The following is a 144,179-nucleotide window of genomic DNA, read 5'->3' on the forward strand; positions in this document are numbered from 1 at the left end:
TTTATGCTGAAAATTCAGGACCAATTCAGCTTGGTTTTATGCATCATTAGAGATTTACAATTACTTTGCTATAGTTTCTTTCTGCAAGCCTATCTCTCATGGTTAATGCTATGGATGTCCTGTTGTGTAGAGGCTGGTGTTAGCTACCTTATAGCAATAAAGTGTTTGCGAAGGATTTAGAATTATGAGTGGCAAAATTCCCCATGCAGTGGCTGTAATACTGTTATCCCTTGCTGAGCTTGGGTTGAAATATTTCTTCATCTGTTCAAATTAGGAAAAATGCTGCTTTTTTAAGAGGTTTCAAGGCATTTCCATATCATTTTTGTTGAATTACTGCAAGCAGAGATGAGAAAATTATGAAAAATTCCATTTGGGTTTCATGATATTTAAAATACAATGATGTTGTATTAGAATATGATAAACAGGAAGGCTGCCTCACTTTTTGACCTGACTGATTTTAAAGCAGGTAATTATTTAGGACCTAATATTTTTTTAATTTTTACTTATGTTGCTAAGTTGCATTGATTTCATAGTGTTTGGCATGTGTATAATAAGTGGTGAACCCTGTACATACTATAATTCACACAACTCATGATCTATGTCAGTACTACACTGCATGGAAACAAACATGGATTAGAGAGAGGAATATGGGATTGATGTAAGGCCCATTAAAATCAATGGAAAGACTTCAATTATTTTCAGTAGCCCTTAGATCGCGCCCTAAATGAGCAAATTACAATTATGGAGTTTTCTATTAACATACCTGTGTTATACATTAATTTAGTACCCTTTTGTATGCTTAGTTAGATTAACAGGTTGCCAGGAGCATCACCAGCAGTGTTTCCCAAGGCTTCAGTACAAGGATTATGTAGTCAATCCACACATGGCTTAAACTGTAGAAAAAATGGACATAGTTATCAGAGAAGCTTTGACAACAAGGACAGATACACTATCTGGGATATTCCCTCAGAGATTCTTCTTCCATCTAATGAATGTACTCAGGTCAACAGTATGGGCCTCCAGACCTGGATGAAATTTGTAAAGCTTTTGAGGAAAATGTACACACCTCAGCCCTATGCAAGTCTTAAATAGACCATGTCATAAAAAAACCTGTTGATCTTGAATGACGTTAGAAAAAAGACATACTGAAAGTATTGGAGGGCAGTGTTTTGGAAGAGTGTGGAAGGTTGTATGGAGTTTTTAAATCCACTGTTATAACATAGTAATCTTTCTCCTTTTACACAGAATAACTTGGATCCCAGTGAGAATGAACAGACCTGATTTACAAGATTCTGATACCTGCTAGTCATGTAAGTGTGTCAAAAGGACACTCTTATCTGTTCTTTTTGAGTATCCTTTAATTAAACCATTTTGGAACATGGCTGAAAAAAAGACATCATGCTATCTGATTAAGTAACTCCAGTGATAAGCTGCCAGAAGCTGAAGAACCAGTTCCTTCAGTCGCTCCGAGCCTTCGGCGGCACTTCGGCGGCATGTCCTTCAGTCACTCCGGGTCTTCGGCAGCATACAAAAGGGTACTCCGAAGGCTCAGAGCGAGTGAAGGACCCGCTGCCTAAGTGCCGCAGAAGGCTCAGAGTGTCGCCGGGTGAGTAAAAATTCACAGGAGAGCCTCCCCAGCCGAGAGCTCAGGCAGGACGGACAGGACGGTCCCACGGGCCGTATGTGGCCTGCAGGCCAGAGTTTGCCCACCCCTTTAACAACCGGTTCTAAACCGGCTTCTAAATTTAACAGCCTGTTCACGCGAACTGGTGTGAACCGGCTCCAGCTCACCACTGCTTATTTGACTATAATGTACAAGTATATTTCATAGAATATTCACAAATATACATGCCACACTCCCACTGAGTTCAATGCTTGGATGGTTTGTAGGGTCTGGTTCTTAATGAAATAAATGCTATTTCCTTCCTGCACTTTTATTTCTAGCTTTGCATAGTCATTGCATTTGCTGTTACCTTACACAATTATATAATTTATGACCTACTTTTTTTGTTTGCTTGTCTCTTTTCCCCACGATGTTAAAATGCTCACTGACAATTTGGGTTCCTTTGTGTAGAGGTGCAGAATCAGCCAGCAGAGAAAATGTGCCTGTTCATCTATAAACTACCCATCAGTGAGTAGATACAGGCATTACATATTAGGAAAACAGATAAGATTATAGTGGAAAGTCTTTTATAAGCAGTGTTTTCAGCAAAGTGTGTCTCCAAAAGGCATCAATTCCCATGAAGACGTTAATGTCTTTGAATAGGCAATTCCAGGGTTGTTACAATACCCTTGGATTTACCACTTCTGAGGAGGACGGTTTTTCTGTCAGCATTATCGTAACCAGAGACTATGATCTCGCCATCATTTCCAAGTCTGCTTTGTTCATGGCCTAGCAGGTAATACACCAATTGGTAATCGTTTTGGTAATACACAAATTGCCCTAATACTATGAAAAACATTGTTCATGTGATAACATTTGACTTCCCAACTGCTGGATTAAATTGAGACCTGAAATAAACAGGTGCAAGTCCCATGAAAGCCTCTGGGGCAAATGCACCCCCAAAGCTTCAGAGGTGGGGATCATTGTGTGGATCTTCTAGGGGGAAGGGCTGGAGCCCCTTGAAGTGAAGCTTACTTCACTTCCCTCTTGAGAGCCCGCTTCTCATAGTTTGGGGGAGGGTAGCTGGCAGAAGTTCTGATGAAGCCCATTGGCTTCTGTGCACCAATGGGGAGGGCATAATAGACCTTATTCTGAGTTCGATGTGCCATTACACTCTGGACCAGCAGCTCCCACCCATGCAATTAGTGTAGTTGGATCTGTTGCAGGCATAGTGCTAATTACCTTTTGGGGACTGGGAAGAAATTTTTCCCTCCCTGTAAGGTGGGTTTTTTTTTGCCTACCCCACAGGACAGAGACATGGGGGTTCAACAGGAGGTTACATCCAAGTTGTCTCACCTTGGCAGTGCAGGTACTGTACAGGTGCAATATAGTGCACGCAATTGTTCAATAATGGTCCATTCCCTGATAAACCAGACTAGGAAGTGAATTTCGGGGAAGCTGGGGAAAGAGGTTGGGGGCTTTTAATGTCTCTAGCCCTTTAATCATCATACTTTGGGTGGTGGGGTCCCAACAATATTCTGGCCACAGGTGTGGAAGGGGTAGTGGGCTGACGGCAGCCATCCATCAGGCAGAGTGTATTATTGAAAGAAGAAAGAGTGACCCATATCATACAAGTTATTGCCGGATAGTTCACAATAGAGTTAAATTAATAAGATTGTGGCCAGTTAAACCACATCCCTTGTGTCATCTTTCTTCCTGCATGTCCAGGACAATTCAGCAGTGGGATAAATAGTGCCATAAGTGACGGTTAGTGTATCAGTTTACCCCATCTTGTTTTGACCAGCTTTCCATCAAATGTAATGCATCAGTGATCACAGAAGTCCATTTTGAGAGCACTTTATTTTGCTGGGTGAGGTAGAAGCAGCTTACAATTGATTATTATGTTAAATACTTTGTTCTAGCAACAGAGAATTATGAGGACCTATAAAGTGCACCTCCCTTTGCACTTTTGGCTACTCTGGGAGCTGGGATGCTGAATAGGTGGACCTCTGGTCTGATCCAGTATAGTAGTTGCTATGTATCAGACCTCTACAAGTCAATATACAATATAAATGAATACAACATAATGTTCAAGTGTACAAAGATACGAAAATACCTGTTATAACATGGTACTGTGGCTTCTAGAACAATAAAAAAAACCAGAACTTGAGACTGCCTGGCTTTAATGGAGCAGTTCCAGGAAGTGTTCTGAGTGTTTTCAACATCTCATAATTCAAGAGTAAAATTATAATTCCAATTACAATTTCAGCCATTTCTGGCCTTGAGAAACCTATGCTAATATTTATTATTATGTGATTGACCTATGATTTCTCCATCATTTACATTAGCAACCTAGGATATTCATAGTAACATCCTTTAAATCATGTAAGCAGAAGTCAACAGTGCACAGTGAAACCACACACTGCAGTTTATTTATTTAGCTAGTACAATCTATCTTGACAAGACAACCTTATGAAATGCATCATCTCATTTCCATAAGGTCTCTAGGGGACATCAGGCACATATGATCATATAATACATTTTCTATAATCTCACAAAGTGAGTCAATTCAATCATAGGTACAAACAACAAAATAAAGTCAGTCTTTCAATACCAACATTGACTGACATCATCTGTAAATGTCAGGAAAACTCTGACATGGATCTTTTACAACATGTATCACCCCTATACGTTTTTGGAAGGAATTCTGAGAAAAAAAGGGGGAATAAGAGTAATTTAATTTGCTTTAACCTCTTTCCTAATCTTGGAACTTCAATTTTAAATAAATTGATGACATCAATTTCTACAGTTTTATAGGAATTTAAGGTAGAAATCGTTGATCTCTTTAGAGGGTTTTCTTGAATGATATGAAAATACTATGCAAAAAATCTTTTCATTGCATGGCCATTTAAGTGAATGTGTCCTGCTTATGAATATCCAAAGGTAGAATCTGCCCCTCTGTTGCCATCTTTCAAGCATGTCTCTTGCAAATGGCTGAGTGATACCGAATTAATAGTTTGCTTGTATTCTTCAGTAAATATGCTCTTCCAATAATCTTTATGAATAGATAAGTACTTCCTGAAAGTCTGGGATGTCCTTTCCATGGACCATGTTTCAGGGAAAGCGAATATACACGGAGTGTGGTGCAGACAGATGGTTGTTTTTGAAAATCAGAGTGTTACCTATCCCCACTGGCAATAATTAATAGTAATATTTCTAATACTAGACTTGTTTCATTCAGCACACTACATTTAGTCTGACATAACTGGTACCACCTGCTGTAAATACTATAATTTTTATTAACTCTAAAAATACTAATAAAAAAATCAAGAGAAACAAAAGCTCTTTTAGTCAGGAGAGGGAGGTTATAAAAGTGGGTCTTTGTTCTTAGTATAAATATTTTTTCACAGATTAGCATCCAGGCGAACTGACAGTGGGAGCATATAGAAATGAAGGTGGTCAGGGGAGGTGGCACTTGAATATACAAGTGAGGTTTCAAAATGAGTCTGGGGCTTCTCACATGACTTTAAAGATAGCAAAATGACTTGGATTTATCTTCTAGGTGAAGGGAGAAATGGAAAATGTTCCACATATCACATTGTTTTTGTTATTTGTGGGAAAATTTCAGTCTTCCATTTGGATTAATAGCACACCTCCTATTTGTGACACCCCCTCCCAACCCAGTTTTTCCCACTGCAGGGCTCACCAGTATATCTGTTAGAATCCCCTGTGAAAATTTGTCTAACCTATAAATAAGGACCCATAAATGTGGCTGTAAAGGTGATTCTCTTTTGTGATTATTCTTTCTGGGTTAGGTTTAAAATGTGCATGCTGAGTTTTTGTAAACACCATAAGGTTAACTTCCATGAGGGGTATGGATGTTAAACTGGACAGCCCCCCTTAAGTCAACTTATAATAAGTGGCATAGCTAAATCCTTCTGATTATTTAGTTTGATTTATAAAATACAATTTAAAAATGCCCACCCCTGGTTATGGGTGCCCTGCCATTACTTAGAATTACAGAACTCATGCAAATCCAAGCAGCTTTACCTGTAATTTAAAAACCAGAAGTCTTCATGCAAAATCCAATACCCCACATTGCCTTCAATCATTCCCCTCCCATCGGAACCCTAATCCTTCTCAAAAGCCAGGGAAATCAGGTGGGCCTTTTAGCTGGCCCTGAAAGTCAACAGGTTTGGGCTGTCTCAGACTATTTTGGACCAAGGGTGGGGAAGTGGTTCCAAAGCCGAGGGACCCCCAGAAAGAATGCCCTGCCATCAGCATCCTCCCCATTAACCCGGCACAAAGCACTAAACATGAGATCTCTTTCTTAGATGTTAATCAAAGTAAACTAGTGAGGGCAGTACAGGACCATCTTTCTGAGCAGTGGTGCTAGATTATAATAATGAACAATTTATATAGCGCTGCACTTTACCAAGACAGAGCCAAATACGCACAGTGCGTTACCTCAGGAAAAGTTCTCATTGACCTGAAAGATAGCTTTTCCTGAGAAGAGAAGCTGGAGCAAGCTCATGGAGTAAAACGTTTCCCTTATCATGAGCAATCTAATCATAGGAGACTTATTAGCAATGTAGAAACTAATGTTGAGTCAGAAAAATAGACTTTCTGGAAGGATTGTTTTGTTGCAAAATGAGTTTTGCAGATAGAAATTGTGCCAAATCCCAGATGGCTGTGAGACTGTCTCCAAATGACTGTGAATGTTACGTTACCATCCTACTCATACCAAAATGAGTGCAATATATGTTGTGCTTTGCTTCCAAACTGTCCTTAGATTTTGTAAAACCTCTGGGGAAAGGCTGGCTTTTAATCCTTGCTTCTCAGCGCTTCCACTTCTCAGCTTCTTGCCACTCTCCCATCTTGTCTTATTTTCCCCCTTTTCACTTTTAATAATATATTTTTAGAACAACATTCTTTTAACTGTAAATTCAGAGCTCTTACTCAATTTACATTTTTTAAAAAATGTGCTTAAAAATTTTGTAAACTAAAAACCGAAAGAACTTTACAGCAGTCTGTAACTGCCAAACATCCTGGCATTGTTGCCTGAAAATGAATGTCAATGAACCTAATAAGTTAATCGGACTTTGTCAGCCTGTTGGCATCTGTGAAAGCTACTGCCTAGATGTATACCCAAGAGGAAGAGAAGAAAGGGATGGGCGAATAAAAAAGCATGAACAGTATCCAGATATGGAGTTCTTGTCATTGTTTTTGCTTTGTTTCTTTGGGCCAGATCATCAGCAGGTGTAAATTGTCACAGCTCCATTGACTTCACTTGAGAAATGACAAGGTACATCAGCTGGGGATCTCCCCTTTTCATGTTTTCTTTCTTTCATTCAACTATTAACTAAGAGTTGGTCTACCATCCAAGTTTAGGCCCCAGTCCCACAAGCACTGATTATCACACTGCGCTAAGAAGTTTGCTCTCTAAAATCATCACAGTAGGAGTATGTTTTACTCTAGTTGCATTTACATTTCTTTTAGTTTTACTTTTGCAACAATAGTGGAAAAAATATTAACAGAATGGAAACCTTTGCCAGCATGAGCACCAGTAAATCAGTGACCCCAGGACTACATAAAATCAATTGATACTATCATAAAAACAAACAAACAAATGTGGATAAAATAAAATGTGCAAGAAACCAATAATGAATTATACCTAAACTTATCTCATTCGTGTTGGACGATTGATTTAATTTGGGGGAGGAGGGGTTGTGTAAGGGAGAAAAATGAAGCACGCATATCTCTAATGGGGCAGGAATCTTGCATTGTAACATCAGTGTTATTGGCAGGTGTTCAGATTCAATGGTGATGAATGTAATATAGGCAGAGATACATAGAGCTGGAATAGGATAATAGGTGACAACCATTTCTTGTTATTTCAGTTGATGGAACTGTCATCCCTAAGCACATTGTTGTAAACAGGAAAGGCTGGTATCTAAATGCACCCCTGTTGCCAAGAAGGCCAATGGCATATTGGGCTGCATTAGTAGGAACATTGCCAGCAGATCAAGGGAAATGATTATTCCTATCTATTCAGCACTGGTGAGGCCACATCTGGAGTACTGCATCCAGTTTTGGGCCCCCCACTACAGAAAGGATGTGGACAAATTGGAGAGAATCCAATGGAGGGCAACGAGAATGATTAGGGGGCTGACATACATGATTTATGAGGAGAGACTGAGGGAACTGGGCTTATTTAGTCTGCAGAAGAGAAGAGTGAGGGGGGATTTGATAGCAGCCTTCAACTACCTGAAGGGGGGGTCCCAAAGAGGATGGAGCTCGGCTGTTCTCAGTGGTGGCAGATGACAGAACAAGGAGCAATGGTCTCAAGTTGCAGTGGGGGAGGTCTAAGTTGGATATTAGGAAAAATGATTTCACTAGGAGGGTGGTGAAGCACTGGAATGGGTAACCTAGGGAGGTGGTGGAATCTCCATCTTTAGAGGTTTTTAAGGCCTGGCTTGACAAAGCCCTGGCTGGGATGATCTAGTTGGGGTTGGTCCTGCTTTGAGCAGGGGGTTGGACTAGATGACCTCCTGAGGTCTCTTCCAACCCTAATCTTCTATGATTCTATGATAAAGCTCATGGAAGTCAATGGAAAGTCTCCCATTGACTCCTGGGGTTCAGATTAGGCCCAAAGTGAACATTCCTCGTTCACATAGTTTACTGGAACAGGGGGTCAATGCATAGAAACTGTAGCAAGTGTAGTTTTGAACGGTCCCATGTCTGGCCAAGATCCACTCACTGTAGGGAGTGCATATTTGATGCTTTGTATTTGTGTCATGGAGGAGTACAAGTCCTCTGTTGTCTCCCCATCAGTGATACCTCAATACTGAGTTTAAAAGGTATTTTGCAATATCAGGATTGAGTCTTAACATAGGAAGTTGATGGCAGAAGACTCAGAACAGGACTGCTTTCTTTCCTTCTTACCTTTCCCCAGTATGCTACATGTCTCTGTGGATACTGCCGGCATATCGTGGTGCACGTCATTTATCAGTTTTGCTCTCTGAGCTGTTGTAAAGTGGATGAGAAATTTTGGAGACACTGTATTTTTTTATGGGCAATGAATTGTCAAGTTTCATGTAGTTTCCTATGTTTTTCATAGAAAAAAATGAGAGTTGGGTAAAGTTATGGCAGAGTCAAAATTTGAATGCTTATGTCTTTGGCAGCTTTCAGGCTGACCATGCCAAATGCCCTGCTTTACACATTATCAGCCTATGCTTTTAACACAGAGGACTTCACTCACTCAAGCTCTGCTTGGGCACAGTGGAGAGAAGGAGCTGTAGTCAGGGAGTCAGTTGTGACCGATTCTCAGCTGGCTGGTCCTGGAATTATGCTGGCATAATACCTACACAGGGGTATTCTCCCTTGACAATCTTTGGTCACTTTATGTTCACTTTGCACCATGCAGAACGTATAGCTTTTCCACACTTGCCGAAAATCTGTTCCAGAGAACTTAAACACAGATCACAAAGACAGATCTCCTACCGACACTTTATTTGCTGGTACTCTAAAACCTAAATTTTACTTGCCCCTGTCACTCTAGATGGGTAGTCTAACAAGAGCAGTTGGTGGTGATGCTATCATAGGGATTCAGCAAACCATCCCAATTCAGCAAAGCACTTAAGCATGTGCTGGAATCCAGCTGACTTCAATAGGATTTGAGCACGTATGCTTTGTTGAATTGGGGCCATAGTAAGCTAGCTGCCTTCCCTGAAGTTTTCATGCTGGTATTCCCTTTTGAGATGTAAAGTACCTGAACTTTTCCAAATTAGTTAGGTCGTCTCCAGTTAACATGTATCAGTGCATAAAATTTCTTAATTATTACATTTTTAATTAAAATGCCCCCTCCCCTCCTTTCTTCTCTCCACCCTCCTCCTCTGCCCATACCTGCTGTTCTGATGCAAGTGTAACGCCGACAGACCCCTGTCGTCGTCAGGCAGGATCAAACCTGGGACCTCTGGAGCTTAGTGCATGAGCTAAAAGCCACCTGGCTGTTAGTTAAGGCTGTAGGGCAGATTCATTTTATCTCTCTAAGTGGCCTCGGTTCCACTAGGTGGGACAGAACACCACACCCAGAAGGTGTGTGGGTTATATACTTCCTCTAGCTGAGGAAGCGCATCCCGAGCTTCAGAGTCTTCCCAGTTGAAATCCCGGACGAGCCCCCACTTGTAATGCTGACAGACCCCGGTCATCAGGATTGAACCTGGGACTTCCAGAGCTTAGTGCATGAGCCTCTACCACATGAGCTAAAAGCCAACTGCCTGTTAGTTAAGGCTGTAGAGCAAATTTATTAATCTCTCTCTCTGTCTAAGTCGTCTCAGTGCCACTAGATGGGACAGAACACCACACTCAGGAGGTATGTGGGTTACACAAGGATGAACATGCCTGCTCCACTACCATCCAGAATTAACGTTAACTTTGGACATTGTTAATTATTGCTCTCTTGCTCACTTCACTGAATGTTGCTCCTCTGAAAAGTCAGGTTGAACATGGTGTTGAATAATCAGACTATATTCCTTCCAAGACAACTTCTGGGCATGTTGATAAAACAATAAATGACTAAAAATGTACTGTACATATGATAAAATACATTTGAATTATACACTTATTGAAAAGTCTCCAGAATTTGATCAGAAATGACAACCTTTCTATAGTTTTAAACTGTCCTATAGAACTTAATAGAGAGTTATTTCCCTTTTATAGAATTCTGTAGAATGTTTAAAAAAACATAGCAAATCTCTAATTCTTGTTTATATTCAATAGGGTTTTTTTAGAGTATTTTCTATAAATTCCCGTGCTTTCATCCCTATTAAGGGATGAAAGATTTTTTCCATGAAGATGAAGTTCAAAACTACAACAAAATTCAAATGTGATTACATGATATTTATTGTAATAGAAGGGGCAACATTTACCTGAATCTCTATTCCTTGAGCATCCAAATCTTCCACTACTGTGGAAGACTGCAAGATCAGGCCTTGAGCCAACAGGAAGTACAATTTTTTACAAGCAAATAAGGGAGCCAATATAACTCTGGACTGTGTGATAACATTCAGGAGATCATGACATTTTTCAGTCTTACCCAGCTCTTATAAATTAACGTGGAACCAATGTCTCCATTTAACCAAAAGGAAACCCTAAAGCTGTGCTGGAATGAAACACAGCATTGTAACTCCTGATGATATGTCTAAACTTTACATGTGTAAATAAATACAGACAGCTAATGTTATTTCCTAATTTTAGTTTGATGCAACCAATTACATTTTTCACATGCGTTAGTGATGTATCATGTCAAGGAAACAAATTTACTTAGTGTGTAGTAACTGTTAATGAAGAAGTAAAACAAACATCATACCCAATCCACAATTATAATTGTGAGGTATTGTCTAGTAATAACTGGAAATAGACAAGCTGACGGATAATTTATATCAATGGACTAAATTAAATGAATGAAAAATTAAAAGAGCATTACATGACTGACACAGATCTTTCACAGGTAAGGTGGACTTGGCCAAAGATTCAGGCAAATGGTTAAAAGTACTTTAAGCTCATTGTTGTGTGAAATTTAAAAATAGACATGACAGAATCAGATCTTTCCCCCACTGATCATACATTGCTGCAAGTGGGGAGAAATCCTATAGAAATCAATGGCAGTTTTGAAAATTCATTAAGTAACATTGGTATACAGATTCTGGAAATGCTACAGATAAATTGACTACTTGCCATCCTAGAGAAGTTACCAAAAATCCCATGTAAAACTAAATAGGAACATTTTGGACACCACATTGGATTTGTGAAAAGAAATCCTGTGTTGGTTGTTGTACTGATGAAACATGCTTAGCCTAGCTGGGTGGAAAATGCTGATTTGTTGAGAGTGAAACATTTATATAATACAATATAAAATTTGTAAAAAAAAAAAAAAAAAGTCTATAGGAATGAAACATTTTGATTTTATCAGAACAAACCATTCAATTGATCTGAAATGAATTGTTTTGTGGGAAATTTTGAAATGTTTTGGTTTTGTTCCATTTTGGAAGTGAAAAAAGTCAAAGACACAGAATTTCCTCTGAAACAGAAAATCTAGTTCTAACTCGGCTATAGGAAAACTAAAAGCAGAAAGTCTCAATATAGACAGAAAATCAAAAGCCATCACTCAGTGTTGATCTGAATACTCTTGTGATTGGCTGTACTCACTACCACAAAAGGAGGGACTTAGAAAAGAGGTAAGCAGCAAAAGTTTGGGTAAAACAGAACTCGAAAAGAATATTGCAGAACCTTGATGGAAATCAGGAAACCATCTGCTCTCCGAGTCTAAGCTGTAGTTTCAGCTTCATTTCTGAGTGATGTATGTTTATACCAAATTAATAAAAAGAGAAGTCTGTCTGAGTGCAGATGATCACATAATTGTTTGTTTTCCAATATTATACAGCAAAGTGAGAAACAAAACTAAAATTGAAAGTGATAAAGGGCTAGTTTAAAGGTAAAGAAGTGGAGAAAAAGTCTTGGGGACATAATGTAAAAATCAGGAAAGTAGGAATAAAATGAGGAATTTAGGAGAACTATGTATTACAAAGGGCCAGGTGGGCCTTCACTTCTACCTTTGTAAGCCTCATTGGTGTCCATGGAAATCATGCATGAATTTGAAGGTAGATATTGGTCCCATGGAATGAATTCCCAGGGAAGTCAATTGAAACAAAGTTCTATATCCTGCTATCATTTGGTACTCAGAACTTTCATTGAAGTCGGTGAGGATTAGGAGGGTCTCACTAACAGGAAATGGCCCAAACAATGTAAAGGGGTTTAAGAGACACTTATCTTTGATCCTTTTGAGTGAGGGGATGATGAAAAAAAGCAGAGAGGATGGATTAAGAATACTAAAAAAGGAAGATATTTTGGATAGGATAATGTTCTCCTAAAATGTCCTGGGTACTGAAAAGAAAAGAGAATGCACCATAGGCAGATATGGTATCAGCAAACACATTGCTCAGTGCAGCTCTCTCAGAACTGAGATTTTGCAAGGCAGGGGATAAAGGGTGCAGAGTAGGAAAACTCAGGAAAACGGTGCTGCAGTGCTAACAAAATAGAACTATTGTGAAAAACAGTGATTTCCTGTTGTAGCACTGACCAAGGAAACCAAGTCACAGAGGGTGGCCATCTCACAATGCTTTTATAAGAGAAACAAGGTGGGTGAGGTAATAAATTGGACCAACTTCTGTTGGTGAAAGAAACGAGCTTGAAAGCTCATCTCTTTCACCAAGAGAAGTTGGTCCAATAAAAGATATTACCTCACCCACCATGTCTCTCTAACATGGTGGGTCCAACACCCAGTACATTTTATACACACAGTGAATTTTATATACACACAAGCAATAATAACCCACTTTTCAGCACAACAATGATAACTATAAGGAAGTGAAAAGTCAGGTGATGAAATTCTGAGTCTATTTGAGATGCTGTTGAGTAGGAATCATGAGGTGAACTTACATGGTAGAGAGATTGTGTTGTTGGAAGACATGGAAACACGATAACTCAGAGCCAGATTCTGCCACTCTTACTGATGTTGAGTTATCCTGCAAGTAGTCCCATTTGTGTCCCTCAGCTCGAATCGCTATCTTTCCCCATGCTTCCCCTTTACCTCTTTCCTTGTTCAGTTACCTTTTTATCATCTAAAGATAGAAGACACACTAGTTTAGGAATGGTTAAGGAACAGGAATCCTACTGGTTTATTCCTGTTTTCTGTAACTTTAAGGTTTTGCCCAGAGGGGGATCCTCTGTGTTTTGAATCTGAATACCTTGTACAGTATTTTCCATCCTGATTTTACAGAGGTGATTCTTTTACCTTTTCTTTAATTAAAATTCTTCTTTTAAGAACCTGATTGATTTTTCATTGTTCTTAAGATCCAAGGGTTTGGGTCTGTGTTCACCTGTACAAATTGGTGAGGATTCTTATCAAGACTTCCCCAGGAAAGGGGGTGTAGGGCTTGGGGGATATTTTGGGGAAAGACATCTCCAAGTGGGCTCTTTCCCTGTTCTTTGTTTAGCACGCTTGGTGGTGGCAGCATATTGTTCAAGGACACGGAAAAGTTTGTACCTTGGGGAAGTTTTTAACCTAACCTGCTAAGAATAAGCTTAGGGGGTCTTTCATGCGGGTCCCCACATCTGTACCTGAGTGTTCAGAGTGGGGAAGGAACCCCTGACAATGCCTTAAAATACAGCAGAATGTATCTCTGTCTACAAGATCTTGGCACAATTGGCAAAAGTACTGCGAGACTTAAGTACCTTTGTATATAAAGTACAGATGCTGAAGACTTCAGGGAACTTGTGGAGTGTACAGTTTCAGCCAGCAGACACCTAGCAGAGACTACTTTCCAACCAAAAGGGACCTAATATTTGGTGTTATTTCTGATTCACGAGTGATGTTTGGTCTGAACACAGAAGCAGAGCTAAAGAAGGAGCATGATATTGCCTGCAGCATCCAACAGAGTTTATGGCACAAAACGTTTGTCAGAGTGCCAAAGGGAGTGATGAAAGAGGCACAGCCTGTGACATATCAGCCATAGCAGGATCACTCACATCACCAGCTATTCTTTGGTATCTGCAGTTAGAAGTGCGTACATCCTCTCAAACTGGGCTGGGGCAAGCATTGATTTGAGCTAAAACAGTCTGGATAGAAAGCTGGAACCTAACAGCAATAGTATTCCTTCCAACTCTCACAGGATCCCACTGCCACAGGCAAACACCATTTACTGGAGCACTAACATAAGAGCACGTTGTGCTGCATGATCCATCCTCTGAGATGCTCCTACCTCTGAGATTGAGATAATTTGCATTCGCATTAACGTGACTAGGAGAAGCAAAGTAGTGGGGCAAGTGTCCAACCTTTGCCAGAGCACATTTGTAGTAAGAAAACATATCAGCATTTGTGATGTGTTTTATTGCAATTTCGAATTTTTGCAATTTTTCTTTAGAAATGGAAAACAATTCTATGGCATCCTCTATACCCTTTTAGGGTAACATACAATGAAAATGGAATCACACAGTACAGAGTTCACAGCTGCAGAAGGATGGTAAATAGCAGAGGCTTCTGACATGGATGAGATTCTGCTGTCACCAAACAGGAAGAGTGTGATAGAGAAACTATTGATCAAACACCAGCCTTATGCTTTATGGGAGCTCAAGAAACTAACTGTAGAATTTTTTGGACACAAATCAAGAAATAGAGACCATGTAGAAATGAGATACCATAAAAGCAACCAAGTGAGTGAAAAGATCAGAAGGAAAAGTATGATGAAACTGACAAAAATGATTTAATGATATTCAGGTGGAATTTTTTGTTAGTTCTTTCCAGTCATTTCTCAGCTCAAATTTTAATTTTTAAGTGAAATTTCATGAAATCAATATTTTTGTACCAAAAACCAGTAAGATTTTAAATTGTGCCCATTTTCAAATCAAATTTCAAAACTTTGCATTGTGCACTCATAATAGCCTTATTATCAACCAAAAACACGTGTATAATTCTGTTTTTTTCCCCATTTGATTGTTTTTGTAAAACAAACCATTTTTGAACACTTGGAACACAGTGCAAAATATTTTAATTTATGATGTTTTAGAATATAAAGGAGTTTTTGATTCTTTGCAGTAGTTGTATTAAGGTGTAATTGAGCAACACAATAGTTGGAGTGAGTGGCAAATAGCGTATATAGGTCATGATCCTGAAAAAAGTTACAGGCATACTTAAAAGGGACGCAGTTTTTTATTGAAATGTCCTGATGATAGAAAGTGTCAGGTGAGTTGTCACAGATGATAATGGCACAAGAGTAAAGGTGATGGTGCTGTTTGTGATATGGACGGTTGACCACCAACAACTGAACTAATAACAATGCATGTCATATAGGCCACAGAGCAGCGTAGTGAGTACTAGAGGAGAAATCCTGGCCCCCCACTGAAGTCCATGGGGCCAGGATTTCACCATCGGTCAGTAGTCACTACTGACCTGGAAAACATTCAAATCAATGATATCAAGGTGAAAAAACTCCTAACCCCATAACCAACCCTGTGACTAATCCAGCTTCCCAAATTTTGCTCATTGATGTACAAAACCACGGAGAGGTTTCAGAGTAACAGCCGTGTTAGTCTGTATTCGCAAAAAGAAAAGGAGTACTTGTGGCACCTTAGAGACTAACCAATTTATTTGAGTATGCATCCGATGAAGTGAGCTGTAGCTCACGAAAGCTCATGCTCAAATAAATTGGTTAGTCTCTAAGGTGCCACAAGTACTCCTTTTCTTATAACCACGGAGAATTGTTTATCTCTGTATTTCCATTTCCATGGCAAATGTATACATTACATTTTAATATATTGTTCCCCAAAAGAAAGATTTAAATATTTGTAAAAAGAGACAAGCCATCTGAAGAAGACATTGGTGTGATGTTATGTTCTAAATGTGATTTGTTTTATAAATAAATTTGCATAAAAATATCTATCCCTGGATGTCATAGTTCTAGTTTATCTTTAATTCAGATGCTCACGAAATGTAAATTATTTTTACAGCTAAATAAAAGCTATACAAAGCTGCCAGGAAAGAATAATGAGACGCACATTGTGCCATGCAGTCATGATAAATCCAGAAGCACCATGGTTACAGTCAAAATGTAAGGCCCCCCAGCAACTAGGGAATATGAGCACATATAGATTTCTTTGACTAGCTTTAGCAAACTAATCTTAACTGGAGAAGCATGTCACGCATGACATTAGTTCAGCAGCAGAAAATATTTACCTAAAAGCTTGACAGTCACCCAATATGTGGAGTAACTGCTGGTATTTATATAAAGCTTTTATTATGGAATAAAAGCATCAGTGTGTTTTGGGCTTTATTTTGCCAGTGCGTGTGCGTGCGTGTGTATTAGAGAGAGAGAAATAATGATATCAGTATTCTTTTAGCATGGTAAGGTTTACAACAGCTATTGTTGAGAATATTGATGTTAGGATAAAAAAGCTTATGAAATATGAAGTGATCCTCAGGGTGGCAATGACATGCTTTTATTTTATTTTCTCTACTTGTGTGCTGGCATCTAGCTTCTTCGGAGGCAAACAACTCACAGTGAGAAAATGTGGTTGTATCTTCTTTAGCATTGGAGGTCTCATGTTACGTTAAAAAAAAAGGTACTTCGCAAAAATGCAATGGCTGTGGACTGTGTCCTGCACTCCCATACATCTGTGTCAATCCAAAATAACTCAGTTAACTTCAGTGGAGTCGCTCTGGATGGAGGCTGGTATAACTGCGATTAGAATTTGGCACTCCCTCTAAGGAGAAGTTAAATTCTGGCTGCCTCTACAGATACAGGAATATAGATGTGACACGGAGACCCACTGGTGATTCACTGCTCTGAGAATAACTCTTGCCAGGCCTGACATACTCACTACACCTAACACACTGATGTCATGATATATACCCAAAAGGTGTCATGTACTATGCCATTGGAACACTAATAAATCACTGATCATTACTATCCTTGTGTGATGGATGTATGGTCAATCCACAAAGGATTATACAGATGTGCCGGAATTATGATTAAAAAGTGTTTAAACCAGGCATGTGAAGAGGAGTTGATATACATTTTTTTTCAGATAAAGGAATGTGGTTTTACCTGCTTAAATATCTCCCCCAAGTAAATTGAGCAAGGTGTGACCAAAGACAAAGGAAAACACATTTGCATGCCAGGCAAACAAAGCTATCAGGAGAGCAAGTGAGGGAAAAGTGATTATTGAACACTCTCAACGGGGGATGGATACTTCACCCCCAAGAAGCCATCCTGCCTCTTGATGCAGGGTCATTGAACTTTGAGAGAGAGATTTTTCAAAGGTTTACTGGACTATAAAGAGAGACCAGACCTGAAGAAGAGCTCTGTGTAAGCACAAACGCTAGTTTCTTTCACCAAGAGAAGCTGGGCCAATAAAAAAAAATTACCTCACCCACCTTGTATCTATACAGAGAGGGGCAGAGAGCTACTCAGTTACCCTTCACCTGGGGAGACAAAAACTTGGACTTTCTGGGGATTCAGACTAAGAGCTAGTCTGCCATTACTGGAAAAGAAAAGCTGGTGAGTAAACTACCTTGAACAAAGACTGCAGCTTGCTAAGTTAGGTCTTAACCGTTAGAAATTGTATATTTACTTTTGTTTGTTTGTAACCTTTTCTATCTTTATCACTTATACATGAACTCACTTAAAAACTCTCTTTCTGATCGAATCAACTTGTTTTACATTTTATCTAAACCAGCCTAGATTTGATTTGATTCAATTGATGTGATTGTTAACTCCAGTCAAGGCAACAAGCTGCTGTTTCTATTTCTTTGAAGGAGCAGTGAACTTAATACCCTCTGGGAGTGTTCCAGGAGAGGGTTGGACACTGCAGGGAGACAATGTGGGGGGAATTCAGGACTGGGAGTGTTGGGGTCACTCTGCAGACAGTAACTGGGTGCTGGAAGCCTGAGCATGACCTGCATGCTTATATGTTGCCTGTTGGGGTCTGTGCTTTGAACTGAGCAGCAGAGCATTTAAGGCAAGCAGAGTTACAGGGCATGTTGTGACAAAACCTCTTACTGATCTGGGTTAAACTCCAAAATGTCACAGGAGAGACCCAAACAAAATGCCTGTTTTGTTTTTTGTTCATTGACCCACGGATGCCAATTGTCAGCATCGCCCCACTTTGCCACCCAAATACTTTTTGTGTGAAGATGGCTATTGTAGGTAACAGTGGTGATGGTACTTGTTCTCTAGGTCTCCAGAAGGAAACCCAAACCTCTCCACCAAGAAAAAGAGAGGCGACACTGGGTACCAATACTCTAACCATGTTGATGAAATTCATAGTACTTTATAATTTGATTTAAATACCTAAATACATATTGTTAGCATTTCCAGTTATGATCTCCAATTTTGATTTCAAACAGGTTCTTTAGAATAAAGAATTCTATTGTTTTATTTTGAATTAGTTTGCTGTAAATATTACACTAAGGAAATGATCACTAGAAGTAGTCATTAAAATCCAAAGATGGCTAGATAATTATGGGGCAAGGGGCCCTAAGGAACTTCAGCTGATATTAATTGAGACATACACCTGTCCAGATAAAAGGCATGGTGAATAGACAAAACACCCTTACTGGGTTAACAGTCGTAAAGGGTAAATTCATGGATGTAAAAAATGAGGGCAGAATTTGGTCAAGATGTTTCATTTACAGGATTCAGTGTAATTGCGCAAGAGTGCAGATAGGACTGTTCATTCCCTGAGCTGTGCTCTACCAGGGATGCCTCTGGCTGAGTTTCCCAACAAGTAAAACTGCTTGACTGATGTGGTCATCTCTAGCAGATTCAAGTACCCTCAGTTGCCCTGTTCTTAACAGGAAAAAAACAAAAACAAAACCTGCATACACAATAATGACTGTTCCCTGCCTCAACTGCATGGGTGCTACAGTGCTGCCTTAAACAAACTAAGCACTCAGGCCAACCTGCTCCAAAAAATTGTGGGTCCTGCAGAGCCCAAGAAATAGGAGCATCTGAAGAGTCTTTGCAAAAGAAGGAGCACAAAAAAGTAGGGCCTAGCTATTCAGTGCAGCCACAATGCCTCTGCAAGCAGCATATTTGCATGGGATATTTGGGAGGAAGTAGTCACACAACATTTCTGTCTCCCGGTAGCTTTTGGAATCACATATTTTCTTTGAAGCTGTGGCAGCCCATATACAGTACCTTGCTGTGTTGGCTATCTTTATTGTTTCTGATGTTGCCAGTGACCACATTGTGATCAACTCACTAATCTGAACTCTCCCTATGGCCTTCTGGCTACTTGTGCATTGTCTTCCCTTTGCAGTAGTTCCTGAATTTTGCAGAGCCTCTTAGGTCCTGGTCCCTAGCTTTCATTTGGGTCAATGGTTGTACGAGCTTCCTTCTCCCCTTGCTTTCAGACACTCATTTTACTGGTGGAAAACAGTGGAGTGTACAACAGACAAACTAAAACATGAAGGGAAAAAAAGGAGAGAAAGAGAGTGTGTGCAACCCAGCATAGAAGATAAATGTATCTTCTTGTTGCTATTGGAGCACTCAGAGGCTGCAGTCTAAATAGATATGACATGACACAGTGCTTGCCCCAAAGAGTTAGTTGTGTCCACATTCACACAGCTGATAAAAAGGTAATTGGGGAAAAACGGTCTACATGTTTTCACACTGTTCTCCAGGGAAGGGTTTTTGAATTGCCATGTATCTGGTATGTGTGATGTGTCTATTTTAACCTGTCCTGACTTTTTTCCATTTTGATTAAACAGGGGGAAACAGAAGCCAGACACTTACATTCAGATGATACTAATGGCCAGTTTCTAAATATTACATGAACAGGGATGAATCCTGAAGGGTGCTGAGATTCCTGTGAGGTGCTGAATGCCCTCAGCTCCCATTGACTTCTATAGGAGTTGAGGGTTCTCAGCAGCTTGCAGGATTAAGCCTGGGAGCCCCAATTTAGTAAAGCATAAAAGCAGCTGTTACTTTTAAATAGGGTCAGTGAACTTTGAGAGAGAGATTTTTCAAAGGTTTACTGGACTATAAAGAGAGACCAGACCTGAAGAAGAGCTCTGTGTAAGCACAAACGCTAGTTTCTTTCACCAAGAGAAGCTGGGCCAATAAAAAAAAATTACTTCACCCACCTTGTATCTATACAGAGAGGGGCAGAGAGCTACATATTTAAGCACATATTTAAAGTTAAGCCCACGCTTAAGTGCTTTGCAGAATTGGGTCATCAAGCACATGTGGGAGTAGTCCCATCAACTCCAGTGGACCATGCATCTGCTTAAAGTTAAGTGTGTTCTTAAGCTCTCAGCCAGGTTGAATCCAGAATGCACATCTCCCATGTATGTCAAACATCCTCTGCTCTGCTTATTTTGTAAAGTGCATCAGGCTTCAAGAGCTCAGTTCTGTTCTTTGGAGATATTCTGCCTCTCACTTTTAACTTTAAAATGTGAAAATTGTCACTTTAAAAATGACAGGTTTCAGAGGAACAGCCGTGTTAGTCTGTATTCGCAAAAAGAAAAGGAGTACTTGTGGCACCTTAGAGACTAACCAATTTATTTGAGCATGAGCTTTCGTGAGCTACAGCTCACTTCAAAGTGAGCTGTAGCTCACGAAAGCTCATGCTCAAATAAATTGGTTAGTCTCTAAGGTGCCACAAGTACGCCTTTCACTTTAAAAATGTGTATCTAGCTATTTATCTATTGAAGTCATCATAGCATTGAAAAATGTAAGAGCAGTAAACCTCTTGGCCTTTTAATATTTTATATCTACGATGGCCAATCGTTTGAATAGAACCAAACAATGCTGTTTAGAAACATTGGAAAAAGAAGAATAACGCTCAGCTGATGGCTCGTATGACAAGGTGCTGCTCAGAGTGAATTTTTATGCGTGAATTATAAACCCTTGAAAAATGGGGACCCTAATGCAAAAGCTGACACAGCTTTAACTAAAGCAGCTCTAGTAAGTGCTGCTATAATTATTTGCTCATTAATTACAAATTTTGCAAGACGCGAGAGTAACACAAATTGGAAAATAGGAATAATTATCAGTAATAAAGCCACAGAAGCTGGACACATTGAAAGTGTCTTCCTCTTTAAATTTAATAATAGCAAGACAGCTAGAAAATTAATAAGAAATACATAATTGAAAATTAACCTTGCAAATCTGCTGTTAATAAACCATGGTACTCTTGCATTACAATAATTTTACAGAGCCCTTAATTTGCATTTGAAGTGCTATCCCAGGTAATACTTTGTGTTCAGAACAATCTATGTGTGTTTGGGTTTTCAGATAAAATACAGAGTGTGCACTTTAATACAGTTAAAGTTTTTGGACCGTGGAATAATGTTTACTCTGTGTCCTGAATGGCCTAGGAAATGCATTTTTATAACCAGAATGACTGGAAGCCAAAAGTACAATGGTGATCTTGTGCCTGCCGTTATGCCTGAATGCTGTTTTGTTGCTGTGGAATCAGAGTATTGTGGTGCATGCTGCTTTCATCCTCAATTTCTTTCCCATTTGGATAAATATTCCAGTTTTGGTGATCAGACCTATTGATGGAGCTTCCCTCGATATGGGATTTGAGTTATCCCAGGTCTGGGCACCTGGGTTAGCCAAGTTCAGCTGCGAGCAGCCACACTTCTAAGCCATATCTGGGACATACCTGGGTAGCCATGTCTGGCACTGCACTGACCTGTGTTAGGCACTCGAACTTCTGGGGGCATATCTCATGGTTCTTTGGGCTGCACTAATCTGCACCGCTGTGTGGTGTGAGCCTCTGACCCCCCTGGCAACATGCTGGGCTGAGAATCTCTGAGATGGCATCAAGTGCTGTGCAGAGATGTAGCAGGCCGCATTGGAATGTGGGGTTTAAATCTTGACTCACTGTATATAAACTGTTAGGTGACTTCTGGTGCAGAAGAAGAGAATAGGTAGAAGGGCTGAAAAATATGGCCCAGAGGGAATTGGGGGAACGTATTGGAGGACGGTCAGCAGCCAAGTGAAGTAACTGGGATTATCCACACTGCAGGGTGGGTGGGTTGTGGCCCAAGTTAAAATGGAGCCTGAGCTCTTCCCTCCATCCCCAGTCACGCAAACTGGTCTGGTTTCAAAGCACGTCCAAATCTGGGAGAAAGGATTTTTGTGTTGGGATGGGGGTCGGGGGTCGGGGTGGGGGGCTGAAACCTGGGTAAGAGCCCACGTTAACTCTGTAGTGAAGAAGTATCCTCAGGGACACTTGTGAATGTTCAGTGACTCAGTGGTAAGTAGCACTAAGCACACAGTTGCTAGGCTACAGTGGATGCTGTCATGACTGTATTTCTGGGTAGATCTGGTGGGAGGCAGTGTAATCCAGTGGACTGAGACAGAGCTGGGAATTCAGAACTCCTGAGGCCAACTTCTCAGCTAGTGTACATCAGCACAGCTCCTTTGATTTAATGGAAATGCACCAATCTACTCTAGTCAAGAATCTGGTACATGGGTTCTATTCCCAGCTCTGCCGATGCGCCTCTGTCTCCATATCCATAAAATAGGGATAATACTTATCTAGCTACTTCCTATGGCTGTTGTGACCATTAAATAGTTAATGTTTGTAAGTTCAAAGTACTATATGTTATACATTATTAGATCTGTTTTATATGTTGCATAAAACAAGTAAAGAGATTCCTCTTTATTTTCAAATTGGAACTATTAGTCCTATTGTATCTTGCTAAATGGCCTTTACATATACTATGCTTTATAAATAGGGCACTGTACTTTTCCTACTGTATATCCATAGTGCACTCACACATTTATTGCCAAGTGTTTCACACAAAGGTGTGCAGTGTTTCATTACAGTGCAGTGCATTACGAAATGCATTACAAAGTGGCTTTTCGAAAAAATTTATTCAGACACACAGTATTTGGCATCCTAGAGGAAGAAGAGAGTATTCTCAAAACAGGGTTTGTGCACAATTCCAAGCACCCCCACTGACTGCATATAAAATGTTGGCTTCATTGTCCCAACCACAAATCCTAGGGAAAAGGCCATTTGGGGTCAGCGATTCAGCTGTTTGTCTGTTCATTTTATGTAAGAGGGTAGCAGCAGTGTGCTTTCTGTCCAAAGCAGCAATAGCAGGAACACCTTGCCTCTGAAAAGGCTGGATCCCCTGGTAGAGCTGAGGAAGGTGCTGAAAGAAACCTGGAAAGCAATCGCTGTCATATAGTCTTTGATTTGAACTCTTGTCCCTTTATCTGCTACATATGTATGCTTGACACTGCAGATGACGTAAGGCCTTTGTCACTTCCTTCCACAGTATTCTGCCTGTTTCAGAGACTCCTTCAGGGCAGACATGGTTTTGTATTGGCCTGCTGGGCGAGGGAGTAGCGCGAGCTGTACTATTGCAACAGCAACAGTAATAGCTGATTACGGTTCTATAGTGACTTCCGCCAGAGGAGCTCAGGGTCCTTAAAGGATATGCGTAGCTTCAACTGAGACTACCCTTGTGGGGTAGGTATCTAGAGAGCCGTAAGAAGCTCAGCTCTTTCAGTTCATGGGCGCGCGGAGTGGGTTTGAATTTTGGTTAGCCTGTGTACTAAGGTTGCCCCTCTGAGGTACGAAACAACAGTGCAGCAGGGGATGCTGAACCCATAAAACTGGAGAGCTGGCAGTGTGTAGTGAGCACCCTGACAGATTTCCTGCAACAGCTACCTCAAAAATGGAATGACCCTGGGAAAAATCTGGACAGGCAGCCCCCTTCTGTGTACTCACCCTCAGAGCATCTCTGAATCCTGCACAGGGGCGTAACTGCTGAAGCTGGGAGTATCAGAAACTGCTCATTAGCAACCTGGGGTTATCAGATACCCAGGTCCTGACCTTCCGTTGGTCGCAGGCCTCTCTCATCATTAAAAGCAGCCGCCTCCCCATGGATTTCTGCAGGGAGTTTTGCTGAAGGTTGGCTGCTGTCTGCACCCTGCCATGGCAGAACTGTTGACAGGAACTGCCTGCAGCTGTGCATGTGCAATCAGCACCACCGGGGGAAGAGACTTTCCCCAAGTCAGGAGGTACGAAAATATAAGCAGAGCTGTGTGCCAAGGGCAGCAGAGGGGCTGAATGCCCAATGCCAAGAAACAAGTGCATCAGGTGGGGCAGAGAGTTGGCGAAACCATGACTCCACCCTCCTACTTGCTGTGGAATGGAGTATGCTGCACCAGGAAAAGGGGCACCTCAGAATACTCCCTCCTCAGCGGAAACAGAGGGGCTGTTGCCTTTGTGGAGCAACAATGCATCCCAGTGCTCCCTGTAGGCAGAGTAGCTGCATGCTGCCCCTCCTTACAGCTGTGTTTAAAGAGCCAGAAATAAACTGTCCCTACAGGATAAGGAAATGGTTTCCTTACTGTGAGGTAGGTTCTGCCATTCAAACTCCAGTTGTGTAGCCCCTGCCTCATTGAGTAGCCCCAATGTATTCAGTGGGAGTCCCTACAAAGTCAGGTGGTAGTCACCGTGCAAGGGCAACGTAACCCAGCCCTACATCTGACCTTGTTATTTTAGGGCCAAGTTCTGATATCCTTTCTGACCTGCAAAGAGAGTGGGACTATTGGAGGTGTAAGGTACTATTCATCCTGAGCAAAGGTATCAAAATGTGTCATGGAGCATCTGATGATCAGAGGTTCCGACCCTCCACAATTCCACTTGACTTCAAACATACTAACTACACTTCTGTCTTTTTCACTGCACTCTATTAACAATTTTAACCTGTCATCTTAAGTCATTGAGATGCATTTTTAAAACACTAAAAAGCAGCTGATAATTCAAACTGATCCAGGCTAAAAAAATGTTAATACCTTTAATCGATCAAAGCTAATTAATATAAATTGGGTTGGGTTCACTACCGTAGCCAAGTATAAATGGTGACGGTGACATCAGTGAGGCTGGGGTCTGCCAACCTGAGTTACACTACTGGAATGACAATGGACTGATTTAACCATGAGGATCTCATTTAATATTTCATATTTAAAATGAAGCCTAACCTGTAATTCAGGTTTATGGGGAGTGCATATTGTGGAATCAGTGTAGAACAGATTCCAGCACAGATAAACTTTGCAATTAAAGGAAATGTTTGTGAATGGCATACTTACTGCATACACCATAACATCTTAAGGCCTGGTGGAAATCCTTTTAGAATGAAAAATTACTCTGGAATAGCTTTTAATAAACAAATGGCTGGAACACCTTCTAAGGTTTTCCAACACACAACCTCTGAAAAAAATCATTTGAATGGCACAGAGAGAAAATTGCATTTTTTTTAGGCTCCTGAACCAATAAAACCATCATCCTCATAATAATAAGAACAATAAAAATACAGTGGGGACTTTGGCTTATAAATGTAGGACCTTTCAGCAACAATTTTAGCTACTGAGTTGCTTTATAATAATGGCGTCAAAGTAGCATAGGTCCAGATCCATCCACTTAGTGTAAGGCACTGCAGCAGGTATGAGAATGCTCTCCTGTTCCTACTATTCTGTTTGCTTTTAGTTTTGGCCAGGGAGGAGACTGACCCTAACACAGTTCCTCTCCATTCCCTTGAGATCTGCAGCGTGGGAATCTGTTCCCATGCAGAGCAGGAGCCACTGTGGATGCTGTCAGCCCCTCAAAATGTGGTTATGCAAGTTCATCTCTATTTGCCCACCTCTGGTTTCCCCTTAATCCTCTAGCTCAGTAAGTAAGGACTCTTTGGCTATGTAGACACTACAGGGATAAGACTACCGTCTTCTGCTTTTACTGTCCTGTGTTGTAGAAAGAAGATCTCCTTGTCACTCCTATGATGGAACAGGCAGACGTAAGAGTGGGGCACATTTATCTAGGCAAAAAGCAACAGGTCACATTATGTTTGAACATACAGTACATGATAAAAACACATAAAGGGTTATAACAAGTAAAAGAGTCACTGTGATTGCTCCTCGTTGAAGGAACTAAGGCCCAACGAGAGGAACTATGTACATCCAAGCGAAGGAACATAGGCCAGGCCTTGATCTCATAAATTCTCCTTCTGTGCAAGGAAAAATGGTCCATAAAGAGGCCTTTTAGCTGTATCTAGTGTATGAAGCCAGGCTCAATTGCTTATCGCTAGCCAGCAGCAATCCAGTTAATTGGAAGGAGCACTTCAGTAGGAGTCGTGGTGATCCAGCACCCCTGATTCTCAGGCCTCTTCTTCTTTAGACACTGAAGTGTGGCTTTAAGTGCCTAACTTTGGGGCACCAAAATTTGAAAATGTTTTCTCAAAAACTTTTTCATTCCAAAATGGCCTTGTCAGCATGAGAAAATCGTGACAATTATTCTCTTTGAAGTATTTAAGGTATTGCAATAGAAGCAAATGCCTTAACCAATAAAGTCTCTTTCTTGCGGTTGATGGAATAGAAAGGAGGGTTGTACATCCAGGATTTTAAAATGTTCAATTTATTTAAACAAAAATGTCACTGCTTAGGTTTGTTTTCAGCTGAAAGTGGATTTCCAATGCCCCTTTGTGCTAATAGATAATTTTATGGTATTGTCATCATTATTAGTTTAAGCTACTAGAATCCAACCTTTGTTTGTATATGGATGGAAAACCAGTGCACTGGTTTCTTCCCATTTGGACTCCCCCGGATGCAATGGGAATAAACAGAATAGAAAGATTTGTAACACAGGCAAAGCAAGAACAATTAACATACTGTTTAAATTTGCAAGGCTTGAGGATTTTATCTGGAGTTTATTTGTAAAACAAAAGTGTATTTCACTTTGTTTTTAGATGCTCTTTATTGTGTTATTCATGCTTACTACACAGGAGACAAGATTTTTCATGTAACAGTAATATTTCTGTTGCTGTTCCAAAAATAGACTAGGAGCCATGAGATTCCAGTAACAGATTTCTCCCTCTAGTGGCTGCAGAAAGGAAATACAAAACTTAAAAGACAGGTCATGTTTATTTGTTAAGCATAAAAGTGCATATAAGATAAAAATAATTATATTTATCCCCAATTTAAAAGAAAAATCATTTGATGTTGTAAGTGTGATTTTCATCTGTAATATCTGTATATTTTTTCTGCGTTTCGTTAGTTATTGAGATACAAAACTGAGGCAGGTAGAAGCGGAGGCAGAATTTGGCCCATTTATATTAAATTACCATTAATTCTAACATACAACTGAGTTTAGATAGTTAGTCAACACAAATTGAAATGAATTCAATTTACTGTGCTGGTTGTATATCAATAGAGCAGTAGCAATGCTGGTGATTGGAGGAGAATTATAGTAGGTTTAATATTTCCTCTCATTTCATTTGGCGGCAGTGAGAAGGGGAGGTTGAATATAACCATCTATTGCTTATCCCCAATTTCCAGATCTGCTGATACTGACATATCTACTTTGTCTAGATACAGTGCTACCAACATAATATTTAGTAACTGTGCTAATCTCTGGCTTGCACTGACAGAGAAGTGTACTTGAGAATAATTGCCTGATGGTGCTCCAACTGTATTCTCATAAGGAATAGGGAGTACTTTCTGTAGCATAAGTGGATATACAAAGAGAACAGTGAAAGGAAGAGATAGGTGATCTTCGAAGAATTTGAGGTTTTGTGGATCATTTAAATTATATTTTGGGTTTAAACACAAGTCTAATTCTGTGAAACTTTTTCCTGTAACTTATCTTCCATGTTCTTTCAAATGTAATTGAATTACACCCTCCCACCTTTTTTTTCCTAGCTGAAAGGAAAAGTGTGCTATGTATTAAGGCTAGCAGAACATCAGTCCCGCCCATGAAAGCCAAATGGTGCAAGTGAGTGCCTTGTATCTAAGGTACCATGTATATATGTTTTTTGGTTGTTCTCTCTTTTTGATCTGTTCCTTTTCTCACAGACTCTGAGATGGAACATAAACCCAATAATGCTTGAGTCAAACTACAATAATGGAAATGGCTCAAAGTAAGGTGAAATGAGTTCACCTGCTCCTAGTGAGAAGGGATCATGTAAACTGTAATGTTGACTTCTCTCTCTCTCTCTCTCTCTGTCAGCCAAACTCAGGTTGGCACGAGCGGGCACAAGTCCCATTGACTTCAGCAAGATTTGCACTTTCTTATGGCAAGCTGAGTCTGTTTCTCTCCCTCTTTTCTTCGAACACTTCCTTAGTCAAACAAATCTGGTATATTTGCTAGCTATCTAGCATCCAAAATTCAGTGGGAAAAACAAATGGGAGAAAATGAGACAACACCAAGCAATGTTTCACAGATGAAAAGAGAGAAGTCCTCCTTTGTATTGGGGATAATTTTTTGTTATCCTAAGAGGTTTCATACTGAGGTGTAAGAAAGGAAGTTATTAGAATCTGTAACATTGTTATATTCATCTTCCTTAAACACTAGCTGAACTAAATTGTAACCTACCATCATGTAATCATCAATTATTTGAATGCACAGCTCCATGGAGATGCTGGAGCATGGGAAATTCAGCAAGTAAAAACAACCAAGCAATACATGACTAGTTAGAACAGCTGTCTTGGTCTATGTTTGAAGGGAGAGAAAACCTTTTGAAGTGATAAACACCCATTTTTTCATGGTCTGTGTGTATAAAAACATCCTCACTGCATTTTCCACTTTTATGCATCCGATGAAGTGAGCTGTAGCTCACGAAAGCTTATGCTCAAATAAATTGGTTAGTCTCTAAGGTGCCACAAGTACTCCTTTTCTTTTTGCCATGACATTGTTAGGCCCTTCACCAAGGAAAAATTCCAGCAATTATACAGAAGAAGATTGAATTTGCTTGAATACTCCTGGCTAGTGCTGTGCAAAAATGTCCAGTTCATTTTGTATGTTTTCAGTTCTAGCCCCTTCTCAGAAGAAATGGGCCCCAGTCAGAAAGTTTGACTCTGAGAGAGAAAGAGAGACACCAGCAGTGAAGTTTGGATCCTCGTTTGGATTCCAGATGCTTCCTCAAAGTTTGTGGTGTTTTTCAGATCCAGGATATCATAATTCCAGGTCCATCTCTACTTCTGAGTAAACTTTCACTTTCATAAAAAAAAAATGATGCAAGCCAAAGCTAACTCAACTGTGGGGAGGAGGTTTCTTCAAAGCTCTGCAAGATGATGTGTTTGAGTGGAAGTAGGATGCCAAACTTCTTTGAAAAAATTCTTTCAGGGTGAGAGGAGAGGTTGTGGCTGGAAGAAAGAAAATTAAAAACACACATATGATCTCTGTCATGACCTCCTATGACAATTACAGTCCACTGGAACAATAGAACATCTGCCTCAAGCGTGAAACTCATGTGAGCAGGAGACGTAGGAAATGGAGCCATGAATGTAGAGTTCATTTACAGACGAGATCAGGTTGACCACAAACTTTAGTGACTGCAGAGCAAAATGTAAACTCCACTTTTCCCAGGTGGGATTTTTCATTAGCATTAAAATCAAGTTTATGATTTGAAGCTTCTCTGGTTATCTTTAGTGTTTGTTTTTAATACAGCTCTCATTAGACTCTGTCCAGATCATCAATACTGCCAGCTAGTCATGCGCCAAAAAGTCATTATTATTTTTAGAACTTAATCTTTGGTTGTTTTCATTTGACTTTTAGGGTTTTGTGTTTTCAAACTTTTCTCTGCAACTATGGAGACTAACAGCTTAATTTTTAAATGAAAGCTGAGATTCACATGTACTCACATGATTCCAGTACCTAGAAATTTAAGAGAAATATCAAATATTGTGAAATTTGCACTCAAATTGCAAAAGTTAACAACATTGGTACTTTACCTTTTGCCAAAGATTCCACTACAGCATCACTTTTGCCATTTTTAAAGGAATTTTGGTATTGATCCCATTTTACCCTAAGACTTTCTGAAGTTCTTCTTGCTGTGGTTCTTCTGAAGTTCTGACTTACCTTAGACCCTGATGCAGCAATCTAATCCATGTAGGTAGATTCTTATGGCTGCATGCGGTCCCACCAAAGTCAATGGGGTTCTGTTTGGCTACAGGAGTCCACTTACACCAAGCAGTTTGCAGGATGGAGGCCTTAGATTGTAAATTCCTAGGGAAGGGATTGTCTCTTCCTACATGTTTGTATAGTACCTTGTACAATGGTGCCTTATTCCTGGTTCAATTATAAATAAAAATAAGTCCATCACATTGTTAGGCCTTGTCATGATACCTCCTATATGTCTTCTTTCTCCCTGAGGAGGTGTGATTCTGTTATCTGTCTTCCCATCTTTTTGAACACCAATAAATAAATAATTCAGTCTCTCAGCAGTTTATAATTCTTCAGCTAATAAATCACTCTTCCCTTCCTCTAAGAAGTCTATGATCTGCTTTGCTGGCCTCTTGTTGTGTGTACAGCACCTGAAAAATCTATTATAATTTCATTTGATCCTCTTCTAAAAGTTTCCTTTCATTCTCTGCCTTTGCTTTTCTTATCACTTTTTTATGCTCTCTTAACTTCATTATGCAATCATTCCTATCCTGCTCTGCATTTGATGTTTTATAACCCATGTCTGCCTCTTTCTCACCCTTGATTACTTTTACATTTCTCTTTTCCTTTGCACTGGCCCCCTTTAAAAAAATTCCTTGTGCAATTATTGCTAGATGGCGCGCATATTGCTAGATGGCATGCATAAGCCTTGGGCATACATTAATTTATCTTTGAACACTTTCTATTTCCCCTTTGTGTCCTTTCCCTGCTTTATCCTGTTCAATTTCACCCTGCACTTCCTGCATTTTTCCAAATTTTGCTCTGCTGAAATCCAATCTTCTTGTTTTCTCAGTTTCTTAGTTGAACATTAATCCCAATGAAATCCTTAACTAGAGTACAGTCCTAGTTTAGATGGTTCTCCCCTCCCCCGCCCCCACTTCTGCATCACTAGTTATAGCACAATTGTTACATAAATCTAAATCTAGAATTACTTCCTATATAAATCATATCCAAAGGCCACAAATTTGTTGCTCATTTTTTTCTTCCCAGTTTTAGTGTCTCATTATGATCCTGGCCCAGCAAAACACTTAAGCATGTGCTTAACTTCAAACACATGAATAGTCTATGAATCATGTCATTAAGTGCTTTGCTGAGATGGGGCCTATGTTTAGGAAGTGAAGATCTTTTACGAGTAGTAGCTTGTGCATTTTTCCCCCTTTTGATTTCTTTACTGTCTCTGAATTGTGTTATTTTCCTCCTTTATTAACTTTGTAACAGCCGTAATTGTTCAAAGAAGAGGTAAAGCTGTCTGTGGGTCTAAAGCATCAGAGACCGTGTGCAGAAACACTTCATTCCTCCTTGCATGTTGGATAGATTGCAGGAAAGAATAATTTGAAAGAGGCACCAGGAAGTTAGTCTGTGTGTACATGGCAGGAATGCTAGCTGCTGTTGTGGCATCTCTGAAAACACTTTTCTTAATGTAGAACCATTTTAGCTTTAGAATCATGGAGTTCTCACCTGTTTATTATCCAGCTTGCAGCCCATGAAACAGGTGCTTAGAGATCTGCAGGTTTTCCTTTACATGTATAAGATGATTTTCTCATGTCTGAATCCTTTATAAACTCTTAAACAGTCTATCACCTTCAAATTTGCTTCCTCCCACACTATTCGTTATCCATTGTCAGGATATTTCAACTACATTTACAATTTTGAGACTTCCTGTATGTATGTTGGTCTTGGTCGTCTTCTTTTTTTTTCCCTTATGGTTCTTGCATTATTTTACAGAGAGAGAGACATCAGAAAAACTCCCTTGAGTGACCTCCTTATTAATTTCATGGTTTTGCCCTGGCTTCCTGAGTTTTATTTTCATTCAGCATTATTTTTCCTCTCTATGGAACAATTACATTAATGTATTGTTTGTAATCTCTGAGGACATATATTGAAAAGAGAATTACTAAAAATGCTATATATTTTCATTGAACATTTTCAAACAAAAAGAAGATGTTTTGTTGTTAGAAAAAATTTTTGTAGTTTTTTTCCAAAATAGAAACTCAAAAATATGTTGGATTCCAGGTTTTGGATTTTTTTTTTACCCCCTTTCTCTCCTTATTTTCCCCTTCTCTACCTTTTCATTTTTCCCCAGAGAAAGTCGACTGGGGGTAAAGTGGTGGTGGAGGTTTCTGAGGCAATGAGGCTTGTGGTTTACCCCAACATGGCGGGCATTAAAGATATTCCTGAGGTAATTGCTGGCTTTGAGAGAATGCAGTTTCCGAACTGTGGCAGGGCTATTGATGGGACTCATGTGCCCATAGTTTGCCCTTCTCAAGGAGCACCTGAGTACATAAACTGAAAAGAGTACGACTCCATTGTTATGCAGGTACTAGTGAACCACAGAGGCAGATTTATGAATGTCAATGTGGGCTGTACAGGAAAAGGTCACGATGCCAGAGTTTTCTGCCATTTGGGAGTCTACAATCATAGATAGGCTGAGACACTATTCCCCTCAAATGACATTGACATAAATGGTGTTACTGTCCCCACTGTTATTTTGGAGGACCCCATGTACCTCCTGTTGCTTTAGTTCATAAAACCATACCCTGATATCAGAGGCCCTGGCAAAGAAAGGTTTAATTTACACTCTCAGAAGGTGTAGCATGGCTGTTGAATGTGCTTTTGGCAGATTAAAATCATGTTGGAAGTATCTACAAACCCATCTGGATGCCAGTGCCATTAATGCTGTCCGCATTGCTGTGGCTTGCTGTGCTCTTCACAACCTTTGTGAAGCCAGAGGTGAACCATTTCCCCCTGACTGGATCTGACAGCAAGGGAACGCTGGATCGGCACCCTCAGCCAGAAAGTGCAGCTACCACTGCAGGAGCTGGTTGCACCCAGGCAGCAGAAGTCAGGGATGCTTTAAGTTCCCACATTTGGACTCACATGGTCCAATGGAAGAGGGGGAATAGCACCTATATGAATGCGCATGGGGAAGAAAACCGGCTCATTTATTTGGGGGTAGGGGTGCCATGCTTGGGAGGAGGTGGTCTTGATTGCCCTGCAATGTAAGTGTGAATGACATGATGAATAATGAATTTGATTGGGGGGGGGGCACAATGGCTGTACAGATGGAATTTATTGACATGTGAATTGCCATATCTAGCTAAATAGAGGAATACAATTTGCTTACTAATGCCTAATTGCTCCTGAACATGTTTTTACCATTATTATCTCAAATCGTGATTGTACAATGTGATGCAGTGATAGCAATAAACTGTCTTGAAAACATGACATGCTTTATTTGTAAACATATCTTAAAACAGTAAACCACTCCTGCCATCTTGGCCAGGCCAGCTGCCATTAGAAAACCACAGACTCGAAAAGAAAGGGCAGGAAATTGTTAATACCCCCGAACAATTGCCCTACTACTACATGTCCCCTGGCTCCATGTTCTCCTTTCCCTTCTTTAGACGTTTACCCCTCACTTGGCGGCGGAGGGAGGGAGGTGAAGGGTACCACGAAGAATGGAAGAAGGAAGGCTGCATGATGTTTAGTTACCCAGCACAGCCACTCATGAGTCCTGAATGCATGGGCTGCCCTGACCTGGAGATGTCTAAGCTACTGCTTGGCTGACAGTACATTGCTGGGGCATCATGCCGTTATGTAGGGAAAGGCAGCAGGAGTCAGTGCTCTTGCAGCCATTATAGACAGGAGTTGACGGAACAGTTCTCTCTGTTGAGCTCTGTCCTCCTCCCTTGGCTGCTGTCCTGTTCCAGGATCTGCTTTGTGAGTGCCAGCTCCGTCCCTGAAGCCCTGTCCTCCACCTGGGTGGTGAGCCACAGGCTTTCCTCCTGCTGTCAGCCTGCCATTGTCCCAGTCTTCTTCTGGTACTGGCCCTGCCCTCTCAAGAACATTGACCGTAACTTCATCACAGAAACGCTTCCTTTTGGAACAGTCCATGAAGTACGTTGGGCCAGCGATCGAGTTCCTGAAAAATAGCAGGCAGAAGAGGTTGAGGGTCCTGAAACAGGACAAGAAACAGAGGGTTATTGTTTAAAGTAGTTCAGTGAAGGAGCACAGAATTAATTAATGTGGCATCTCAAGGACATAAAATGCAACAGTTCTAAAGTGAATCTATACACAGCTTCAGTCCTCAGACTGTCTCTGGACAGAACCTTGTTAATCACAGCTAAGTAGTGCAGAGACAATGGTAAGTTTCAAATTATAACCTTTGTTCTATTTCATAAAAATTTCATAACTAATTGCCATATGGCAGGAGAGTGTTTAGTGACCTCGCTGCAAAAGGCTTTTTCTGCCATTGCAGGCTTTTCATATTTCAGAAGCCAGAACTGTGGCTGTGGTGCCCTATTGACAGAGAGAGAGATTATTCCAAGCTCCTGGAGGGAAACCTGCACTGCATGCAGCTGAAGTATTCAAACAAATAGTGTCCGAACAGCACATTTGCAAGTGGAGTGGACTAGTCCACTATCCAGAGGGGCCTGGAAAATACAATCTTCCCTGCAATGTGAGTGACTATCTGGAGTTCCAGTTTCAGGAAAAGTTTGCAGCTATCAGTAGCCAGGATTGGGTCAGAATCCATGAGGGAATTAACATGACACTGTCTTAGCTCACACGTGGCTTCCCGTTATTGCTGCATGTAAACATGCTGAAATCTGTACTCTACCCCGGCATGGATTACCTCTAACTGACATGGACTGGATTCAGAAAGAGAGGACTGTTTCCCAAACACACACACTCAGTTCACTGTTTACAGGTGATGGCATAGACCCAGCAGGAGTGATTACAGAGTGGCAAATTTCTAATTACTGACAGGAAAACAAGAATGACTGGAGCAAACCTCTGTGACTGAACAGTGAAAATAACCTGTACAGATGTTTATGAATATTGGAAGTTCCAAGCTCCCATTTTGAACTCCACTTGGTGGACGCAGGGACACCTAAGTACTGTTGTGTAATCCACTAATGGCCAAACGTTGGTAGCTGGGGCTTACCATTTTTGCATTGTTTCTTACAGCAGAAATCCCTCCTATTACTGTAATAATACACTTACTGGGCTCTGGAGCAGCTTCTGTCTCCACCAAGTTCTCTGCAGGCTTGGCAGTGGGTTGTTCCTCAGCCCTGGTCTACACTAGGACTTTAGGTCGAATTTAGCAGCGTTAAATCGATGTAAACCTGCACCTGTCCACATGAGGAAGCCCTTTTTTTCGACTTAAAGGGCTCTTAAAATCGATTTCCTTACTTCACCCCTGAGAAGTGGATTAGCGCTTAAATCGGCCTTGTCGGGTCGAATTCGGGGTACTGTGGACACAATTTGACGGTATTGGCCTCCGGGAGCTATCCCAGAGTGCTCCATTGTGACCGCTCTGGACAGCACTCTAAACTCAGATGCATTGGCCAGGTAGACAGGAAAAGAACCGCGAACTTTTGAATCTCATTTCCTGTTTGGCCAGCGTGGCAAGCTGCAGGTGACCATGCAGAGCTCATCAGCAGAGGTGACCATGCAGAGCTCATCAGCAGAGGTGACCATGATGGAGTCCCAGAATCGCAAAAGAACTCCAGGATGGACTGAATGGGAGGTACGGGATCTGATCACTGTATGGGGAGAGGAATCCGTGCCATCAGACCTCCGTTCCAGTTTTCGAAATGCCAAAACCTTTGTCAAAATCTCCCAGGGTTTTCCTGGGAAAAAAAAAACGGTTTTCCTGACAGCCAGGAACTGTTTCTCACCCTGGACCTGGAGCCAGTACCCCCCTGAACCCACCCAAGGCTGCCTCCTGGACCCGGCAGGCGGAGAAGGGACCTCCGGTGAGTGTACCTTTTAAAATACTATACATGGTTTAAAAGCAAGCATGTGAAAGGATTAATTTGCCCTGGCATTCGCGGCTCTCCTGGATGTACTCCCAAAGCCTTTGCAAAAGGTTTCTGGGGAGGGCAGCCTTATTGCGTCCTCCATGGTAGGACACTTTACCACTCCAGGCCAGTAACACATACTCGGGAATCATTGTACAACAAAGCATTGCAGTGTATGTTTGCTGGCGTTCAAACAACATCCGTTCTTTATCTCTCTGTGTTATCCTCAGGAGAGTGAGATATCATTCATGGTCACCTGGTTGAAATAGGGTGCTTTTATTCAGGGGACACTCAGAGGTGCCCGTTCCTGCTGGGCTGTTTGCCTGTGGCTGAACAGAAATGTTCCCCGCTGTTAGCCACGGGGAGGGGGGAGGGTTGAGGGGGTAGCCACATGGTGCGGGGAGGCAAAATGCAACCTTGTAATGAAAGCACATGTGCTATGTATGTAATGTTAACAGCAAAGTTTACCCTGAAAGAGTGTAGCCACTGTTTTATAAAATGTGTCTTTTTAAATACCGCTGTCCCTTTTTTTTTCTCCACCAGCTGCATGTGTTTCAATGATCACAGGATCTTCTCCTTCCCAGAGGCTAGAGAAGATTAGAAGGCGAAAAAAATGCACTCGTGATGAAATGTTCTCTGAGCTCATGTTGTCCTCCCACACTGACAGAGAACAGACGAATGTGTGGAGGCAAATAATGTCAGAGTGCAGGAAAGCACAAAATGACCAGGAGGAGAGGTGGAGGGCTGAAGAGAGTAAGTGGTGGGCTGAAGAGAGTAAGTGGCGGGCTGAAGACATGGCTGAAGCTCAAATGTGGCGGCAGAGTGATGAGAGGAGGCAGGATTCACTGCTGAGGCTGCTGGAGGATCAAACCAGTATGCTCCAGTGTATGGTTGAGCTGCAGCAAAGGAAGCTGGAGCACAGACTGCCACTACAGCCCCTGTGTAACCAACCGCCCTCCTCCCAAGTTCCATAGCCTCCACACCCAGACGCCCAAGAACGCGGTGGGGGGGCCTCCGGCCAACCAGCCACTCCACCACAGAAGATTGCCCAAAAAACAGAAGGCTGGCATTCAATAAATTTTAACATTGTAAACTTTTTAAGTACTGTGTGGCATTTTCCTTCCCTCCTCCACCACCCCTCCTGGGCTACCTTGGTAGTCATCCCCCTATTTGTGTGATGAATGAATAAAGAATGCATGAATGTGAAGCAACAATGACTTTATTGCCTATGCAAGCAGTGATCGAAGGGAGGAGGGGAGGGTGGTTAGCTTACAGGGAAGTAGAGTGAACCAAGGGGCGGGGAGTTTCATCAAGGAGAAACAAACAGAACTTTCACACCATAGCCTGTCCAGTCAGGAAACTGGTTTTCAAAGCTTCTCTGATGCGCACCGCACCCTCCTGTGCTCTTCTAACTGCCCTGGTGTCTGGCTGCATGTAACCAGCAGCCAGGCGATTTGCCTCAACCACTCACCCCGCCATAAATGTCTCCCCCTTACTCTCACAGATATTGTGGAGCACACAGCAAGCAGTAATAACAGTAGGAATATTGGTTTTGCTGAGGTCTAAGCGAGTCAGTAAACTGTGCCAGCGCGCCTTTAAACATCCAAATGCACATTCTACCACCATTCTGCACTTGCTCAGCCTGCAGTTGAACAGCTCCTGACTACTGTCCAGGCTGCCTGTGTACGGCTTCATGATCCATGGCATTAAGGGGTAGGCTGGGTCCCCAAGGATACATACAGGCATTTTAACATCCCCAACAGTTATTTTCTGGTCTGGGAATAAAGTCCCTTCCTGCAGTTTTTGAAACAGACCAGAGTTCCTGAAGATGCGAGTGTCATGTACCTTTCCCAGCCATCCCACGTTGATGTTGGTGAAACGTCCCTTGTGATCCACCAGAGCTTGCAGCACTATTGAAAAGTACCCCTTGCGGTTTATGTACTCGCCGGCTTGGTGCTCTGGTACCAAGATGAGGATATGGGTTCCGTCTATGGCCCCACCACAGTTAGGGAATCCCATTGCAGCAAAGCCATCCATTATGACCTGCACATTTCCTAGGGTCACTACCCTTGATATCAGCAGATCTTTGATTGCGTGGGCTACTTGCATCACAGCAGCCCCCACAGTAGATTTGCCCACTCCAAATTGATTCCCAACTGACCGGTAGCTGTCTGGCGTTGCAAGCTTCCACAGGGCTATCGCCACTCGCTTCTCAACTGTGAGGGCTGCTCTCATCTTGGTATTCATGCGCTTCAGGGCAGGGGAAAGCAAGTCACAAAGTTCCATGAAAGTTCCCTTACGCATGCGAAAGTTTCGCAGCCACTGGGAATCGTCCCAGACCTGCAACACTATGCGGTCCCACCAGTCAGTGCTTGTTTCCCGAGCTCAGAATCGGCGTTCCACAGCATGAACCTGCCCCATTAGCACCATGATGCATGCATTGGCAGGGCCCATGCTTTCAGAGAAATCTGTGTCCATGTCCTGATCACTCACATGACCGCGCTGACGTCACCTCCTCGCCTGGTATCGTTCTGCCAGGGTCTGGTGCTGCATATACTGCTGGATAATGCGTGTGGTGTTTAATGTGCTCCTAATTGCCAAAGTGAGCTGAGCGGCCTCCATGCTTGCCTTGGTACGGTGTCCGCAGAGAAAAAAGGCTCGGAACGATTGTCTGCCGTTGCTCTGACAGAGGGAGGGGCAACTGACAACATGGCTTACAGGGTTGGCTTACAGGGAATTAAAATCAACAAAGGGGGTGGCTTTACATCAATGAGTATTTCAGGCAGGACTTCACGGAGGGTTCCAATAAGAAATGGTGCACCTAAGTAATTGTTCTTATTGGAACAAGCAGGTTGGTCTGGCCTCTGATTGATACATGGCTAGATTTACCTCTCTGCACCTTCTCTCTCAGTGACTGCAGTGTGACCTAGCGGTATGAGTCCCCTAGATGTGGGAGAGGGGGAAGCAAATGAGTACAAAACAAATCTGGTCTATTTCTTGTTTTGATCCACAACATCTATCTTTTACATCTTTGGCTGGCAGCAGATGGTGCAGAAGGACTGCAAGCCATCCACATCTCATGGCTGCTTGGCAGAAGATGGTACAGAAGGACTGCTAGCCATCCTCATCTCTTGCCTGCCTGGCAGAAGATGGTACAGTAGGACTGCTAGCAATCCGTATCACCTGCCTGCTCACCATAAGATGGTTCAATAGGACTGACTGCAGGACTAAAGAGAATGACTTGATCAAGTCACTCCAAATTTAGTCCATGCGCCCATGTCCGCCCAGGCGCTCCTGGCTGATGTGGCCAGGAGCACCTCGGACATGACGATGACGGCTACCACTCCTATTGCACCATCTGCTGCCACAAGGCAATGGGTTGCTGCTGCTGTGTAGCAATGCAGTACCGCGTCTGCCAGCACCCAGGAGATATACGGTGACAGGGAGCTGAGCTGGCTCCATGCTTGCCGTGGTATGGCGTCTGCACAGGTAACTCAGGGAAAAAAGGCGCGAAACGATTGTCTGCCCTTGCTTTCACGGAGGGAGGGAGGGAACGGGAGCCTGACGATATGTACCCAGAACCACCCGTGACAATGTTTTAGCCCCATCAGGCATTGGGATCTCAACCCAGAATTCCAGTGGGCAGCGGAGACTGCGGGAACTGTGGGATAGCTACCCACAGTGCAACGCTCCGGAAGTCGACTCTAGCCTCGGTACTGTGGAAGCACTCCGCCGAGTTAATGCACTTAATGCACTTAGAGCATTTTCTGTGGGGACACACACACTCGAATATATAAAACCGATTTCTAAAAAATCGACTTCTATAAATTCGACCTAATTTCGTAGTGTAGACATACCCTCAGAGGTGGGGGTGTGAGTGTGTGAAATCAGACAGCTCCTCTGAGCAGGGACCAAGAATTTGCTGTTGATCCTGATCCACAGCCTGCTCTGGCACTGCTTTAATTAAAAGAGTCACTCCATGCTCATGACTGGGGGCCTGCTGCTGGCTCCCATCAGTCCCCATGCTGGATTCAGGGGCTAGTAGGGCACCATCCCAGCTCATTAGGTCATCATGAAGCACAGTTGGCTCTGTGCTGGGCACAGTGCCCAGGATCCGGTCAAAGTCATCATAAAATGGGTATGTCATTGGCAAGTTGCCCAAGGTGCAGTTCTTGTCCCTGGTCTTCTGGTACTCGCTTTTCAGCCTCTTTCCCTGCATTTTGATCACCTGTCAGGAAATCTGCAGCGCTGTCAGCTTTTTAGCTATCTGCTGGTATGCGAGGTCATTCCTGGTGCTTTTGCTGAAGTCCACAGTTTTACTGGCCTTGCACCAGAGATTCACCAAAATCTGGCTTTGCTTCTGTGACCAGGAAGCAGCTGTCTTTGAAAAAAGCTTGATCGGTTCGCTCTCCATTGCAAACCGTGGAGGCTCTTTGATAGTGCACTTGCAGATTAGTGATCAGAAGATAATGGGGTAAAACTGACCTGAGCTGCTGCTGTTCGCAAAGGTGGGATGGTTTCCTTTTTCAATAGACTGGATTGCAGAGTGTTGGGAGAGTGAGCACTAAGGAAGTTATGGGATACTTCTTACTGACTCCCGGAATCCAACTCAAGCGGCTGCATCTACACTGCAAAGCAATGGATCTCAGACCCTGTGTCATGGCTTAACTCGACCTCAGACTCTCCAGCCCTGTAGGGTCCTGGGATCCTGGTCTGAGCCATGGGTTAGCGCAATTTCACTATAGATGCAAAGGGGGTTAGGTTGGAACCCAGGCTCAGGTATGGGCTTATGCTGAAGTGTAGGCATACCCTGAGAGACAAAAAACGAAACCAACCAAACAAAAACCTGAAAAGTTTTTTGTTTTTGTTTAATCAGAAAACGGGGCGGGGGGGAATCAACTAAAATTAACATTGTTCAGCTTTTGCTTCAGTTGCAAAGACATTTGTCATTTTGAAAAAACTATCTAATTGCAAATGTTCATTCCAGCTCCAATCCGATTCAATGTTAATGTTGTAGTTTGAACGGAATAACTTGTTTCCTCCAGTGTCTCACAAGAAGTGCACAAACAGAATGGTGTCTTTTATTCACTTGATAAGCTCTTATTTATTATGTATAATTTATTTATGATTCAATAAGGACAAATGCAAAGTATTCCACTTAGGAAGGAACAATCAGTTGCACACATACAAAATGGGAAATGACTGCCTAGGAAGGAGGACTGTGGAAAGGGATCTGGGGGTCATAGTGGACCACAAGCTAAATATGAGTCAACAGAGTAACATTGCTGCAAAAAAAGTGAACAGCATTCTGGGATGGATTAGCAGGAGTGTTGTAAGCAAGACACAAGAAGTAATTCTTCCGCTCTACTCTGCGCTGATTAGGCCTCCACTGGAGTATTGTGTCCAGTTCTGGGTGCCACATTTCCGGAAAGATATGGACAAATTGGAGAAGGTCCAGAGACAAGCAACAAAAATGATTAAAGGTCTAGAAAACATGACCTCTGAGGGAAGATTGAAAAAATTGCATTTGTTTAGTCTGGAAAAGAGAAGACTGAGAGGGGACATAACACTTTCCAAGTACATAAAAGGTTGCTACAAAGAGGAGGAAAAAAATTGTTCTTAACCTCTGAGGATAGGACAAGAAGCAATGGGCTTAAATTGCAGTAAGGGAACTTTAGGATGAACATTAGGAAAAACTTCCTATCTGTCCGGGTGGTTACGCACTGGAATAAATTGCCTAGGGCAGTTGTAGAATCTCCATCTTTGGAGTTTTTTAAGAGCTGATTAGATAAACACCACTCAGGGATGGTCTAGATAACACTTAGTCCTGCCATGAGTGCAAGGGACTGGACGAGGATGATCTCTCAAGGTCCCTTCCAGTCCTATGATTCTATAATATTGCGTGCATTAAAGCTTTTTAGCACAGAACATACTTTCCCTTTCACTTCTTTCATAATTGTTCACTGGAAAGACTTTATATTTTAAAAAAATATATAGGATCTTTGCCAAACTACAGGCTAAAAGTGTGACATGATATACTTACACTTTCTCCACTGGAGGAATTAGCATTCTCACTGGTGGCTATTCACTGTGTATCTTCTGGTCATTAGTTCAACAGCCAGCTTAGCCAAAGTATGCTGTGATCTGAAATCAGTAATTTGACACTGTTAAAATATTTCCAGTTTCGGCTGCACTCTTGTACGATTTCAATCCAGACCACCTTGTGTCATTTAATTCAATAGGATTTCCAATCCAGACCACCATGTGTCATTTTAATTAGAAGATAAGAACAGGCAATTCAAAGCACAGGCTGAGAGAAAATTGGAGAGGCACTCTATATATCCTTGTGTATAAGTTCCTCTAAACAATAGCACGAACGCTATAATTGGAAAAAAAGATTAAATAGTAAATGAAAACAAGCTCTAAGGGTAAGTTTTATGAAAAGACTGAGCAGATTATAGTGGGTAAAGTTATTTTCATTTCCAATAAATCAAAATTAGTCATTATAAACTGAAGGAAATAAATATGGTTGTTTCTGCATTATTAATTTGACTAGTATTAAAAATTTCCAGATTTAAGTATGTATATAGTTGCCTCAAAGGGACTGAAAGCTTCTCTATAAGCTTGTGGACTGTGATAGGACAACTCTATTATTATTATTTTGTTCATTATTTGTACTGAAGTGGTGCTAAGGAGACTCAGACCTGGACCAGGCCCCTCTTGTGCTAGGCGCTGTACAGAACACAAGGATGGTCCCAGCCCCAAGGAGCTTACAATCAAACGGCCCCTGAGGAGTGTTTGAGTTGGCATCTGTTCCAGCACAGTCCTGTACATTTTATAAAATAAACTTCATGACCAAGATTTTCAAAGGTGACTAGTGATTTTAGGGGCCTCAGTGTTTGGATGTCCACTGTGAGACACACTAAAGGGGGCTGATTTTCAAAAGGTGCATGCACTGCAATTTTGGAAAATAAGCCCCCACATTTATGAGTCACCACTGGAAATCTTGGGGGACAGCACGTTGTCAAATATTAGGGCCACTAGGAATGTGGCACCACTCTGAATTTACCCTTCCATGGCTTTATGTATGCAACTAGCGCAAAGTGAGATGGGGAGACAATGCAATCAAGATACTAAGCAGAATTTTAGACGTCCCAGTGATTAGCAGTTAAAGAAGAAAAGGCTGCTGACAGTGAAGGGAGAAAAAAGAGTGCTGATCATTTTGAATACACCTTTCTTTACAGACTCCTGCACTCCTGACTCAGGCAAAATCCCATTGGATCAATGAGAAGCATTTAATATCAAGCGCCATAGGATCAATGAGAGTGTTAGCAGAGTCAAGTGTGCAGTGTGCGGACTTGCAGTGTGGGACTATCACAACCCCCAAGAGATATAACAGCTTTACAAATGCCAGTAGAGAGATCTGGCTTCTGCAGTTTGGCTTTTATTTTGAGCAGAATATTATTTATCTTCCAGACTTTTATAAAAAGCCATAAAAAGGGGGGAACAAAGAGATAAAGTGGCCACAGCTTAAAACCTTGCAGGTTGCTCAAGTGCAAGGACAACAAGTAAGAGATGTGCATAGATAATTGCTTTACCAGTCTATCTAGAAGAAGTGTAAAGAGGATTTAGGAGGAGTAACAGCCTGATAGTCTAATTCAGCAGAACCAAAACCTGACTTTTCCCACAACTGTATAATGAAATTCTGGCACTCCTTTCTAAATGGCAAAGGATATGCCCAGTTTATTGTCTTTCAATAAGTACTAAATAATGACACCTTTTTTGCTACTTTGTTGCTGTTTGCCAATCATGGACAAACTTCATTCTTAACGCGTTCTCCTTAGATCTCGACACTGCACATGTGCAATCTAGTCATCATTAAATTAGCAAAGGCACAAGTGGTTTTTTTTCTTACCAACAACAGTTGGCTTGAGTCATCAGTGCATTCACTGGCATTACAGCAGTGAGAACTGGGATAATGGGCTGGTGAATCAGGCTCTGTGTTTGGACCACTAGGAGCAGAAGAGCGGTGGAGACTTCATGTTAATGCCTTTGATAGCCCACCTGCTCCCCCACCTGCCTATAAGAGGCAGTTCACATGGAGGAGAAGATCAGAGAGCAGCCAGCAAAACATTAGGAAGGGGACATTGCACCCCAGGAAGCCAGCTGCTTTGAAAGAACAGGGAGGTAGCCGAGCCAATGGAGTGGGATGGCGATAGAAGGAGCATTGGGTCAGGGTGGAAAAATAAATCACATAATTTGGAAAAACAAATACTGAGTTTCCACAGCTACAAGTTGACCTTTTTAAGCTGTTGTTGACCATGCAGATCATGTAACCAGCCCAGCAAGTTGTGACATGTCTGATGACTAATTGTTTAGCCCCACCCTGTGGCAGTCCTCCTCCTTAATAACGGCAATATTGAATTTGATGATTTTTTTCTTTATTTAAAATTTTGCAAGCAGAATTTCTTAGTGCTTAGAAATAGGTGTGATGCAAAGCCAACTCTCCATATTCCTGGCCCAAAGATCAGCATGAAAAAGGGTTTCACCAAGCCAATTTCCTGATGACTAGGGTAGTTAAGTGTGAAGTCAAGAGCTACACATTTCCACAACATCTGAAGCACAGAGGTCTGTGAATGTGAACCATTTTACAAAGAAACAGCTCTTAATTAGGTATACATTTGAATATAGCTTTTATTTTACATTCAAATCAGTTCAGATGATAAGAAAAGAGTCTGACTTCAGCCAACCCCCCCCCACCCCCCCACAATAATATGTGACAGTTACCAAGATGCAGCAGCTCCTGCTACGAGGCACAGAGTGGAACTGCAAAGGTATACATGCTGGAAACAGTGCAATTAATCTGAAAGCAATTCTAGCACTGCATTGTGTAGGGGTATGACAGGCTAGAGTCTGCATAAAGAAGCAGGAAACCCCATAAGAAAGAAGTGAAAGTAGTTCTGGTTATGTTCAGCCTCAAAGCTTTTTATGTCAGAGTACGTGTGAGAAGATCCCAAGTGTCACTGGAAGGTATTTTCTATGAGGTTTGGTGCCTGATGTTGGAACATGCTTCATTTCAGGAAATGAATAGCTAGCTAGTGGAGAAGAGTGTCGTGAATTAGCCTAGGATTAGGATCCAGGAGTAAAAGACTGAAACTGTGGACTAATCTAGTGTTTTAAATTGAGCAAGTGGGTTGCTGCATCAGCTTCAGGCATGTCAAGTCTGTCATTTCATTTTGCTTTACTTAGCCGTTAGGTACTGCCAGGTTCCAAGTCAATTTTAGGCATGCAATAGACTCTGTTCTCTAGCCCTGCTTGTGTTAAACCTCTACGATTAATATTGGAACACTGCCATGATTGACCGCTGAGGTTACAAGATGTTTTTTAATTGTAACCTGTTGCTTTCTTTTTTCCTTCCCCTAGCTTCTCTTCCCAGCCCAGGGAAGGACTGGCTACTTGGGAAATGGATATTCAAATGTTCTTTGACATTTCTGTGGACTTGTTTCTTGACATGATGAGCCATATTGCATGGTGCTGGATAGTCTCTCTCTCTTCCCCTTTGAGGAAGCTACATTGCTCTTTTTAAACAGCACAAACATTAATGCGTTGTATTTGCTTTTCGCCTACAAAATCTAAGCTGGTCTTTTTACTGTGATAACCTAAAAACTCCATATCTGAAAGTCTTATTTTGAGTCGAAGCAATTGCAAAGCTTTTCATTTTCCATGTATTATAAAGATAGCTTGGAGGAAGGAAAATCAGGGGGTGGGTATGTTGTTGCTTTTACCAGACGTCAGAATATTGGCTGATTCCAGAGCAACTTTTCTTCTTGAGAGAGGACTTGCGAACATAATCAATTAAAGAAGGAATCTGATTTTCTTGTAATTGTTTTTCTGTCCACATGAATGATGTAAGGGTATATTGGAAGAATTCACTCTTTTCTAAAATAACCGGTTTACCAGTTGATTTATGGGGTTTTTTTTGTTTGTTTTGTTTTTGTTATTTTCTCTGTAGGTGAGAAAAAGGTTAATTTGCTGGAGGAAATCATGTCTGTGCGAGAGAAGGTCAGCTTGCTCCATCATCACGTACTGCTGTCTGAAGGTGACCTGAACCCACACAACTTGGTTGAATGGAAAAATTAGACATTTTGATTTTTTTCAGAATAGTGCCTGCAGAATTTCAGTTTTCTCCAGGGGTTTTCACACCTTCACCAGAAAGGAAGGACTGTATGACCCATTTCAGTTACTCTGATGTCTCATTACCCAGTTCAGCATCAGTAGCCCAGTCTCGTTCCGAATGACATAAAATTTCTGATAGCTGATTATTGCATTCTAAAACTACTAATTTAATCCTAAATTGTGCCAGACTCATGACTTCTCCAATCCTCCACTAGACCATGGGCCAAAACAACCCCTGGTATAGCACAGAATAGCTAAAGTGTTTTTTAAGTTGCTGTGGTTAGCACAATCCCTCAGAACAATTTTGCTGGCCCATGACCAGGCAACGTGCTGGATGCTCCAGGCTCACCACTCCTGCTTTTGCCACGACCACCCCACGAAGGTTGAATGCTTGAATCTCATAGTGCCATCAATGGGAATAGTAATTCTGAAGAGCACCCCTCAGGACCTGTCTCCTTGTAAACTGATGGTATTAGAAATGGTAAATGAGTGAGTGAGTAAGTACGATGGTCTGAGAAGAAATAAGATACTTCAAGTGGTATCCTACCAGCAAATACTCTAGACATCTGTGGGCTAGACTTTGAGGTAAAAACATGGCATCAAATGCAAATCTTAGTGACATAATGAGCAAAATCCTGTTAGCCTTACTCAGTAACTTCAATGGGACTATCTGTACTGGATAAGGCCAGGAGGATTTGGACCCAAAATGATTTCATGGGACACTGGTGGAATCAATTGCATGATAATAGCACTTTATCAAAAACTGATAAAGAATTGCTTCTCCAACAGAACATGTTTATGTTAAATGTAACAGAAGCTGTATGTCTATTTAATGTATCTATCTGCCTGTCTATTATGCACCCAGCACCCATGGTATCTGAACACAGCAAAATGATTTAGCACACTGGCAAATTGAAAGACTGTATTCTCCACCCTTTCCTTGTATGCTCCATGGAGTGTTCTTGACTTTTCCACCCCACATATTTATTTATTTGCCTTTCCTCTCATCTATCTATGTTCATATAGCATGATCATCACATGACTTCTGAGCATCTAGTTTGTGTGTTATTCTATCTTCAGGAATGAGAATATGGGCCGTGCTTGGAATGTTACGGGGGAAAGCTATTAGAAAGAGGGGCGATAAAATATTGTAACTACATTTTTGTTTAGTTAATTACATTTTTCAACTTTGTGTTGAGGTTAAAAACTGGTGTTACCTGGGCATATTATGTACATCCTACCCATATTCGTTGAATTGACTATTTTAATCATTTTTATTATTGCTATGCAGTATTAAATTATGGCATCATTGATATCACTGTTATGTTTTCAGAGTAACAGCCGTGTTAGTCTGTATTCGCAAAAAGAAAAGGAGTACTTGTGGCACCTTAGAGACTCACCAATTTATTTGAGCATAAGCTTTCGTGAGCTACAGCTCACTTCTCAGTTGAGCAGTTTGGGGTAGATTATTTCATATTATTTTGCTTTAAGATAAAGCTCCACTCCTGCAAACCCTTACTGGTATGCTTAGCCATAGACTTCAACAGGGTGAGCAGACTTTCCTGACACAACTTGCATGAGTAAATTACTCACATTGGTTTGCAGGATGGGTCCCCAAGAGTCTGTTTTATGAACTAAACTTCTAGGAGTTAATCTGAAATCTTGGTAAAATGTGAGATGTAACATAACATCCATATATGACAATGTTCAGTCCAGTTATGTAAATTCATGTATTAAGTGCAACTAATTCAAATAAGATGTTCAAGAGTATATTAAAGCAGTGAAAGCATAAGGGAAATTCTAATATTCAAATTACAATCTGACAGCACTTGGGCTCCAGTTCATGTAATCAAACCTATTCAGGGCAGAACTTAAGCATATGCTGGGACTTAAGTACCTACTTAAGTGCTTTCCTGAGTCAGGACCTGGATGTTTTAATGAGGAGTCACAAAGCATTGCAGATTAAAAGGAGCTTCATAAATGTGCAGTTCATAAAATTTGGGGACTACTGTATATTCTCATTGCTCTGAGCAATGAATACACACAATTCCCATTAAGATCAATGGAATAATTGTATATTGATACATCTGGGTGTAGGTTAGAAGGGATACCTGCCATTGTATTTCAGCATTATCTTAAGTTTTGGAAGTGGCGAACTATTTTTGCTGCATTGTAGCCTGGGAACTGGAAATGCTGCTCACCACCCTCAGGCGTGGAAAGGGCCTCCTATGGCATGCTTACTTTTAAACCTAAGTAGGGAGCAGGGTTGAAGGACTAGCTCCAACTTTGGCCTGCCCATAAGCCTGAGACCCTACTCTATGCAGTAACTCCGGATTTCTGTTGTCACACTGGGGCAATGCTTTGCAATACAGAGGGTTCATCAAAATCATAGTTTTGATGAGAATATTTTTGTTGTTTGACTTTTTTCTTATTCTAGGTCTGATTTACTGGGTCTGACTCCTTTATATGGTCTGCTGATTGATGCCAATAAAATGCTTCACCAATCCCTTGCTTTGTTGCTGCCTTTTACATTTTTTCAATAGCTGGCTTTGAAATAAAAGCTTTATTTGTAAACATGAAACCTCCAGAAAAACAATGGCTTTATCTAGAGGGACTTAAGGGATTTTCTCAGGCTTGTTGACTAGCATGATATAATGACTCTAATATCGATCCCACTTATACCAGTGCAAGTAAAGTGTAACTCCATTAAAATCCGTGGAGTTACACAATGACAATGAGATCACCACTAGACTCAGTGTATTCATTTGTACCTTTTCCACATGGTACTGGACATTTGTGTTTTAATTAATTTTATTGCTTTCAAAATATTAAATAGTCACCAAAATGTTCCAATATAGTAGCAGAAAATGTTCTCTGATATATGTTATGTATCATACCCCCATCATCATTTAATAATATCTTTCAATTATTATAAGCTTTTCTTACAAGGCTTGGAGTAAGACTATTATTAAGATAGGTTTGAAGATAAAACAATTCTTATGGAGATTCCAAGTTAACAACTGGATTTCCTTTAAAAAGCTGGGGAGTGGGAGAGGAGGAAAATATAATGCAATAATAGACATGTTGTGATTCTAAGGGGGATGACTAGAAAACTTTATTAGATGGACAAAATGCTGCCTAGAGACACAAAACCCCCCAAGTAATATAATTTATATATGCAGAATGCACTAGAAAACAATTCCTAAAAGATGAAGGTTACCTGGCAGTTAGGAACTTTACTTCCTAGTACGTAGACCCACTGTGGGCATCTGCCTCTTCCAAGACAAGATAACAGCAATGACTTGTGGGGGTAGTTGTGACACTACTGAGGAAGGGTAATTAATTTCCTGAATAAGGTATCTGGTTTATACTTCCACTAGAGAAGCTTTCAGAACCTGATTCTGTGATCCTTACTCACTTGTTGTTATTCAAATGAATATTCAGAAATGCTTCTAGCAGTATTAATCCAGCAGTAATTATCAATATCTGAGAAACATTAGGTTTTTCACAAACATTGTACAGAATAAAGCAATATATAGTTCAGTTATCCTTCAGTTCAGCTATGGCAAAACTCATGTTGGATTCCAACACTCCTGCCTTCTGCTTCATTTTTTCTTTAAAGGGCTCTACTTCACTGAAAACACATGTGAGTCTGCCAAATATTACAGTAAGCCATGAATGTCAAATTCCAGGCCTGTGGGCTGGACATGGCCTGCTTGCCTGGTGTATTCATCCAGCTCTTGTCTCAAGATCAGTTTGAGGGTCTGTGAAATGTAAACTTTCCAAAACTAAAAATAAATAAATAAAAAATCTGAGTCCTTCTGGTTGTGAAGAGCACCTTCTAAATCTGAACTGCTCTTCAGCCAGCCAGCCTCCCTAAAGACAGCTCTCATAGGCGTAGATAGCTTCCCTTCATCTCCCCAGGCTAATAATTCTATCTTAAATGATGACACTTTACATATCAACATTGTCAAATATTACAGTGCTGACAATCCAGATCATGTGCCTCTCCAGTGTGATTGGATGGAGGGGTGAGTATAGTGCATGGGGCTAGCATGGTAGGCAATACCGGGTGGCAGGCTATCATGGACTGAGTGTAGACAAGGGCTATGTTATCCCAACCCTCTGGAGACCCCACTACACTCAACAGTTACACTGATGTGGCGGTTCTGCCTCATAGCACCAGAGGCCACAGTCAGGAGACTGAGCAGCTGCAGCTCTGGCTGCCATCAGTAGAGCAATGTTATAGTAATATTGCTATATGTTGTAATAAGTGGGATTGGGCTTGTTTTTTTAAAAGTCACTTTACTGTTTTGAGAGTAACAGGTTGCGGCTTATTGGACTTGTTTTATTTAGAGGTTGCTTATTTGGGCTTTTTTGGTGATAGATGACTTCAACACAAAGTTATAGTTTAATGATAGTTGTGGGAGTGGTTTCGGTGATTGACTGGTATCAGTGTGTACGCACAGCAGTAGCATTTTAGAATCCTCCTTTCCCCGCTCCTGTTCAATGAAGAAAACACACCCAAATTCGTGAACTCTCTGGTGCACCCACTGACACATCCTATGGTCCAATTTTTTGTCCCACATCAGGATATGCTTCGATGGTTCAACACAAGAATGTACCACACTGAGGCAACAGAGACCATGGAGGATGGAGAGAGTGAGGATGACCTTTTTTAATACTATAAGTATGCACACATTTATTATTTCAATATTTTTAATGTGTAACTTAATGTTGTATGGAGCAAAACTTAGAACTAATAAAAAAATGGACTTTGTATAAATACCCCCATTCTCCTCCCCCTGAAATGGGCGGGGCTTATTTTGAAAGGGAGTGCTCATTCCCCCCCACCACCACCACCAAGAGTTGGCAACTCTTTTTGTGCTGAGCAGAGGTGCAGCAGTTGGCAACCAGCTTGGGGGGGCAGGAGAGGAAGCTCCTACCAGCATTTTGCTCACCCCCCCCACTTAGTCCTGCGCCAAATTGGAGAAAAAGTGAGCATTGTGGGGGAGAGGAAGAGGAAGGAGACAGAGCAGGATCCCGGGAGTCTGTGCCCCACTGTCCCCTGATCTTCCCCAGCCTGCAGGGAGCCAGCCCCAGGTTATCTGTCCGTTCTGCTAGTGCTCTGCATTTTCCCTGAAGGCCATGGATTTTCTGACCCTGCTGCGGGGCTCTGTGTGGCTAGAGGCCCTTTCCCTATAAGGGCAGCCAGTCCAAGCTTCTCTATGTTAGAGGGACATCGTGGTCCCTAAGCAGGTGTATAAGACGTTGTTCCTGCCCCCACCCAAGTCCTCCATCCATTTGCTTTTGGAGCCGGTTGAGGAGCTGCTTTTCCTACTGACTCCTCAGCCGCCAATGCTGCCCTCTTTTACCCTCAGATTGGGCAGGGGAAGACGAGGGCCCTAATTAGTGCTGCTGTCCTCCGACCAGGCCAGGGAGATGGGGTAAGGAGGCACATAGAATCATAGAATCATAGAATATCAGGGTTGGAAGGGACCTCAGGAGGTCATCTAGTCCAACCCCCTGCTCAAAGCAGGACTGATCCCCGACTAAATCATCCCAGCCAGGGCTTTGTCAAGCCTGACCTTAAAAACTTCTAGGGAAGGAGATTCCACCACCTCCCTAGGTAACGCATTCCAGTGTTTCACCACCCTCCTAGTGAAAAAGTTTTTCCTAATATCCAACCTAAATCTCCCCCACTGCAACTTGAGACCATTACTCCTTGTTCTGTCATCTGCTACCACTGAGAACAGTCTAGAGCCATCCTCTTTGGAACCCCCTTTCAGGTAGTTGAAAGCAGTTATCAAATCCCCCCTCATTCTTCTCTTCTGAAGACTAAACATCCCCAGTTCCCTCAGCCTCTCCTCATAAGTCATGTGTTCCAGTCCCCTAATCATTTTTGTTGCCCTCCGCTGGACTCTTTCCAATTTTTCCACATCCTTCTTGTAGTGTGGGGCCCAAAACTGGAGACAGTACTCCAGATGAGGCCTCACCAATGTCGAATAGAGGGGAACAATCACATCCCTCGATCTGCTGGCAATGCCCCTACTTATACATCCCAAAATGCCATTGGCATTCTTGGCAACAAGGGCACACGGTTGACTCATATCCAACTTCTCATCCACTGTAACCCCTAGGTCCTTTTCTGCAGAACTGCTGCCGAGCCATTCGGTCCCTAGTCTGTAGTGGTGCATGGGATTCTTCCATCCTAAGTGCAGGACTCTGCACTTGTCCTTGTTGAACCTCATCAGATTTCTTTTGGCCCAATCGTCCAATTTGTCTAGGTCCCTCTGTATCCTATCCCTACCCTCCAGCGTATCTACCACTCCTCCCAGTTTAGTGTCATCTGCAAACTTGCTGAGAGTGCAATCCACACCATCCTCCAGATCATCTATGAAGATATTGAACAAAACCGGCCCCAGGACCGACCCTTGGGGCACTCCACTTGATACTGGCTGCCAACTAGACATGGAGCCATTGATCACTCCCCGTTGAGCCCGACAATCTAGCCAGCTTTCTATCCATCTTATAGTCCATTCATCCAGCCCATACTTCTTTAACTTGCTGGCAAGAATACTGTGGGAGACCGTGTCAAAAGCTTTGCTAAAGTCAAGGAACAACACATCCACTGCTTTCCCTTCATCCACAGAGCCAGTTATCTCATCATAGAAGGCAATTAGATTAGTCAGGCATGACTTGCCCTTGGTGAATCCATGCTGACTGTTCCTGATCACTTTCCTCTCCTCTAAGTGCTTCAGAATTGATTCCTTGAGGACCTGCTCCATGATTTTTCCAGGGACTGAGGTGAGGCTGACTGGCCTGTAGTTCCCAGGATCCTCCTTCTTCCCTTTTTTAAAGATGGACACTACATTAGCCTTTTTCCAGTCATCTGGGACCTCCCACGATCACCATGAGTTTTCAAAGATAATGGCCAATGGCTCTGCAATCACATCCGCCCACTCCTTTAGCACTCTTGGATGCAACGCATCCGGCCCCATGGACTTGTGCTCGTCCAGCTTTTCTAAATAGTCCCGAACCACTTCTTTCTCCACAGAGGGCTGGTTACCTTCTCCCCATGCTGTGCTGCCCAGTGCAGTAGTCTGGGAGCTTACCTTGTTCGTGAAGACAGAGGCAAAAATAGCATTGAGTACATTAGCTTTTTCCACATCCTCTGTCACTAGGTTGCCTCCCTCATTCAGTAAGGGGCCCACACTTTCCTTGACTTTCTTCTTGTTGCTAACATACCAGAAGAAACCCTTCTTGTTCCTCTTAACATCTCTTGCTAGCTGCAACTCCAGGTGTGATTTGGCCTTCCTGATTTCACTCCTGCAAGCCCGAGCAATATTTTTATATTCATCCCTGGTCATTTGTCCAATCTTCCACTTCTTGTAAGCTTCTTTTTTGTATTTAAGAGCAGCAAGGATTTCACTCTTAAGCCAAGCTGGTCGCCTGCCATATTTACTATTCTTTCTACACATGTTCCTGCTGCCCCCCCCCTTCCAGGTGGGCATGGTGGGGGTAAAGAGGCCCCCTTTAATCAGGAAGCTGTTCCCCTGTGCTGGGGGAGGGTTGATGCTGCTGCCCCCTTCTCCGAGACCTGACGGGGAAGTGAAGAGACCCATGCTCTTTCTGATACCCCAACCACAGACCATGGCAAGAGGCATGTTTGTGGCTGAGTTAATGTACAAAATAGATGGATGGCAACTCTTTGGGGGAGCTGTGTATCTGGAGAGGCAGGACTGATGGAGGGGTTCTGTTATTAATGGGGAGGGCTGGGTTTGTGTTTAACAGCAGAATGAATTGTGTAGAGAATTAACTGTGTGTGGGGGGGGGCTGTCTATATGTACAGGGGGGAACAAAATTAATGGTGGGCTGCATGTCCAGGGGGCACATATAGAATTATTTGAGAAAGATATGTGACCTAAGGACTTAATTGAGTGGGCCTGGGTGGAGGAGTTATGAGCACTCAGATTAAGCCCATTATGATTTATTCATATTTACAGAACATTAATGTACTCTTTTTATGTTGGACTATATTGGCAAGTATGTCATTCTCCCATTATTTTTTTATTTATTTCTGGTTGAATTTCCTGAAATTCAGAGAGGAAAAAAGGGGCAGTTCCAGCTAAGCGTTCAAAAATCAGTAAACTGATAAAAAAAAATAACGTGACGATATATAAAAAACAACCTGATGATATTTTTCGCCAGTCTCATTACTGTTTTAATGTATTTCACGATTTTTGAACAAATGGGGCTGGTACTAATGATGCAGCAGAACATCTGATGCTGTGGTGGGGAAGTGGGAGCAGGAGGAGAAATAAAAACAACTCTTTCGTTTAGAGAAAAGAAGACAAGGTATGCAAATGATGTCATCTATATGCAAATAAATGCATCACTGCATGTATAGAATCTCCAGATTTCTGGACTTTTGTCCTTAATAAGTATGTGCAGGCAAAAAGTATAACTGGGTTCAAAAAAGAACTAGATAAGTTCATGGCAGATAGGTCCATCAGTGGCTATTAGCCAAGATGGTCAGGATGTAACCCCGTGATCGGGGTGACCCTAAGCCTCTGACTGGAAGGGGAAGACAGGGTGGATCTCTCCAAAACTACCTTGTTCTGTACACTCCCCTTGAAACTCTGGTACTGGCCACTGTTGGAGATAGTACACTGGGCTAGGGGGACAATTGGTCTGACCCAGTATGGCAGGTCTTATATTCTCATATATCCCCTATATTAAGAAGTGAATTTACAAGATCTTATGTAGGCTAATATTTTTCATGTAGAACAGCCTAAAAAATGGCCCCCAAATTGCCAGGTCCATTAGCCCAGTGGTAAGTGTTTGATTTCTCTGACTTTACTAATGATTGCCAAGAACATGAATGTTCAGCTTCAGAGACAGAATAAATAGTAACTGTCTGACTAAACTGGTGTAACTGATGTGAAAGACCCTTCCACTCCCTTTAGGTTTTCATTAAAGAAATGTTCTTTGTTTAGTTTCTCTATCCATAAAATTGCAAGTCCAAATTTTGTTGTTCAATCCATATTTCTCTGTTTGGGTTTTTTGCCTATAGTAATATTCCTCATTAGCTTTTCTAATTGATTAAATGCCTTACTTCTTGAATCAATTCTTTATTTTTCTTTTCATTTTGATTTTTTTAAAATAACGTGAAAAGCTATGTTTATTTTTGTCTAATCATCTTGGATGTTTTGATCATATATAATAGAACCTTTTATTGCCTTCAACAACCATCAGAACCCTTTCTTGCTTTCCCTTCCCCTGGGCATATCATATATTGTACCAAGTTTAACCATTTGGCTTTAAGAAAGTATCTGAAGAAGTTTGAAGTACACAAACATAAGCACACACATATCTACACAGAGGATATATTCCTTGTAATTCCCATTTGTGAATCATGGAGTTTGTCACTGTAAGAATAAGCATATTTACCAATTCAATATACCTTTAACTATATATAACCTTTAGACATCCTATCTTCCTGTGACCAATTGTATTTGACAGTTGGGTTTATTAATCCTGTATCAGCATTTTGGGCATTGGTGAAATATACCCATAGGGAGTTTACAAAAATGGCACAGTGTGGTATAAAGATTTTATCAGCATAGATTGGAATAATGGTGTGACGCATGGCCAGAAAGGGTAAGCATTCTGCAGGGTAAATGACCCAAATTCAACCTCCGGAGACATATTGGTAGATAATGTTTGTGTTTTTGTGTGTTTACATATATATTATTAGAAGTTAACAATGTAATCGAATATTTCCTGTCTATGCTATATTCTGTTAATTCAGAGATCCAATGGAGATCTTAACATTTAAATGAAGTGTAAATATAGTGATACCACTGTATTAATTTCTCTTTGAAGTATATAGCAGATCACCTGCAAATGGTGGAAAACAGGCATTATGCCTTATGTTAATTCCTGTAGCTAATTACTGGTGATGCTTAGGAAACAGATCTACTTCAAAGTCTTGATGATTGCCTATTGTTCGCCTAAGGATTCCATGCTGTCAAGAGAAGGCCAGGAACTGTATAAATGTCTCCTGGGGCCTGATCCTTTTTATCTCAGATCTGCTTGATACTTTATGTAGGGGAAGCTTGAGTTGTAAGACTGAGATCACCAGTCCCATCTGGATCACCCTGAGTATGAACATTGGACTATAATCTATGGACTAATTCTGAAAAAACTCTTTGCAGCTACAAAGCTCACCATCTCTACTATGAAACTGATCTCAGAACTGTACTCATGTCCATATGTGTACTGGTTTCAGAGTAGCAGCCGTATTAGTCTGTATTCGCAAAAAGAAAAGGAGTACTTGTGGCACCTTAGAGACTAACCAATTTATTTGAGCATAAGCTTTCGTAAGCTACTAAATAATATCGTGTGTACTGATATTTTAACAAATACTCTCTTTTCTTTTTAAAATTTTTTAGTTTAATTACTAAGAATTGGCTGTAAGTGTGTATTTAGGTAAAATCTGGAATATCCATTAATTTTGGAGGTAATGTGTCCAATCCTTTGGGATTGGTAGAACTTTCATATTTGACTTGTCTGTCTGGGAGGGAGCCCAAAAGCTGCGTTGCTTTTAAGGGAACTGTATTTTGGCTCCTGTGTAACTAGTAAGGTATTATACAGCTGTTTTGTGCTGGCTTGGTAAATTTAAGTACTGGAATATCCACCAGTTTGGGGGATTGTCTGTCCCATTCTTTGCAGTTTGCCCTAATTGAGTAACCTCAACGTGGCCCCTCCTGGGACCCTGATCACAGATGGCATTACTCATGAGCTGTTATTATTCACCATCATGTATTCTGTATATTGCATGTGTTATGGACTAACTTTTTTAGAAATATTTTAGAGAGTTCTTAAAAACAGTGCTCGGACTATTTCTTACCATGTGCCATATCTGCCATGTGTCCAGCTGCAACTACATCAGATATATACACAGATTTAATGATGTTTATATAATAACAATTCTATATCATAAATAATCTAGCCCAAGTTGTATATATAAAAATGTTAACAGTGGATTTATATATATTAATGCTAGCAGTATAGGGTTCTATAGCACCAGGAAGACTCTTAATAGGTGTTAGTAGTGTAGTTAGCACCGTTCGTCATCAACAGAACACAGGATGATTTGTGGCATACAGGCATTTAAAATGCTTATGTAAGACCTCACATGAGGGATATGTCCAAACAGCAGAGGGAATACTTTTGAAAGCATCCATCTCTTGACCTTCTATAGTTTGCTATAACTTTGGTTTCTTGATTCAGCCTGTCTGATGTCAATAAATTGCCGTAATAAACAGTGGATAATAACAGATTTGTGTGTGGCAGTGGTAAATTCTGGCAAATAGTGATGAGACAAACTCATCAAGGGCCAGGTCCAACTCCTACTGCAGTGAATAGGGATCTATCCATCTCTGTGTCAGGAATAGCATCAGGCCCCAGATAAAAGCCATTTTAGAGCTGGGTGAGGAATAGTTTGCCCATCTCATAAATTTTTTTTAGATATGAAAAAAAAATTCCTTTCCCAAATCAGGATGAAAAGCCCAAATTTCAGAAATTTTTGCAAACCAAAAAATTTAGAAAATGATTTTTTGGGTCAATCAAAACATTTTGTTTCGATAATTTCATAGAATCATAGAATATGAGGGTTGGAAGGGACCTCAGGAGGTCATCTAGTCCAACCCCCTGCTCAAAGCAGGACCAATCCCCAATTAAATCATCCCAGCCAGGGCTTTGTCAAGCCTGACCTTAAAAACTTCTAGGGAAGGAGATTCCACCACCTCCCTAGGTAACGCATTCCAGTGTTTCACCACCCTACTAGTGAAAAAGTTTTTCCTAATATCCAACCTAACCCTCCCCCACTGCAACTTGAGACCATTACTCCTTGTCCTATCCTCTTCTACCACTGAGAATAGTCTAGAACCATCCTCTTTGGAACCACCTCTCAGATAGTTGAAAGCAGCTATCAAATCCCCCCTCTCAGTAATCTCATCATAGAAGGCGATTAGATTAGTCAGGCATGACCTTCCCTGGTGAATCCATACTGACTGTTCCTGATCACTTTCCTCTCGTGTAAGTGCTTCAGGATTGATTCCTTGAGGACCTGCTCCATGATTTTTCCGGGGAATGAGGTGAGGCTGACTGGCCTGTAGTTCCCAGGATCCTTTCATTTCAAAATGCTTCATTTAACTTTTGTCCTTTTTTCTCTTTTCAAACAATTTTTAGACTACATTTACTAAAATTTCAAAACAAAAAGTCATTGTCACTCAAAAAACCCAAAACGTTTTGGTTCAAAAATGTTGAAACAGGACATTTTGACAGGTTTCAGAGTAGCAGCTGTGTTAGTCTGTATCCGCAAAAAGAACACCTTGTGGCACCTTAGAGACTAACCAATTTATTTGAGCATAAGCTTTCGTGGGCTACAGCTCACTTCATTGGATGCATAGAATGGAAGATATAGTAAGAAGATATATATATATATATATATATATATATATATATATATATATACACACATACAGAGAACATGAAAAGGTGGAGTAAGAGGCTAATTAATTAAGATGAGCTATTATCAGCAGGAGAAAAAAACTTTTGTAGTGATAATCAAGATGGCCCATTTAGACAGTTGACAAGAAGGTGTGAGGATACTTAACATGGACATTTTGACAATTTCAAAAAAAATGGATTTTTTTTTTTTTTTTTGTTGGGAGATTTGACAAAATTGACCTTGTTTCATAAACAGTTTGGGTTTAGACAAATTGGCATTTTTTTGCAAAAAATGGTTTGCTGCAAAATTCCCTCACTGTTCTGCATACTGTGCATTGTGTAGTATGCTAAGCAAGCAATAGTTAGTATGTCGGTTTCTTCTGTCTTGCTCAGCTTCATGGCTATTTTTTTAACAAATGCGAAGAATTTAAAACTAAAGATCAGCTTGCACGACTTATAATCAGCACTCTCAGAGGTCAGAATAGACCCAATAGTATTCTCTGGACTAAGAGGATTTCACTGTGTTTTGAAAGCTGTCGTCTATTTTCTTTGTAGAATAGTAGGACCACTTTCCGGACATACAGGACCTGATTCCAGTCAGACTGATTAAAGAGGTATAAATCTAAAATAATTCCATTGAAATCAATAAAATAACAAAGGCATAGAATGGGTATAAAGCAGTGCAATCAGGATTGCATTATTCCATTGCAGCTAAAACACAACAAGATACAGTAGAACTATACATGTATATATATAAATGTTGAGGTAGCAACCATTTTGACAATATAGGTACCCCTTGAGCTATTTTTAAAGATTTGCTTTTTGAAAGCCACGCTAGTAAAGCACTTTTGGTCAACTGGTTTGAAAATGTTTGTGGTGAAAACAGTACTCCAGAAATGGGCAGGGAAGACAGCCATGGAGACTAAAGATCCCTGCTTATTTGCAGAACAGATACAGGTCAGGCAATTTCCTCCACTGTCTCCCAGTGTGCCTCAGCCCTGACCTAGAGGTCCAGCTGAAGTATGCCCATTCTCAATCTTTAATTGCTTATCTAAATAGGTTAGTGAGCATCCATCAGATGGTAGCTGCTTTTTGGTTAGACTCATCACCAACCCAAGATGCAATGTGGCATTATTGTGAGATATTCTAATACTAAAAAGATACTAATCTTTTGAGCCATTCAGGCTCCACAAACTTTTCTTTTCTTTTCTTTTTTTTGCAGTGGAGATCAAATGTCTGGTGAAAAGCCTTTACTTACCAGAGGTTACACAGTAGGTGTCCTTCCCAAACATGTCATGGAAGTGTTACATTAAGAGCTTACATTAATTAATTGTGGGTGTTTTCTATTTACCCGAAGAAAGAGCTGGCTACAGTGGTATGTGTCCCTTTACACTGTGTTCACCATTTTAGTATAAGTAACAGCAGGCAGAATGTATGCCATGGAGTTGTAGCCATGTTGGTCCCAGGATATTAGAGCAACAAAGGTAGGTGAGGTAATATCTTCTATTGGATGAACTTCTGTTGGTGAGAGAGACAAGCTTTCGAGCCACACAGAGCTGTTCTTAGGTCATGACCTGAATACTGAAGAAAATCTCTGTGTGGCTCGAAAGCTTGTCTCTCTCACCAACAGAAGTTGGTCCAATAAAAGATATTACCTCACCGACCTTGTCTCACCAGGCAGAATGGACATGATTCATGAAGTATATTCAAAGGAATGCTCCATATAATGCCTGTTGAAATGAACTGAATACACAAAATCAGAGAAATAAAATATACCTAGCTAAATCTTACTGTAAGCTCAATATGAATTACACTCTGGTACAAGAATACTTGCACACCAGAATGTTATTAAACATGCTTTGCTATCAGACAGCCCACTGTCATTAGTAAAACAAATTCAGTTTAATTTATGGTCATGAATTTGTGCTGGTAACTAAGATCTTCCAAGAAAATCAAGAGAAGTTTGAATTTTCCATTGACATAGGGCTTTTATTTCTGTCTATCATGGTAATGTCTGAGAGTATCCCACATAAAACCAGTAACAATAGCAAAGTCCCTACTGAACTTCATGGAGTTTCTGGCTCGTCTCTCTTTTCAGGGTAAAAACTGCATGGGGTAGGGATTTTTTGTTTTTGTGTGATTAATTAGTTAATTACAGGTTATTTTGGCTTCAGGAGTGGAGGGGTGGAGGTTAGTGGAGGCAGAAGAGGTGTCAAGGCTGTGAATGTTGTTCTTGTTTTGATAGAAAGGCCCTTTCCAAGTGCTAGTCATGTGCTAGAAGGAACATGCATGGAAAGAGCTGTCAAGGAAATAATAGGAGTGACAATTCTAATTTTGCCAGTGCCAAGGTACATACTTCAAGTCCCATACAAGCATAAACAACATTCAAAATAAGAGAGGGATTTGTATCCACGGGTGTGAATTTCTTACATTGTCTTGTCAGGAAGACAGAAATAATTATTACGGGATGAAGATGGGAATTCCCCTTCAAAGATATTCATTCATCAAGAGAACAATTTTCTATTTTCAGTGGCATGTGTGGGTCCAGACTTCTGAGTATCTCAGTACTCCCTCCCCAGCCCCGATTACTTTGGCAAGGAATGACTGTATGCTATAGGGACCATACCTTCCCCAGGCAAGTGGATTCCCAGCCAAGAATGGATTTGGGGCTTTTGGCATTGAGGTAATGCATGAGTACCACTGCGTAGTAGAAACCACTGATTGTTTTCAGCAAAGTAACGGCAGTTGTTTTTAACTACCTAATTAATTATTACTGACGGAATAACGGAAACCCAGTATTTTGGTTCCTGAGCAGAGCAGACATACTTGAGATGTTAATCACGCAAACATTGCTGAGCAAGATAAAAAAAATCAACAAGGAAATAAAATAAAACATTTTTTTCTCTCTCTCACTCTAGTTTTTTAGCTGCAAGACTATATTCTATCCTCAGTCTTTGTACAAAACTTCAGTTGCCACAAGGTGGACCAAGTTACTTTGCAAGTAGTTAAAAATGATGGCTCTATTTCTCTACTGCCCTGTGTTATTATTTATACCTATGCAAAGTGAGCGTTGAATGTCCATAAAATGCTACCACACTCATTTGGCAGTGGTTTTTATACCTACTTTGCATTTACTTTCCACAAGAAAGTGCAGGAAAGGCAGCAGGAGCACAGACCGCTGCAGCAGCCCCTGTGTAACCAACTGCCCTCCTCCCCAAGATCAATAGCCTCCTCACCCAGATGCCCAAGAACGTGGTGGGAGGGCCTCCGGGCACCCAACCACTCCACCCCAGAGGACTGTCCAAGTAACAGAAAGCTGGCATTCAATAAGTTTTGAAGTGCAGTGTGGCCCTGTCCTTCCATCCTCCCCTCCCACCCCACCCGGTGCTTCCCTCCTCCACCACCTATCCCGGGCTACCTTGGCAGTTATCCCCCCATTTGTATGACGAATTAATAAAGAATGCATGAAACAACAATGACTTTATTGCGCCTCTGCAAGTGGTGACCAAAGGGGAGAGGGGAGGGTGGTTGGCATACAGGGAAGTAGAGTGAACCAAGGGGGCAGGTTTTCATCAAGAAACAAACAGAACTTTCACACCGTAACCTGGCCAGTCATGAAACTGGTTTTCAAAGCTTCTCTGATGCGCAGCGGGCCCTGCTGTGCTCTTCTAACCGCCCTGGTGTCTGGCTGCACGTAATCAGCGGCCAGGTGATTTGCCTCAACCTCCCACCCGCCATAAACATCTCCTCCTTACTCTCACAGAGAATGTGGAGCACACAGCAAGCAGTAATAACAATGGGAATATTCGCAAAAAGAAAAGGAGTACTTGTGGCACCTTAGAGACTAATAAATTTATTTGAGCATAAGCTTTCGTGAGCTACAGCTCACTTCATTGGATGCAGTCTGAATGCATCTGTACTCATTTTCTTTTTGCGAATACAGACTAACACGGCTGCTACTCTAAAACCTGTCAATGGGAATATTGGTTTTGCTGAGGTCTAACCAAGTCAGTAAACTGCGCCAGAGTGCTTTTAAACGTCCAAAGGCACATTCTACCACCATTCTGCACTTGCTCAGCCTATAGTTGAACAGCTCCTGACTACTGTCCAGGGTGCCTGTGTATGGCTTCATGAGCCATAGGAGCAAGGGGTAGGCTGGATCCCCAAGGATAACTATAGGCATTTCAACATCCCCAATTGTTATTTTCTGGTCTGGAAAGTAAGCCCCTGGCTGCAGCTGTGCCCACAGACCAGAGTTCCTAAAGATGCAAGCGTCATGTACCTTTCCCAGCCATCCCACATTGACGTTGGTGAAACATCCTTTGTAATCCACCAGTGCTTGCCGCACCATTGAAAAGTACTCCTTGCAGTTTAGGTACTCGCTGGCTTGGTGCTCCAGTGCCAAGATAGGGATATGGGTTCCATCTATGGACGTTGTCTGGGCAACAACACAGACTTTGGGTCTGCTGTGACTCCAGGCATCACCTCACCTTCCATTCTAGCCTGACTCTTGCCAGGTGCTACCTTTGATCTCTGGCCTGACTCTGACCTGGATTCCTGCGTCTTATTCCAGCCTGGTACAATCTGTGATCTCCAGTGTCTGACCAGGTCTGACTTTGACACTGATGCTTGCTAATTAAACCAGACTCTAGTGATTCCTCTGACCCCTGCTCATTGACTGCCACCCCTGATTAATGGGCTCCAGCTCAGCTTGACTGCTAGACCAGACAACCTACAGCCCTTACAATAAGTCCTTTATGCCATGGCTCTTCATCAATATCCAATTTTATGGACCATTAGAAAATATGTACATTACACCATTTTGTGCATGACTTTCACCTATGCAAGCCAATCAGTTCTGAAGTGTTATGCAAGATATGTGGGTTTCCATATCAGTTTATGGATATGGGGTGTGATTTCTGAAAAGCACCTACGTGACTGAGGTGCACAAGTCCCACTGACTTTTGAAAATCTGACCCATTCTACTTGGACATCCTCCACATCATGCTCTTCTTTGCCACTGTTGCCAGACAAGACAGATTACTGCAGTGGCTAGAGGTGCAGTACCCCTGGGCTAGCACAGATTGAGGAGGATATTTTCAAAGAAATTAAGGAGAGTTAGGCAGCCAGCTCCCACTGACTCCCCTTTGTGCCTTTTAGAAAATCTTCCTTTTGTAAATAAAGAGGGAATAAATGTATGTTCTGCTATGTACATTCTTGTCCAAACAATGTACACTATGCCTATTCTGTGTACAGTCTCCAGGGCTGTCAGTCTGGTATTGTTTTAGAAGCATTGAGCATGCTGGGCCAGGTGCTTGCCTGGTGTAAATCAGCGTAGATCCTTTGAAATCAATGGAGCTATGGCAATGTACACCAGCTGAGGATCTGACCTACAGTATGTACCTCTATAAGACTCAGTCCTCCAAGGTACTGATTACTTTGACCTACTCCAGCAAAGCATTTCAAAGTGCTTAACTTTAAGCATGTGAGTAGTCCCATTGACTTCAGTGAGGCTACTCACATCCTTTGCTGGAATGGGTCTCAGTGATCAGCACCTGGCAAGATAGAGTCCATTATGTATTGTGTGAATAACACTTTATTTTTGTTTAGCTTTTCAAAGTATTTCTGGCAATGTGTAATGTTCATAAATGAGATCAATACAGATTTGAAACCTTTTGACAGTACACTTCCAATGCAGTTGTGAGTAGTGGGGACTTTCTAACACTTGAATGTCCTCCTTACCAGTGGCCACGCAAAATATGTGCCGCTACCATATATTTGTCATTCTAGCAATTACTACAAATAGGCTCTCTCGATAATAAAGTATATTTCCTGGGTAACATATTGTAACCAACTGTATTCAAGGACATTCTGGACCTCTGTTTAGAATCTGATTAAAAAGGGAAACATACCCGGCCAACTGGTAGCGATCCAAACTGCCCTCCCTCCTTCCCCCACATTTTGAAGGTACATTTTTAACATGCGCTAATCTAATGAGATTCATTGAAAACCTCGTGCTAAATCACTGGGAAGTCACTGTTACTTTCACCACTGTACTTCAAGTTTGCCAAACTAGTTGAGCTCATCTCTATCTTCAAAGTGAGTTGTGTTTCATATTCTCACTTTATATCTGTAGGATGCGACCAGACGACCCAGAGGAAATATCATTTTATCCTAGTTGTGACATGGATATGCCTCTTCTTCTGTCATAGAACTGTTCTGTCAGACCCAGGGGATTTGAGGAAATATGTTAATTTCAGATGTTACCCAGTGCCTGCTGAACAGAGAAGCTCAGGGATAACAAACAGTGCTAAATTCAGCCCAGGTCTTGTTTACCTGAAAGTGAGAACAGACGTTCACATGGCACTGTTGTAGCCGGCATCACAAGATATTTATGTACCAAAGATGCATATGTCCCTTCATGCTTCGACCACCTTTCCAGAATATACGCGTCCATGCTGATGACGGGTTCCAAACTATAACGATCCAAAGCAGAGCAGACCAATGCATGTTCATTTTCATCATCTGAGCCAGATGCCACCAGCAGAAGGTTGATTTTCTTTTTTGGTGGTTCGAGTTCTGTAGTTTCCACATGGAGTGTTGCTCTTTTAAGACATATGAAAGCAATCTCCACACCTCATCCCTCTCAGATTTTGGAAGGCACTTCAGATTCTTAAACCTTTGGTCGAGTGCTGTAACAATCCTTAGAAATATCATATTGTTACCTTCTTTTCGTTTTGTCAAATCTGCTGTGAAAGTGTTCATAAAACGAACATGTGCTGGGTCATCACCCAAGACTGCTATAACATGAAATATATGACAGAATGCAGGTAAAACAGAACAGAAGACATAAAATTCTCTCCCAAGGAGTTCAGTCACAAATTTAATTAGTTTTTTAACGAGTATCATCAGCATGGAAGCATGTCCTCTGGAATGGTGGCCAAAGCACGAAGGGGCATATGAATGTTTAGCATATCTGGCACATAAATACCTTGCAATGCCGGCCACAAGGTATTTGCCATGTGAATGCCTGTTCTCACTTTCAGGTGACATTGTAAATAAGAAGCAGTCAATAGTATCTCCCGTAAATGTAAACAAACTTGTTTGTTTTAGCAATTGGCTGAACAGGAAGTAGGACTGAGTGGACTTGTAGGCTCTAAAGTTTTACATTGTTTTGTTTTTGAGTGCAGTTATGTAATAAAAAAAATCTTCATTTGTAAGTTACATTTTCATGATAAAGAGCTTGCACTACAGTGCTTGTATGAGGTTAATTGAAAAATACTATTTCTTTTATCATTTTTACAGTGCAAATATTTGTAATAAAAATAGTAATATAAAGTGAGCAATGTACACTTTGTATTCTGGTTTGTGATAGAAATCAATATATTTGAAAATGTAGAAAAACATCCAAAAATATTTAATAAAGTTCAATTGGTATTCTATTGTTTAACAATGCGATTAATCACGATAAATTTTTTTAATCACAGTTTATTTTTGTGAGTTAATCCTGTGAGTTAACTGTGATTAATTGACAGCCCTAGAAATTAACTTAAATGTGCAGCAGTGTTATTGTTTTGCCTGCTAGTGCCATGAATTTAAAGGAGGAATATTGTTTTGTATTTTTCCAAAACTCTACTCCTTTCCTTGCCTCTCACCTTACCTTCTTTTCTCTATGTCCTTATTTTCTTTCTAACAGTTTCTTTCATCACCTCTTTACTTTTCATCCCTTCTTCTTGCTCTGCTCCTTTTGTTTCACTATCAATTTATATTCCCTTCATCTGCTCCAATCCTATTGCTCTAACACCTGATCTTTTTTCCTTGTAGACATTCTTTTTCTCTGGGTATGTCTACACTACGAAATTAGGTTGATTTTTAGAAATTGATTTTAGACAGTCGATTGTGTATGTCCCCACTAAGCGCATTAAGTTGGCAGAGTGTGTCCTCAATACCGTGGCTAGCATCTACTTATGGAGTGATGCACTGTGGGTAGCTATCCCACAGTTCCTGCAGTCTCCCCTGCCCATTGGAATTCTGGGTTAAGTTCCCAATGCCTGATGAGGCAAAAACATTGTCGAGGGTGGATTTGGGTACATATCGTCAGTCGCCCCTCCCGCCCTCCCTCCGTGAAAGCAACGGCAGACAGTCGTTTTGCGCCATTTTTCCTGGGTTACCCATGCAGACGCCATACCATGGCAATCTTGGAGCCCACTCAGCTCACTGCTGCTCTTGTGAGCATTGTAAACACCTTGTACATTATCCTGGAGTATGTGCCGAACGGGGCTAAGAGACGTCAGCATGAGGACAATTGTGATGAGGACATGGACACAGACATTCCTGAAAGCACGGGCTGTGGCAATTGGGACATCATGGCAGCAGTGGGGCTGGTTGATACAGTGGAACGCCGATTCTGGGCCCAGCAAACAAGCACAGACTAGTGGGACCGCATAATGTTGCAGGTATGGGATGATTCCCAGTGGCTGCAAAACTTTCGCATGAGTAAGGCCACTTTCCTTGAACTTTGTGAATTGCTTTCCCCCACCTGAAGCACAGGAATAGCAAGATGAGACCTGCCCTGACAGTTGAGAAGACAGTGGCGATAGCCCTGTGGAAGCTTGCAACGCCTGACTGCTACCAGTCAGTTGGGAATCAGTTTGGAGTGGGCAAGTCTACTGTGGGGACTGCTGTGATCCAAGTAGCCAAAGCAATCACTGATGTTCTGTTATCAAGGGTAGTGACTCTGGGAAATGTGCAGGTCATACTGGATGGCTTTACTGCAATGGGGTTCCCTAACTGTGGTGGGGTGATAGATGGAATACATATCCCTATCTTGGCACTGGACCACCTTGCCAACCAATAAACCGCAAGGGGTACTTCTCATTGGTGCTGCAAGCACTGGTGGATCACAAGGGACGTTTCACTGACATCAGCGTGGAATGGCACGGAAAGGTGCATGACACTCGCATCTTTAGGAACTCAGGGCTGTTTGAGCAGTTGCAAGAAGGGACTTACTTCCCAGACTATAAAATTACCGTTGGGGATGTTGAAATGCCAATAGTTATCCTTGGGGACCCAGCCTACCCTTTGCTCCCGTGGCTCATGAAGCCGTACACAGACAGCCTGGACAGTAGTCAGGAGCTGTTCAACTATAGGCTGAGCAAGTGCAGAATGGTGGTAGAATGTGCCTTTGGACGTTTAGAAGCTCACTGACACTGTTTGATGACTAGGTTAGACCTCAGCGCAAACAACATTCCCATTGTTATTGCTGCTTGCTGTGTGTTCCATAATATCTGTGAGAGTAAGGGGGAGACGTTTAATGTGGGGTGGGAGATTGAGGCAAATCGCCTGGCGGCCGATTTTGAGCAGCCAGACACCAAGGCTAGTAGAAGAGCACAGCTAGGTGTGCTGCGCATCAGAGAGGCTTTGAAAACCAGTTTCATGACTGGCCAGACTACGGTGTGACAACTGTGTGTGTTTCTTCTTGCTGCAAACCTGCCCCCTTTGTAGATTTTAATTCCCTGTAAGCAACCACCCTCCCCCCTTCAATCACAGCTGGCAAAGGAAATAAAGTAACTATTGTTTTGAAACTATGCATTCTTTATTTATTAACTAAAAAAAAGGAGATAACTGACAAGGTAGCCCAGGTCGGGTGGGATGCGGGAGGAGGGAAGGACAAGGCCACATTGCTTATTGTAGCCACACTACAAATCAAAACTGTTTGAATGACAGCCTTCTGTTGCTTGGGCCATCTCTGGAGTGGGGTGGCTGGGTGCCCGGAGCCTCCCCCACCGCATGTTCTTGGCATTTGGGTGAGGAGGATATGGAACTTGAGGAGGAGGGCAGGCTGTTATACAATGGATGCAGTGGGAGTCTGTGCTCTTGCTGGCTTTCCTGCAGCTCCAACAGATGCTTCATCTTGTCCGTTTGCTCCCCCATTAGCCTCAGCATCGCCTCCTGCCTCTGCTCTTCGTGCTCACTTCATGCTTTCCTGGCCTCTGCCATTGAATGCCTCCATGCATTAAGCTGTGCCCTATCAGTACAGGAGGACTGCATGAGCTCGGAAAACATGTCATCGTGAGTGCGTTTTTTCCGCCCTCTAATTGCGATAACCTCAGGGACGGAGATGATAGGGGGAGCATAGAAATATTTGCACCTATGGGGAGATAGAAAGGGAGAGTAAAATTTAAGATTTAACATTTCTGAGAACAAAAGGGAGACTCTTTCACAGTGAATCAAGCAATTCACAGCACACAGCACATGTGCTTTAGGTACAAGGTCACATTTTACCTTTTATATTGAGTGCCTGCCAGTATGGTGACATATCACACATGGCTGGGCAACAGAATTCGGTTTGCAGGCAGCCATGATAAGCCTTTTCGTATGCAGGGTTGGCTTCTTACGCCTTCATAACATGTGGGAATAGTTTCGAACTCCAGCGCCATCCTTTCCCATAGCAAGCAATGCTGGTTGGGTTTCACATTTAAAAGGAGGGGCTGTGGTGTTCGGGTGGATGTGCCGCACACACCTCCCCCCACCCCACCGCGTGGCTATTCTCTGGGCTAATCCCTTTTAGCCAAGCGCAAACAACCAAGCATGAACGGGGTCCTTTTACTGTTCCCTTACAAAAATTCCCATTTCAACCAGGTGACCATGAATGATATCACTCTCCTGAGGTTAACACAGAAAGATAAAAACCAAATGTTGCTTGAATGCGACCAAAACCCATGACCATTCGCTGCCATGCTTTGTGCTGCAATGATTCCAGACTACTTGCTACTGGCTTGGCATGGTAAAGTGTCCTACCGTGGAGGACGAAATAAGGCAGCCCTCCCCAGAAACCTTCTGCAAAGACTTTCAGAGTACCTCCAGGACAGCTTCATGGACATATCCCTGGAGGATTCCTGCTCCATCCCCAGACACATGAACAGACTTTTCCAGTAGCTGTACTGGCCACGAATGCATCCCAAGTCTTCAGGGCAAATCAAACATTAAATACTATTGCTTTTAAACCCTGTACTGTAGTTACAAATGTGCACTCACCAGAGGTGCCTTCTCCGCCTTCAGGGTCGAGGATCCCGCCTTGGGAGGGTATTGGCTCCAGGGTGATGAAAAGGTCCTGGCTGCCGGGGAGAATGGATTCACCGCTTGCCTGCTGCGCATTCTCCTCCTCCTCCTCCTCTTCCTCATCCAAAAAATTCTCCTCTCTGTTGCGTGAGACTCTTCCCTTGCAGGTGTTCACGGACAGTGGTGGGGTAGTGGTAGGGTCCCCCCCTAGAATGCCATGCAGCCGATCATAGAAGGGGCATGTATGGGGCTCTGACCCGGAGCAACCATTTGCCTTCTTTGTCTTTTGACAGGCTTGCCTGAGCTCCTTGACTTTCTCGCGGCACTGCTGTGTGTCCCTGTTGTAGGCTCTCTCCACCATGCCCTGTGCAATTTTGGCAAGTAGATCAGCATTTCTTCTTTTTGACTGGAGTTTGGCCTGCACAGATTCTTCTCCTCATACAGCAATCAGATCCAGTGTCTCCCTTTCGGTCCATGCTGGAGCTCGTTTGCAATTCTTGGGGGACAGCATGGTCACCTGTGCTGCTGAGCTCGCCACACTGACCAAACAGGAAATGAAATTCAAAATTTCCCAGGGTTTTTACTGTGTACCTGGCTAGTGCCCCGGAGTTCAAAGTGCTGTCCAGAGCAGTCACATTGGAGCACTCTGGGATAGCTCCCGGAGGCCAATACTGTCAAATTGCGTCTGCACTACCCCAAATTCGACCCAGCAAGGGATGAGTACAAAAGGGATGAGTACAAATTCGACCCACCGGGGATGAATACAAAAGTCGATTTTAAGAGCCCTTTAGATCGATGGAACAGGGTTGGTTGTGTAGACGCATTCATTTTAAAATCGACCTAATGCGGCTAAATTCAACCTCACCCCATAGTGTAGACCAGGGCTCAGCTTCACTTTGTTTTTCCCACTCGCTCTTTCCTCTCCCATTCCCCTAATGGCTTTCAAATTGTAGCAGGGTTAGGAGCAGTTTCCCTTCTTGTCTGGTGCTGATGGAGCATTTCAGGAACTCTGTCGTCTAGTGGGGAGAGTCCAGCCTTCTATTCAGCAGTTCAGGAGGAATGCTATGGCACCATGACAAATACACAATTAAAAAATGAACTAGCCAACCCAGAAAATTGTCCAATGGCATGACATTTGCAGATCCTACTTTTTTTTAATCCTTCCCATTTTCTAAGGTTCCTTTAGGTAGAAAAGTAGACTTTAATATAAAAGATTTTAAACAAAATGTTATCATGAGCCTTTATAGGTATTTAGTGCTGAATGGAATGCTGAAAGCAACAAGTAACTAAATTGGTAGCCCTTTTGTTTTCTTATCACGCAAATCATTTGCTGAATGCTAACAAGCAGTCTTTATATGCTTAGTCCACTTCTTCATACACTAGTATTCTTATCATGATGTTTCCTTGAACTTGAACTAGGTATATAAATTTAAAGATTGGAATATGGGAAATTATTAAATTATATAGCATCAGAGAGATTTTACAAGGAAATTCTGATATTTCGCAGCAAAATATTGCCAATTATGGTAGCTGTCAATTTAACAATAGGCTTATTCACTATGGTGTTTGATTAATGTGAAATTATTCAGTTGGCTACCTTGTAGTTGGCCTATTTTTGTGTCCAATTAGTATGCTAATAATGGTAATTATGTTCTATACTGCATGTCTCATCACCTAGAGGGTTTTTAAAATGATAAAATAATGAGAATAAACAAGCTGATGCTGACATTCACTGGGCCATTCTAATTACTTACTGAGAGCACACTGGGGAATCAACACTCAACCAAAGAAAATGATTCTTGCTTACTTTGTTAAAACTACTCTTTTCAAAGAGCATTAATAGTTTGCCGCTGTTTTCTTTATTACACGGGACTGCACTTTCCCCCCCTTTTATTTGCTCTGTTAATGTACAGTATCGGTGCAAAAAAAAAAGAATCAAATTATATTAGACTTTTTTGATAATTGTTTGCAGAAGGTGTCAGAAAAACAAATAACTGTAATTGCTGAATTATGCACCTTGGTAATGGCTACCATTTATTTCTTCACTGTTGTGATAAACATACCATCACCTCTCCCACCAAGACTGTGTGGTACCTTTTCAGTGTAGAAAGGAACTGTTTAACTACTGCGAATGTCATGTGTTTGGGTGAACTTTTTTCTCCATGCAGTGCCCAAGAGTATACCCATGGCTACTTTTCCATGTAATATCTGTTCTCAGTTTAATAGCACCCATGCCCTCTGTAAGGGAGCTAATGGCCACATTTTCAGAAATCAGAGTAGCAGCCGTGTTAGTCTGTATTCGCAAAAAGAAAAGGAGTACTTGTGGCACCTTAAAGACTAACAAATTTATTTGAGTATAAGCTTTTGTGAGCTACAGCTCACTTCATCGGATGCATTCCACTGAATGCATCCGATGAAGTGAGCTGTAGCTCACAAAAGCTTATGCTCAAATAAATTTGTTAGTCTCTAAGGTGCCAGAAGTACTCCTTTTCATTTTCAGAAATGCTGACCAGCTGCTGCTACCTTTGGCTTCTGTTAATCACTGTAGCTGCTCAGCACTTCTGCAAAGGAGACCACGTGGAAGGCTCTGTCCATGTGGCTGAGGTGCTTCCAGGCTATCTCTCTCCCAGCATTCCTTGTTCCACTGATGTCCCTTCAATAACAGACCCTCCAAGGAACATGGGCCCTCTGACTCCAGTTCACCAATCATGATACAGTAAGGACCTATAGTCATAATGCTCAGACATAAAAAACTTCCCATTACATCATTTTACAGAGATTTCCTCTTACTTTTCCAGCAGAGGGCATAGTTGTGGACATATTTAGGTGATTTATACTATTTAGATGGATAAAAACATACACTAAGAGAGGACTCTAAAGGTTTGTCAATACAGAGAAATTACTGCAAAATAGCTAGTTTAAAGCACAATAGCTATTCTGCACTATCTCCAAGGATTGACTCAAACCACCCAAAAAGCAGTTAATGCTGCATAAGAGTGTCCACACCAGGAGCTATTGTGGAATAGCTATTCTATTCTGCACTAGCTCTTCCAGACTTTTTCCCCACGTGGACAAGTCTTAGGAAGTACTTCAGATGATGTGTTTAACACATATTTACTGTATTTGCTTTTAGGCTGGCCTTAGATGTTCTACTCAATTTTTAAAAGGTTGCTTGAACAATGCTACCGTGATGCTAGAACAATTTTCTCCCTAGAAATGAAGAAAAAAATGTTTCACAAAATGCTTCATCCTAATCTTTCATTTGGCAACATTAACAGTAACTCTAGTGACTGTCGGTCTTAAGAAAGTTTTTTGAGAAGTTGGTTGTGAAAGACATCTATTAACACAACAGAATGAAAATTCAAGTTTTGTCCAATTTTGGTGCAAATGAAATTTTGTTTACTGAAATGGAATGTACTGTAGGGAAGAACTATGTACAAGGACTCTTGAATTCTTAAAAATCCAAATATTCTGGATTAATACAAAACATTTTCAGATGAAATAATGAATACAAGTTTTAGTTAACTGAAAACAAACGTCAAGAAGAAAATAGTCCTTCTTGAAATGATTACTATTGCAATACATAAGAAAAACCACACTGAGATTTGGATAAACAAAGTGGTCCAAGAGAGTTACCCACCCAACTCCAATTGACCTTCAGTGGAAGGTAGGCATGAGACCCAGATTTTTAAAAGTGTATTTAGGCATTTCTCTGCTCAGCGTTGAAAGGTCTAAGGTTTAGTAGCCTAAATCCCATTAGAACCTTGTTGACTGTCAATGAGACTTAGGGTCCTAAGTGTCTAAGTCACTTTTGAAAATGAGATTTAGGCTCCCAAGTCAGTCATTCCATAGATTCCAAGGCCAGAAGGGACCATTGTGATCATTTAGTCTGACCTCCTGTGTGAAACTGGCCAAAATAATTCCCAGAACATACCTTTTAGAAAAATATCCAGTCTTGATTTAAAAGTTGTCAGGTGATGGAGAGTCCACCACGACTCTCGGTAAATTGTTCCAAGGGTTAATTATGTCCAATGCTAAACAGAGAAACACCTTTAAAAACCTGAGCCCTAGCTCTCTTAGGGATTGTCTACACTGCCCCACAGTTCAGAGTAGGGAGGCATGAATAGCAGTGCCTACCAAAGTACTGCTCTATAACTTCCCTGATGATTAGGGGTCTGGAACACATGAGTTATGAGGAGAGGCTGAGGGAGCTGGGATTGTTTAGCCTGCAGAAGAGAAGAATGAGGGGGGATTTGATAGCTGCTTTCAACTACCTGAAAGGGGGTTCCAAAGAGGATGGCTCTAGACTGTTCTCAATGGTAGCAGATGACAGAACGAGGAGTAATGGTCTCAAGTTGCAGTGGGGGAGGTTTAGATTGGATATTAGGAAAAACTTTTTCACTAAGAGGGTGGTGAAACACTGGAATGCGTTACCTAGGGAGGTGGTAGAATCTCCTTCCTTAGAGGTTTTTAAGGTCAGGCTTGACAAAGCCCTGGCTGGGATGATTTAACTGGGAATTGGTCCTGCTTTGAGCAGGGGGTTGGACTAGATGACCTTCTGGGGTCCCTTCCAACCCTGATATTCTATGATTCTATGATTCTATGACACTGCAGGCACAAACTAAAAGGTTGCTAGTTCACATTAACGTAATCCTCTTCCAACAGGGTTACATTTATGAGAGCCTGGAACCTTTTAGTTTACCCCTGCAACATGCACACACTGGGAAATTACAATGCAGTCCTTTGGTTCACACTGCTATTCAACCCCTCCTCCCCCACCCCATAGGCCAAACTGTGGGGCAATGTTGACAGGCCCTTAGGCTCCTTTGGCAATCCCCGCCTAAATAATTGAGAATAATAAGCTCTGAATAAAAACGTTATGAATGCATTACATAACACCCCCCCCCACACACACACACACAAACTTATTTATATTGATAAACTGAGTGGGAATGTGAGAGTTCTTAAAGAATTTATTTTAAACTTTTGAATTTAGTCTTTCCAGAAAATTGCGGATATTTCTTATATAATATTATTTTTTTCTAGGATAGGAGGATAATTCAGAAAGTGTACATCCTGCAACTTGACTATAGTTTCAGTGGTGATTTTTTTATTCTGCTACGTCCATTAGGTGGGTTATAATTAATTTTATATCAAATTATTAAAAAAGTATCAGTTTGATCATTATAAATAATTATTTTGAGTAAGACAAGATCTGAGAGGTGGCCCCACTACTAATGATCTAGAAGTTGTTTAGTGTTGATTAAGAGACATCAAGGTCTGAGAGGGTCAAGTCTTTAGTGCACAAGTGTCTAAATATGGATTTAGCAGCCACAGTATCAGATATGTTCCAGAATCAAAAACTATGTTTTAAAGCAATTAGGGTTGAGTAAACGTGAAAATAAATTTAAAAGTAAAAGTTGAGCTAATAATGCTGGAAATAATAATTATCGGCTCTTTACAGGTGATCTGGATCAATTCCACAGTCCCTAGTAACTTTTTTTTTTTTTTTTTTTAATAAAACAACAGTTGTTATAAATGAGAAGTTGTACCTAGTTGCATTTGGAAGCTACTTTCTGATTAATAATAATTTCAACAATGACTATCACAAAATAAATTCCAGGGTAATTTCTCACAGAGCATGTAATTCAGTCAGCAATATAGTGCCATATAGACTGTGATGCTTTAATTGTGAGCTTTTATCACATTCACTCATAATTAGGCTACAAAAAGCTAACAGGTAGATTCAAATAATATATGTATTACACACTGTAAATAATTTTTCATAGTTTGATACTTTAGGGATACTGTACTTTATTGAAGGGTACAATATATAACGTTTCTCATATGCAGATTAGAAATTTAATTAAGTATTTAGTGGCAGATTCTGCCTTCAGAGTATTCTTATAGCTCATTCACTAGAACAATATAACAGCTTGTGACTTTAAACCAGCAAAATAAGAATGTTACTGGACTAACTTTGCGCAGAAATAGCGACTTTCCAATTAACTTGAAAACATGCTTTAGCTAAGCTGTGGATGCAACTTTTGCCATTGGAGAACAAATGGTCAGGATAATTTGCTGTGATATACTTGATAGTCAAATACGTGCTATACAGTAAAAACAAAAAAGGAAACAGCTACAGGTAAAATAAATGGTAAAAAAGGTTTTAAAACATCACTGTTATAAAAGTATGGTTTTTTTTCTATTCTAGTATCATCAACATATCCTGGGACATTTCACAGTAGAGCCAGACTGTTGGCAGGGATATCTGTGACAATTTAAACAGATAATCAGACGTGTTAAATAAATGAAAAGCTGAAATTACTCGAACAAAGCTCACTATAGTGGGATAAAAAACAGACCATAAGAAAAGTATATGTGACACTTTGCTCCCTTTTTCATTTCCATGGTTCATTACTTAAATTAATTGTAAGGATTTTGATTTTTGAAATTATAAAATAACAAAATATGTGGAATGCATCGTTTACATTTTTGAGAGTTTATAAACATAATTAAAAGGACAAAATTATATTTTCAGCTATTATTATTTAAGACTGAAGATTTTGTTGAAAGGGAGAACTATTATTTGAACCAATCTGAAAAATGTGTCTTGACATAGTGGCAAAGAGTCCTGGGGCACCTTATAGACTAACAGACGTATTGGCGCATAAGCTTTCGTGGGTGAGTACCCACTTCGTTGGATGCATGTATCTTGACATACTTTATTCAGTGTTTCAGAGTAGCAGCTGTGTTAGTCTGTATTCGCAAAAAGAAAAGGAGTACTTGTGGCACCTTAGAGACTAACAAATTTATTTGAGCATAAGCTTTCGTGAGCTACAGCTCACTTCATGTGCCAGCAAGGCCCCTCTGCCATGTACATTGGTCAAACTGGACAGTCTCTACGTAAAAGAATAAATGGACACAAATCAGACATCAAGAATTATAACATTCAAAAACCAGTTGGAGAACACTTCAATCTCTCTGGTCACTCGATTACAGACCTAAAAGTCGCAATACTTCCACAAAAAAACTTCAGAAACAGACTCCAATGAGAGACTGCTGAATTGGAATTAATTTGCAAACTGGATACAATTAACTTAGGCTTGAATAGAGACTGGGAGTAGATGGGTCATTACACAAAGTAAAACTATTTCCCCATGTTTATCCCCCACACCCCACCCCCCACTGTTCCTCAGACATTCTTGTCAACTGCTGGAAATGGCCCACCTTGATTATCACTACAAAAAGCTCCCCCCCCCACATCCCGCTTTCCTGCTGGTAATAGCTCACCTTAAGTGATCACGCTCCTTACAGTGTGTATGGTAACACCCATTGTTTCATGTTCTCTGTGTATATAAATCTCCCCACTGTATTTTCCACTGAATGTATTCGATGAAGTGAGCTGTCGCTCACGAAAGCTTATGCTCAAATAAATTTGTTAGTCTCTAAGGTGCCACAAGTACTCCTTTTCTTTATTCAGTGTATCATCCAAGGAAGAAAGTTACAAAGCTGGTAGTTATTGCTGGTACATTTTGAGCTAGAGTTCCAAAAAGGCTAAGCAAATGTGAGTTTAGCATTTTTCATTCTTGCTCAATCTTCAACTCTTAGCAATTACAAACTAATAGAATTGCTAAATTAAGATTTTAATCTTGCTCCGGCTGATGTTGTCATGTGTTGGTTTTAATACTAACAAATGTATGTGTTTTGATATTCCTCATGGCTGCATTACCATTTCCTGCTGGGTGAAATTGCGTTTTGTTTTCTGTCTGGTTTTCTTAAAATATTAAGCCATTTTAGGCAGAAGAAGATTTATTCTTCTACTGCTATTTTTTAGAATATTGCTTCACTTGACCTATTGGTGTTAGGCATATACACAGGGACAGACTGTGAACCCCTTCCTCATACTAGAGAGCAATTACCAACCCCTGAGTAGTCCCATTAGCGTGAAGGAGACTACTCGAGTAACAGCTTGAGTGAGGGCTTCACAATCTGGCTCAAAGGTGAATAATCTAAGATACACAGACAGATTTCAGGCCACCCCCCTCATTCTTTCCTCAAGCAAAAGTTCCATTGCCCATTATCTAAAGCACTGGCTTTCAAACGTATTTGATTGCGCTCCCCCTTCTTTGTAGTAGTTTATGCTTCCCCTCCCACCACACAAGCACATATACCAATAAAAAGCAACAGCATGCAATGCTCACTAAATATTAAAAATAGTAAGGCACTGATTCAAACAGAGCCATTTAAGTATATACCATGTACATTTGAAGTGAGATACTCCTTACTGGCATCACATTATTGTTACTAGTGTGATGGGTGAGCCTGTTTGTTGGAGCAGAGCAAGTCCATCCTGGGTTGGATGCTTGAGACAGTTATTCAGAGATCCCCTTCTACACAAAGACAAGATCGTTATTGTTTTGGATGTAAACTAGGGCAGAAAAGGCTGCTTCGCATAAGTAGGTAGATGCAAAAAGAATTACGAGATTCATTGCAGCTTCAGATAACACCGAATACTCCACTTGCCAGCTGCCCAGCTCTGAAGGCTGCACCGCTGCCAGCAGCAGCAGTGGAGAAGTAAGGATGGCAATACCATACCATGCCACCCTTACTTCTGCTCTGCTGCTGGTGGCGTCTCTGCCTTCAGAGCTGGGTGCCTGGCCATCAGCCGCCACTCTCCACTCTGCCTTCAGAGCTGGCTGCCTGGCCAGCAGCCGCCACTCTCCACGCTGCCTTCAGAGCTGGGTGCCTGGCCAGCACCCGCCACTCTCCACTCTGCCTTCAGAGCTGGGTGGCAGGAGAGTGGTGGCTCCTCTCTCCTCTCCACTCTCCAGCCACCCAGCTCTGAAGGAAGCACACAAGTAAGGGAGGCAGGGACTATACAACTGTATGAACACATCCACAAAATTTGCTCTTTATACCCTGACCAACCACAAAAAGTACGTGATTTCTCTGTGATTTAAGTAGACTCCTATGCTATATCTGGAGGAATCAGGTTTGCTAGTTATTCATTGCTGTGGGTTAAATGTGCACAGTAAGGTTTTTTCCCTGAAAGCTTCTCATCCCCTCCCTCCTCCCGCCCGGTCACTGAATACATTCTGTACCTCCCTTCTCCCACCCCCACCCCTTTGAGAACCTCTGAAGGATGAAGAAAAGGAGTACTTGTGGCACCTTAGAGACAAACCAATTTATTTGAGCATGAGCTTTCGTGAGCTAAGCTCATGCTCAAATAAATTGGTTAGTCTCTACGGTGCCACAAGTACTCCTTTTCTTTTTGCGAATACAGACTAACACGGCTGTTCCTCTGAACTCTGAAGGATGGTTCACTTTACAAGGACTTTCATTATAAAGAGATTGCACTGCAGTACTTGTATTAGGTGAATTGAAATATACTATTTCTTTTGTTTTTTACAGTGCAAATATTTGTAATAAAAATAAATATAAAGTGAGCACTGTACACTTTGTATTCTGTGTTGTAATTGAACTCAATGTATTTGAAAATGTAGAAAACATCAGAAACATTTCAAAAATGGTATTCTATTATTGTTTAGCAGGCGATTAATCGCGATTAATTTTTTTAATTGCTTGACAGCCCTATTAATTTCCCTTTATTTCAGTGAAATAAAAGCATGTTTTAAAAGGTTTCATGAAAACTCCATTGTTTTTTACTCTGATCACAATTTTTGCACATGTAAAAGTGGGTATTTCATGCATAAATGTGCACAGAAACTGCAACATGTACATTGACATCAGACATTAACAGTTCCTTCAGACCAGGTACAAATATAAGAACGTATCTGGGTGGTTTGTTCTGATCCATTCGTGTGTGGGTAGATTTAGGAATATGGCTGCTCAAGTGGAATCTTCAAACGAAAAATTGTGTGGGCAGATTCTATTGATAGACAATTTTAGATAAATAAAAGGAAAACAAGTTAAATAAACCAAGATAAGTCACCTGTTTGAGTAAACAGCAGCATTAGATTACTGCAAATCACTTAGAGATGGATTCACAGTACATTGAAGTCAGTGGGCTTTGGATCTGACCCTTACTGAGCTTTGCTTTCCATGATGTTCAGGGTGCATGAAATAAGAACTTCAGAAAAAGCTGCAGCAGGGGTATGCTGGGTGGGAAAGGTGCTATTTGAAAAAGTTTGTCCCAACATGATACTTAGCTGTGTGTGGGCCTTGGCAAAAGCTCTACACAGACAATGGACCAGGTCAAAAAAGTTGGGGGGCCAAGGAGAAAGTGACCAGACATTGTGCAGCATGATCTTCCTCCTCTGTGGTATGGTGCATTGGGTTGTTAGTATTGTTGCCCCTTTTCAGCCCCAGTGCCTAGTCAAAGCTCAGGGCCCTGGAGATGTTCCAGTTGGAAGCAGACATTGCTGGAGTCTGGCATGCTCTTGATGCAATCTTGTTGATTCACAAGGAGTGTACAAAGTCCTGCTTTTCCAAATGCAGGGGGAACTAAGAACAGAAGGAGCAGTTGCTTAGCTTACAGCCCCAAACCTCTTCAGCCAATCGCCTCAAAAGCCCTCTCTCTCTCTAATTTTTCCCAGTGTCACACTGTGCTCACAGGCTACTGCTTGGCTTTCTTGCTTTTTGCCTCTGCCTCTCTCTCCATTCTTGCATGTTCTCAGTTTCTGTGTGTTCTCTCCCACAGCCAGCTGGTCACAATACCCAATACCCACAATACTCCATACTCATTGACATGGTGTTAATATCTTGGAAGACTCTATTAGGCCTTGTTTTAGGTGTGGCACCTTAACTGTCTCTTACAACTATCTTAAATGAAGGGTGTGTTTATGCATCAGTCTGAAGTAGGTTTTAACTTAACCCAAAACAAGGTTTTAGCATAATGGTATAAAGACCCACCATGGGTTGCTAATGTAGCTAGAACATTGGATCTTTAGCTCTAAAGCACAGGCCTGTACCCCTTGCGCGTTATAAGAAACTAAACAAAAAATCATCTCCATTAGCTAGTAGTAGTAGTAGCCTTTGGGACTCTGGGTGATACTAGATAAGGACATGGCACACTCACCAGTGCGTTACATAAGTATATGATACGATTGTTAGCAAGGCAGGTTAGCTTGTCAAATCACTGATTGCTTACCATCATCCTTCTATGCTTCATCCTATTCTAACAGCTATGGGCAAAGTTAAGGGCCTGATCCTATAAACTGCACACCCCTGAGCCCACCTACTAAGGGGCTGGTCTTGTGACTTAATGTTGATTTAATTAAGAGCAGGTGAAGATCCCTGTAGGCAGCAGCTGCTACTTCAAAGTCATACATTGGCTTTTATATTCTATTGTCTTACCGAGAAAAGGTTTTATTTTTTTTATAGAAACGCCACTGAAGATTATGTTGAGATTTGACTGCCTTATACTGCAGGAATCCAAGAGAAAAAGACAGCTCCATAAAAACCACATCAACATCTTCATTCATTCTTTGTTTGTTAATCAGGTAATGAGCATCTCACTACTAATGATTGGGGATGAGGGCTGTTAATATACTGCAGATTGTCTAGGTTATTGATTAACTGATATGTTTCACTTTGTATTGCTTGTCCTTTTTGAAGGCAACCCACAATAAAAATATTATTTAAATACAAGAGACTGCATTTAAGACAGATCCTGATACTGGATAGAAACAAAATTGATTATTTGAAATATACAGTAAAGCACATGCTTACAGACTTTGGACAATCAGGACCCAGATTCAGAAATCTGTAGCAGGCAAAAGTGCTTAGTGCCTGAAGGTCTCTTTCCCTAAAGATTTATCTTTTCATAAATAATGATACCAAGCACTTTTCATCCATAGCGATCAAAGCTTTTTACAGAGGTATCATTATACACCCATTATGCCCATGAGGAATCTGAGTCAGAGAACGGTGAAGTGACTTGCCCAAGGTCACATAACGGAACTAGGAATAGCAGCCAGGGCCACATTATTGCCACTTGGTCAAGCTCCAGAAATGTGCCAGGCATCTCCACGCAAGAAGGAAACTAGAAAGACTCTTAAGAACATGTCTCTCTTAACACATTTAAGAGTAGTTTTACAGCAGAAGGCCTGACTTTGGATGAAATGGACTAGCCAGATATTGCATTGCTATAGGAAATGTTAGCTTTGTAAAATGTCTGCTCACCTTTCCCTGAATTAGTAGTACAGACTGAGGAAAAAAAATCTCAAACAGCTCGTCTCCTTTTGTCACTTATGCTGTCCCATGCTAGCTCCAATTGTAGCCTTTGGATCAAATCTTATATAACGGACAGCACTCTCTACAATGATTGATGGTCAGTTAACTCAGTATGCACAGTGCCTCATCTACTTGTATATATTAGTTCCACCATCCAAGTTATTGAAAAAATGTTGTGAAGAACTAGATTTATTTACAAACTAGATCCAAACTATGACATAACCCTACATATGTACAGTACATCCTAGTTATAAAACAATAGTATAAGTTATACAACTACTGTAACTTCCGAATTTGTTGTTTCATTGCCTCTGAAAGAGTGAGTGAATAATGAAAATAAACAAATAAAATCAATGGAGCTATACTGATTTACAGCAGCTGAGGATCTGGCTTCATGTAACGTATGTAATCACAATAATCGAGCCATAAAGGGAAAAACTGGGAAATGTAGTTGTTGAATACATTTGAATAACGAGTGCATTCAAGGAAATCCCAATGTATTTGTGGATATTCCACAACAGAAAAAAAATTAATTTATCAAATTGTTCCCTAGGAATTATTTGCTCAGCTCCACTCTGTACTGTATCAGACAGAGATATTTCCGAAGAGTAAAGATTTTCTTTTCTTGCCTAGAATGACTCAAGTAGAAATGCATATTCCAGCCAAAAGAGAGATTAATGTATGAATTATGTTGTGTTGCCATTTTACTCAATGCTGCTGCTCCCTGTAGGGTAATGGCGGTGAGATTCATTCTGGTGTTGCCAAAAGTAAAACTGGAGTAGATGTACTTGACTAATTTAGCAGTGTGTGAATGCTTATTTTGTCATCAATCATCCTTACCAATACCACAGTACTTTGTGCCTAACAGGTGCTTTCCAGCTATTGTTCAAAGGTGGATAACTATATTTATTCCAGCAAAGAGTCCTGTGGCACCTTATAGACTAACAGACTTATTGGAGCATGAGCTTCGTGGGTGAATACCCACTTCGTTGGATGCATGCATATATTTATTCCCATTTTACAGATGAAGAAACTTGGGAACAGAGAAGTTACGTGACTTGTCTGTGGGCACGCAGTCTATTGCAGAGTTGGGTGAAGCGCTCAGGTCCCTATGAAGAGTCATCCATGAAGTCTGGATTCAAAAGTGTCCAGATGGAAATGGTGTGATTTAAACGTGTATGTCTTCATTTAGGGTGCAGAGAGGAGGCAAAAGGATCTCAGGGCAAGACTACATTACAAACACTATATCGGCATCATCTTAATTACTCCACCTCTGCGAGAGCCGGTAGCTATGTCTTCACTAGACCCGCTAAATCAATCCCTGCTGCATCAATTGCAGCAGCATTGATCTCCCTGGTAGACCAGCCCTAAGTTGCTCAGAGGTAGCAATGTAGTTATACTGAAGTAAGTGTGTAGTGTAGACCTGGCCTTAGCAATTGTGTTCTCTCTCTCTCTTCCCTTTATGATAAAGGAATAAAGAGAATACAAATAAGCTATTGATCCTGCATCCCAACCCCCTTTTCTCACTTCTTTTGCTCAACCCCTTTTCCTCAAGTAAACTTATTAATAAAAATTAAAATATTGGTATTAATCTGTGTGCTGATGCTGTTATTTTAACAGAGCAGAAGAGATTTACATATAATTGTGGCATGGAAGGAAGTTCAATAACAGAGTAATTATTAACTCTAGTCTAATAGAGAGTAGAAGAACTTGAATTTCATGCCTTCCTTTATCGGTTATTTTTCTATTTGAGTTGTTTTAAAATGAATTTAGTCTGTAGATTTTGTATGTTGGTTTTTAAGGATCTAAAATCTCAGTGAACTTTATTTCCTCAGAATGTAGATTAGCCTTTAATGAGATCAACGAGCAGTGTTGGTATTTCACTGGTCAAAATTGTAAATGTGTTGTTGCATTTCCTATTTACCCTGTGGCATCAGGATTTCTGTGTGTTACTGCTAATGTGTTTGCATTCTATTAGCCATCTATAAAATTTATGATCAGAGAGACATTGCACAAACAATGCAGGGAGTAGAGCGCTTGGCATTATTTTAAGAATAAAGCAGCACCAAAAAAATGGTCTAAAAAAAAGATATGGCACAAATAGGGTATTAAGAATACTTAAGATATGGGGCAAATAGGGTATTGAGAATGTCTAAGCAGTAAGGAGTTGAGATCAGTTTCATAAAAACAATACATTTGCCCACGCTGAAAGGCTTGCTAATTTCCATAACATGTCAGAGATGAAAGAAATTAATATGGCTCCTAATGGTCAGAGGCAGGGGGAATCACAAATTATCTGAATAGCAAGGAACCATTAAAGGAGCCTTGATTAGCCAAGGGGAGGGGTAGGAGGAAGGAACACACAGGTTTCTGAAAGACGGAGCTGAAGGGAGGTCGGCAAGGGAAAATAAAGTGGCCAACTGTGACTTTAGGGAGATCTGAAATGACTAGTTCTATTCTAATTCTTTGACTATCTCATCACCGTAGTATCTGAGCACCTTCCAGTTGTGCATTAAGCACTACGACTAACATCTGTCAAGTGTGGTTTGTTCTTGCTCTCATCCTCTCCCTGAGGGAGAACTGTGTGTGCACCAGAGTGTTTTGGTTTGGTAAGTTATTTTTTGCTTGTTTGTTTTTTATTTTATTATATCATGTACATGCTGCTCTGTGTTTATATTAGAGAAGGCAGATAGAAGAAACACTCCTTGCATTTGGATGGAAGATGGTGAGGTTTGTAATAGTCCTTAGTTACTGTCAAAGCTAATTCCACAGTCTTAGACCAGCTCTCGAGAAACCTCTGCCTCTTGAGTGAGTTTTATCTTGTAATCGAAGGTATAATTGTGCCTGAGGAGTGGAGTTGCCAATGACAGTTCTCATGCAGGAACATCAGATAATCTTTGAGATATCCTGGACTCAGTCATTGGAAGCCTTGCAGGTAAGGACCAAGACCTATAACTTGACTTAGTGTTCTATGGGAAGCCAATATAAAGAGTGAAGGACAAGTCTGATGTGCTCGCAGTAGCCTATGTTGTTGAGGAGTTGTTGCTTAGTTCTGTACTAGCTGGAGTTTCCTAAGGGCTGACGGTTTCATGCCCAGGTATATTGCATTGCTGGATACTTGGATGAAGATCAGATAGAGTGGAGAGCACAGAGGAAAGACTGGAAAGCCCTCAGAGGAAATTTTAAGGGACTGAGAAGAAACAATTTGTAGAAAGACTAAAGAGGCCCCAGAAACGAGCAGGGGAATAGCACGTGTCACAAAGCAGTTGGATGGCTAATGTGCAGATCAGTAGGTCTATTTTGCCTGAGCCTATTTATGATGTTCTTCCGAGTTTGCCCTTGGAGTGACCAGTATGTTATAGCTCTGGAATTTTGCAACCCAGCACCATTTCCAGCCAGAATTAACTGCACTGTTATGGCACTATTTCTAGTGATGCTGCCTGTGGAATAGTACCCAGCAGCTTTTAGTAAAGCTAGATAGACTGTTTGAATAACTCAGCTACATAATTCCTGGAACTCCTCCCTCCCAGATGAAATGCTTCTGTGAATTATATCAAACATGGCAGTTCAGGGACTATGCAAGCATACAGGTGGCAGGTACAGGATTTTTAATCCTGATCAAAAATTAAAGCCCACTTGAGCCATTGAAGTCAGGGTCCCCTATGATTGGAGGAAACACAAGCACTTAGAGGTGTCTCTCCATCAATCAACTAAAGATCAGAGAAATCAATTTAGCAGGCAAATGCCTCAGAATGTTATTGTATATATCTACATAAAAAGAACCAGTGGCTGGGTGTCATTGTAAAGAGGATAAAATTGGTGAGAAAGATAGCTCTGAGCAGCAGAGGTCCTTTGTCATCAGGAAGCAGGGACTGGTTAATATTAAAATACAATGCCAAAATAGAGGACAGATTTTGGGGTATGTTGCTGGCCATTGGCACTGTTTCACATAAGGGAAATCCCTGAGTGACCCAGAGCTGCTGCAATAATTCTATACCGGCCCTTCTCCTGGCCCTCCACAGAGAGGGTATGTCTAGAGTCAGCATGTTACTGCACTCTCTAGATCCACATCTTCTAGAATGGCCTCTTCTGGCCTTAGGCACCCAGGCATGATTTATAGGATCTCTAAGGCTGCTCTAACTTCCACCAGGGATGAAACTGGCTATTGTCTAAACCAACTATACCCTTACTCCCGAGTCCTGTGCCAAACACAGTTCAGCCAGATCAGAGAATTTGGGCCACAGAATGTGTTTTCTTACAAGTCAAATGAAATAGTTTGGAAGTTGCGAAGAGACAGAAAAGATATGAAGATAACGACAAGCATAGATCTGGATTAAATTCTGCTTTTGGTTACACGGCTGTAAATGTGAAATAACTCCACTCTAGTTAGTGACTTCCTCTGAATTTATATTGTTCTGTCTAGCATTTAGCACTTTCCCTCCAAATGTTATGGATTTCCATGCACCATTTTAATGTTATCCATCCATGTGTTCCATTTTATGCTCTTACTTGCGTCCCCTCGCTCTGTAATTTCTCATATTTCTTGTTTAACAATCTGGCTTTCCATCCTCAAGTATCACTGTATTGCCAGATGAAACTGTTATTGTTCTTATTACAAGAAAAATGAAATGGATATATATAAAACATAGAGACAGTCCCATTTTCCTTAAAGTCCATTTTATTATAATGAAGTCCCACTCTTAATATTCTGTGATCTTCAATGTCCTTTACAAGTAACTTTTTATAAATTAATCTATAATCTAATTCAAGTCACTTAAAATGGATAACTATACTCCAATTATGATACTGGGAAGGGCTTTTACATAATATGGGCCTTTATATAGATGGTTAACACTCACACTGTAGTTTACAACATACTGTATGAATCACTAATTAAATGCCTAAGTAGCAATAATGGAAGTAGAACTATCAATACAGAGGCGATATCAATGATGTAAGGCATTAATAAAACTTTATGGTACCATTTAATCTTTTTTTATAGGTACTCTATTACGTCGGTAAAAAGAACAGGCAGGAAAACAAAAAAGTAAGAGGTGGAACTTAAAGAAGGAAGGAGATGAAAACTAAAACCTAGCTTTCATCTTTACCTTTTCCACAAAACTGGCTGTAGACAAGATGAATGGGACAGAGCACAAGCTTTTATAAATGAATTTAGCATTTTTTCCCTGTTACAGCACTTGTACACTTCATTGAAATGGTGTAAAATGTGTCCTCAATGGCTCTGAAGGTAAATGCTATTTTAAAAACCTGGTATTTTATGGAATATGTCAAGGGCAGCATAAATAGTATCTTTAAAATAAGGGTATAAGTTTAGTAACAGACTGACCTGAAAGGAACAGCTAAACTGTTGTGTTCCAGCTGTTGGCTAACTAAGAGGACTAGCAGAGTAAACATATAAACATTTATATTGGAAGTAAAAACTGTTAACAAAGGTATTTTATTTTTAAGCCAAAACACAAACTTGGCTTTCACTGCTGTCCAAGGACCATTCTAGGCAGCTCAGCTTCTATCCTGACAGGACATCTACTCTGTGTTCTTTGGACAGCTTCCAGTGTCCCCTGCAGGAAAGCAATCTGCCAATTTGCATATCAAAGTAAAGGAATAAGCCAACCCCAATAGACCTCTAAGGGGAAGTGAGAGTATATGGGAATTTTTAGTTTTAACAACTCTCAATACAAAAAAAAAAAGACCACCTCCATGCCTTTCATGCAAGTCACTTGAAATGCTTTCACAACACATTTAAACAGAAACAAGAATTTAACCCTTCATATTCTCTTCGACTATATCACAAATACAGCAGTGTTTTAACAAACAACAAGGGGCAAGGTATCTTTCCTTAGAAAGCTAACTTTAGATCAGTTCTGCATACAGCATATTGAAAATGATTGCATGAGACATCGTATATGCCTTTCATATTTCTAAAATAGTATGTCAATAGCAAAACAAGCATTTTGTGTTCTGTGTTGGAGAGATAACATGTTTATTTAATTCTTATTTTTTAGTCTTTATCATTTCTCTTAGCTTCACAGGTGGCATCTGACACCATATGTATTGGAGATCCTTGCTGTGAACATCTGGGATAGAATTAGAACTGAACTCCACCCTAACTAAATGTCCATTGTTGCCCGATTTCAGGGCAAAACAGAACAGATAGAACTTGCTTGGTCGATTCTAAAAAATAAAATAATAGAATCATAGAAAAGCAGGGCTGGAAAGGATAATCTAGACCACCTCCTCCCCACACCCCATGCTGAATAGGAATCTCTCTGTGTATTCTTGTAAAACTATGAAATTAAAATGAGTATGCTATAAAAGTCCCTTTCCAATACCCTCTAAAAATCCAAGAAGTAATCTTTTTTGTCATAGGAAATTTATTATTCCTCTTGCTCATCAAATACTGCTCTTGACAACCTTCTACCCTAAATGTAGAGAACCCTAAGACAGCCATAATGTTGGAAACTTAGCAAATGAATCCAAATTCTTGTGCAGACTTCTCCTTTACTACTGCATATCACTTTACATTCCAGTTATGATGTCAATTCACTTTGAATGTCTTTCAAGAATGGTGGGATTTTAATGGCAACTTCACTGTTAGGTCTCTAGGCTCCAAACCCAGTGTTAATTCCATAAACAAGTTTTTTGGTACATCAAATATAGTTGAAATTGACTGAAAAAGATATTGCCTTCTTCCTATAACATTTAGCAAAATCCATCCCCAGTATCATTAATAATATCAAAGATATATAACATTAATTAAAGACGTCTTAATAAGACTATAAATTTTCTTTCAAGTACCACATCTGGCATATACATTACCTTCAGATGGCTCAGTGGCAGCACACACAATTTGAGCTCTTTTTGTCCACAGAGGGGGTTGATTTTGTTCTAGCTGATGTTCAGCTGATCACCAACAGTTATCCCAGAGCAATCATTGTCCACTGGCACTAACATTCATCCACACAACGGACTAAGTCTTTGAGACGTAGCCACAATGTTACCTCTTTGGAGTCACTTTAGGATTCTCTAGACACTTCTGGAGCTTTTAATATATAGTCGGGGTTGTTTTTGTAGTTGTTCTGTAATTAGGTAGGAAGAGGTTATGCCACTGGCTCCAAGTCTCAGGTGTTTTGAATGCTTCAATAGCTTATGGTCTTTTCACAGGTTTTTCAGTAAAAAAGAAGAAGGAAGGATCAATGGAGGCTTGATGCTGTTTAACAGTATCAGTCTGAGTCCTCTGCTTGTCAGCCACAAGCATCTCTCTTACAGTATCTGTCTTAATTACATTCAGACATCATCACCATAATATCTGAGTGTCATATCATATCATATAGTAAATGAATTTGAGTATAAACTTGGGACAAAATCCTGCACTCTTCATGCCCAGAGAAATACAGAGCGGATGCTATAGAAATAATAAAAAACCAATGGGACTCATCCTAGTCAAGGGGAGACATGGAAGTCAAGGGACGTTTTGAGGTCAACTATGTCAGGTTTTGGCCATGGATTCCAAGCTTGCCACAGCTTACATTTGTACTAGAACAGCCTTAGGCTTATGTAAATAAAATAGTGGCAGCCAGATACAACAAAGCCGGAAATTAGGTCAAAACTAATGTCAGTGGGGAAACAACCCCCATCATGCTTGCACAAGACATAAGATGACACTCTGCGGACTTGTTAAGGAATTTTCCCCATGATAACTCTCACTTCTACTCGCTAAGGGCAGCAATATGTGGCTTTGTCTTCCACTGAAGCATCAAGACCTTATCACTGCCAGAGACAGGATTGTGCATGTGCCTGACAAAGTGTAATGGCTAACACAATGCTGAACACTTCCTATAATTTGCTAATTCTCCTGAGGTTACCGTCAGTTGTAAGCCAGGTTACCGGACTTTGGTCAGAACTACATCTGACCGGGGGGCAGCCTGGTATAACAGATTTTACAACCTGAACTCCCAGTTTTTTCTTTTTTTTTTCCTTTTTTTTTTTTTGATCCAAACAACATGACTCTCCTCAGGTCTCAAGCATTTAAGGTAAAGAGTATTACAGGAGTTTTGCCAGGGAAACACATCTTTACTTGATTAAACTCTCAGGGGCAGATCCTCAGCTGCCCTAAACTGGCATAACTCCATTGACTTCAGTAAAGACACACTGATTTAAACCAGCTGAGGAGCTGAAGATATGGTCTTTGGTCTGCATAAAGTTTTGTTTTAAACAGTATTTCCTGGTTGCATCACCATGCAGTGCCTTTCATTCTTCTCTTTTCTCTTATGTGGGCTGGGAATTTTTACTGCAGGTTCTCACTAAGGTGGGAATTCAGACAGAAACCAGATTCAACTGGATCCAATAAGTGCTTGGTGCTTTGTTTTTTAAATGTTTCTGAGGTGGTTGGATATACTAACAGTGTGAGGGTTTGCAACGTTACATTTTACACTATGCATTTTCCTTTTCAACAGTCCCAATGCATTGTGTTCTCTCCTTTCGGTTTATTATGCAATAAAAGATGCTGTGTTTATTTTTATTTATTTTATTTCTAGGTTTCATGCTCAAAGTTCTCATATATAACTTTGTTCACATAGAATGGTAAGTTAGGAGAAATTTTAAGCTTTATTAATTATTATAATTATTGTTGTTATTTATTTGTATTGTGGTAGCACCTAGGAGCCCCAGTCCTGGACCTAGGCCCTATGGTGCTAGGCACCGTACAAACAGAGAACCAAAAGATGGTCTCTGCACCAAAGAGCTGACAATCTAAGTTATCTTTGAGTGCTTCAGTACTTCACACTCTCTCTAACACAGTATAGGTTGGTTTCTTTATTTTTAATGATAAAAATAACCTTTGAAACCATCTCTATTCTCTCTTACTATTCCAAAAGTACTTTCAGCCTAATTTGTCTCTTTCAAAAAATTCTAATTTCCTCACAAGAATAACTAGGTCAGGTCAGTCAGCGCTATAGCGATAGTTCTGAGGTAAAAATACTCCTCCTATTGACTTCAATAGGTTTTTGGATCAGGCCCTTGGTCCTGATTTTGGAACAACCCTGGGATAATGGTGAAGAAAATGTTTTGAGAGTTATGTTTCTGCCTATTCCTTGTCACAGTGAGTCCTCAATCTTTCCCTTGGCTGAATTCGTCCTCTCCTTGTTAGGTTCTCCTCAATGCACCCTTTCTCTGTTACTAGAATTGCTTGTATTAGACTGAGGGCCTTTTTATCTTTTTGGTTCCCCTGTGGGGATGAGGTGACTTTATTTGGTTCTGGGGAAATTAGGGGGCTAAACCAGCCTAATGCATCAGCAGTGCATTTCTTTCTCCCAAATCTATGTTCCTCACAACTAGATCAGGACTTTTGTAATTGCTTGTGACTCCTGTCTTGATGCAAACTTTTCAGGAGAGTTCAAACCAGACCCCTAAAACTAGGGGGTGGAGTAGTTTTATGCCTAGGAAACGCCTTCATTTTCTCAGTATTCTAGTGAATTTGATATCAAGCAATCACTTTTACCCCCCCTTACCCCCACCCCTGATTGCCTTGCTTCTGATCCTGCCTGGATGCTAGACACTCTTGTGCTATTCTTTTACTCTGCACAACTCCTCTTTCCCTCATGCAGCTTGTGGTTGTATGTAAGGAAAGCCTTCACCCATCAGGTATGCAGAATCAGGCCCTTGATGGGTGTGAATTTTGTTCACACAGTAAGACTCCATCTGCTGGTCAACACTGCAAGCGCCCCATTTCTTCACATTAAATTACTCTGTAAAACAATGGAACTTCAGTATATATTTTTCTTCTCAGTGTAAAAGCATTTAGCACAATTACCTGCTCAGATCCCCTCTTCCTCACCACTACTTAACTTTGTTTATAGGCTGAATGGGCCACATTGCTTCCTGTATCTGAGTTGAGAGTATGATTCAATAGAATAGCCACAACAAAGTGATACAGTTTGCTAACTAGCTAGCCATGAGATCTATTTTTTCAGAGCTCATCCCTTGAAAATTTCACAAAAGGAAAAGAAGGTGAGATAAAGCTAGTGGCAATAAATAAATTAAGTTATTAACACTATGGACAACCGTGTGAGTGCCACAAGGTGGGCAAAACTATTCAAGTTAAATGTCAGGTTTCAGAGTAACAGCCGTGTTAGTCTGTATTCGCAAAAAGAAAAGGAGTACTTGTGGCACCTTAGAGACTAACCAATTTATTTGAGCATAAGCTTTCGTGAGCTACAGCTCACTTCATCGGATGCATACCGTGGAAACTGCAGCAGACTTTATATACACACAGAGAATATGAAACAATACCTCCTCCCACCCCACTGTCCTGCTGGTAATAGCTTATCTAAAGTGATCATCAGGTTGGGCCATTTCCAGCACAAATCCAGGTTTTCTCACCCTCCACCCCCCCACACAAATTCACTCTCCTGCTGGTGATAGCCCATCCAAAGTGACAACTCTTTACACAATGTGCATGATAATCAAGTTGGGCCATTTCCTGCACAAATCCAGGTTCTCTCACCCTCTCACCCCCCTCCCAAAAACCACACACACAAACTCACTATCCTGCTGGTGAGAGAACCTGGATTTGTACTCACAAGTACTCCTTTTCTTCATACAAACTGTGAGAGGCTAATTAGTTAAGATGTGCTATTATCAGCAGGAGAAAAAAACTTTTGTAGTGATAATCAAGATGGCCCATTTAGACAGTTGACAAGAAGGTGTGAGGATACTTAGCTTAAGGAAATAGATTCAATATGTGTAATGACCCAGCCACTCCCAGTCTCTAATCAAACCCAAGTAAATGGTATCTAGTTTGCATATTAATTCAAGCTCAGCAGTTTCTTGTTGAAGTCTGTTTTTGGATTACAAAAGAAACTACACCATCTGCTCAAGAAACTCCCTGAAAAAGCACAGGAACAGATCTGTGCAGACACATGCCTAGGGATATACTGTCTGCTTCCCAAGATCCATTAACCTGGGAATCCTGTACGCTCCATCATCTCAGGCATTGGCACCCTGACAGCAGGATTGTCTGGCTATGTGGACTCTCTCCTCAGGCCCTACGCTATCAGCACTCCCAGCTATCTTCGAAACACCACTGACTTCCTGAGGAAACTACAATCCATCGGTGATCTTCCAGAAAATACCCTCCTGGCCACTGTGGATGTAGAAGCCCTCTACACCAACATTCCACACAAAGATGGACTACAAGCCATCAGGAACAGTATCCCCGATAATGTCACGGCAAACCTGGTGACTGACCTTTGTGACTTTGTCCTCACCCACAACTATTTCACATTTGGGGACAATATATACCTTCAAGTCAGCGGCACTGCTATGGGTACTTACATGGCCTCACAGTATGCTAACATTTTTATGGCTGACTTAGAACAACGCTTCCTCAGGTCTCGTTCCATAATGCCCCTACTCTACTCGTGCTAGAATTAATGACATCTTCATCATCTGAACCCATGGAAAAGAAGCTCTTGAGGTATTCCACCATGATTTCAACAATTTCCATTCCACCATCAACCTCAGCGTAGACCAATCCACACAAGCGGTCCATTTTCTGGACACTACTGTGCTAATAAGCGATGGTCTCATAAACACCACCCTATACCGGAAACCTACTGACCACTATACTTACTTACATGCCTCCAGCTTCCATCCAGGACATATCACACGATCCATTGTCTACAGCCAAGCTCTAAGATACAACTGCATTTGCTCCAATCCCTCAGACAGAGATAAACACCTACAAGATCTCTATCAAGCATTCTTAAAACTACAATACCCACCACTGAAGTGAAAAAACAGATTGACAGAGCCAGAAGAGTAACCCAGAAGTCACCTACTACAGGACAGGCCCAGCAAAGAAAATAATAGAACACCACTAGCCGTCACCTACAGCCCCCAACTAAAACCTCTCCAGCGCATCATCAAAGATTTACAACCTATCCTGAAAACTGATCTCTCACTCTCACAGATCTTGGGAGACAGACCAGTTCTCACTTACAGACAGCCCCCAAACCTGAAGCAAATACTCACCAGCAACCACACACCACACAACAAAAACACTAACCCAGGAACCTATCCTTGCAACAAAACCCAATGCCAACTCTGTCCACATATTTATTCAAGTGACACCATCATAGGACCTAATCACATTAGCCACGCCATCAGGGGCTTGTTCACCTGTACATCTACCAATGTGATATATGCCATCATGTGCCAGCAATGCCCCTCTGTCATGTACATTGGCCAAACCGGACAGTCTCTACGCAAAAGAATAAATGGACACAAATCTGACATTAGGAATCATAACATTCAAAAACCAGTAGGAGAACACTTCAACCTCTCTGGCCACTCAGTAAAAGATTTAAGGGTGGCAATTTTGCAACAGAAAAGCTTCAAAAACAGACTCCAATGAGAAACTGCTGAGCTTGAATTAATATGCAAACTAGATACCATTAACTTGGGTTTGAATAGAGACTGGGAGTGGCTGGGTCATTACACATATTGAATCTATTTCCTTAAGTTAAGTATCCTCACACCTTCTTGTCAACTGCCACCTTGATTATCACTACAAAAGTTTTTTTCTCCTGCTGATAATAGCTCATCGTAACTAATTAGCCTCTCACAGTTTGTATGGTAACTTCCAACTTATCTGTATGTATATATATATATATATATATATATATATCTGTATGTATATATATATATGTTCCAGTCTATGCATCCGATGAAGTGGGCTGCAGCCCACGAAAGCTTATGCTCTAATAAATTTGTTAGTCTCTAAGGTGCCACAAGTACTCCTGTTCTTTTTGCGGCATTATATGTAATTCCTCATAAAGTAAATCCACCATCACATGCATACTTTTACCAGCACAAGCTATTTTCCACACCAACTGGTTCATTGGGAGCTTGCAAAATTTCTGGTCGCTAATGGAGTGTGTGCTGTCTTCAGACAGATGCCACTATAGCTTCCCTACCCTGCCTAGGGAGCCTAAATACCTTTGAAGATCTGGGCCTTCGTGCCTGTACAGAACACCAGTGTTAGTGAGGTTGGAACAATGGGGTGTAGGCCCAGGGCAAATGAAGCTTGTTGAGAGTTGGAGGCTGGAGTTTGCAGGGGGAAGAAGCCCTTCTGCGATTTTCTTGTTTTATTTCTAGAAAATGTCAAAAAGGCTAAACGTGGCCAGTATTCCATTGCCTGCAAAAATATTGCTCTTCTCCTGACTGGCTCCCTGCCCATCTCTGCCTCTGCAATGTATGTTATTGAAGCAAATGTATAATCTGTGGAATTCCTCGGATTTATCTTTACAATTCTGAGACATCCACCATTAGTATATTAAGAGGGTTCAGCCTCTCAGTAACTAACAACTCTGCCTCCATTATGGCTAATGTGGAAAAAACAAAGGGACATGCAATTTTTGTGCTCCTAGAAACTAGAGAATGTCTTTTGTTCATGAATATTTTGAGCATAATAATGGCTGGGCCATTTTGTATGGCTAGAGGAGCTAATAAGTAAAACCTCAAGTACAAGGGCACCCAAAGAACATATATTTGGGCATTACTATGCTATAGCATTTAGAAATGATGCAGGGAACAATTTTTGCTAAAGCAGGTCTGATAAAATTAACATGACTGTATTAGAACTGAAAAAATTATAATCCCATGGATACAGGAGAGACGTATGAAAAAAAACCCTCATTACAGGCAAGACTCATGGCATATCTTAGATTCATGAAAATGCTGAATGTTTTGTGGATTCAGATTTTTCACTGGTTTCTATGAAAACAAAATCTTTGTGTGTTGTTTTGAGGATCCTAAACACTCATTTCAGTTATGTTGTAAATTGGACCGAAAGGAATCTAGAACAGTGGTTCTCGAAGCTGGTCCGCCGCTTGTTCAGGGAAAGCCCCTGGCAAGCCAGACCGGTTTGTTTACCTGCCACGTCCACAGGTTCGTCCGATCGCGACTCCCACTGGCTGCGGTTCACTGCTGCAGACCAATGGGGGCTGCGGGAAGGGGGGCCAGCATGTCCCTTGGCCTGCACCGCTTTCCGCAGCCCCCATTGGCCTGGAGCAGTGAACCGTGGCCAGTGAGAGCCGCGATCGGCTGAACCTGAGGACGTAGCAGGTAAACAAACCAGTCCGGCGCACCAGGGGCTTTCCCTGAACAAGTGGTGGACCGGCTTTGAGAACCACTGATCTAGAATACTGGCTAAACTTCTTCTTGCAGTATATATGTCTTGTTGAAAAAATAATAGAAACCTAGTCAAGTGAAAAAAGGTTGCTTTGCAGCATTCTAGGCTCAGATCGTCAAAGGTGTTCTGACAGCTAGCTCCAGTTCAACACCTGAATATCTTTGAGGATCTAGGCCATAGTGCCTATTCAGGAATGTGGGGAGAAGCAGGAGATGGTGTGATGTTGCACTCCATATGATTTTATGAAAATATGCTAATGTGTGTGAATATAATGTAACTGGAATATGCTTCATACAAAAGGTCTCTTGTACGGTATCATTACAAAGTTTATAATCTACTGAGTGTGGTCATCCTATATGTATGAATGTATAATTCTTGTATCTGAAATTAGAAATATGAAATATAACTCAGAGGTCCTATTGTAATTATGCAAAGTGTGGACCATTAATGGTGGTTTGGAATCTCGATGGCTCTCATTAACTAGGACAATAGTCCCATGGCTCTGTTTACTTGCAAGCTTTCCTGTGAGTCAGGCCAGGAAGAATGAAGGCTTGGGGTCTCACAGGACATGTGACCATGTCTCCTGGTACTGAAATCCATCTTAAACGTGGTGCTTTTCCATTTAGAAGGAGGGGTGGGGACCCAGAGAGACAAAGATTCCCAGCTGTGCCAAACCTATAAAAGGGGCTGGAACAGAACAAAGGGGGCTGCAGTCATGAGAAATCCCCTAGCTACCACCTGAGCTGTACCAGGGGAAAGGATTGGACCCAGACTAGAAAGGAGTATAGTCTGTGAAAGAAGCTTATTGAAATATCTCTGAGGGTGACATTTCATCTGTAATCAGTTTCTTAATGTATTAGGCTTAGACTTGCATGTTTTCTTTTATTTTGCTTGGTAATTTACTTTGTTCTGTTTGTTATTATGTGGAACCACTTAAATCGTACTTTTTATATTTAATAAAATCACTTTTTGCTTATTAATTAACCCAGAGGCAGTATTAATATCTGGGGGAGCAAACAGCTGTGCATATCTTTCTATCAGTGTTATAGAGGGTGGGCAATTTATGAGTTTACCCTGTATAAGCTTTATACAGGGTAAAATGTATTTATTTGGGGTTTGCACCTCATTGGGAGCTGGGTATCTGGGTGCTGGAGACAGGAGGAATTCTTAAGCTGTTTTCAGTTAAGCCTGCAGCTTTTGAGGGATGTGATTCAGACGTGGGTCTTGTTTGTAGCAGGATAGCGTGTCTGGCTCAACCAGGCAGGGTACTGAAGTCCCAAGCTGCCAGGGAAAATGGGATAAGAGGTAGTCTCAGCACATCAGGTTGCAGTCCCAACCCATCACAGATGGGTAAAATGCCTTGGTGCTAGGGCTGGTCAAAAGCTGTCCATCCAAACTGTTTTTAGAATTCTTTTTGCTAACAGTGTCTGTTTTCTGTGGAAAATTTAGACTTTTCTTTGGAAAAACACCCCCGTACTCCTCCAAATTGAAAATTTTCTGGCTCCAAACTGAAAAAAAAATTAGTTTCCAGATGAAAATGCTCAGGTTTCTTTTGACAAAACAGAGAACATTTCTGCAGGAAAAGGACCCATTATACAACCACTTTTACTTAAAAAACCTGTGCTTGAAGTATCACCAATGTCAGGAGAAGTGAATGGTGAACCAGAGTGACCACAATGTTGGGGCTTATGGAAGGGTGTGCTTAAGCAACTGGTATATATTAAGGTGTTAGCACTGGTCCTGGGGGCCCAGGGCAGCTGGACTGCGGGGGTCGCAGATCTCAGAAGAGGATGCTAGCCCAGGACCCGCCCCCTGAGAATGTGCTAAGAGACTCAAAACTAGAGACAGTGGCTGGATTCTGCTTGGTGACAGGAAGCTTAAAAGCACACAGGTCCAGTGTGAGAGTGTCCAGTAGGGGGAGCTTACCAGGGCTGTGACAAGCAATCTAGGCTGAACACTCCTTTCAGCTGCACCTGTGTAGCCATGTTGCATTCTGTGGGGCTCCGCGGTTAAAGCAGACTGTTTATAAGACCATAATTCCAGTGCTCAGTATATTTTTGGTGTTAATTCTTCTGTTGACACATGCGTCAAGCACTCCTATGCTCTCATTTTAAGCACACTAATGCTTATGGAGACTGAAGGTGGGTACTCTGACCAGAGAAGTTTTCTAGTTGTGCGTTTACTAATACAGGCATGTAAAACCGTTTGTTGTTATAAAATTCTCTTGGGGGTAGGGAATGTACAGTTCTGAAGGATTGAAACTTCCTGATTAAACAGATGCTTTGGCATGTTGCTTTACTCCTGGAATTGGATCAGAAATTCTCTGGCCTCGATGGAATAAGCAAAGTATCCACAGATCTTATGGGGTACTCAAAAAATGTTTTTCAAACAGTCATTGTGTAGGTAGCTGCTAAGAATTTCCTTTAATTAGCATAAAAGGAAACACAGGACCAACTCTTGCAGTCCTTTGTCCTAAAGACAAAACTGCCATTGACTTCAAGAGGAGTTTGGCCTGAATAAAAATTTGGCACAGAGCATCTATTGACCCTCCCTGGATATAAGGGAGATGGGTCTGGCTCTGGCTCTGTAGGAAGACAGACTAACCCTAGGAATAGTCAAGCTTGCCTATGAGGCTTGGCCTCGAATTTGTTATACTGATATTAGTTTCTTTGTTTAAAAAGTCAAACTCCAGGAAAGGTGTGAGTTTGCTGAGAGTTGGGGAGAGATAGATTTTGTGTACCGATGATATGGGGGCTAGTGAAGTACAGAAACAGCCAGGCAGAGGGGAAAGATGGTGCAGTTATTAGGGCACTAGCCCAGGATTTGGGACACCTGCATTCAATTCCCTGCTCTGGCACATTCTTCCTATGTGACCTTGGGCATGTCAGTTGGCCTCTGTGTGCCTCCCTCTACCCTCAGTAAAATGGGACTATTGTATTCTTCAGCCTCAAGGGTGCTGGGAGGATAAATACATTAAAGACTGTGAGGTGCTCAGTTACCACAGCAATTGGGGCTAGATAAGTAACATAGATTGGTTTTATTTTATCTTATCTAAAAATATTGCAAATCCCTGTAGGTGTGTGCTGTGAGTATATATGTATGTGCTGCAGTCCTGTGCTGAGATTGCTGTGGAAATTGCCTGCTCTTTGTCTGTGCACGTTCTCCTTTTGGTGATTTTGCAGTCTATTTTGATTGGCTATTGAAAACGTGTACTTTCAGTAGAACCCTGCAAGGCCTTTCTGCATCTGACTGATTTCCATCCTTTGGGCTCTGTCCTTCAAACATGTATCATAGGAAAGAGGAAAGCACGCTTGGAACTGCTAAAGAACAGCCTATAATCAGAAAAGTGTATTCACCTTCCTCCTGTGGCAAGTACACTTTACTGTCTCCTAATAAACCAGCTATGTGAACTGATACTGCAAATAACATCCTCGTGTGTATGCTACAAATGGAGAAAAGAGTAAGAGCCTGATCCTGAAAAACCACATTCATATGAGCAAGGATTATTCATAGAGCTTGTCCCTGCAAAATCTATTCCTAGCAATTTTTTGCCCTTCCTACTGGGCATTTTTGCTTGGTGTCTGCATATTAGATCCCTGCATGGTGGTATCTAATGCTGCAGCTACCTGTTACAACATGATTGTATTGAGTAATCTACCAATATGCCAAAAATATGTATATAGAGAATAAGTTAAAATATGAGTGGTTTGAATGCACAGTAGCAGAACTTAGTGCTGTGTGTGTAATTTACTGGCTCAGTGTGATCACATTTCCTTCTAGTGGCCGACTTAGCAACCATAAAGTCTGCTACTTACAGCTAAATGAGTTCTCTGTTAGCTCAAATGGTAGAGGCCTGTGATGTTCGTGCTTGTGGTCTCATTTGGGTAAGATTTTAAAAGAACTATGATATGAATGGGACTACGTGTGCTTAAAGTTAGGCATGTGCTTAAGTGCTTTGTACGTGGGCATTAGCTGGTAGGGTGGCTTTGTTTTAAGGGGAAAAAGTTAGGCAAAATTTTTCAAATCTGGGTCTTAAGAATTAAAGATTCCTAAATCCATATTGAGATACTTAAACAGAAGATATTGGAGTGCCTGAGTTTAGGCATCCCGATTAGAATATTTTGGCCAAAATCTAGGTAATTTTTTAAACAGTAAGGATTGTTTTCTTACACTGAGAAATTTAATTATGTACCTGTCATAAGTAATTTCTATTAAGATTAGTCATTTCTATTATGCCTGCTTTGCAATGTCTGTATGTTAAGAAGGTGATTCTCATTTGTAAATAATTCTGATGTTTCTTCCTATCGGCAAGGTTGAGGGGATTGATCAAAACTAAGTCTTATTCAAATGAATGCACACAAACAATCTCAGCCAGTAAACAGAGTGACCTGGGAAATATATCCCTGTTTAAAATTCTTCTCATTTGTTCTCCTCATTAAATGTTTATTATAAACTGATAATGTAACCCTTAAAATGGGAATGCCAACAGTTGCTAAAAACACTAGTGGGTTTTTAATTCTAGAAATGTAATGATCTGTAACAAAAGCTTTTAAAAAGGTCCTTTGTCATGTCAAAATAAAATAGCACTTTTTTCATTTTTTAAATCGATTCTGTTGTCTACCAGTTAAATTGTCCACAAAATCGTTATTATTAATTTAAGTAATGAATGATTGAAATGTTAAAGGGAAAAAAAAAGCTGCATCCACTTTTCTTAGTCTATTGTTACTGCCAATATACTGAGCTTGGATAAGTAATTTCAGCTTTTTTTCATTTATTTAATATTTCTTAGATTGGTATCTGTTTAAGTCATAACAGGTTACCTCTGCCAATAGGCAAGTGCTGTAGAATTTACTACAGTAAAATGCAGGCATGCTTCATGTATCCTTAATTTATTTTGAGAGATCCCATCTTTTATCTATAGAATCCTGCTTTCTCAGCAGGATGAACTTCTCTGTGAGAAAGTAAATTGGTTCTAATGTGGCAGAAGTCCCAGCAAGCAGTGCTTATAATTATCCGTTCTGATGTATCACAGAAATGGGTGAAAGAGTTAAGTCAGCCTTTAGTATCGTCCATAATTATACCTGGTCAATTGTCTCCAACTAGAAACTTGCAATTTCTTACCACTTACTTGGTTTCACAGAATGAAGAGGATTCACTGCTTTTTGCCAACATTCAGATCTGTTGTTTACAATTTCAAGAAAATTGCAGACACTTGGTGCTACTGAATGCTCAGGTTTCACACTGAATTTGCATGTGCTAATCTTGTAGCATGCTTTTTTCCCCCCTTTTACTGATTTGTCCAAAAACCTTTGTTTTCCAATCTTGAAGCTAGCTGGGCTGTGCATTCCTAGTGTCCTAGTATTGTATGGTGACTCAGCGATTCAAAGGCTCTTGATCTTTAAAGGATGGTAATTCATCTGTATCAGTACATACTCCACAGCTTTCTGAGCTTTCCAATAGACTAAAAAAGTAAGCTTCAAGTACGTGTCCATTGTAATAAAACGGATCAAAAATAGTAGCAGCAACATTGTGTAAGACAATGCTGTGTATTTGCTTATGAAATAGTCGGTCTCTGTTAGTAGTGTGAATGCTCGATACGGAACAAGACTATATCTTCACTGAAAAGATTCCAGCAAATTTTGTAATTGGAAGATTTATTTTTTAATTTAAAAAAAAATGGATGCACTGTAATAAACTGATTCTGATTGACCAAGCTTGACAGACTATAATTCTTTACTTTAAAGGTGCTTTAGTGAAGTAACATCCCAGGTGACAGGTATATAGTGTGCGAATCATTACAGCCAAGTATGCAAGTGAAGTACAGAGATGAAACTCTTGATTTTACTTTGAATGTCCTTGCATAACTGTCTCTCAAGGCTAGAAGTTTGCTCCCATTTATGTCAATGGGAGTCTTTCCATTCATTTTACTGGGAGAAAAAAAGGACCCCGGGGCCTGCTCCAGCACATTTTGATATTGGTCTGGAAGATTTTTCTATTCATAAAGTATTTTTTAACTAAAATATTGATTGATTACTTCTAGCTTAAGACATTAGTAGCATACTTTTAGGTAATAAACATATGCTTTGAAGACTGAAGTATTGAAAATTGGTTGATTGCTTGTTTAGCATTTTGTTGAATGCTGCAAAACTTGGTGATTTTGCTTTACAAGGGAATATCTGTAGGTCTTGATTCATGCTGGTCATGAACAGGGTTTTGTCAGAAAATGCTGACTCATCAAACCTGACTTGTTTTATGGAACTGTACTGGGTTTGACAAATCACAGACAGGATTCTAACAGAACCCTCCTGCTTTCCTGCAAGCCAGATGGACCAGCTGCAAGGTACCCCAGACTTCCAGAGTCTATGGCTCCAGGGCAGCCCCACCATGTGGGTAGCTTCAGGCCTGGGGACCCCAGGACTTCCAGGCCCTCTGCCATCGAACAGGGAGGCTGAAAGCCCTAAGAACCCCAACTTGAGACTCAGGGCCTGGAAACCTTGGTTCTCAGGCTCCATACCACAGAGCCAGAGGCTTGGAAGCCTTGGGACTGCCCTATGTTCCGTGCTTAAGAATCTGGGCAAGTACTAGTAGCCATGCAGGTGGTAAAGGCTAGTGGCTTCCTCCTCACTTACTTTCCTGAATATCCTCACTGAGTTAGGTTACAATCTGGCCCTTTGGGCTCAATCTTAAGGTCCTTTCGCAAGCAGAACTCTCTATTGCGTCGATGGGAGCACAGTGCATGAAACAGGACCATCTTGTTCTTGCTCTTATGATGACGCAAAGTAATAAGAAATGTAGATTTAATCACCATGAAAGTTTGCATTTGTATGCATCTTAGAAGGGAACAGGCTATGTTTGAATTCTGCAGTGCTTATATTAATTTTTCTGTTAGTATGTTATTTGTAGTCCAGGAAACTAGAAAGTGTAGATGCTAAAGGCAAACAACGGGACTGCTTAAGTTATAGATAACTTAACACCTGTAAATTCCAATATATAAAATACTCCTCTCCTTTCACAAACATACACACAAGAAAGGAGGGAAGATAGACCTAACTGTGTCTTATTGAACTTGATGACTGTCTTATAGTAATCACACTTTACCTCGCTGAACTGTCCTCTTTCCACCATAAGCCTTTTTATTTGTGAAATATTGTAGATATGGTATTTTATGCTATCAGTAGTTTCCATTGGATATCATTATGGTGCTTTTGTTAACTATGAAATTATTGTGTAGCTCTGTATGTATGTGTATGTAAACAAATATTTTTCAGTTTAGTTTGTCTTGTTATTGAACTGTCTGTATACATCAGTATTTTTAAATGTTTTTATTATGCTAAATTATCATTGAATAACTTCAGTAAATAATTCTTGGTCCACATCTTGTTCATGACCAGTTCATTGCTAGCATTCAATATTTTAAACTCATGTTGTTTTGATTGGAGACAGAGGTCACATGGTACGTCTGTTCCCTGGTTGCATGAGTTTAGCCCTTAGATTTAGGTTTCCAGTGTGAGTACTCATGGGTATTCATTCAAAATTCATTTTCTGTAGCTATTCTGCAATATTCACTTGAAATTTGTTCTTTCATTGAATATTCCTGCCATGAAGTAATTTTCTAGAATATTCAGAGAACAAAGAGAAATGGGATTTGAAGAAACTGAAGCATCCAAATTAATAATCCGTTATTTTTTGGTTTACAGTCACCCAGCTCTGCTGAGTGGTGATAATGCTTTGCACTTCTACAGCACCTTGTGTCCATAGTTCTCAAAGCTTATGCAGACATTATATGAGAGAGAGAGAGAAAAGAAGTCACTTGGCCAGCATGACATTGTGGCAGACAACCTGGTCTGATTAGAGGTTTGTGATACAATCTCTCCTTGAGCTTTCCAGTGAATACAGGCTACGTGCACTTACTCCATCTGGTGCTCTGACATGCTCTGAGGCCTGGTGTGGAAGTGGACAAGGCATTGGCCCCGCCTCCTCCCTGGCCTCTTTCTGGTGTCCTTCACACAGAGAAGCAGCCTTTCTGCTCCCACAAGTGCAAAGACTACAACTGTGGCAGGTCCCTGGGGGCTGCACAAAGGAAGGGAGGGTCCTTGCGCCTTCCTGTCCAGATATGTAAGGGTAGCCAGAGTCTGGCCCATCGTGAAACAACACAGCCCAAGAGTCTTGATGCTGTTCCCTGCTCTAACCATTAGGCATCATTACCTGCCAGGCTTTGAGAAGCATGTTATCTACTGTGTTACGTTCAGAAGGTCATCGCATCACCCATTAACAGTAAAACAGGGTGCATTTTATTATTTTTAGTATCTGTAGAAGGATTTATATATAAAATAAAAATGACATCTACTATGTTTCATAGAAAAATATTACTACTATTATCAGACAAATTGAACAGTCTCAGTGTAAGTATTTAAAGTAGTGGTACACAGTAGTAATATAAACAGTTGAATTTATCTGAGACTTAAATAAACCACAATTCATGTGAAGACACTTCACTATCCATTTTGAGTGGTTCTTAGGAAGAGTTTATAAGCTTATAATAACATTTGGTCATTATTCTTCTATCATGTGTTCTCATTACTTCACAAGGATTAATTGGCTGACGGTCATATATATGTATTAACGGGTGCCACCTGTACTTTTTCAACATCATCAGTATTTACTCTGATTGCCATGTTGAAGATAAATACCTAATTTTACCATTAAATGGTTCTAAATGGCAAGGGTTTCCAACAAAATACAATAGTGGTAATATGACTGGATGTAGTAAAGCTGTAATCTTGGGCAACCAATATTTAATAATAAATATGGAATAAGTTATTCTTGCTTAAGGTTTTACAGCAACTGTACTTGGTATTGATACTTGTTATGTAGTCTGAATATTAGGTTTTGTCAATTTTTGTTTTCTATTCTACATTAATTTTTTAAAAATATTAAACAGTAAATAATATTTCATATTAAACACACATTTTTCTACATAGCCCCAGTTGCTAAAATAGGGCACTGTCCATGATACATTTCTCTTCTGATTTTGTTTCCATTTTATCCATTTTTTAAATTTACTGCTTAAAGAAGATGCTTAAAATGGTGTCTTCCCCACTATCTGAGGTAGTGTTATGGATGGTGGGTGACTTTGAGAGACTGCTCTGTGACAAAGTTCAGCTTTATTTGTCTACTACCTGCTAGGAAAGTGATAAGTGCCACTGAGAGACTAAAAAGTTCATTCTCTCTAGCAAGGTTACTCTTCCTGATGAGCATTAAAAGATAGCTTTAAGCCATTCACAATTATGACCTTGACTAGGAAAATGTAAGTTAATAAGGCTTCAACAAATTATGGTCTTTTTGGTCGATTTGCCTAGTGAACTGTTAATTGTAAAACTGAAAGACATTATGTTCAGCTTTCTCTACCACATCTTTTGTGTTTTAACAGTGACACTTCATTGAGTGCAATTAACAAAGCCTAGGAGATTTATTAACACACTTCTTCATGGCCAATGATCCATTCCACTTAAGACATAACACTGTAAAATGCACATTATCTCCTTTTGGCACTTACAATAATGCTTCATGAACTAGGAAGGCATATGTTAAAGCAGATAAAATAGCATTATTAGCTGACAAATCTTACAATTTATTAGACAGTTAATTTATCAGCTTAAAAGACACTTAAAACAGCTGTGCATTTAATGTCTTTTTAATGTATCCAGTAAAACTTGCATAATTGCCTGTAGTGCAATTTATTTTTAGCTATGTTGCAAAATGTCTGCATTTACTGTTTACATCTTCTTTAATTTTTCCTGCAAGGCTCATCTCATCTAGGCACAAGCCCTAACAATGAGGGCAAATGATCAGATGATAAGACTTCTTGTACAAATGGCTACCCATGAATGAACTATTCAAAACTACATGCTGAGCTGGACCACAGAGTTTTAGCACTTTATCTCCACCCCAAGGGCAAAAGAGAGGAAAAAAGCAGGGGTGCCTCATACAGCACTGTAGTCATGGACTGCCAAACACGACACATCAGAGACTGACAATGTCTGCCTTTACTGGCATTAGCATTTGGAGCCCATTCTGAGCCACATGTCTGGGGTGTAAACTAACAAGGCTCCAAGACTACATTAGCAGAGGTGTTTCATTTTATAATTAAGGTAACTGCTCCCTGCAGATCAATTGTATCAGACATAAGTACTATCCATGAAGAAAGTGTCGGAGAGGATACAAATTTAATGACTCTGATGCATAAATTGCCTGTGTTTGTTTATTGCTCTCTAATTTAATGGAACCTTTGTTAAATGTTTCTGGCTTTTTTTTTTTTTTTTAAACAGGCTCATAGTAATGATTTCTGTGGGACTGAAGGGTGCTTATTATGAAAATAAAAAGTCAAACATAGCAGTTTTCATTAATTAAATGTCAGATTAGTTTTCATCTTTTATAAATATTGTATATAATCCACCTACAGTAAGGAACCAGGTCTGCAGATGATGCCCTGTGTTGTCCAAGTGTTAAAAAGGGCTATTTTCTTCCTCTTGCAGAAATCAGATCTGGATGTGAACTTTGCAGATTTGGACTGTCTCAATAATTTACGAAAAACAAGAGGGTAGTCAATTTACAAGAAATAAATGGGTAAGCACTAAAGATGGTTTTGGATAAAATATAAACATCCCCTTCTTTGAAATGACTCCTCTTTTTTGTAACCTGAACTTTTCTGAGGTTCTGTATTTTCCCCCAGACCTTTGCCATTGCAATAGGGACTGGAAGTGAAAGTGAAGAACTTTCCTGTACTATTTCTGACCTGACCAGAAGGCAGATGTGCCAGCCTGCTTGTGATAAAACTTGTTCTCTTGAGATTTCCAGCCCATTTTTCCAGACTCTCGAGCTCTGAATAGGGAACCAAACTTCTTGGTTTTTATCCAAACCAAAACCCAAGTTCAAGTCCTTTTGAGATCCTCTCCTTCTTGGCACAAACCCATTTGTTCTTAATTCTTAACACGGTTATTAACCCAGAACTCTTGACTAAGATCCATATTGCAAAAGAATAAAACTTCTGTATGGTCAGTATTTGATTCTTAGTCAACATGAAAGTTACCAGCAATAACTTCTCCCTACCACCATAAGTCACTTCTGCTAGTTGACAATCTGGCAACATGACACATTAATTATCCCACTGAGTGCATATGAAAAGAATGGATGAATCACTGGAGTAAAGAATAATACTGGCACTTACATACCTATGTTCATTAAAACAAAGTTTTATCTATTACATTTTTAATTAAACCTAAACATATAATAGTGCATTATTCATGCAGAGATAGTCATCTAATGAGAACTGCTTTACAGTTTGATTAGTGCAGCATTGTTGACTATTTTATTGCTGTACAGTAAATTGTTGGAGAGTTGTCTTTGTCCCAATTACAGTTCAATTCTGATTCATTCCATTTTCTTGTGGGTAGCAACCAAACTGCCACTGGATGAATCTCAAATAAAGTTATCAATCTGTTTATGGGAGTCTGAATTTTTGTTTTTTTGGTGTTTTGTTAAAACTACGCTCCTACAGTCTTCCTTCTGCTCTCCTCCCCTCTGCCAAGAAGATGCTATTCTTTTTATATTCTTACAATGTGTCATTAAAATATATGTACTTAACTTTATGAAAATGGAAATTAAAGCTAGGAAAGAAACCAAAGAGAAGTTTCTGTTCTCATTTACACTAGTATAAGTCTGAAGCAATGCCACAGGGTGAAACAGAGTTTCTTTGGATTTAAACTGGTATCTTGTAGCAAATGGCAGTCTAGCCGCTAAAATATTTAACTTAAAACTATCCTAATATATTATTAATCTCTTATTTCATAGAGAAGTAAAATTCCATTTTCTGAGCAGATTAAAAATACTCACCTGTAACATTAACACCTTTCTTTAAACCTATATGAGTTCTTGTTAAAAAGTTTTCAATTTCGGAAAAATGATGATATAATCCAAAGGGATGGGGAGTTGGAGAGAATGTGTTTGACAATAAGTAGCCACTCAGACTTCTAGTTTTGAATATTTCCTGTTTTTTAAGATATGCTACCATAGATAGCAATATTATTTACAGACAGAAGACATACCAGATTATCAAAGTGCTGAGCATCCAACAAACTCCCATTCACCCAAAGAGCTGTTGGCTGCTTGGTACTTCTGAAAAATTAGGCCACTTATTTAGGGGTCTAATTATGGACTGAGAAGTCCAACTGCCACAGTCCATTAAAAGAACTTTATATTTCAGGACTCAATTTACATTCAATGCTTTGTTTCCATCTAGCAAACTGCCAGTATGTGGGGGGAGGGGAGGAAGAACATATGTTTTCCATAAACTCAGAATTCTATCCACTCCAGCGTACCCAAAGCCACCTCAGATGTGGATGGCTGGAAATACAGATTCTGCAGCAGGTTGACCTTCTCTGCAGAAAGCTTATTCATAGAGAGAAGGCAAAGAAGAACTCCCTTCTTTCCAGCAAGCTGTTGAGCAATTCAGGGGGAGGGTGAGCTTCTCTAACTAAGCCCCCTTCCTCCAGTGCTCTACAAGTCCCTAATTCCTCAGTCTGTCCTTCCTTTTCCAGCAAGGACCATGCAGTTTACAGGAGTTATATGTCCCCTGGATGCTGTTAAAGACCAGTTTAAGAAAAAGTACTTAGAAATGGGAGAGCTGTTTCCCCCCACCTTGAAGAGGAGGCTGGGGGTCAGGAGGCCTAGAGAGCTGGGTCTTGTTGGGGTTGCCTGTTTTTCTCCTAAAAATATTTTCAAGACCATAGAACAGAGATTCCTTTTCAATGGCATGCAAGAGTACAGAGTTTACAGTTCTTTCTCCCAGACATGCCATATCAACCAATGGCTTACAGATAACACTGTGAATGGACTACATAAAAGAAGGAGAAACGGGATATTATTTTTAAACACACAGTTCATAAGTGAAGAATAGAGAAGAGATGATAACTCACATTAGGTGAAAGGTCTTATGATTTATGTAATCTCTGCTCCTTCTAGTGAATTACTGAGAGACGGAGCATTTCCTGTATACAGTATCAGGGACAGCATTACTTTATTCCATCAGATTGTTCAACATTGGAATCATTAACGGTTTAAAAAATAAGTGACCGTCCTGCAGTTCTGTTTTCTTTGATTCTGTGCTGCCCCTAAGTTGGTTACTTAGGAAATTACTCTACAGGAGCCTGAAGAAGGATGATCTGCAAGCCAGAGGTCAGTTTTGCTGTCTTTTGATAATATTTTATTTGAGATTATTATTAGAAAAGTATTTTCACTGTTTAATTTCAAGGTTGCTCTGAAGCCCCCAGTTGTCACATTGTGTCATTAGAGGGAGGCTCTGCCAATCTGAATACACTGCTGGGGAATTATTTATTTTTAAAATAATAGCTTGCATGGGTATTTAAGAAGTAAATACTTTGCAGATGTTTCTATTGGCTGTTGGTTTTATAAAAGCTGATTTAAAAAAATAACATACATTTAAAAGAGAGACGGTCACTTTCAGTAAAATGTACTTACTCAGACCTAGGAAGAACATATGCAGAGATCTAGTGGTGGGGAAGATTTGTCCATATCTACTAACTGTTACTGCTGATGTAAGTTTTCAACAAGCAGACTTGGCAGGGTTATGTGATATTATAAAGCCAACCGAGGACATGTTCAGAAACTTTCATCGTAGGCCTATCTCTGTTCTCACTGAAGTCAATGTTAAAAAAACTCCCGTTGACTTTACTGGGAGCAGAGGATCTCATCCCAAGCCCCAAGTTTATAGTGCAAAATCTAATATAATTTTGGGTCTCTTTTGCACTCTTTTGTGCATTTAACCTGCATTTATAAAAGATGAACCTGCAGTTAAACCTGTTCTCAGCAAAGGTTGTTTTTCCTTTCTGAGTATCAGATGCTAGATGTTTGTGTTGAAGAGGAAATTAATGGCCTAACTAATAACTATATTGAAAAACAACAGCCACAGTCTGTTTGCTCTTTTAGGTCCCGCTCCTACTGAAGTCAAGATCAGGTCACATTTCAAATTTCTGATCAGGTTAGTTTATATCCCAGGGAAATGAATAAAATGAAGATTTACCGACTTTATAAGATGACTTTGTGTACCCCCACCTTTTACGGTCACGGACATGCAGATGAATGGCAAGGAATGACAAACAGTTTATGTCTGAAGGATCATGGGGTGCTGATATTTCTGTGTCTGATACATTACGTGTTATGGAGCATAAGAGTAAGCGGTTAAAGATAAACCATCTCACCTTTGTCCAGTCTCAGATCCAGTGGGTTTTTCACTTTTTTGAAATAGCTCTAGTGCTCTGGCTGGCTCTGATAATGAAATTACTGTCTAGTCTTGGTGGAGCGGGGAGAGAGGGAGCCCAGATTGTAGCAAACAAATGCTAAAAAAGCGATAAATGAATCACAAAAACTTATCTTTAACAACATGTATCATCAATAAAAGTAATGAAGTAGTGAGAACCATTTCAAACCAGCCATACAGTAATTTTATAAGTTGAAATAGCCATGCAGAAGAGGTGTTGTTGCAGAAACTTGACTGCAAAGCCCTTGCTTGCTTCCCTGCAAATATTTTTTAAAACAATTGCAAATTCCCAAAGAAAGATCTTCCAAAACTTTCAAGCTATTATTGCACTGTTTGAAAAGCAATGTTTTCTTATAGATTCCATAAAAACTGCTCTTCGGGGCTATTCATTGAACCCCAAGGGGCAATGGATATCTGCTTGGATATCCACGCTTGGGTTCGTGCTGTATAATATACAGACTAATATGTTGCTCTCCAGTAGCTATCACACCAGGTATATATAAGCCCTACTACTGGGAAAAGCCAATGGATAGTCTTCTCTAGGAGACTTTTGAACCAGAGGGTCTGGACTCTGTTCTCCACACTACATGTGTGGTTGAGCTGAGATGACGATGAAGACAGGGTTTTGCTACAGGAGCTTAAAACAAGCAGCATGCTCTGACAACTAGTTTGATGTAGTACACTTGGGCTCTTTCCAATGAACTATACCAATGATTTTAGACATTAACTGGAATTATAGTCAATACTCGGTTCTAAATCTCCATCTTCACACCTGGAATTCACATCCAACAGTTCCTCTTTTGTCCTTGATCCAGCACTGCACCTGAATCCATGGCTCTGAAACTGCCAGCCTGGTGGGATCTTAAGCATACCAACACATTTTCATCATTATTACCAGGTGCATGGAGACATAGTCTAAACTAGTGCCAGTTTAAGAAGAGAATCAGCTTTGAGGTCACACAGTTGATTACCTGAGTGATTACTCTGCTTCATTTATTACAGAGCATCTGTACTTTAGCTCTCATAGCAGTAGTTCTGCCTCACTTTGGAATTAAATTACTATAGGCGAGGTGCATGAAGTACATTTAATTTACAGCATGAAGGAATACATTTGTTATTGCAAGAGTGATACTACCCATAGAACCAAATGGATGGGTGAAAATAATCTGAACTCTATTCCTCTCCTAATACGCCCAGCATCTTTAGGTAATGATCCTAAAAAGGTAGAGGGAATACATTGCCAAACGTGGTATATGCAGACATAAAAAGGATACATTTCCAGAGCTGTATGGATAATGTCCTGAATTCCCAGAAAAGGTGGACAAAGTTCTGCTTTTTATCTATCAAGCTGACAGGCAATGGACATTGCATGCATAGAGAGATGTTAGATGTCATAATATGCCGCCAAAGTAAAGCAAGAAATTACTGTGACTTTCATCTCAGAGTTCCTGGGAGAAAATCAGGAACAAGCCGGTATGACACTGGATAGAACAAACAGGAGCGTGCAGCTTTTTCTTTCTGGGGATAAGCAAATCAAACCACACAGTAAGAGGACTGTAAATTACCTTTTCAGTTTCTAGCATATATTCTCCTCCACTATCCGCCCCTGCTGTACAGGATTCCAGTGTATGGGAGTGAGAAAAACTGCTCTTTGGGGCTATTCATTGAACCCCAAGGGGCAATGGATATCTGCTTGGATATCCATGCTTGGGTTCGTGCTGTATAATATACAGACTAATATGTTGCTCTCCAGTAGCTATCACACCAGGTATATATAAGTCCTGCTACTAGGAAAAGCCAATGGATAGACTCCTCTAGGAGACTTTTGAACCAGAGGGTCTGGACTCTGTTCTCCACACTACATGTGTGGTTGAGCTGAGATGACAATGAAGACAGGGTTTTGCTACAGCAAAACAAGCAGCATTTTCTGGTTCTGTGTTTGCATCCCTTCCCATGCCGGTGGGGATTACTTATCCAGTTACAGCATGGGTCCTGTGGGAGACGGCCAAAGGAACCATATCAGGGGCTTTCCCTCTGGAGGACTGAAGATTCCCACTTCTGTATGAATTCTCAGGAGTGACCTCTTCCCTGGTCCATGCAGCCCAGCTCCTCCCATCTAAAGGAATAATCCTTTAGAAATTCCTCCAGGTCATCCTTGCAAAATTTCTGTGCCACTCCCTGCCATGTGTTTCTCCATGGAGAAATACTAGTTCTATCTCTAGTAGCATTTCTGTTCCCTTGACTGTGTGTAAGATTCTTCCATTGATGACTTAACATTCTGCCACAATAAGCAGTGTTTAACTGTGAGAAATAATAAAATTAAAGGCTTTACATAGACCGAGAGAACTGTGTGGTTAAGATAATTTCTTGAATAATTTATCAAAAAAATCACTTGAAAGTGTCATATACATGCTAGAATATTTCCAGTAGTAGATTTTGTATATATTATTTAAAATAAGTATATACATACCTCAGTATGTTTATGTGTATGTGAAAATGGTAATTTTTGCAGCTAAGAAACAGCATTCTGCATTCAACTAATACAGGAACCTCATCAGTATAGGGGAAAGTACACTTGTCACTATTACAAGTAGTTAAGGACAGTGATCTCTTATTGTATACTGAAGGTTTGGGGCCATGACAACTTACTGCATTTACCCAACATGTCACTAGTTAGCTCAATCAGCTTGTTTGGGATCCGGATAGTCTTTTTTCTCTGGGTCACTAGTTCAAATCCAGCTTAGTTCAGTAGTGACCAATAGCCATTACCATATTATTGATACAGTGTGGCCTGTTTAGTTTTTTAGAACATAAATTGTAACATGCTAATTTTTCCTATCTCATACAACTGTCATTAGTTTTGTATTCATATGATGAAATATCTCACCATAGTTTGACTTCAGTGGGGGCAAGATCAGGCCCTATATTATATTTAGCCATTGAGGCTGTGATTTTCAGAGGAGCCTAAGATTAGGTACCCAACTCCCACTGAAATTCCCTTAGACTCCTTTGAAAATCATAGCCTTAATTATTATTACAAAACACAAATGGGTCATCTTAGTTTGTAAAGACTTTAACTATTGATAAACCATGTCTCAGTCTATGAAGCTAAATAGTATTGATTAAGAGCACTGATAACAGATCACTGAGAATTAACATCAGTGAGAGACCTCCTCCACAACCTGCTCAGCTTCAAACACACAGTTTCAGTTAAAGACCATAGTACGTCCACATACTTTGATCCTATAAAGAACAAGATAAATAATCTAAGTGAGCCCTCTTTTGTCCTGTCCACACTAGTGCAAGGCAGATGACTGTGGAGTTCTAAACACCTTAGGCAGGAACATTTTGCTCTGTTCAAGTTACAGGAATGAGCTTAGGCGTGAAATGCCAAACCACAAGAAATTCAACTTTCTGGAATTCTGATGAGCTCAAAATAGGACCCTTATTTGCAGACAGTTGTGTTGCTTTCAAATAAAACTAGGTCTATTTCCAAGTGAAAACGGTCAGAAAGGAGTTAATTATTCAAGCAAAATTAGCAGTTACATCCAAAAGATTCAAATCTTTTTTTCTTCAATATTTTCTTCAATAAACACTATGTCCACTGGACCCTTTGTTTCCCATCTTTTAACCAGTTACCGATCCATCAGAGGACCTTCCCTTTTATCCTTCTTATCCTTACTTTGGTTAAGTGCCTTAGGTGTGGGACCTTGTCAAAAGCTTTCTGAAAGGCCAAGTACACTATATCCACTGGATCACCTCAACCAAAACAGAACCAGATTGCTAGCATGTAAAATTAAAAAGGTTGTAGAGGAGTTTTTAAACTAAAGAATGGTACAGAGGAGCACACCATATGGACAGACACATCCATTGAGGAGGATTTATTAAAAGGGATAGTCTATATCCCAGTAAAGAGGAGAGGATAGAAGTTAATAAAGAACAGGTAGGAACTGAAGAGAAACAGTCACATGAAAGAGCCCCATTCAATTACATCACATGAAGGCAGACAACTAAACATTACAAGCAGTTATAAAATTTATCATACAAATGCAAAAAGTCTAAATTCTAAGATGGCTAAAGTAGAATGTCTGTTATTAAATGAGTATAGTGATATATTAGGCATCACAGAAACTTGGTGGAATGATAATAATCAATGGGATATGGTAATATCAGGATACAAAATATATAGGAATGACAGAGTAGATCACACTGATGGGGGAGTGGCACTATATATGAAAGAAAGCATAAAGTTAAATATAGTAAAAATCTTAAATGAATCAAACAGTACCATAGAATCTCTAGGGATAGAAATTCTAAGGTTGAATAATAAGAGTAAAGCATATACTACCAACCCCCTGACCAGGATGGTGACAGCGATTGTGAAATTCTCAGGGAGATTAGAGAGGCTACAAAAACAGAAAACCCAACAATAATGGAAGATTGCAATTATCCCCATATTGATTGGGAACATGTCACCTCAAGGCAGGATGCTGAGAGAAAATTTCTAGACACCATTAATGATTGTTCCTTGGAGCAGCTGGTCCTGGAACCTACAAGGGGAGAGGCAATTCTTGATTTAGTACTAAATGGTGCAAAAGATCGGGTCCAAAAAGAAAATATAGCTGACCCACTTAGTAATAGCGACCATAATGTAATTAAATTTAACATTCTTGTAGGAGGGAAAATACCAAAGAAACCCTCCACCGTAGCATTTAACTTCATAAAGGAGAACTGAGGAGGCTAGTTAAATGGAAATTAAAAGGAACAGTCACAAGAGTGAAATGCCTGTAAGTTGCACGGATACGTTTTAAAAACACCATACTAGGGGCTCAAACTACATGTATACTCCAAATAAAAAACAAAACAAAACAGTAAGAGGGCCAAAAAAAAAAAGCGCCACCATGTCTAAACAACTGAATAAAAGAGGTGGTTAGAGACAAAAAGACACCCTTTAAAAACTGGAAGTCAAATCTACTGAAGAAAATAGAAAGGAACATCAACTCTGGCAAGTCAAGTATAACAAGTGTAATCAGGCAGGCCAAAAAAGAATTTGAAAAGCAGCTAACAAAAGACACAAACTAATAGCATTTTTTTTAAAGTATATCAGAAGTAGGAAGCCTGCCAAACAATCACTGCGGCCACTGGACGATTGAAGTGCTCAAGGGGCATTCAAGGAAGACAAAGCCATTGTGGAGAAGTTAAATGAATTCTTTGCATTGGTCTTCACTGCAGAGGATGTGAGGGAGCTTCCCACACCTGAGCCATTTATTTTTTTAGGTGACAGATCTGAGGAACTGTCCCAGATTGAGGTGTCAGTAGAGGAGGTTTTGGAACAAATTGAAAAATTAAACAGTAATAAGTCACCAGGACCAGATGGTATTCACCCAAGAGTTCTGAAGGAATGCAAATGTGAAATTGCAGAACTACTAACTGTGATATGCAACCTATTGCTTAAATCAGTCTTTGTACCAGATGACTGGCAGATAGCTAATGTGATGGCGCTTTTTAAAAAAAGTCTCCAGAGAAGATCTGACTAGTAGGCCTAACTTCAGTACCAGGCAAATTGGTTGAAACTGTCAGACACACAGATGAACACAATTTGCTGGGGAAGAGTCAATATGGCTTTTGGAAAGGGAAATTATCCCTCACCAATGTATTAGAATTGTTTTGACGGTGTCAACAAACATGTTGACAAGGCTGATCCAGTGGATATAGTGTACTTGGAATTTGAGAAAGCCTTTGACAAGGTCCCTCTCCAAAGGCTCTTAAGCAAAGCAAGGAGTCACAGAATAAGAGGGAAGGTCCTCTCATGGGTCAGTAACTGGTTAAAAGATAGGAAACAAAGGGCAGGAATAAACGGTCAGTTTTTACAGTGGAGAAAGGTAAATATTGGGATCTTCCAAAGATCTGTACTCGAACCAGCACTGTTCAACATATTCATAAATGATTTAGAAAAAGGGGTAAACAGTGAGGTGGCAAAATTTGTGGATGATACAAAATTACTCAAGATAGTTAAATTCAAAGCAGACTGCGAAAAGTTACAAATGGGTCTCATTAATGTGCAACAAAGTGGCAGATGACATTCAGTGTTGATTAATGCAAAATAATGCACATTGGAAAAACATAATCCCAACTATACATATAAAATGATGGAGTCTGCATTAGCTGTTACCTCTCAAGAAAGAGATCTTGGAGTCATTTTGGCTAGTTACCTGGAAACATCTGCTCAATGTGCAGTGGCAGAAAAGTTAACAATGTTAGGAACCATTAGGAAAAGGATAGATAATAAGACATAAAATATCATAACAACACTATATAAATCCATGGTATGCCCGCATCTTGAATACTGCCAGCAGTTCTGGTTGCCCCATATCAAAAAAGCTATATTAGAATTGGAAAAGGTGCAGAGAAGGGCAACAACAATGATTAGGGGTATGGAACAGGTTCCATGTGAGGAGGGATTAAAAAGACTGGGACTGTTCAATTTGGAAAACAGAAGACTGAGGGGGGATATGATAGAGGTCTATAGAATCATGAATGGTGTGGAGAAAGTGAATACGGAAGTATTATTTACCCCTCCACATAACACATGAACTAGGGGTCACCCAGTGAAATTAATAGGCAGCAGGTTTAAAACAAACATAAGGAAGTACTTCTTCACACAATGCACAATAAACCAGTGGAACTCATTGCTAGCAGATGTTATGCAGGCCAAAAATATAACTGGGTTCAAAGAAGAATAAGCTAAGTTCATGGAGGGTAGGTCCATCAATAGCTACTAGCCAAGATGGTCAGGGACACAACCCCATGCCCTGGATGTCCCTAAACCTTTGACTGACAAAAGTTGAGACTGGACATCCAGGGGATAGATCACTTGAAAAATTGCTCTGTTCTGTTCACCCCCTCTGAAGCATCTGGCACCGGCCACTGTCGGAAGACAGGATACTAGGCTAGATGAACCATTGATCTGACCCAGTATGGCCATTCTTATGTTCAAAATGGAAGCAAAATTTGAGTGACAGGCAAATTACACACACAGAAATCACATTTTCATGTTAAATTCTATGGCGCAAAACCATAACTTCATTATTATTTATAAAGGTGGATAGAAATAAATATCTTTACAGGTGGGAGAGAAATATCAGACACACGCAAATATGAGATTTTAATATATAGAATATACATTTAAATTTTTGTAAAAACAATTTCAAGAGGTCTGCCTTAGTAAAGGATTGTGTTGTTTTATGTAATAAGAAAAGAAGTACTGTAATTCTGCAAAGTTTTGGTGGTTTGAAAATCAGAAGACGAAAAAGGGGTCTACCTCCTATGGAGAGAAAATATTTTCATGCACCAGGTCAATGATCTGCAAACAAAAAAAAAAATCTCCAGTTTAGACACATTAGAGCATTACCTCCTATGAAGACATTTCAAACTATTGGGTCAATTATCTAAGTCAGCAAGATGCTTACATATGGTCATAGACATGGTAATGGCTCTGCTGAGCCTTCATGGGCTATTGAGTAAACTATAGAATTCTTCTGAAAAGGCTTGCAATGAGCATTACTCCACTAACTTGCAATCAAGAAGATTTGACAACGTGTGGAATATGGTTGGTATTTGTCTTTTCTTGATACCATCCTCTTGAAAAACCCCACGTGTATTATAGAAATTGAGAATTTAAGCTATAATGTAGGTCCTTATTCATGCTCTTGTACCTGTCCTCTGACCCCAATTTGGTACTATCAGTACCAGTGTGTCAGCCTGGATTTTCAGTCCATTTAATCATCTGCCTCTACCTCTCCCCTTGTTTGTTTCTAGCTCTACACTAAGAAGACTACGTCTAAAATGTTATTGAATGATTATTGAATCACCCGTAACAGTGATAAAATGGTTATAAAAATGAAAACTGACACAACACAAGCACACCTTAGAGCTGCAATGCCTTCTGCACATCTCTCTCTTCCAAACACAAGTCTTTATCTTTTTCCCAAAATGATAATTTTACAAGAATAAATGTGCAGATATAGCAGGGGAAGCCATCCCAATATTTAGCAGCATCAGCTAAATATAATGATGTGCTCTCAGTAATACATAGGGGCCTGAAACCACTGTAAAGTCTAATAGTTTAGTGTCATCCCCCCCCCCCAAAAATCTTCTGTCTATGGGTTAAACTCATCAGTATTCTGCAACTGCTTTGTGGTAAAACAAAGCAATGCTAAACCTGACTTGACCAGCTTGTTAAGTGGGTTTGGGTCTGCCTTGCATTACCAGAGCAGTACAAAGCAGACAGAATATACAGTTGAATCTGGCCCTATATTTCTCAGGCCTAAGGTGGTATAGAAGTCTCTACACTAATTATTCGCTGATTAAAGTAGAGTTTCATAATGTGCATGTGCTGTAATCTGGCTGGAAGGGATGTTTGGGAGAAATATACAAGCACCAAAATACTTGCTTGGGAAGTTCAAAGGAACTGTATTATAATAGGAATAAAACAGACGCTGTAACATCTGCTGATGTCTTCTTAACTTTCCCTGGCCAGGGTTCTCCTAGCTGTACAGAGATCTTCCTAACTTTGATTTTACCCTAATCCCCCTTTGGACTGAGCATCTATGGCTGTCCAACAGGTCCCTCAATATAGGGAAAAGGGCTACTTGATTCCCAATACCCTCTCCTATTTCCCAGGGCAGTGCTGCTGGTCCACCAGGCAAGAGGCACAAAAAGCAGCTCCCTCTAATGGTCCTGTTTGAAACTACACATCCCCTTTTTAATTTGTGCACTGAACAAAACAGAGTTGCACGTTCTTTTAAACATGCTTTTGCAATGACTATCACTGTTGTCCACATAAACATCAGAACGGAAAACATGGTCTGTTTCTTTCACAGCCCCACACTTGTAAATTATAGTTGGTGTTTCACCACTGCTCTGAGTTACAGAAGTTGTGCACTTTTCCCAAATGTGTTTGATTATGGATGGATAGGTTATAATTAAATGTTTAGACTGTCCTTTTTCCTCCCTTTTAAAATATGATTTAATGTTTTCCTTTTGGAAGTTTGCAAGCTACTGTGATGCATGAAGGAAGGTGTCTACATACAGAGGAGGAAAATGATGAATACATGTATAATTGTCACACAAATACTGTGGAAAACTTCATTCATGTGTAAATCCCACAGAACTGCCCCAAGATTTTCTTTTTATGTATCAGGCACTTAATGAACATGATAGCCCATGGCAAGTTAAATATCAAATAATTCTTTAAACTACGAAGTGACATTTATAAGCATGGTAATTGATATCTAACTAGCTAAAGTTCTCTTAATAAATGCCTAGCCATTCTTTAAAATTTCAAAGTATTAATTAAAGTAGTGTATTTGCAGTGATTTATTGTAGTCATGTCAGTATTTCCTTTATAAACCTCCATGTGTGACACACCTCAATGGTACAGAATGGCCCTGTGAAAAAAAGTTGTTCTCTGCCAAGCCCTAAACCAAAATTCAAAAAATTTTTTGCCAGAAGTGGCTCCACAGCATGCTTCCCCTCGCCCTTGAGCCCACAGAAGCCCCTCCATATAAGCACCACATGGCCAAAGATCTGAAGGTTAGGGCGAGGGTGCTGGATACAAGGAAGGATGGAGAGCACATTCTGCACATCGTGTTTCCATGAAGAAATCCATTCTGTAGTGTCTGCTGCCCTGGGGAACTGTCCATGCCTCCTTACCTCTTAAAGGGAGTTGTTCACATGTATGACAGTGTCTTGAATGGTCTGAAAACTGCTCCCCCCTGAGAGAAGATGGAAGTGAAAACTCCCTGTGTAAATCTGGTCAGAGGCTTTTTTTAGGTGTTTCCTCCCCTGACCTAGATTTTTCAGGGAGTGTGGGAGAGAAATGGAACATTTAGCCTATTTTTTAAAATGTATGACTTAATAGCTCACAGGTTTTAGGAGCATGTTTTTGCACACACATAGTATTGAATTTACATTGATTTTGTAAAAAGTTGTTAAGTGAATATTCTCGTCTAGGATGAGACTATCATCAAGTCACTTTATAATTAGTTGTTTGGAAAAGTGAACATGACTGAGTTATCCAGCTCTAGTCTGTATTTTCAAGGTGCTCCGGGTAATATGGATAGATGTTGTTATCCATAACACCTTCAAATATACACGCATAACCTCTGCTCTCACTGCTTGTCTTTCAGCAAGCACAGAGTGTGGGCTTGGTACGCCTGCACGAGGGCTCGGCTAGAAGGGATCCTCATAGTGGCTGTTGAACTGTTACACCGCTGGTACTGCAGGCCTGGGGCTACAGCGATTCCACAGCCTTAGTACATCCCAATATGGAGAAGTCTGAGAGGATTCTCATAGCGGCAGGGTGTATAATCCCACCTGCCCTCCACGGGAATCTGTTGTGCAGCTGTGTAGTGGCAGCGATCATTGTATTCCCTCCAGTATCCCCACTGTATCCCCTGTGGCCCTCCAGCACGGCAATTCTGCCCCAGTTCTGTTTCCAGCAGGAGCTATGGAGACAGGAGCAGGATTTGGTCCATTGAGATGGTCTGCGCTAACAGCCATGAATGCCACTACCCTGTACAGGGGGCCGGATGGAGCTGTACCACCCCAGGAAGGGAATTGGAGAGACTGTTTCAGGCAGATATGATTTATGCTAGGTTGCTTCTTGCTGCTGGGGGTCTGCAATCTACTCCATCTTCTATTAGGATGGAGGAAACTACTGCCCCCTAGTGGGCTGAACTCACTCTACAGGCTGGTAAAGGGGAGGAGCTGAGCCGTGACTTATCCTCCTCCCCCAGCAGGAAATCCCTTTGCTTCCCAAAGTGCAGGGAGTTCAGGGACTGCTATAGTCAACAGCCCTTCCTCAGTTGCAAAAGGGGGAGAGGCTCATCTTCTTGCATCTAACGAAATGTCCCAGTAATCTGAGGTGAAGAAGGAAAGAGTGACCACACCACACCTTAAGCAGGGATCCTGTGGTCTGGCTTGCTGAGGCATGGAGTATACCACTTTAAGGGGGGGCAGTAGTGAGGCATGGACATTGCTGCTGACCTGAAATGGGTCAGCATAGTGTCACTGACTCATCCCTCAAGGACTGGAAGAGAAGGGAGTTGATAAAGGGCAAGCCTGGTAGGAGAAGCCCTCTTTTCCTCAGACCAGCCTTAGGGGAGCAGCAATCACTCTCCCACCCTTGGAAGTGGTGAAATACCAGGTTTGGTCCGGCTTTGGCCAGGTTTGGTCTGATGTAGGCACTGTGCTAGCCACTCCTTTCTTGGAGGTCTGGAAAAGAATTTCCCCCTCTTGGCCAGATTGGGCAAGGCAGAGCTGTGTTTTTTCACCTTCCCCACAGTGGGTTCGTGGGGACTTAGGGTGAACAGAGAACAGGAGTTAGACTGTGATGACACAACTCATTATCTAAGTGTGGGGTGGATGTTCAGTGCAGGTACCTGGTGGGGAGGGGATACAGTGATCAGATAAATAGTTTGCTAAAGGACTGAAAGGAGGTGTTTGTTAAAGTAGCAGAAACGGGGGTTCAGGGTGCTTATGACTGGCATGGTAGGGAGCCAATCCCCCCTTCTTTATAGCCCACCTTAACCTTCATTCGAGGGGCAGGGATAGTAAGGTCCCAGCAATGGGTTGGCTGCGAACCAGGATGGAAAATGGGGAGGTGTGCTGAAAAAAGCCCTCAGGTAGATATTAAATGATTGTGAAGTTACCTGCACTGAACACTTTTATCTGCCGGATATTCCCAGCTAATAATAAAGTTGCAGCCTAATTAAGCCATATCCGGTGTCTCCTGTCCTTCTTCTGGAATAGCTGGACAATGAGTTCATTGTATTCTGTTGGGTTATGTCACAACTTTATTGCTATTTTTAAAGTGGATTTTGCATTTCATGATAGTTTTCCCCCTCCCATTCCAATGAGGTAATTGCATGACAACTAGATTAATATCGCTTACATACTTATTAAACTCAATAAGTGGTCCTGTGCAAACAATTGCTATTTAATTACCATATTATCATCCTACTAAATTTTAATTACTGTTCATTTAAAACACCTCATATGTTATCATTCATGTTAATGTGGATTTGTTTCTTTGTAAATGTACTTTAACTTTAGGTTGGGCTAGTCTGCAAAGCAATCAAGATTGTTTAGGGTTTAAAGTAGCAGTATCTTTCACAGTAGGTTATAAGGCATTGCAATATAATGTAGTAATTAAAAATACAAACACCATCCAACATAGCGAAATTAATAGCGTTGTACAAGAGTTCGGAAAAGACTGTACTTACCATGTATTTAAAACCTCTTTTCAAACAAACTTTAGCTTAAAAATCCCAAATCAACAGAAATTAGTATTAAGTAGCCAAGATTCAGCTCATTTTTAAGAACCAGAGGAATCTGAAGCTACTCAAGACATTGGACAAATGGATTAAAATGTCTATAGTTACTGTATTAGACACCCCTCTTCCACTGATCATCATTTTCCCCTGTGACAAGTGTCTGTTTTCTTTCTCTCATCTGCGAGTCATTTAATTACTCCCCAGAGAAAGGGAAAACACATCATTATTTTCCGTTGGAGGAAAAGACCCATCATAAGCAGGTTGTCAATTCCTGCAGCAGAATGGAATGAGCAGATTCTCACAAGTGGAAGCAACCGCACCTTATTGGTCTTGCTATTTATTGGTCAATGATATCCTAAGACAAACGAGATCATTCTGTGTGAAAAGGTGGAGGAAAGGTTTGGGGCCAGAATGCAGAAGACTGTGCAGATGAGCAAGGGTTGGTGGCTCTAGGCTATATTTGCTCTTTAATTCAAGCACCTTCAAGTGCCTTTAAGTCCTTTGCTGTGTCTTCCAATTGGAGGTTTAGTTCAATGAAGTGCAAATACCATCCCTGAAGACTTGATGCTGGTATTTTGGAGCCTGACAAGTATAGTGGGCACTAAACAGTTTGGGCGGGGGTGAGGGGAGGAGAACAGTCTCATCTGCCCTGCACGACCCCTTCATCTGGTAGAAGTACCACAGTACTAAAATAGCTGTGAAAGGCACATTAAAGCCAGGCTGAGGGTAAACTTGTGTTACTTTATTTTCCAGTTTTGCTGAAATGAGGCAGCACTCCAGGGGCTCCAGTGGCAGAGCCACCATGGCAGAGATTACCTCCTGGTCTGAGAGCAGGACACCCAGAGTGAAGCACTGGCCTTTCCCCACAAGCCAAACACCTTTCCTCCCAGAACACTTCTAAACAATCCATCTGTGTTCAGGCAGTAGGATTCTCAAGGTTGCTACACAATCCTCAGTTCCTCCTTGCACCCTGCCATATCAACAAAACTGAAACTAGAGAGTAAAACTACCATGAGTGAATACTTAACTCATCATGTTGTGCACAGGCTTTTTATCATACACATCAAGCACATATGCCCACGTACATTATGCGAGCAGGGTCCTCAGACTGATCATTTTAGATAATGCCTGAGCTCTCCCATTTCTTTCCTAAGTTCATTGTGAACAGCACAATTTGAATCCAGGTTCATCGTAAAATGGACCTTCTTCCAAAAGTGATTCAAATAAGAAAGAAGCTTAGTAATCATTATAGCATGGAAAGAGCTTTATCTGCAATGGTCCGGGAATTTTCCAGGAGTTAGAGTTCTTTTTCTGTCTCGTTCTGAATCATGTTCCAAAAAAGTTCATGTATTTTTCGGCGTACTAATACAGTTACTTGATTTACTGCAACCTGGGAATTTTCATAGACAGGCCAGTAATTGTGTGACCAAGTCCCATAAACTCCTGTAAAGACTTTATTGCCTGTCAGTGATATGTCTAAAGGAAAGCCAATATGTTACATAGGTCCATTACTTTCCTAATAGATAAAGGTGACATGGAATGATATTAAATCAATCCTTTTCACCGTATGAAGCTTTATTGGCTAGCTATTCTTTTAGGGTCTGATCCAAAGGCCATTGAAATCAATGGAAAGACTCCCATTGACCTCAATAGCCTTTGGATCAGTCCCTCAGAGCTTGATATTGCAACGTGCTCAACACTCTAGGTGTGACCCAGCAAATCACTTAAAGCTAAGAGTATGTTTAAGCCAAGAGTTGTCCCTCTGAAGTCTGTCCTCCAGCCCAATTTAAGCTAATTATTTTTAAATGAGAACATTGATTTTTAAAAAACATTTGAGAAAAATTAATTTATTGGTAAATAGAAACATTTTAAGAGCTGTCGGGGCAGTTGATTTTGTCTCAGAGACAGATGTATGCTGAGGGATGGGGAAGAAGTGCACTTCTCAATCTCTGCATGTTCCTGTGTTGTAATGCAAGATTTTTTTCATTGCCGTTACATATATTTTGTATGAATTATAAAGAAACACATAACTAACTGGCATGGCCTTCTCTGTGCAGAACTAGACCATGTGTTATATTTTTTCACCCATATTCACTAAAATATTTTAGCTAAAAGAATTTATGTATTAAATAATATTAAATTACAACATTTAATTGCTTATAGGATATAGCTAGTACCCAGGAGGCTAATTTGTTTGCATTAGTTGGACGGGTCAACTGCTTCAAACATGCAGATTATAGAACTACTGGTAGATTACATTACACCATTTAAATAAATAGTAGCAATTTGTCAATGTCATCTTTAGCTTCAACATTTTCCTTTTAAACCTCAGGAAATAGTAGTTCCAATTAAATTGACCTTTTCTTTCTGAATATTGTTGTTATTACTAGATAATGCTCTTAAATCTTTTGGCAAGTAAAAACTAGAAATAAAAACACTTCTGGAGTAATGTTGCATTTACGGATGAACTTTCCAATCAAACTGGCATTCTTTATAAGTAAAAGTACCATATTTAGTAGCTCCTTAAATTTTACAAGGCAGCTATACAGGTATATGTCAGCAATAGATTAAAATACACAATTGCTGTATAGCAATGTTTAGTTCTTTCTTTTGATTTCATAAAGCTATTCTAGGCTATTTGTGCTTTGTGAAGTTTAAAATCTACAAAATGAATAAAACACTATAATAAAAAAATAAAGAAAACAGATAACTGCTGAGACTACATCTAAAAACAGATAATAAAATATTACCTTCCGACTACCCCTCCACATTCCTCAAACCATCCCCTACCTACACACCTGGGCATAGTAAAATTTTGTTACAAACATTGCAAAGTAACTTTGAGACCAATCCTGCTCCCATTGAAGTCTATGTGACTGCAGAGGAAGTAGTGTATGTCTACACTGCACTTACAAATCCATGGCTGGCCCATGCCAGCTGACTCAGGCTCACAGGGCTTAGGCTAAGCAGCTGTTTAACTGCAGTGTAGATTTTCGGGCTCAGCCTGGGCTCCAGGACCCTGTGAGGTGGGAAGGACTCGGAACAGCCTCAGCCTGAATGCCTACACTACAATTAAACAGTCCCATAGCCTGAGCCCCATGAGCCTGAGTTAGCGGGCACAGGCCAGCTGCAGGTTTTTAAGCGCAGTGTAGGCATACCCTAAAAGTTTGTTGTAAAAACAAAAATTCAACAAAACTGAAACTAGAGAGTAAAACTACCATGAGTGAATACTTAACTCATCATGTTGTGCATAGGCTTGTTATCATACCCATCAAGCACACACGCCCATGTACATTACTACCATATACCGATGAGTATTTTACTATACCGGTATGTCTAGGGCTTTCTAATCTTCTGATGCCCTTCCACAAACATTAGCATTTAGGCTGGTTCCATCAGCATCAGATTGTGGCCACCACTGTGGTACCTCAGAAGTGTTTTGGTGGTACCACGATTTGTACTTTTACAGCCAAATCTTGTCAGCTGAAGATTCCTCCTGTGTAGTGGCTGCTACACCAATGCCTTCCCAGTCCCTAGGGCAAAGGATGTGGACTGGGGAAAGGGAATGGAACTATGGTGCTCCTGTGCCCTGGCACATCGCAGCTGCAGGAATAAGGCAGTCAGGCCCACTGCAAACCTCAGGTTCAGGAGAATATAAAAGGCGTTTAAAGCCCCTTTGCCTCACACCTGCTTTGTGTCTTGTGGGAGTGACGTTTGACTGGATATGAAGATTGGGACCACAGAGCAAACCCTCTTCCCTTTTCAACTGCATCTGGCAAAACGCTTCAAAAATACAAGTACCTCGTAGCTCAGACATGAACTTGAATCACTCATACAGAGTGGCAAGAGACGCAATGATAGCATGAGAGAAAATTTCAGCAAGGAATTGACCACAGTTATCATTGATTGGCTTTTCTCATCTTCTCTGTTGGAACTTGGAAGCTACATGTTTTTTAATAGATTCCCTTTGGGAACTCAGTGGACATGTCTCGCTTGCTTGTTGTTCTTATTCTGTTGCTACATCTAATGCTGCATCAGTAGACTTTTTATGAGCTCAGCATCTTGACTGATGTCTTTCAGGTTGTGATACCACATAACTAGTTACACTAAGAATGTAAATGAGACAATTTTTTATGCTGCCCTTTGTCACACCTTCTGTTTAAGTGATGCCTTTCTTTAGCAGTGTTAGGAGCATTCAACAAAGCTTCTCACACTTCAGCAGCTTGTGTAAGGGTACACAGTTAGCAGAGGTGGCTTCAGCATGGGTTCATAGGTTCGACTGCACCTATACAAATCATGAAACCAAGGGTACCCGAGCAGTGCTGTGACCCCATGTGCAAGGTCACAACACCCGGAGCAAGGAGCAGGGACCAGCCTGTGGGACAGGAGCCACCACTGCAGGTGAGTTTGGGGCAGACTTGCTCTCCAACTCCCTTCCTGCCCCCATAGGTCTCCCTGCTGCACAAGGCCAGGATTGGGGTTACGGTACTGGGGTGCAGAGTATTGCTGCAGGTATTTATTGCAATACTCTACTAGTAATAACAAAATTATGATGCAAAGTATCATAAATATAATATGATTGAGTTGTTGAAATAAATTATCATCCTCTCTTTGCATTTAGTTTTTGTTTTGTTTCATATTACAGTTATGCTAGAGTTTAGTATAGTTAGGGCCCTTCATTTTCGGTTTTTATTTTATTTAATTTTTTCCCAGGAATTTATTAATATTTATTGCAACAATAACAAAAACAGGTGAAAGTCAATGGAAAAAACTATTAATAATTTTTCTGGGTAAATATTTTGTTGGACGGAAGGACAGGGGGGAAAATATTCAGTAGATCAATGCTTTCATGAATGAAATTCAATGAGGTTTAATGAAGAACTAAGACAGAACTCAAAACACAATGCCATCTCTGAGTTTAAAAAAATATCTCTCTAATCCACATATAAAACTTTTCATTTGAATAAACAGTTTACTGTTGTAGACTAAGAACTATTAACCTATAAATATTTACATTTAATTATTGGGCCACTTCATTTGCAGCACATACACTCAACTTCTTTTTTTTTTTTTAAACTTTTAAATACTTCCTTGTGTTCGGAAACATTCTGATACAGATTTTTGTTTTCTTCCCATTTTAATGTGTCAGATCTTTAAATTGTTATCTGCTAATAGCTTGAAATGTGTATGTGATGGGCGTGAGCTTCATCAGTATGTTCAGATGCACACGCACTTCAGAGCTTGCATGCGTGCCTGTTTGTTTATTGTGTGCATCTTCTAGACTAATGCATAGTCTTACTTCAACAGGCAGCTTTGCATATACACACAGACTTATGTATTATCGTAATACATAGATCTCATGCAATGTATTGTATTTTCCTAATAAAAACAAGGGTTTTTTAAATATATTTGAATAATACAAAAGTAGGGTGAAAATCGGAAAAAAACAAATACTTTTTGTAAAACCCAGGATTTTTTTGGTAAAAATCAGTTTAAACTGAAAATGAAGGGGCTTAAGTATAGTGCACCCACTGAATCAGGAGGCTTTATTGCCCCTGCCAACTAATATATGAAAGTAGCTTTTTTGTGATCTCAACATGTGAAAGTAGAGTGTTCCAGTAGAGTGCTGAACCAATGATGAATATACAGCATAAAAACACTGAAGGTTTCATTTTATTATATTGAGCATTCAGTATACATAATTCAATAATAACTACGGTATCTGAAACAAGGCCATGAAGCAAAAACACTTACTTTAATAATACCTCATGCAAGACAGTTGCTTAAAGCCTTGAAGAGCTAAAGATCTCTGGAAACCTTGTGGTCTAAAACTGAACAAGACAGGTCACCAGGTATCAAAACAAAAAACTGATTTCCCCTAGTTTAATTTATGATCATTCAGAAAGCAGGTCCTGGAGACATATTCTAAACTAATCAAATTATGATGTCATTAAGATCAGTAGCCCATCTTCAGTATTGATCTATAAAGACCATATAGCTTAAGCTTGAACAGAATCATATTGTTTGGCATTATTTGTATTTATTCATATATTGAAATATTCCAATCCTCGACTTTAAATCACCTTTCCACACCCCTGATCCAGAGGATGGTCTCCACTGGGCCAAACCCTGGGCACAAGTTAAAGTTGTATAAAGGCTGTTCTAACCTGCATCACCTGCCAATAACACAAGGCACCGATATGACAGCTGCGGACTTCTGGGGGGAAAGGTAAAGATAAGGGAAGCATCACTGTCACTAACAACATTTTTAAATGTTGACTTAGAATTAGACAGCTCAGCTGTTCTCCCTCAGAAGCCCCCTAGATCATGCATATTACTAAGAGAGCTGGGTAACATGTCAACTTCCTTAAGCAGAAATACATTGGGCCAGATCCTTGGTTAATGTAACTGCTCATAACTCCATTGACTTCTGCTGATGATCTGGCCCTTTGTCTCTAGTTAGGACACCTGTAGGTTTCCTTGAAGAATTCCATTGTGGGCTGCAGGGGAAGGGAGATGAAAAAACAAACTTCTATCCCAAACAAAGTGAGCAGACAAGGCATTTGCTACTACAGTTAGTGAGCTGCATCATAAACAATTAAATCAAGATTAGAGCTGTAACAAAAACTACTCCAGGATTTATCTGAAGACTTTTCACTTGCACACCACTGATGTGACATTTAATATTGAGGCTGATGTATCACCCATCACAGTCTTCTGGTGAGATGTTTTACTTTCCATATGCATCAAGTAGTGAGTTCATGAGAACTTGACCTTTTGTGCCACAATCAGCTTTGGGAAGCTTCAGTTGTTTCCACAAGCACTATTAAAGCAGCATTATTATTTTTATTTGCTCCTGGTTATTAAGATTAAATAGAACTTTGCCTTTATGTACAACTAATACCCTTAATAGCTAGTTTTTCAAATATGATCAATATTTTTTTTTAAATTTCGTTTACAATGTAGCTGTCATGGATTGACTCATAGGTAAGGAATGATAAAGTTTGGGGGACAGGATTCAGAAGTCCACAGGATCAAGTTTAGCAACAATCTATATCATTACAAGCTAGTTACCATTTCTCTGTCCCTATAGTCAGTCAATGTTTCCAATGGAATCAGCTATCAACTGAGCAATTTGAGTCAAGTATTCGAGAACAGAGCTGACAGATGATCAGTGTCATAGCCCTCTACGTAGTTGCTATGGTCATAGCTATCAGTAATGGAATTTACTTTTAGCCCTGAATCTCTCTTTCATTGACACATGAAGTCTATGGACTAGATCTCTTCTCAGATATATCAGCTTTGCATCAATGTAAATTCCACTGATTTTGATAGAGATAGGTGTGATTTTACACTGGGGTAAGTTAGCAGAGGATTAGGCCCTATGCGTACTGCCATAGTTTCATGCTGTTTTAGTGCAGTCACTAGCCATTGCCAAAGAATTCTAAGCTCTTATAATGAACTGGCAACAAAACAAAAATTCATATTACAAGACAGAATAAATCAATCTCAAATTAATATATGTACCATTTGCTGTTCTCAAAAATAATGTGGGGGTAACTTTGGAAGTTCCATAGTGGGCAGTTGTCTACGTATTCTGTTTTATTAAGTATAGATAGTTTAAGACTAGAACTGAGTTGTAATTTAAATTTAATAGCAAATAGATACTACTATGATGTAGTCACTAAATTAAATAAATAGAAACTAACCATTCATTTTCCCTGTACGAATCCATACCATGTTTTTTAGTGCTAGGATTAATGAAATCTTTTATACTCTTCATTTCTGTAGTCTCCTCCCACCCAGATAAAATACATTAGTAGATATTGTTTCATTACTTAGAGTAAAATTTGCCCAAACTAAAATCTGTGCATCTATTTTACTGGCTTGAAAAGGAATTATTGTAGGACCTTTCTGGAGACATGGATTTATTATTTAATCGTTTTTATTTTTAATATGAAATACTGCAGTCCTTACTCAGGCAAAGCTCTGATTGACTGTCTGTATAGGGACTGAGTAAGCAATATAAGATTTGGCCCTGAGTTCCTACATGGTTCCATATAATGTTAATGTCTGTTAATATTAAAAACACTGATATAGAAAACAAACAACATTTACAGACAGAAAAAAAAACATGAACACAAATTAAAATTGAGCACATGCCTGTTTTTCTTTTATCTAAGGTTACATCAAATTCTTCAGTTTTGTCTTTACTCCAATACATAAACTGCTCAAAGGAAGCAATTTCTTCAGAACCTAGATATGGATCTTAAATCTGTTACAAAAGAGCTTTCCCACCTTCTGAGTATTTATAGCATTCTCTGCAAAATGGTATTGGAGTGCCTCTGAGGATCAGTCTCCTTATATTGCCTTTATACAGGTTCATTCCACTGATATTATCAATCAGATAAATACTTGTCTACCCTGGGTCCATAGATCAGCTGTGCTCCACCTGTGGTAAGGTGTATGTACGTGTGTAGGAGACTTGGGAAGGTTTGGGTTTCTCCCAAGTGTGCTGGGATACCATGAGTGTTACAAGGCAGGACTAAGGTCTGTAGGGAGAGCTGGTTAAGGACCTGACAATAGTTGCCTGTAACAGGATGGCAGTCTCCAAAATACTTTAGGGATGTCTACACTGCAAAGAAAGACCTATGGCACTAGGGTGACCAGATGTCTCAATTTTATAAGACCATCCTAATATTCAGGTTTTTTTTCTTATAGAAGTGCCTATTACCCACCCCCCCTCCACTCCCTGTCCCAATTTTTCACACTTGGTATCTGGTCACCCTACATGGCACAGAGTTTCAGAGCCCAGGCTTCAGATCAACAGAGAATGTCTAGACTGCTATTTTTAGCCCCGCAGCCCCAGCCCCATGCATCCGAGTCAACTGACCCACACTCTGAGACTCTGCTCCAGGGGTTTTTCTTTGCAGGGTAGACATACCCTTTATAGGGGTCTTCTGATGAGTCACACTAGGTACAGATGCTAAAACCCTGCATTAAGATTCAGGGTAATTACTGCTGAGTCATGCAGGCAGATGGTTCCCAACTAGAGCCAACCTATACATGAGACAATAACTTTCTACATGTATATAAACTCTCTGACTTTATGATGAGGCTGATTTTGGGAGTGGGGTTGGACATTAACTCAGGATTTGTGCACTTTGAGGATGGAGTATAAACTCAGTTTGTTCATAGTGCTTACTAGTACTTTGCCTATGCAAAACCCAATTTTGCATGCTCAAATATAACTACATAAATATATATGTATACAAACACAGAACTAGATAAATACAAGGGTGCAAAAACAGGGGTGGCCGTCAGGACTTTCTGTTTAAAGATCAGGCTCTAAGGTTTTAAACTGAAGGTTTTAAAGTTTTATTAGACTGACATTATTTAATTCATAGTCTTGTACCTTTTCTATGATTAAAGTGATTGTCAAGCCTTAATTTTGAATTTCCTGGCTGTGTTGCCTTCTGTTACTGTTCTGCATTTGTATGTAGATGTACTGCAGTTTATATTTAACATTTGTATTGATTTTGTGAAGAGTGCGTTTAAAAGAATTACATCTCATCACCCAAGCTGATACAAAAGCATAGTTACTTTGAATACTGTCCATTAAACTTTGACATTTAAAGTGTTTACTGTGAATATATATTAAGTTTTTCATTAGAGGCAAGATCTGGCTTTCTTGATGTGACTCTTACAATAAATCATTCTAATCCAAAATAAATAAAAAGATGTCGATTTCATAACAAGCTGTCTTGTAAATTCCTTGGTGTGTAGACCAGCAACTGCTATTGTGGCAAAATGGTTACATTTGAGTTTCTCCTCTTTGGCCCTCAAGAGGGGAAAAAAAGACCATTCATTGTGTATAAAACCTTTTGCACTTTGACATAAGTCCTTCCAGCAGAATCCCTTTTTTATTGAAACAAACTTAAACCATATTTCATTTCACAAAAGCAAAATGTGCTGAACATGTGCTTTTTAAAATAGAAGCATGTGCATCAACTGTTCTACAAGAAGATACTTTCTGCGAGAAGTCCCCTGGGAAGGTCCATTACTAAAAGCCAGTGAGTACAGGAAAAGAGGGAAACAGTATTAGATCAAGCTTTACTAAGCTGGATGTCCCAGGCTGTTGAAGAAGTGATATTTAATATGCACACTCTGGGGCTCCTGTTGAGTGCCCTGTTTGGTAACCCGGATCAGGATGCTTGTTTAGTGGATAAAAGTGTAACTTTAGAAATTGGCAGGAACTTTCTGTGCTTGGCCACCTGTATTCTCAGCCAGATATGGTGTAAGGAGTCTTAGACAAGCACGCTTTTCAAAGTTTGTTCTGTTTCACTTCCTTACAACTGCCAGGTTCAAAAGAACCATTTTAAAAAAAACCATGCCTCTCAGTTCAAAGATGTATTTATTACACTAGCTGGTCTTTATGATACTTTGTCTTCCCATTACTAAAATAATACTTCCCTTTCCCCCCCTTTTTTCTCTTCCCTGTTTTGCTGTGAAAACATAGCCATAAGGAAGGGTCTAGCCATTTTATTTTCAAGAATGGCATAGTACAGTAACTAGTTACATAAACAGGGACTTTTGTTGCAGAATTTTTGCTTTCAATAATAATACTCATATAAAAATGTGGATATTCATAACTGCCTGCACAGTCAATCAGCATAAAATACTGCCACTTCAGGGACACAAAGGCTCTGAGCTTCACAAGAGACTGGACTGAAAATTTTGACCTAAGAATATAACATCTTCCTAGATCTCATTATGCCCATTCAAAACCATCTGGGGCTCAAAATAATGAGCGTTGTTAATTTATGACCCCATAGATCTAGCAACAGTCCCTTTGCCGTTGTGTTGGATTAGTAGATTTACTGTTAATCCAAACACTGTGGGCAAAATTATGTCTTTACACCTGCACTGCAGATCCCTGAAAATTATTTAAATGTTTGAAGTGTTAACAGCAGCTCCCATGCTTCAGGCACGATCTGCTGGCATTCTGCCATCATACCAAAAGTGCAGCTCCTCAGATCCACATGCCCTCCCCACTTGTGATGGCTGATCTCCAACAGTGCATGTGTTGTAGCAAAATGTCACATGCTACTGTCCGTCACCCCCTAAAAGTCAACTTAGTCACATGATACTCTCTGTAACAGGTGGACCTAAAGTCAGTTTAGTGCATATAACATGCAGTCGGCATTGAGGACGATTAATCTATGTTCTGAAATTGTCTCAGTATATAGCCAATAGAGAACTGTCTTGCTGAAATACACCCAGAACTACATATAGCTAAACAGAATATTCAGTGCAAAACCTTTTCTTAACAGGCAGCCATGTGGACTTGTGATCTTTCTGGAAAGGTTCGGAGCCCAGAAGTCAATTATTACATTAAATCCATAAACATATTTTCTTCATCTCTGACAGAATATTGATGTTATTCTCCATTTCTTTTGATTTATTTTACAACACATTACATAAGAGAACTAAACCATAGAATTTTTGTAGACACCATATGAAAGGGGAGGGCGGAATTTCCAGGTCATGTACCATTGCGGATAGGACAAGAAGCAATAGGCTTAAATTTCAGCAAGAGAGCTTTAGGTAAGACATTAGGAAATACTTCCTAACTGTCAGGTACTATCTATTCATATTTAAACAGCATCACAGGGGAAATATTTAGTTTTTTTAATATTAGTCTCACAGCAAAATGACTGATCAAGTAATATTATTTTATCATCAAGTACAATTGGTTAATAATATAATAAAAATATCCTGATAAATTAATACTTACATCACACAGTGTTTTAATATTCTGTGCTGCAAAGAGTCATAGGAAACCCATTAAAGAGCCACTTGGGGCTTGCAAGCCTCAGTCTGAGTATCACTGGTTTAGGGTGACTACGTTACTTACATGAAGCAAAGACAGAAATTAACTATGCTGATCTCCCAGAAACTTTTATATACACCTCTTTTGCCATTAACTTTAGTCAGGCTATATACTGTACAGAAAATTTATTTTTATAAATGTTTTTATAATTTCTCCACGCAAAAAAAGTATGATCTGTATCTTTCAAACTATAAAGCCAAGTTGCAGCAGAACCTCAAGTCCAACCGTGCTGCCCCTGAAGGGAGAGAAAATTATAACTAATACAGTTTAGAAATCTATAAATGGCTTTTTATAAATGCCAAAGTTGAGGGTATTTTTTAAGTGCAATGTCTCAAGATCTATAAAGGCAGAAACAAATGTCTTTGAACTGGCAAGGGATTTTCCCATCTTTCCATTGGAACAAATTGTTTTTTCTAGCCGTGAATGTTGCTAAAATTTAACACAAGTCCAGGAGTGCATACTGCCTACCCTGTATCTCACAGCAGTAACTTGGGGAGGGAGGCAAGTAGTAAATATTTTTGTTGCCAATTATTTTTAATAAATATTTGCTGCTTGAAAGCTGTTTAGAGATTACGAAAGCTAGATATTCTGGGGGAAGCTAGCCTTGCCATGTGCCCACTGACCTATCAAAGGTGCATGATAAATGCAATGAGTAACATGTTTCTGTACATGGATATCACCATTTCTTAAACAGTGTGCGTGGATGGGTGCTGTATTGGATGGTGCAAAGGCGAAGTCACAGTTTAAATCCATGAGTTTGGGATGGTTGCATCCCAAACAAACATTACCAGTTTACTATCAGATCATACCCACATGTTTTTACATTTCACTTATGTTACAAAATTGCTGTTTGAGAAAAGTTTTAGAGTATGTTTTTGTTTTTATTAATTAACGGAACAACTTTATGTATCCCTCCCCTGGTGAGTCCAAATATGCAGGCCTCAGAGAGACACAAATTAACAAATTCAAAATTCCTTTAAAATTTCCCCCAATTTAGCTCATGTTTTTAATCCTGATGGTAAAATATTAAATCTTAAACTTGTCATTTTCTAGGATTACCTATTGTGTGTCTGGCACCTGGCGCCACTATTCCGGGAAAAAAAACCTCCATATTCAGAGGAATGATGGTAACATTTCTTAGACAAAATGATTTTTTAAATGATTCTTCTCTGAAGCTGCTCAGGAGTTTGGAATGGTGTAAATAGTTCCAGCAGAGATGGATTAATTCACAAAATACAGGGGAGATGGCCAAGTGAATACAATAAATGCAGTTTCTTCTTTTAGCATAAACATTCTTTGTGATAATTCAGTAAATGGCAAGATTTAAAGGGCAACACTGCCCACTCTCTAGAAATTCTTGCCCTTAAATATGTTTGTGTGAGCTATCTGGACTCTAAAGTTTTAGCTGAAGTTTGGTTACTCCTCACATAGGAAAAAACCATCATATTCGGAAAGAAGAAAAGTGTGGGGTTTTTCCCCCTTATTGACTGTATTGCTGGGATTGTTTTACAGATAGTTATCCCTACCATGGGAGCTGGTGCTCATATAAGTTTTAACGCATCTGTAGTGTAATTCTTATGCTGCCATGGTGTGACTCGTCATATCTTTATTTAAAATGAAAACAAATGAAAACACCACAAAGCCAAGTGGAATGACCTCATTTTCTCAACTCATTGAGGCCCAAATATGGAACACAATGTGGGAAACAAAAAACACAAAAAAATGGCCATGGAAAAAATGTGGAGATTCCTTTCTTTAATTCATTTAACATTTTTCTTCTGACTGAATTCATCATTTTTCTTATAAACATGTATAATACTAAAACCAAATGGAGATAACACCAGGATTGCATAGGGTGTATCAAACCTAAGCAGATCAGGTGAATTTTGTAGGCACCTGCTTTTCACCTGCCTAGATTCTTTTCATTGATTCAGTCAAATTGATTCTAACTGCATTGTGTCTCCTTTTGACACAAGGTACTGGTGAGTGACATTAAAGATTTAGCTGCACCAAGCTGATTGGACATATTTGTAAGATGGGCAAATCAGTTAGAAATAATCAGAAACCTCCCAAATTTAAAACTCAAACCAAACCACACCATTTGTTTACCTATTCATAATGTAACTATCAGAGACTGCTTGTCATTTCCTGTTTTTCTCTGACACTGGAAATAAAAGTACCAACATACCATACAAGAGACTTACCAATCTTCAGGTCCCAATCGACCTAAGGACTTAAGCATGTGCTTAATTCTAACCATGTAAATACTTCCATTGGGTAATGGGACTGCCCATCTCCTTAAACACTTGCTTAAGGTCCATGTTTCGGCTTCTTTTGGGACAACCAGGAGGAGGAGGATTTGAGCGTATGGGTGGCCCCTGCCCATGCTGCCTCTAATTCAAGTCATGTTCCCTCTTATCCTGCAATTCAACTAGTACAGTCTGTGCCTACCTGCAGACTCTGCTCCTCCTGTTGCCCCATGGCCCCAGAAGGCCCTCACTGCTGCTTCTTTACTAGCAGCTCTGGGGTCCTTGCTCCTCTCTCTCTTTCCAAGGAGCAGAGTCCAGACTCCTTTTCCAAAGAGCTGGCCACAAGGAATAAACAATAATATTTGGATAACCGAGGCAGGAGCAGGGAGAGGGCTAGCAGACTGCCCATCAGCATTTTCATATGCGGGGATAAGGGAGGCAGGAGCAGTGAGAGCCCAGAAGCTCAGTCAGCTCTGTTCCCTCTCCCGCATTGTGACAATGGTGTCAGCCAAACCTGCACACCACTCCCTCCTCCCCCGTCCCAAGCCTCCTGTCAATCTCTGGGGACTTCTTCCTTTCCTCCCAGACTCTTCTGCTGCTCGGAGGGCTGGGGCCGTTGCCCAGATGCTCCCTGTCTTGGACTTTTCTGGCAATGTAGTGTGGAGAGAGAGAGAGGCAGAACAAGCCATATTGTGGTCTGTGCCCATGAGAGCCCTGCTTGTCATCCTTCCCCTCTATTTTTTCCCCTGTTCATTTAACAAGTGTTTTCCTCACTGATCTTTCATTATTTCCTCTCCTTGTTATTTTCTATTCTTTTTATTTCTCCATTATAGTCTCCAACAGTGCTGCTTAACATATGTCCCTGGCATTTATTTTCTGGTGACTAAATGCATATATTTTTGGGGGACGAACGATGCTGCTGGATAATGCAGAAATACTTGTCCTGCCCAAGTACTAAGTCTTTTTTTTAAAACCAGATTAATTAAAATTAATCACCAATATACACATTTCAAAACTCATCACATAAATAAACGCCAAATGAAAGAACCATCACAACCATTCCCTCAAAATATTCAAGCCTAACCTTTTCTGAGTAACACGGGGGGGGCGGGGGGCACCGAGATGAACAAACTAGTTATACATGCACAGAAAGTAGCAGGCTGAAAGTAATTGTGTATTCAGGTTTAATGGAGCTGACTCTCCTGCTGAGATTTCAATGTCTGTCAGCATTGCTCTCATTGCCCCAAATGCCCACCCTTTTTCTAATGTTTGACCTTGGGTACGATTATATACCTCTATGTATCTCCTGTGATGCAAAACCATTTGCCTGTATCAGTCATCTCTCACTGTCAATCCGGTTCCAACTTACAGCAGGAGAGAACCAGTCTGATGCTACTCAATGCAGGTCAAATTAGCGTCAATAGATATTTCTTCCTCATCAATAGAAAAAAAAACAAAAGAGAGAAAAAGCTAGAAAGAAAAACATCGCTATAATATCAATTAACGAAGTGACATACAACAAAAGAATAAAGGCACCCACTTAAGCTCTGTTACATTTCATTATCTCTCATTGTCTTACGTACCTTATATGAGTAACATGACCTACAGAATAAAGGCATTGAGCTATGCTGCTTTCCATTATTGATTACTTTTTATTCTCTTTGCAACAGCAGGCCTAGTCATTCAAGTGCAAACTCACTTCATCTGAAATATGCGAGGGTATTTACCCTGGGAATGGCCACCCCAATCTATTGACTTACAAATTTGGGACTGCTGTAAGTGCTGCATCCAGTTTTGGTTGTGGATTTAGGAGAGAGTGAATTCAGCAGAGGAGGAGCTTCCTTAATGGTTTGGCCACTCTGTGTTGTCTTCTCTCTTCTAGGTCTAATTAAATGGAGTTGAATGGAATTTAAGCTGAGCAGCAGTGTAGGTATCTGGGATGGCTTTGTTTTTTGTTTTTTTACAGGAGTGGGTCATTAGCCCACTCCCAACCAGGGGGGTGCAGCACCTCACTCTAAAAAGTATTCCAGTGCCACTGCTGCCATGGATATTCCCTGTCTTTTCTCTTCAAGGACCTCTGTTCTTTCCTTAACGCTTCCTTCATCATGTATTTATTCCTCTCCAAAACTGGCAACTTGCCCTTCATGTCTTTTCCTCCATAGTTTTCCTTCTCCCATCTATTTCTCTTAATAGTTTCCCCTCTTCATTCCATTCCACCATCCTCCAACTACGCATATAGTGGCTTCAAAGTATGGGGAACAAAGTATGGAGGACTGATAGACTACCTTCAACCTGTCTGGCCTAGGTGACCCTTCCAGGAGTAATACTCCTCTCAGCATAGCATTCAGGGCCAGGTGGGCACACAAGCCTTGCCACCACATTAAGGCACAGTCCATGGATAAAGGTTACAACAAGAGACAGGCACGGTTGAAACAGGAGAAATCATGCACAGATCAAATAACCCTACATATCATCATAGAACTGTCGACTGAATGGCAGGTTCACCGCTCTACATGAACTTAATAGATTTACAAAAATCCTTGGACAGAGGGGGTAGAACAGTCTACTGAAGTTGCTCTGTCACTATGGAATCCCTCAGAAATTTGTAATCATTCAGAGCTTCTGTGAAAATATGACATGCCAAGTAATTCATAACCTCAAACTGACTAAGCCATTCAAGGTTACTATAGGCATCAGACAAAGATCGCTTATGTCACCCATGATCTTTCTATAGGTAGTGGATTGGGTAATGAGAGAGGTCACAGAACAACCAACGGGTATACAATGGACTTTCACACAGAAGTTAAATGATCTTGACTTTGCAGACAACATCAACCTGCTGCCCCATACCCCCCAGAGACATGCAAGCCAAAACAAATGATCTTCAGGCTTATGTACAGTTAGTAGAGCTGAAAATCAACATCCAGAAAACTAAAGCTATGAAATTAACACACAACAGGAAACACTAATAACACTTTCTGGGACTGACACGGAAGAGGTCCGACACCTCACGTATCTTGGCAGCACTGTAAGCAAAACAGCTGGAATAGATGAAGACATTAAAGCCAGAATAGCAAAAGACTGACATGCTTTCATAACCCTGAAGTAGATTGGGAGAAACAGAAACCTTGCCCTCCAAACTAAACTTTGACTATTTGACAACGTTGTAAATTCTTTCTTACTAAAAGGTGCTGAAACTTGGAGACTTAATAAGACCTTACTATCTAAACTCTGAGTCTTCATAACAGCTGCCTTGGACAAATCCTTAAACATCAGATGTCCTGAAATAATGTCACAAATGAAGAACTTTGGAAGAAGACAAAATAAACCAGTAAGACAGAAATTGTGGAACAAAAAAGGAGATGACTAGGACACACTTGGAGGAAAGACCCAAATAACATAACAAGACAGACATTGGACTGGAATCCTCAGGGCAAGAGGCAATAAGGCAGAGCAAGACCAACATGGAAATGTACAACAGAAGCATAACTGAAAGTCCGCAAAATGACAAGGGAAGAAACTGACTGCAACAAGAGACTGCTAAAGATGGAGTGCCATGGTTGGCTCTATGTTCTAGGTGGAATAAAGAGGCATAAGTTAAAGTCAGACAAGAATGACAGTGTCAGAGTTTTCATCCAACACTTCAATGCCAGTTGTTTTTCCCCTGTTTTGTATCTTACATCTCTCCATACTCCAGTTGTAGTTGTATCACTGGAAAAAAATTTTACTCAACATTTCTGACAGCCTCATCACAAACATGACTCTGTTCTGGTTAATCAGGAAAGCAATGCAGTGTGCCCTTCTCCAAAGGGCTAAAAGTGGTGTTCCAGTGATACTCCTAACCAGTGCTGACCTAACACTTAATCCAGTATCATTAGTACAGTATTGCCTAACAACCCCAAACAAGAATCATGGCTCCATTGTGCAAAACAATGTACAAAAAACAAAGACAGTTTCTGCCCCTAAGGATCACAAAATAGGAGTCAAGTTGCAACAAGTGGACAAAACAGATAAATGAGGCTGTAGGTGAGGGTTGGGGGATGTAGTCACAATAAAAGTAACAGTTTAGCAGAAAAGCCAATGTCTTTGCTCACTGACAGAGGTACGCTTTAAAAGAGGTTAAGGTAGTGGGTCTATGAGCTCTCAGAGGGAGATTTTCCTCAGAATTAGGAGGCAGCATGGGCAAAAGTACAGAGGTTCTATGCTTTCATTCGGACACTCACAGCTTGTCTGTGTTACAGGTTACCAGATAATGGTTACCAGTGACTGTTTCCCTATTTTGAGAGAATCCCAAAGTAGCATCCTACTTAGATCTGTGCAGGTTTTGCTTATTTTATAGGACACCATCATCGTATTTATCTTAGTTCTAAAAAATATTTTCTTTGCGGTTTACCATAGCCCACTAGAAATGAAATTGCTTTCCTGACCAAATGTCCTTTGCATGCCCAAACTGGTTGCTTTTGTGGACGTCTCAGGAATACTGAATTGCAGGTGTTTCATTCTCTCCTAAGAAATAAGGAGTAGAGTATCAGCATTTGGAAACACAGATCAAGAATTAGATGGGCCTGGCAAAAAAAAAAAAAAAAAACTAAGCAGGACAGAAAGCAATGTGGTTACTAGAGCTGTGCAAAAAGGGCCAGAATGAAGGTTACCTCATTTCAGGTCTTGTGAAAAACATTGACCAAGTTCACTGGTGACTGGAAAGCCTCAGGTGAATTTTGGTTCTCTTCCCTTTCCATAGATTCTAGAAAGTGATTTAGGCCTTTGTTTGAAATGGTACAAAAAACCTCTGATTTTTACCCCAAATCAGGCATAACTTTTGGGGTATCAACCCAAAATTTAGGACTTGTGAACTGACCAAAATCTAAACCACTAGACCACAACAACATTGAGTTTCACATAGCTCTAGACATACATAGCCAGAGCATAGCTGGCCTTGTATAGATGTAATGAGAAAGGACACAAGAAGCCTCTCTCACCTCTGGCACTGCTGTGCCTGGGTCAGCCACAGCCCTCAGACTTCCTGAACACAAGGAAGTAAGGCCAGTGGTGTCATTAGAATCCAGAAAGGAGATAGAGGGGTGGAGTCATTATCAGCTCCCCTCCACAGCAGATAGCAGTGCTGAACCAGGATGGTTGGGGGACGCACACCCTGCATGATGTTAAAGGCTCTTTCAATTGAGTGCAGCTAATCCCATCTCCCCCACGCACATACACACAATGCACTCTCTTTTCAAGCATTTTATATCTTTTAAAAAAACTCTCAAAGACAGACATTGAGGAAGATGCAGCACAACCTCTACTATAGTGCTATGTAAACAACTGACCATGTGAACCCAAAGTGTCCATGATAACTGTGGCAAAATTTGACAGCCAGCACAGTGCCATGCCCCCATCTGCAACTGGGAGTGCGGTACCATTGGAAAGGAACACTTCTATTTGAAGAGTGTTGTGCCATCCTAGGGCATTACATGGGCACAAGGTATGGCACAGAGATTGAGAAGTGATGACTGGGCAAGGGTGAGGAGGGGTGGCCAAGAATGGTATATTACCTATCTTGAGCCCAGGATATCAAGTCAGATGAGAGCAATAATGTGGTCAGGCAGCATGTGTTTACTCTTCTTTGAGCCTCTTATGGGTTGTTATGCCTCAGTCTTTTTTTTTTTTTCCTCCTGTGAACCTGAACACCAAGACTCTGTATCTTCCTGTGTGGGTCTGCCCTCACTTTTTATGGAGCAAGTATACTATACATTCTTTCAACTAAGGTATAGTAAAACTACTTGGCTTTACTTTAACATAGAGTAGGCAATGGTCACACTCATCTAGGATGTGCACCCTTGGAAAGGAACATGCATATTGCTTTCAGCTCTGGTCACAGCCCCTTTCCTTGTGTCCAGGTTTTCTTTTTTCCGCTTTGCTCATATCTGCAGCAGCACAGGAATGCACACGAAACTACAAGGGCTCTTTGAGGCTCCATAGCACTCTTGTTTCTCTAAGTTTTACATCTCCTTGTGGTCAAAGAGGAGATTTATACTACTTTTTTCCAGTGCATTGAATGCAACAGAGGCATAATTGCAACCACTGTGCTTACCTAAGATTAGAGAAAAGAGTGCTATTTAAACATAAGTCAAAGTGAAACTATTTACACAGTCTTAGTGGGATAGCAGTGTTTAAAATTTGGTTTAAGAATATAAGCAGTAACATAAATACATTAGTGCATGTAACATTACAGAAAAAAGTACAGTTTAAACACAAATGAAGAGTAAACAGTAGAAGCTAGAGAAAAGATATAGTGGCAAGATGTTAATTCCATCCTCATAATTAAATGTAAAGATACAGCAAGATCTGAAAAGGCACTGTGTAAACAAATGAGGTTGGAGGTGTAGCTTGGTCCTTTCCTTAATTGCTTTGTCTGGATTACAATGACATAGTTTATCCATCTCCATGTAAATGCAAAGAAGAACCCTAACAGCCAAGTTGCTATATTATATACAAGCAATGTGGCTGTTAGATTTAGGATTCCTTTGTGAGTTTACATAGAGAGCATTTCATATTAATTATAGATCCACACACAGTGTTCAACCCTAAATAGCTATCTGATATAATATTCTGATGATTAGATTACAATAACATAACTCCGATCTACTTATATCTATTCTATACATCCTTTTATAGCACTTATTCCTATTATAGATTTCCTGATATTCTACTTTTCCAAAATGTCCGTATAATGTTGCCTACAGCACTGGATTGACAAGTAATAACCTTTGCTCTGTGGAAATGTCTCCATGCTCAGAGTGCCACCTCTCACCTAGTTAAAAATGAAACATATGCTAATCAGAACAGAGTGAATAATTCATTCTGCTAAATTAGCCTTCCCCCCTCTTTGTAAATTGTCCATGTGCAACTTACGACTTTCTCAGATTTATTCGTTATTCAGACTTACACACTGAATAATTTAGGTCTGAAGTTTCTTCACAAGCGGTTCATTGCTAATAATTAATTTTGAAAATCCAAGCTGCATTGGTTAGTTTTGATTGAATATATAGGTCACCTGGTATAGATTTGTTCTCCGACTCAGGTTTCAGTCTAACTACTAACTCATTTTCTAGATACTGGATAGCTGAAATGTATTCAGGGTTTATTTATTTATTTGAGTGAATATTACTGAATGCTTTTAAGGTAGCTGCTGTAAGGGTACCTTGATTAGAACCTGGGTCTGAAGAGCCTGGGACAGCTGACGTTCCCACAGTGCTACTGGGAGTTC

Source organism: Caretta caretta, chromosome 9 (assembly GCF_965140235.1).
Source record: "Caretta caretta isolate rCarCar2 chromosome 9, rCarCar1.hap1, whole genome shotgun sequence".
In the NCBI taxonomy this organism is placed as follows: Eukaryota; Metazoa; Chordata; order Testudines; family Cheloniidae; genus Caretta; species Caretta caretta.